This window comes from Aspergillus nidulans, chromosome I (assembly GCF_000011425.1).
Source record: "Aspergillus nidulans FGSC A4 chromosome I".
Classification (NCBI taxonomy): Eukaryota; Fungi; Ascomycota; class Eurotiomycetes; order Eurotiales; family Aspergillaceae; genus Aspergillus; species Aspergillus nidulans.
In genome coordinates, this window is record NC_066257.1 from 169,006 (window position 1) to 303,511 (window position 134,506).

The following is a 134,506-nucleotide window of genomic DNA, read 5'->3' on the forward strand; positions in this document are numbered from 1 at the left end:
ATTTGAACTTCAGAGCAGCCAGAGGAACTGTCAACGGCTAGTCTATACCACTTCACTCCCGTCGAATGGGAATCGTGCCTTCACTCGGATTCGCCATCCATTACCTCGCTGATTTGCACGGGGAGTGTCCGCCTGGAACCGATTCCGGAGGCTAGACTCGCTAGCAGCACTACTGAGGCGGCTGCCATTCGGTCAAAGCCAGTTCAGGAAAAGTCAGGCTCGGCCGATGAAACCCAGCCTCCAGAGCGGACAAATTCACCCTTCCAGCTCCTGTATCGGAGGCCTCCGCAGGCGCCACCGGGATTACTTTCGGAATCGGCACTGAATCAATTTCCGCTGCCGCTCGACGGCGGGGTGTCTGCCGAGACTGCTGTCGTACTCACTGACGCTGACTCGCTGACTCGTTGCTGATCGTATGAGGGAGTTCGCACTAATCAACCCGACCTACTAGATGCTGCGAATCTGTGAAATAGTAAGCGAATTAGTAATAGAGTCCGTGACCAGCCCCTTGCTGCGTTCACACGCGATTATCGCTTGACGATCTCAAGCCTGTCATCGGGCACGTCCGCCGAAACGTGGGAGAACCTGATTTCACATTGCTATCAATGCGGCAACCCCTGGGTGGCGGGAAAATCCAAAAGGCAACCTCGCTTCCATCCTGTTACCAGAGTGTCAGGGGCTGAGATTTGAGAAGTCTGGTGGATGAGTCCCACGCCTGACCAGAAATGGTCGATGAGTTCCACGGCTCGCGCCTGAGAAATCTCTGGTGCTCTGTTTGGTGCCTGGGTGCCTGGCTTGGCTTTTTCAAGCGGTCTTCAGCGGCAGAATCAGACTGTCGTGTGGGAAGAGAGATGGGATAGTTCTTTCATTGGGTGGCCGGAATGGCCTGCCTATCTAAACAACTAGCTTACTAAATAATGACTAATCGAGGTCGAATCCCAGGGGCAGGCGGTACTGAAGGGCAGTATGTCGAGCTTGTCATGTGACCACCTACCAGTAATAGCCAGTATATAGTCAAAACTCAGCTCTTAAAGGTGGGAGACCCTTTTGAGAAATCAGGTCTAACCGAGCTGCAACCTGGACCCTTTTTGGCTGAGTGGGAAGTTACAGCCACTTCTCTTATGACTACTTACGCGTTGGTGTACTTGGATAAGAGAGCATTATAGCCATCAAAAGTACTGGCCTCATAAGAATAAAGATAAGTATAGTAGTGGCCGATGATAATTGGGTGGTACACGATGTTGAGTATGGAACTGGAAGCGCTTTACTGCTATCGCTCCTTACTAGTGTACATACTCATGACGAATAGAGCGGAAAGCAGTGGAATCCACAATATCGTAGGGCTGAAGTTCTCCATAATTGGTAAATAAGGTTAATCCTGATATCCCTTTTAGCCGGTAAAAATTGAATAATGTTGTTGCGCTGAAAAAATCATTGCGTAGAGGCAGATATATATAGTTTCGTTGTGGGCCCTGGCGTTCAAGAGTATACCGCCAACAGCCGCGGAGCAATTCGCTCTCTACTAAGTGTGATGTGCATATTCTAATATCTGAGCAGGTTGAGAGCTTGGATCAGGAACTGCTGTTAATTTGAGTTGGTATCTATCGTTTTATGTCTAGGGAAGTTGAAGTTCTGGGTGCCTGAGCATTCTTCATCTGTCCATTGTATTAATCATTAAACATTACAAGAGCCAGCTGGCCAGTATAAGAGCAGCATGGCACATAACTCGAAGACCACAAAAAGCCACTCAAGACGCCAAACCACAAAGGATATTTTTTTTTGAGGCGGCATTTCTTGGGCATTCTGCATCAACCATTATCGTCGTAGCTCGTCGCCTTCATCTCAACTAAGGAGGCAGCTGAGGCTTGAGTAACCCTGGTCTCGGAATCTCCAGCCTTTCTCCGTTCACTATTGACGTTGGGCAAGACCGACGGGTCTTATGCTGCAGCATGGCTTGAAATCTCTTCCTTCAACACGCGCTGACTCTTGCGCAACTTATCAGTTGCGCGACAATACCAAACGAAGAACCCAAGGTGAATGACGCTACATGTGGCTGGTCAGTATACAACGAAGACGAGCCCAATGACGACCGGTCACTTACACGGCCAGAAATCCCATTGCGGTGCCGAAGTGCTCGACGTTTGCAACTTGTTTTCCGCCACAGTCACGATATTCACGGTAGTCACGGCCGCAGGTATATCCATCGCCTGTATAGTACGGCTCATGCATCGCCAGGTACAAAGAGACACCGGTGGTAACCGCAGTCCAAGCGAGAAGGTCGAACGCAACGTAAATGCCAGGGTGGATGGTAACTGGGGAAGACAACTCAATGGAAAGGATGATGAGGGACCAGATAAACGCGTACTCGGTCTAAGCGAGTTAATATCAAGGTCGTATGGGTAATAATCTTGGACATACCGTCCCGGTAGCCGGAGTGACTAGATGATGACCCAAGTCTTCCGTCAGGACCACACCCCGGTCGTGGGCGTCTTGAGAGTATGCAAAAGAGATGACAGCGGCTAAGGAGGCGATCAGTGCGAGACAGCGGAGGTAAATCGAGATGCGATGCACACGCCGTCGGGTGTTTGCGGGAAACTCCATGGCTCTAGAAGTTGAAGACTGCTGGGTATCAGATTTTATTGTCAAAATGGGTTTCAGGGAGTCGAGAGGAGTTTGGTAGGTTCATAAGTCACTCATCTTGCAAGCTTGGAATACCTGGGAGCCATCTGGTAGGCTTGGAGGCTTGGTAGAGGCAGTGCCAGCCGATCCGCCGATCAGCCAAGACCTATTGATAGGTGCTCCAACATCCACGGGATATAAAAAGGCGCCAGGATAGACGGTGTCCACTAAATCTGGACCCAAAATAAGCGTTGTCGATGTAGACAGTCCACCAAGATCATGGCATGAATGATCTTACTCAACGGAGAGCTCAAGTGTCTCAAACATTCTGAAGATCGCGCCAAGGAAGTGGCAATGGCCCTGAGGCTATTACACACGCTACAAAGCCTTCCCAGTGAAGGATCAGAGCCGCTCTAGTTGACACAAGGGTATGATGTGTGTGCTACCAATGTAAGCACCCGTAGCCGTGATGTATGACGTCACATACCGGGCTATGCCGCAATCTGCAAAACGAGGAACCATAGTGCGCTCCCAATCGCACAAATTGCGTAAACATAGCTTTTAATCGTTTTTATCGAAGATAAAGCTTGTGGCATGCTTTATACACTGCGACAAAAGCAGCGCGCATGCCTGGGCCACACAGTCACGTTCGCTGCAGGATCTTGGCTAACTGGCCGACTTGTCAGTCTAGGAGTGATCATTTAAGAGTAGATCTGAGATGTTGAAATTTCAGAAAGCAATATACAATCACTTACTTGGAGTAGACGTATCTCCCAAGATATAGCGCGAGCCAGCATCTTACTGCCTACTAGCATGAGGGAACTGGAGGGGTCGCGCATTATTAATCCATGCTGACCTCCAACGGTGCTGACACGAGCCTCCACGATGTCAGAGCTTTCATTATCAACTCGACATTGAGGAAGGTTAAAGAAAGTGTTGAAAATGGAATCAGCTGGGTTAACCTTCCTGAATACAACTGGAGCCTCTCTATCTACGGCAACTGCCAAGCGGATGAGAGCGCACATCACCAGAGCCAACTTCGCCAAAAGGCGTCAACGGCTCGCTATTGCCGGAGCGTCTGAGTCGAACGCAAAGCGAAGGCAGCGAGGACTAAATCAAACAGAGGAGGAGGACGGTGCTCCATCGCTGAGATTGGCACCTTGCAATCCATCCAACATCGAAGCCTGTACGTACTGAGCAGCTTCTCTCGGTCATGCGAGACTGAACAACTACAGTTCACCAGATCCAGGAGCTAGTCTTTCTGGAAGGAAGGCATACGCCTGGCAGCGCAAGCGAAGCGGCTTGGTTTAACCTTATAGCTTCGGAGCCGGCGCTGGTCGAAGCATCGCTTGCTGTCGCTGTGCGGCAATGGTCGCCGGATAACTCTTGCCAGTCAAAGGCAGATTATCACTCGTATACAGCTGTAAGGCTGATTAAACAGCGAATCACATCGATAGCGACTCCCTCAGATGGCGTCCTTGGTGCCGTGATCACAATGGCTCTGGGTGCTTCTTTAGTGCACGACGACATTGCGTGGAAGATACATATGGATGGTCTTGCCCGCATTGTGAGCGAAAGAGTGTCTCGAGGTCCGCACAGCCTGCCTGCGTGGTTCATAGATCTCATTGTCCAGTGGGTGTATCTTAGATTATGGCTGAGCGTGGCTAACCCAGCTTAGGGACTCCATTAATAATATCATCGGATTTCCACGAGTCTGGTATCAGAGCATTGTCCAGATACTAGGTGAACAGCGTGATCGAAGAATCTTAAAGCTGGCAGATATTAGCGACCGTGTTATCAGATTGAGAAAGGTAATCGATTCGCTCCAAGTGAGCTCTCTCAACTCTATATCTGTTGCGCTGGAAATCGAAGAACCGCTGGCTAGACTACATTACGAAGCACGCAACCTACGAGCAACTGATAACCCCCACATTGATGCCGCGGCACGATCAATTGAACTAGTACTTTACCTCCTTTGGCCGACACAATCAGCTGCCCATCTGACACTGCTCGCCGGCGAACTAAAGGAGGTGATATGTAGATTTCCAATCAGAGGGTGTATATATATGGACCTGACATCCTTCCAGCTCTTGATTGGGGCGATCGCCGCTGACACGGCTTCACCAGTAAGAGCCTGGTTTGTGGATAGGATATCGAAGGCGGTAAAATGGATGCAGCGGCATGGCTGGCATGATCCTTTGAGCGTCGCGGAGACGGTCATTGGGGCAGAGTTAGATGATGGTCTTGTTGGGCAAATCAAGGCGCTCTGGCGGGAGATATATGATATAGATTTAGAGCGCACAAGCAACAGAAGACTTGAATGACACAGCACAGAAAGCACAGAAATGCGATACTGATTAACTCAAAGGCGGCCATGATTGCATGATAGTATGATTTGTGTAGCATTCGCTCGCAGACCGTAGAACTAGCCTCAGTCCACAATACCTGTCCATAAGCAAACGCCGATAACTCAGATATAAGATTGACTTCGAGCATGAATAATACAAGAGCCAACCTCAATGTGAACCAGCAGCGTCGCTGTCAGCAGTAGTCGAACCGTCAGTAGGAAGTTGAATTGATTTTCCCAATTAGGAAAATCAGATTAGAGCCAAGCCCGCCTCGACATGCCTGAATCCTCACGCATATACTTTATTTCACAGTTCAGAGAAGCGATCGCTCGACTTATAATCGGAGGTTCGGAAGATGGCTGCAAATGATTTACCGATTAAGGAAAATCAGTCTGGGATCTAGAATGTTAAAAGCGAAACATGCGAAATATTTAAGGGCAGCGATTCCCTCCAGAACAGCTGCCTTGCTTGCATCAAAACTGAGAAACTTTCCTAAGATCAAGAATTTGAAATCAATCCAATTTTGGAACAATGGCCAGGCAGTGGGTTTTGAACGGCCAAGAAGGGTTCGAGACATCGCTCGAGTATCAACAGGGTGTCAACATACCCTCGGTACATGACTTGAAACCCAACGAAGTTCTGGTCAAGATGTATGCTGCCAGCTTGAACTACCGCGAGCTGGTCATAGCCGGTCCAATGGTATTTGCGACTCTAAACCGTATGCCTCGCATGTTCCTACTGACAATTTGCAGGGCATCAACGGCCCGATAACTCCGCCGATTGTACCCGGCTGCGATGGGGCTGGCCTGGTAGAGGCTGTTGGACCTTCAGTTCGCGAGTTCAGTCCAGGAGACCGGGTCGTGACGTACATCGCCCCCAAACTCGTCGAAGCACACGGGGACGATGCCCACGCTGGAGTTGCAGAGGCAGTTGCCAGCATGGGGCAAGGAAGCGATGGCACATTACGATCCTGGGCTGTGTTTCCGGAGGCAGGCCTAGTTCATTCGCCGAGAACGTTGGACTGGTTGTCGGCGGCCACCTTACCCTGTACTTGGCTAACGGCTTGGAACGCTCTCTTCGGTCTGAACGGCAAGCAAGCGGGACCGGACTCATGGGTGCTTGTCCAAGGTACAGGCGGTGTCAGCATAGCAGCATTGCAGCTCGCGGTCGCCGCTGGGGCAACAGTCGTCGCCACTACATCCACGGTCGAGAAAGCCGATCGCCTCAAGGCGCTAGGTGCGGCCCATGTGGTCAATTATCGCAATAATCCAGAATCTTGGGGCAAAGAAGCACGACTCCTTACCCCAGCTGAGAGGGGCTTTGACTTCGTCGTCGACGTCGGTGGTAATGAGACGTTTCCGCACTCCTTGGCCGCTATACGAGTTGACGGGGTGGTCTTAGCGGTCGGGCAAGTCGGCGACAGCACAGCAGAGCCAGTACCTATATTTGCCGCCCTGATACATAACTGTATTATCCGTGGCATTCTAGCCGGCTCCTGCAACCAGTTTAAGGAATTGGTGCGGTTTATCGATGAGAAGAAGCTCGTGCCTGCGATGGATGACGTGATTTTCGAGCTTGCCCAGGCAAAGGATGCGTATAGGCGACTGAAAGAGAGGAAACATTTCGCCAAGGTTATGATTCGGATTGATCATCCACTTTGAGTGTATCTAGCTAAGCAGCAGCATGATGCTGTGATAATGGTAGTTCTGTGCTCTGAGCCTTTTGATGTAGAGCAATGGATCCTTGGCAGTACCACGTGACCCTGCTGTTTGTGTACTCCTCCCCCTCGCGTCCAGTGTTTCTCTTTGATAAGCCTCAATTTGAACACGAAGCCAATTTCATTGTGACTGGGTCTTACCTTGGCATACTACATTGGAGTTGTTATCATCTCCCACCGTCCTTCGCCGTCTTGCTTTAATTCGAGCAAGGTCTTGGGTTGCAACGCTAAGCCTGCGATGCCGCTAATCGCGCCTTCTCTCTCTACGGTTATCGGCGGTTGGCCATGCAGCCATGGCTTGGCGCATTGTTCCTGACTGACGGACATGGAGATGAACCCATTTTGGGCCAATGCCGACGCCGCTTCGAAAGTTTGGGGTGTGTTTGCGCTGCGGGGGCTGCTCTGGCGTGAGCATACCGGGTGTCTTTAAATTGCGCCCATCCCTCCCATGATTTCGAAAGCCCAGGCAAGGGGTCAATTGCTGGCAGCACTGACCGCAAAATGAAGGTATGAATTGTTGGCTGAACTTGCTTGGGATTAGTCGCGTGCTAAGACCAGTGCCCTAGCTTTCCGTCCTATCCGTTCTCCTGGTCAGCGTCGCCCAGGCCGCGGCCGCTCCATGGAGACCGCGCGAGCCTAGAGCCGCCGGATCGAAGCGCTTGACATTCAACGAAACTGTGATTAGTGCGGCGCTGTCGCCTTCTTCGATCTCGGTGCAATGGATCGCGACTGAGAACGACGGGGATTATGTGTACCAGGAGGAGGATGGAAGCATCAAGATTGAGAGCATTGTCACCAACCGATCGCAGACAATCGTTCCAGCCGAGAAGATACCTGCCGATGCATACAGCTATTGGATTAGCCCGGACCTGTCCGCGGTGCTGTGGGCCACGAATTATACTAAGCAGTACCGCCACTCGTTCTTCGCCGATTACTACATCCAGGACGTCGAGACGTTGGAGACGGTGCCGCTTGTGGAGGATATGGTTGGAGATATTCAATATGCGGAATGGAGCCCAAGCGGCGATTCCATCGCGTTCGTTCGCGGCAACAACTTATGGACTTGGTCTGACGGGACTGTCACGGCTATCACCAAAGACGGTGGGCCGGACATGTTCCATGGCGTGCCTGACTGGATCTATGAGGAGGAGATTCTGGGGGACCGGTTTGCGCTCTGGTTCTCGCCCGATTCCGAGCTCCTGGCATTCTTGACTTTCAACGAGACTGGCGTACCCACCTTCACCGTCCAGTACTTTATGGACAACCAGGAAATTGCGCCTCCATATCCCCGCGAGCTCGACATCAGATACCCCAAAGTGTCCGAAACAAATCCGACGGTCAAGTTAAATATCCTTCAGCTCAGCGACAACACCGTATCGACCATTCCAATCGATGTGTTTGACCCGAGCGAGTTGATCGTTGGGGAAGTCGCCTGGGTGACTGATACGCACACTGAGCTGGCCGTCAAGGCTTTTAACCGTGTGCAGGATGAATCGAAGGTCGTCATCGTAGAGACCGCTTCTGGCGAGACCAAGATCGCGCACGAGCGTGACGGGACCGACGGTTGGTTGGATAACTTGCTTTCAATCTCATACGTTGGTCCTTTGGCTTTGGGCTCGGGGGATGCATCATCCGCTTATTATGTCGATCTTTCGGACCACTCCGGCTGGACACACTTGTATCTCTTCTCAACTTCAGGCGGCGATCCTATCCCCTTGACGGAGGGAGAGTGGGAGGTTACGTCCATCGTGAGCATTGACCAGGAGCGGGAGCTGGTATACTATCTCTCAACCCAGCATCATAGCACGGAGCGACACCTTTACTCGGTGTCGTATCGGACCTTTGAGATTACGCCGCTCGTGGACGATACCGTTGAAGCCTACTGGAGCGTTTCGTTTTCTGCAAAGGCCGGATATTACATTCTAACGTACGCGGGTCCCAGTGTGCCGTACCAGGAGCTGTACTCTGTGAACCAAACAGCCCCACTGCGTACTCTCACCAGCAACGCAGCCCTGATCGAGAAGCTGGAGGAATACGCGTTGCCCAACATTAGCTATTTCGAACTGGAGATTCCAAGTGGTGAGAAGCTCAATGTGATGCAACGGTTGCCCGTCGGGTTTTCCCCGGATAAGAAATATCCCGTACTATTCACTCCATACGGCGGTCCAGGAGCTCAGGAAGTCAGCAAGAGATGGCAGTCACTGGATTTCAACGCGTACATTGCATCCGACCCCGAGCTTGAGTATGTGACCTGGACGGTCGACAACCGCGGAACCGGCTACCGGGGCCGCGAGTTTCGCTCTCTGGTGGCTAAGCAGCTCGGAAAGCTCGAGGCAGAGGATCAGGTCTACGCTGCAAAGCAGGCCGCCAAACTTGACTGGGTTGACTCCGAGCATATCGCCATCTGGGGTTGGAGTTACGGCGGTTATCTCACTGGGAAGGTCCTGGAAACCGACAGCGGTGCCTTCTCGCTTGGTTTACTGACCGCGCCTGTTTCAGACTGGCGGTTATACGACTCGATGTATACTGAACGATACATGAAGACACTTTCGACAAACGCGGAGGGCTATAACACGACCGCGATCCGTCACACGGACGGCTTCAAGAACGTTGAAGGCGGGTTCCTAATCCAGCACGGCACCGGCGATGACAACGTCCATTTCCAGAACGCGGCGGCGCTGGGGGATACACTGATCGGAAACGGGGTGACGCCGGAGAAAATGCAGGTGCAGTGGTTTACAGACTCGGATCATAGCATCCGTTATAACGGAGGGAACGTGTTTCTGTACAGACAGCTGGCGCAAAGGCTGTACAAAGAGAAGAACCGAGCGAAGAAGGAGCAGCACCAGTGGAGCAAGAGGAGCCAGGACTGGGTTGTTTAGCATAGTCCACATTTGACTGTAACAGTTTGGGCTCAGCCTCTGAAATCAATTCAGCCTTCTCTCTTTACATCTTCTTTGTCTATTTCAGCATATTTGAACATGACTTATTGGCTTGCAGTGTCCCCCATGAATGCCATCACTCGGTATGAGCTTGTCGACAGTGCCGGCGGCGTAAGCCTGCCGCGATATCTCTTGAGCAGCTTCAGAAGCAGTCCTTCTCAACCAAAGAAGCAACATCAGACGTAGGCTCGAGCCCCCACGACCATAAACTTTGGCAGCAATAGCTGGAAGCAGCGATAGCCAACTGACCTTCCGTACAGGCCGAATATGCCAGCAGGGAGTAGAGCGTCGTGAAATTACGCCGTGACCGCAATGGTCATCGGGCGTAGAAGTCCATGCGGCCAACGCACCGTGTAATAGGACGATCGTATTCTAGCCTGCGTATCTATGCTGACAGCTCTACAGTATTGATTGATAAACACAGATCCAGAGCCCGTGTTCAGCTAGCTTGGGACCGGCACACCTGACGCAGTCGAGATTTGGAATCACATCCCAGAGCAGTGACAAATTTCACTTCTCCAAAGCCCCGGCCAAACCTGGGTAGCACAATGCCCTTCGATGAGTATGACGCGCCGGTTCATTTCTTTCGACAAATAGACGTTGATCACCGCGCCATCATTCTGAGACAGTAGCGGAGTTTGAGAGCCTTCCAAACCTATGCTTGTTTCTCCTACCGACGAGCGTCTTTAAGGAACCTGAACCTGGAAAGTGCAACCAATTCATACCAACATGGGCACTGGCCGCGTGGGAGCGGTGGGCTTGTCCTTGAGAAGATCATAATCGATATGGACTGACTCCTGATAGTGGGCCTGTCCTCGTTGCACGAAAATCTTGTGGTCTAGCGGCACTCCCTTGGTTATCTGCCGAAGCCCTGATGCTGGTAGCCAGAGCAATGGGCTTGTGCAACATCCGGTACTGTTCTATCTCTCGTAGTTTGGAGCTGCAGATACGCTGCGACACCGAACTGAGATCATAAACTGGCAACCACAGGAATCTCAGTGACACGTAGCTATGTACCGCTGAGCTTCGCCGTGTCAATTTCTGTGGCGCGTCAGGCGTCAGCAATAAAAGACCTTTTCTTTCCATTCTATCTTGTTCGTTTTCTCTTCTTTCTTTTTCTTCAGTATTCTTCCTCAATTTTTATTCTATTTTTCTTTTTATTTTTTCATTTCCCTCCCTTTGATTTCTTTTTCTCCAGACTCGACGATCGGCTTATCGTTTACCCTGCTGCAGGACTTGTTCTGGCCATTGATGCGAGTTTCTGGCGCCATACACCATTGAACGGACAGATCACAAGCTTGCAATCTAGTACTAGGGCGGGTTGTGCCGCTGCTGGAAAGCCTTGAGAAGTTGAGCCGTCCAAGGCATATAACCCACTTGACGAGTCACATACCCGAGTCCAGAACCTTGGATATTCCCAGCGTCCTGCGACAAGCCAGCGATAAAAAGGTCAGGACGTCAAGCGACCCGTGAATATACCACATCACAAGCCTCGTGCCTCAGTGTGGAGTACGTTTGGACCATCCGATAGAGACGCTGCCAACACGATAATGCGCAACACACTTTTAGCCATGTCAGTTGGACGAGCGTTCAACGTTTTGAGTGAATATCAGCCGTGAAACTGATTAGCACCAATACTCTCTCCTGTGAATCATAAGATCATAACGTCGGGTTGCCTTGTGTATTTTTTTCTGGAAGAGTAATGTTACCTTTCCGCGAGATATCGGTATATCAGCATACAATGCTCGACTGGTCAACTCGCCCCAAAGCGCTGGCGTCTCGTCGGCTTTCTGAGGTGTCAGACTTGCACGCTCGGTTCGTATCCAATCTATAGTAATTGGAGGTGTCTTAACAACATTTGCTCACATACATAGCAGCTAACTAGATGACGAAAACTGAGCGCGCGGCCCGTCTACCAGAAGTGGTATATCGTATTGCGTTGGACTGCATCCGCCCGCCAACTGTGGCAAATGAATAAGACCAGAAAGCTCAGCAGCGAGAGCACAGAAAGCAATGAAGAGCAACAGCTTGAGTTGCAGTCAAACAATGCATAGTTAGATGAAGCATATTGTGTCTCTCTATTCAACCCTATTGAGCGAGATGTACATCTCGGCGTGGGCCATGCCGACATCGGCCAAACTTCACCTCCGCTATCCGGACACAATGTCTGGTTCCGACGTTATGCATCCAATTGAATATCGCCATTATTATGCATAATGGGCATTGCTTGGTTCCGTTCCGACAATCCGGCCCTGCAAAAGCGTTCATCATGCTATAGGGTGGCACATCACGTTGCCATGACTCTCGACCACGCAAGTGGCAACGGGCAACGCAAACGCTTGCGCAGAGCCAGACTGGCCTTTAGCAGTCGTACCTCGCGCGTGCGCATAGTACGGTCGATTGCATAAGTGCCCAGGTGCCTTCTGCGGCCATACCTGCCATCCAGTGGGAGTTTGCGAATACGCCGGGATTGGTATCTCGCTCACTTCGGCGGATCCAAGTTCAGTCACCCAAGACTCAAAGTAACTCTGATCCCCCATTACCGAATAGACATAGACATTCCCCTCCTTTGACTGGCACCGTCATGCTCTTTGATAACACTGCGTCCGGCTCGCACGAGCCTCGACACAGCCTGGGGAGGGTATAGTTTGTACGCTAGACTTGCAGAAACATTCGCAATATGTTCTTGATAACAAGTATGACCTTGCGAGAGATCTGCTCGGTGAGTTAGGCTGGCGAGGTAACTCTAAATCACGGAAAGGAGCCGGTGCCTCAGATCAAGGAAGCTTCCCCTTCCTCAGGTATAAGCAATCCACCATAGAAAGGAAAGTATTCCGACTTGGTAGGCATGAACTTTACTACTTTATGCGAGATACATAACGTATTGTTGAGGAATCGTGCCCGAGGACTCACCCTGGCTAATCGTCAGAGAGTATGAATACGCATTACGGGCACTCAACCAAGGTTTTAACCAGGAAACCGTGGTGTATTTTCCGCAACCAACCCAGTGAGCTCAACCTAGACGGTGGAAGCCAAAGCTGCGGGGAGTTGCGAGCCATTATAGAAACCTGCCGTTGGTGTCATAAGCTGGGCCGTGGGATGTAGAAGGTTAATAGGTAGACATCTGTTTCATACTGTCACAATGGGAAACGCCTTGACTAGTATAATAGTGGTTAGGGATCATAAAATAAAGATTCGTTAGCGGCGTTGCTGGACAAGATGCATCGTATGCTTGCTGTTCTTGTAAGAACTTCCCAAATATATATTTGTAACATTCCAGATAATAGCCCTCATCAGCTGGACAGCATCTTTGCATTCCAAGCAACAGACAAGGCTATGAAAGAGACATTCAAAGTGCTGGATCATGTCGAAAATGGACAACTACGGCCCTCTTCATATACTGCACTATATATAACCAGTACCTGCAGAGGATCTTCATTTACGGACACGATATATACGGTGTACCAACACTTCCCGATTCTATGGCAGAAAGGCCTCAAGTAGGGGTCCACAAATGATGTGAGTTATGGCTGGCATAAAGTTAAGCAGGCATTGCCACTCTTTGGGCCAGTCCGTGTCTGTAAGGTGCGTTCACACAACCAACGCCACCTGCGTTTGCACATCATATACAAAGCAATAGGGACAACGTTTCCAAGACGCTAACAATACTGATCCTGATTCCTTAGCGTAGAAAATGCACAACGCTGGAACAAAAGCCATTAGCATGTTGGGGAAGTATAACCCCCGCACCCTGGGCGCGAGTCAAAGAGGGGTCTCCAAGCGTTGCGCCATGGCTTAGCTCTTTGATCTTTTCTTTTCTTCATTTGCCTTTTTCTGCCATTTTTCTTCGGTTGCGAGGGGGGAGATACGTAAGTAGACGCCATGGTTAACTAATGGGTAGTCCCGGATTATATTAGAGCAGCCACGTGGAAAATGGATGGAATGGAAGCATTAAATGAAGACGAACCGTTCTATTGAAATGTTAGAATCCACTGTTCTAACCGGTTTAGGCAGCTGAGAATGGAAGCTGCGATGACGAACCAGCAAACCATAATAATATCATCCAGTGAAGATCTGCTTCCAAGGAACATGCCCTTCACCTGCACTGACCATGCCGCCGCATCCGACCAGCGCGAAACCTCCCTTCTTCAGTCTGAACCGTGGAGCGTGGACTATCGGGTTCAGGAGTCGGAGCACAAGCTGTAGAGCAATAACCAGACCGATCGCGAAGACTGAGGGAATAACGGCCCCCGTTGCGTTCTTTAAAGCACTGTTGCGTCTTTTGAGCAGCAGTAAATCACGCATTCAGCAGGCTATAATCACGCATTCAGCAGGCTACCGGATAGACATAGATATTCCTAATAAATTATGGGTATAGACTCGTTGAGTGCTCTACTAGCCTTTACACTAGACTTAGGAGAATAACGACTGCCCATACGCTGACTGTCCTACTAGTCTAAAAGAGATAGTTTATTTAATTTTGTTCATTTTATCCAATTTCTATCCAATTTCTATCCAATTTCTATCCAATTTCTATCCAATTTCTATCCAATTTTATCCAATGTCCATTAACATTCCATTCAACGGTTATTCAATGTAATCAAGTTCTGTCATTTATTCAATGAAATCGAGTCTATTCGATTTATTCGATGTGATCAAGCTATTCAATTATATCTTGAGTCTTTCGATCTCGATTAGCCAGACTGCCTAGACTACTCTACCCAGACTACTCTATCCGTACTATACTGCAATTCTCAGGAACTCCCACAGGAACCAACCAACCAACCTCAGTGGCAAAATGATGTGCTTCCCGCGTGGACTCCCGAGAAAAACGCTCTGCGATTCGCCTCGTGCTCTTCGGCCGGCTGTGAACCAGCGTGTCGGGTCAACCGCCTGCTCTCCTGCAAGTTTATGGCCCAAAATGGATAAAGAATGAATCTGTAACGAACGCAACCCTGGACACCAGCCGGGACAGAGCCCTGGGAAGGCACCAGGCCATTAAACGCTGGGCAAGACTCCCGTTCGTGATACAAGCAGTCCGGATAAAAGTCGGAAGATCCGTACGAGAATGACCATGGATACACCTGGCAGAAAACGGTGAGCTAGGCAACCAGCAATTCCTCTATGGCCTCGGCTGTCGGCTCATCAATACATTCTGATTGGACGGGTCCACCGAGTCGCCGCATGACATTCTGACACTGATAGGTAGGCTATCTAACTCAGTGTAGAGGGACTGAATCTCACGTCAGGATGATCTGCTCATTCTCAGCTCGTCTCCATTAGATAATCATATTTGCTCAGCCCAAATGCTTAAAGTGTGAATTATCAAATCAGCGTCACATCAGAGTCAAACAGAGTCACATCAGAGCCAAATCAAAGCTTCTGCTAGTGCCCAGGACCCTATGCTAGTTAATTTATCTGTGTAGTATATTCTGTAACTTGCCCGGCGCGTTCAGCCGTGCAAGAGGACCACCCTCATACTCTGAGACGAAGCTCCAAGGCCTTGGCCCTCGTGGTTCAGTGAAGTGTGGAGTTGCCTTGGAAACTCCGTACTGTATAGGTGGGACAGTGCTGGAACACACTAGCGGCGCTAGCAAGCATGCTAGTTAACTCTGTGCTGTGGAGTGCATGATCTACAGAGCACAGTAGCGTAATGGCTGGGAACTAGCCGCGCGAGGAAGTATCTCCGACACGACGGTGGAGCAGGATCAAAAGGTTATCCTTATATATATTCTATTTCCTGCACCAGCTCCGTGGAACTACTGGATCCAGTTAGACCAGTATACATCGGTAGGGACCGGTAGCGACGGCAGGAGTAGGATCTGGATACTTTCGAACTCTAACGCACAGTCGACCGTTTAAGGTGACGAGAGTCGATCCCTAGACCCTCGAGGAGGGGAGAGGGGTGAAGGATCCGAGGATAAGCAGACTAGCTGTGACAGTATAGTGACTGTGCATGAAGGGGCGGAATGAATGCGGGGATACAGAGGGCAGGCTGGAGGAAGGAGGCTGGAAGACGGCCACGAGCGGAACGACTCCGAGACCACAGAGCTGGGGCGGTCTCTCGTTGGAGAGGAGAGATGGAGATACCATATTCCGTAGCTGCTCCGTAGCGATAGCTACGGAGCAGCTACGCTTTCGTAGAGAGTATAGACTCCGTTATCAAGCATGGCATGATTACTCAGAGTATCCAGGTGGGCCAAGACCCCATCCAGCTCCACCTTTATAGCTGGTCCTGTGACCTGACTCGGGCAATGAAGGGTGATGTGACGCGATGATTGCCCGGATCCATTGATTCAGTACGCTTGATCTCCGTTGCCCCGAGCCCTACCCTAATCACCTCATTCCCGCAATCGGCATGGTGGCTGCGTCATACCGTCATCTCAGTGACGGAGAGGCTAGCGGGAGCCGCAGATAGACACAACTAAGGAAGTAAAATAGTCAAATCATCAAGGTAAAACAGGGCAAAAGTACAGTCAAACGGTGAACTAAACCGAAAGTGAAACAGAGCTTTCATATGCACATGCAAATGTTGTTTAATTAATTTATTAGACTTTGACCAGGCTCTAGTCTAGCTAGGAGCAAATTGAAGAGAAGTGAAGCGGATAATAAAATAATAAAAAAAAAATAAAAATAATAATTACATGACATGCCCAGTCTGGTATATGGGCGCTGGCGGCGCCAGCGGCGCCAGAGACTGCAGCCCTCCGGCCTCGTCTGAATAGTACGAGTGTGGAGATAACGGCTGATGGGCATGGCTGTCGTGGTAGTGGCTGGCCCACGACCCGTCCAGCAGCGGCGGAGGCAGTTCGGAGAGCGGCACGCCGTATTGGTTGGTCTTCTGGTGTGCGAGGTACGGGTGCACGGCGTGATAGCCCATGTAATCCAGCTGCGGGTGCTCGACGACCGCCAGCGGGCTGGGATCAGAGTAGGGGCCGTAGGCATGTGTCGGGTACGAGACGGCCGCGGTCGCCGGGAAGGCGTGCGGGCTCGACTCGGGCGGGTAGAAGTAAACTGGCTGCGCGTCGGCAGGACGTTTGGAGTCGTCCATTCCGTATACGGCCGGCGTCATTGGCGTTGACGGGGCCATGATTGTGCTGGACGGGTACATTGCGCTTGTGCTTGTGAAGGGCGGGTTGGCGTCCTCGTGCGGGCTGGATGGCAGGATGTACCGGTTTGCCGGTGAGGTTGACAGGTCCGGGACCGTCGAAACTGACGGTCGCGAGGTTTCAGAGAACGAGTCGGTTTCGTCGACTCGACGCTGCGAGAGCTGTTGCGCGAGCGGTTGCGAGTGAGGTTGTGAGTGGAGGGTGTGGTATGTGGATGACAAGGGGAGGCGTGAGAGCGAGTCAGACAAGGGCTTCTGCGCCATGGTGTTCTGGCTCTGGGGTTGATTCTGATTCTGGTTCTTCTTTGCGCCAGAGAGGCGTCTGCTGCCGTCGTACTTCTTGCGCGAGGGCTTGGTGATGTGCCATTTCTTTAACCGGCTGCGAAGCTGGGATTCACTGCAGGGGTTAGCGCGTTGAGTCTGGCTGAGTAAAGGAGGAGAAATACCTGGGATGGAAGTCTCGGGTCTGGACAAGCTTGATAACCTGCTTGAGCGGCCATTCTTCGTCTTTGTAAAGCTTCGTGATGAGCATGCGTTTTGTCTCCCAGATGTCTGGGGAGATGGCGCTCTTCATGATGTGGAATGTAGATGTATAGAGGCCGACTTGGGGATGACTTGAAGGTGGGTTGAGGTAAACGTTGGTCAAGATGGTTGAAGAACGATTGTAGAGACTCGACGACTTCACGAGGCGAGATAAAGAGAGACCAGTCGAGGCTGACTCGTTGGCAGAAGACCGTTGAGACCGTCAGAGACTGTTACAGAGAGATTGACAAAGACGTTAACAAAACGTTAACAGGTCAGACACATTGACGACTGACAGACGAGCAGATGAATGGGACTAAAAGAGGACTAAAAGAGCGATTAATGTCGAGCGATCGGAGCTTCCCCATACCACGAGTCTGCCGATTAATATAAGTAGAGTTTTAGCAGCCCTGGAAGGAACCCCGATAAGCTAAGCTAAAACCCATCGGTCGATCAGGTTGTCGCCATCGCAGCAGCGCCAGTGCAAACCAGCCGACCCAGCCAGGGCCTTATCCAGACACCAACGGTCCCAGACCCAGACTTTGGCGTCGAGGGGTCAGGGAAATCACGCAGCATCGCGCCAAATCCCAACGGCCGTCTCGGATCCTGCAGCCCAGCCTGCGCCCTCGCAGCCTCGACCGGACCGCGCACAGCCCGTTGTTTCGGTAGATGCGCTTTGCCGACGCCCTGGCACGTGGTGGGGGATGCGCGCTGTGGCGATCAGGTTCCACGGTTGGCTGAGCGGGCAGAGAAGTCCCTCCATTGCCCCTGATTAGGCATAAGCGTAGTCTGGGACGTCCCAGAACGTCCTGGGACCGACCCAGACAATCTCAGCGCCTGGCTCTCCAGCTGATCCGGACCCAGCCAGTGGTGAGGAGAGCATACTGGAATTGGAGACTGGCTGGAGACTGAGCTGGAGACTGAGCTGGAGAATGGCGACTGGAGAATAAGGGTGAAGCACTAAGGCTGGGAGGAACTGACAAGCGCGGAATGCACGCCGAGCTGATCCCCGGTTCCTTGACTACAGATTGGCAAATAAAAAAAAATGTACGAGCTAGGAGACTGCTCCGTCAGATCAAAGTGAAAGCCGGACAGAGTCCTCTGAGTATACCGAGTAAACTAGCAGCATGACTAGCCCAGTCGGAGCACAGTTGCCGTATCAGGAAGGGCCCACTTGGTAGGAAAGGACAAATAGTGCCATTTGCCCTTGTGAAGCTGCAATTGAGAACCTTGGGGACGCAGCTAAGACTCGGACGGTGAACTGCGGTTGCTACTGCCCGGATTGCTGCATTGCTGGATTGCTCAATGCTCGATTACTTGATATTCAATGCCAGAATGTCAGTATTGCTCTTAGTTGCTCTTAAATTCATTGAATCGTCTGATTCGTCCTCTATCATGTAAGCGATCGAGTCGTTAGGGGGTTTATTCAACGGTTCGCAAGCTTCACAAGCTTCACAAGGCTATTCATATATTTCTGGGTCATAGAGGCGATCCCGTGCCTCTGAATGACTCGTAGGGTAGTATCAGGCACGTGGCCGCCTTAATTTTACCTAATTCCCAGCAAATTTGTGGACCTCACGACAGGACAGAAAAGACAGTTTCATGATGGACTGGCATGTTTGGCATGATTTACTGACATAATTAGGTCACATAGTTGACTATGATCGTCGACTGATGGTCGAATGATGGCGGCGATGTGATTGCAACTGACTACTGACTGATACTGATGATTACTTCGATTACTTGATTAACTTAAATACACGTATTGCGCTCAGGCTATGCCAGACTCTGCAGGTTCACCAGGTCGTAGTAGTGCCCCCTCCTCCGCAGCAGCTCGGCGTGCGTCCCCTCCTCAGCAATGCGCCCGTTCGCCAGCACGTAGATCACGTCTGCGCGCTGGATCGTGCTCAGACGGTGGGCCACCGCCACCGTCGTGCGGCCCCTCGCGGCCGTGTCCAGCGCCGCCTGCACCACTTGCTCGCTCTCGCTGTCCAGCGCCGAGGTCGCCTCGTCCAGCAGCAGGATCCGGGGCTCGCGCAGCAGCGCGCGCGCAATGGCGATGCGCTGTTTTTGGCCCCCAGACAACATCCCGCCCTTGCTGCCGACTTCGGTGTTGAAGCCCTGCCTGCTCGCATGTCAGCCGGTGTCACAATGTGAGTATAGGAGAGTGGAGAGAAGCAGGGACTGAACGCACGGGAGTGAAATGATGAAGTCGTAGATGTTCGCGTCTTTGCACGCAGCGATGATCTGGCCGTCATCGACCTCCCCCTCCTCCATCCCCAGCAGGATATTCTCCTTGATCGTCCCCTGGAACAGCGCCGGCTCCTGCCCGACAAACGCCAGCTGCCGCCGGTAGCTCTGCAGGTCCAGACTGCTGATATCCCGTCCGTCGACGTAGATCCCGCCGCTGCCTGGCAGCGGGTTGTAGAAGCGCTCCAGGAGGGCGATCGTCGTCGATTTGCCGCACCCGCTTGCGCCCACAAACGCGACAAACTGGCCTGGCCGGATCGAGAAGCTGAGCCCCGATAGCACGGGGACCGTCATCCGCGTGGGATACCGGAAGTACACATTGCGGAACTCGATCGACCCCTGCAGCGATCGGGGAGGTAGGGGGAGGACGTTGCGCATCGCAGCGCTGGCGCCAACGCCAGACCAGCGCCCGCGCATCACGTTGTGGCCGTGGATCTTGGGCTTGCGGCTGTACAGTGCTTTCAGCTCGCCCGCGGCGTGTTTTGCCTTGGACATGCCGGGCGCATACGAGAAGACGCTGCCTGCGGCCTGCGCGCCGAAAATGACCTCACTGAAGCAGACGTAGAAGTGGAAGATGCTGTACTCGTGGTGGCCGAGCAGCGTGCCGCCGTACCAGAAGCCTAGCGCCATGCAGAAGAACTGCAAGGCTTCCGAAGAGGCATACAGAAAAGAGGAGCGCAGGATCGTCGGGATGTCTGAGCGCACTTGCTTGGCTGTCTGGGTCTTATACGCGTTGAGGATGACCTGCTCCATCGTCAGGGAGACGACGGTGCGGATGGCCGTGACGGCTTCGCTGACGTCGCTGGCAGACTTTTGGTAGACAGTGCGGCCGCGCGCCTGGAATCGGCTGAGGATCCAGGTGCGCAGGAACCCTGAGAGCAGGAGTAATGGGACGGCCGATGAGCAGACGAGGGCTAGCTTCCAGCCCAGGGCGTAGGCGACGATCAGGGAGCCAAACAGGTTGACGGTCACGATGAGCAGGGTCCCCAGCGTTGCGCCGCTGATCCCGGCGAGGTTTTTGATCTCGGTCGCCAGCATGGACGTCAAAGTGCCGGCGGTGTTATCCTCTTCATCGAAGAAAGTAATATCTTGGCCCAGCAGGACGCGGAATGTGCTGCTTCGGGCTCTTCGGATGAGCTTCTCGGCGCTGAACGCGAACAGCGTGCCCTGGGTGCCAAACAGAAATATAGTCACCAGACCTGTCATGAGGAACATAGAGGCCCAGAAGTTTGTATCATGTCGCAGCTTCTCCGGCTGGCTGACAGGAGTCGAGATGGCGTTGACGGCCTTTGCCAGCAGGACCGACTGTGCCGGCTGCACGCCTCCAGCGAAGAGCGAGAGCGTCAGCCCTAAACCCATAATGTACTTCTCTTTCTTGTTGAAGCTGGCGATGAACTTGACCAGCGTCCAGAGCGAGAATCGTCTCGACTTTGGCCCGGCCGTGCCAGGGAACATGGCACTCTCGCGCTTCCACAGCCGAGCCTGCATATCTGTGCCATCGCCCCCGTCGGTGCCGTAGTCATCGAGGTCAGAGTCATCCTCCTCAAACCAGAGGGTGGCAAGCTCTTTATCACACCCATCATCATCGACGGCGGATTCTTTGATACTCTGCGCCTGGACGAGACTCGCATACACCCCTTTCTTGTCGAGCAACTGACTGTGCGTTCCCTGCTCGGCGATCCTGCCGCCTTTCATCACGACGATATTATGCGCGTTCTTGATCGTCGACAGTCGATGGGCAATGACAATCGTAGTGCGCCCCTCTGCAGCGCGGTCCAGCGCAGCCTGCACCAGGCCCTCGGACTTTGTGTCTAGCGCAGAGGTCGCCTCGTCAAGGAGCAGGATCTTCGGCTCCTTGACGATCGCCCGTGCAATCGCGATCCTCTGCTTCTGGCCGCCGGAGAGTGCCAGGCTGCCGATATTCGTTTCGTACCCGTCGGGCAACTTGTTGATGAAATCGTGCGCGTCGGCAACCCTGGCGGCCTTGACGACCCGGGCGCGAATCTCCCTTTCAGACTCCTTCTCAAAGTCGGAGCCTATCAGGCCGTACTTGATATTCTCGTAGATTGTCGCTGTGAATAGCTGCGGCTCTTGGCCGACAAGGGCGATCTGCTGACGCAGCCACTGCAGATTCAAGGACTCGATATCGTGCCCGTCTAGCAGAACAGCCCCGGCAACGGGGTTGTAGAACCGCTCCAGCAACCCGATAATCGTGCTTTTCCCTGACCCTGATGGCCCAACAAAGGCAGTCGTCTTGCCAGCGGGAATGCGTAGGTTGAATTGATCCATGACCATCACCTCTGGTCGTGATGGATACGCATGGCGGATATTCCGCAGCTCGATCTCACCTCTCACGCTGGTTAGTTTGCCACCCTCTGTAGACATGGGGTTCAGCGGTGACTCTCGCTCGATCGTCCCCAGGATCTTCGTCGCAGCAGCGACAGCGTCTGAAAAGGCCTGAATGTTCGGCGCCACGTTGCCAAGCGCGTAGGACCCCAGAATGATGCTCATCATGATCGTCAGGATATCACCCGGCTGCACATTTTTCGGATCTTCAACAAGGAACTTCGACCCCATCCACAGTCCCAGCCCGTAGTTCAGGTACATGGTTCCAAGAATGCCTGCTATGACCAGCGCAAAGGTCATCTGTACGATGCGCCCGTTCTTCTCGGCGTCGCGCAGATGCACCTCGTATTTTTTCGCCAGCGTTTCCTGCGCTCCGAAGGCCGCGACCGTCCGGATCGAATTGAGGACATTGTCCGCTATGTTCCCACCCTTTCCATAACACTCGATACTGCGCTTGCTGTAGATCACCGAGACGGTTGATCCAATGCCCATGATGAGTAGCAGAGCGCCCAGCGTACTTGTCGATATCAGCGCCAACTTCCAGTACTTGACAAAGGCGATCACAAACGCAGTCACGAAACTGGCGACACCCGTCAGCACGAGGCTGGCTTTCTCCGAGATTCCGTCTTGGATGAGGTGCATATCGCCCGAGATCCGGGTCGTGATCTCTCCTGCGCCCAGGGAGTCGAAGAAGGCGATGTTCTGCTGCAGGATGGCCTGCAGGTAGCGGACTCGAATCTTCTGGGTAATGGAGTTCCCCGTATGCACAAAGGCAAACGTCGCAAAGCCGATGGTCAAGAATTCGCCGATACCCAAGTACAGAAAGTAGAAGACATTCTTGGTCAGCGTATCGTAAAACTCATCATAAGGCATCGCATAGCTCGCGACATCACGGAAAGTGGACGTGATGTTTCCGAAAAACACCTTCACCAATCAGCACAATCCTCCACGCCGAGGGACCATTTGAGTAACTGCAGAAAGAAAGGAGGGACGTACAGTAAAAAGCGGCAACGCTGCTCCCCCGCCAACTGCACAGACAGCTCCTAGCACAAGCAGGACAAGATCCCACCCAGTTGCGTAGCCGTAGATTCTAAAGTACCCGACCTTGGGTGTGGGCATGGCAACCTGCGCCTCAAGAACCTGCTTTTGCACGTCTGAAAGCAACAGCATCGACTGGCGGTTCAGGCGCATCGGTCCCGAATCCGTGAGAATCTCCTCGCGCGAGTCGGCGCCCGGCCATTCGGAGAGCATAAAGAGAGAGCGGCGCGTCATGCGCATTGACATGGGCATTGTCGGCTCGAGAGGAATCTCCTCTTGGGGATCATGCCAAGGGCCCTTGTTCATGCTCAAGCTCATACCTCTGCTGGCGCGAGAGCGCCAGCGGGCGCCCGCTTGAGCGCTGGAGCGGTGCTGGCGGTCCGGCCGCATGGTGGGTTGAACGAGAGTGGACGGATAGGTAGACAAACGAGTGGTGTGCAGCTGGCTTACTAGCTTGCAATCTGAATAAACAGAATAACTGAAGACTGGGCAAGACTATTCTCATAGCATCCCCATGCTGAGCTCAAGGACCCGCGGTTGGAACGACCGGATGGACTCTGACGTGATACTAGGATTGGAGAAAGAGCAGAGACAGCTTGACCGTGATAGACAAGACCACTGACAGCACCAAAAAATGATAATAAAAAAAAACTAAAAAAATACTGAAAAATATAAAAACAAAGATAACACAAAGACGGTTGACCACGACCAAGCGAAACCGGAGAAGAGCAGAGAACAGAGTGAGGAACCCCTTGGATAGAATCCTGAGAGTATCAGTATGGCACCACAACCAGAACCGCAAGACTCAGCAGAAACACCTCGTTCAGATCCAGACACCGACAACACAGCCGAAACACGCCCGTGACAATGCCCAATGCCGTTATCTTGACTAGCCTTACCCGTCCGACCGTGTAGGAGAGGTCATGTGTCAATTCCTAGCTAAGCTTCGGGCGCATGAAACGCGACGAGACTAGACTAGCACCCAGACCTGGGGTAGATCACAGCCATAATCACAGATCACAGACCATAATTTACCGTCATAGTGGAAGGATCTGAATCGAGTTCCGGATCGGGTCATTTCCCCGTCGCCGGCCCTCACGTTCGCAGCCCCTCATACGCAGTTTCCGCCGAACGGGATACAGATACATCAACCGTTGGAGATGATGCAGTGATGAAACACCGGAGGGTCCTGAATCAGGGCACGGCGATCACGGATCAGATCAGATCCCGCTGACCAGGCTCGGCAGTTGGGAAATTGCCTAGGCTGCGGGTAATATACAGGTCGGCCAACGTCACGCACAGGGCAGCGTGGGGCGTCGGGGCGTGTTTCAGGGCATGGTTTAGCATTGGAGCCCCCTGATCTCGGGGCTCAACTGCTCTTAACTGTCACGCTAGCTCAGTAGCGGCTGTTGATAGTGGGCCGGCGACTTGTCGGGGCATCTTCCTCTCCCATACATTCTGGGCCCGGTCGACGATCGGTGTCTGAGGCCTGTACATGCAGTTCGAACAGGCAAGCAATGCGAGATGTAAACAGTGGCTGCGCTAATTAGAGCTTGAAACTAGCATCTCAGGCGAAACCATAATGTATATACTATAGAGTCTATATACCCTGTATACTCTAAACCTAAATCCCTGCTCTGTCGACCTCGACTTCACAAGATCGACAGCGGCCGCAAGGGAGCTTTTGCAATGAAGTTCTTGGCGATAAATTGATGCTCGGTAATCTTATTGCCCCGGACTGCCAGTCCTAAGCCTGCCCAGTCTAAAGCTTGTCGCACCGATGGCCTGCTAGCGGCCGACTAGACTGGCCTTGACCATGTGAATGCCACTTGCGTAGATGGCCGAGTCGTTTCTGACTAGGTATCATGTCCGTTTCACTGTCATCCATTTCTATAGTTTGTATCCGTATGAAAAATGCTGTGGTTGGCCAATTTTCCAGGCATTCAGGCCTGGGACAATGGTGATCCGCCTTGGACCAACTCAAGTTAGAATGTCGCCATCGCTTCGGGACTTGTCAGTTACTGTCACATTTAGCATATTTGATAGGTCTGTGATTGGCCTCATGTTTATTTATTTGTTTTATCTATGTCTATTTATTTTTATTAGGTTTTTTTTTTTTTTTGTTTGGGATTATTATTCCGCGGCCGGTCTGAGGACCCAGATTACCCCAATTTCTGGATCCAACCTATATGTCTTTAGGTAATATATCGCTCCCAGTGCCCCTACAAATGGTGCTCTCTTTGTATGGGCCTTATTGAGATAAGCGAGTAGCGTGTGAGCAAGGGCATAAAGGTGGCCCTTGGTCAGAGCTAGTGTACATCGCCAACTATGGTAACGACCGTTATGACGTTGGCACTGCCTAGCTTATACTTCAGTGTGAGTCGACCTGCTACAGGGTGATCAGTCCATCCACGAGCTCCTCATGAGCACCAGAAATGCGATAGAGAGATCTGTAGTCCACCCATAGGGAGAACCCACCGCGTCCGGCGGTCGCCCCAGAAATGTACTCCTCCCCGGTGCCAACTGTGTGTATGGACTGGTTGATGCCCGAATTAGTAACAAAGTACCTTGTGGTCTGAGCGATGATTTTAAACCCGGGAGCTAGCAACAGCATTGTGAACAAAGCAGGAACAAGGACAGGAACACCGCCACCAGCAACGGCTGTCATCGACATCGGGATAAACCCGTACCTGGAAGTGCCGCGAGTGGGCCAGTGTTGAGCGGACCTGCGTTCAGATCACTGCCTAGCCTGGGCAGTTGACCGAATTCGCCAGGATGGGGTTGGAAGACTAGAGGTGAATGCCATGGCATTTCTCGAATATTGGATATCCTGGTAGCGCCTCGCAATGGAGGTCTTGCGTCAGCCATACCTCGGGGTGGCCTTGCTTTCTCGATTTGAGCTGAAAGACAATGCGGTGTAAGACTTAAGCTATTGAACTCCAGGCCAATTTCACCATAACTCGTTGTACATGGCTAGCCGGGGTTCTACCGAGGAGCCCCGGACCGAACTGCATCAAGTAGGATCCCGGACCTTTAGGACTTGCCATACCAAAGTTTGATTGTGGCCGATAGTTTCGTCAACGGACGCACTCCGTGTTGAGATCAAGCTACCTTTGGATGTTTGCTGTCCTATCCAGCGAACCCTGCACGTTCGTGATCTTCAAGCCGGAGCATTGACCTCCTCAGACGCACAAGACGCACGAAATGCAGCTGGTCACTTGCAGGCGGGCAGAGCCGGAACTCGAAACTCGGTTCATGCGCCTGCACTGCAGCGGCTGGTGGTTGTTATGTTGTAGTTCGACTGTCTTTCAGACTGTGCCTCAGGCTGCAAACCATGCGAGCTGCAGGAATAACTGAGGGTAATGCAGAGCATGCTAGATGTATATGCGCTGAAATGTTGGTAGCTAAGATATTGGAACTCTATGTCATATTCCTCGTATAGATAGATGTTACTGAACACATTAAATAGAACGGAACAGATAAACCTCCCACACACCAGGTCGACCTGAACTCTCAATTCAACCAACACAAGACTATTTAATACTTCGCTGAGGAAAGGCCTTTGATAGTGCAAAAGGGCATCTCACTACCTCCATACAGATTTGGACGGCCACGCTCAGAGCCCCTTCTTTGCGCCTAGGGCCCTCGCCTGACTCAAAAACCGCGGCGCCTTTTCCCTGTACGTTGTAAGATAGAATGAGATGAAGAGCAACAGATAAGAGCTGATAATGAACACGCCGAAGCCAGCCGCATACTCCTCACCCATGCAGTAGCCCGCATTCGGTACCCAGGGGAAATACGTTGAGGCAAAGTACGTATAGGAGGCGAAGTAGATAAACCCTGTCAACCACAATCAGCAAAGGGTATAACTGTGAGTTGGAGACTGGTGCAATACCGATATCAATGACAAACTGCGCAATTTGCAGCAGCGTGATGTACCGCTTCCACCAGATGCGGATGCCGCGCGCGCTCTGGAAATAGTACCAGTACATCACGACGTGAACCATCAGGTTCAGCGTGATAGGAACCCATGAGACAGAAGTACGGCCGACGAGCTCAACGTAGCATAGCAGCGCTGTGGCACCGTGGTGGTAGGTGTGCAGGAATGTCAGTGGTTTCTTCTTCAGAACGAGGAAGACTGTATCTGCCAGTTCGAGATACTTGGTCAGGTAGTTCAGCTGCGAGTCTCTTTAGCATAGGCCAGCTTTCAATTTCGTTGGTTTTCTTAGCTGGTGTAAAACGTACGTAGTAAAGAAGCACCAACTCGTCCGTCCACCCACCGCGCGCATCGCAAATTGCATGGAGAACGCCATCATTTGAGAGCGTTGGGAGAATCTGCTCCAGGAAAAGTGCCAACAACACACCACTTATCACGGTTAAGATGAAATTATGGATGATGAACGGGATTCGTAGTTTAAACCTGGCCTGACTCTTCATGAGCTGCCGGCCGCCCAGGACAACGACGTAGTAAGTCGCCAGAGACAGAAGCGTGCCCTGCAGCGTCGTCATCGGCGTCTCGCCAGGGACGAGCTGGAAATCAGCGGGGGATTTGCCTGACAGTGCAGTGAATGCCCTGCTGAAGTGCGGCCAGAGCTGAACGCCGAAAGGGCGGGAAAGGGTTGGGGTTGGAATGTGCATTGTTATGGCAGGTCAAGAAAGGTAGATCGATGCAAAGTGCACAATAGACATGCAGAAGAATGACAAGGGCAAATGTCCGTGTTGTTGAGTTTTGACGTTTCAAGGTCAGACCCTGAGTCCGTCGTGAGGAATTTATCTACGAACTAAAGGCACTGCAGCCCCTTGAAACGTGCTTAATCGACATCTCCATCGGGGCAACGGTGTAGGTATCACGGTGAACCTGTGATGCGACAATCATGAACCTGAAGTTTTCGAACACGATGTACACAAGCAATATCATCTTTCCGATAAGGGACGTGCCCCGAGACTGCGAACGTGATACAGGACCACAAAACCTGTTCATTTTGGCGTCAGGTTGACTCTAGTGGCTGTCTCGAATTTGAGCCCAGGGCTTCGGAATATACGAACGGACCCCCATATGGCAGTGGGGACTTCTCTACAATTGCCGATCCGCAGGGCCAATTTTCTAGCCGAGGCCAGCAGGGCTGGCCTATACCTGTGTGTGTGATACACTTCGATGTATTCTAGAATCTTGCGGTCTGTCTCAATTTCGAAACTGGCTATGTTTCCGATCCTGCAAGTGCCGAACTTCAAGCACGGCCACGGTCACGGGCTGACAGGACCCAAAACTACGGGTATTTCATGCATTACCAAGGTCTCTGACACTTTAGGGTCCTACGACTGCTGATGATGGTTACAGACTGAACTTACATTATAGCACGTGGTTGAACGTTGGTCATGACATCGAGGTGTACCTCATCGCAGGAGAACGTATTACAAACAGAGAAGCTCTTGTGCAGCATTGCACAGGCCTACCCTAGAAACCACCAGGACCCAGATCATAATTCATTCAACCTAAACTAGGTAACTATATGGCGTATCTGTTTGAAGCGACTAAACGCAAGTCATCAAGTAACTGAAAAAGAGAAGATTTACACGAACGTAGAGAAGCCGAGGTTTGTACGGAAATCCAGCTCCTGACTGACCTCTTTGCTTCTGTCTATACAGGCTTTACTCTGAAACTTCAGCGGATGCGAACCTCTCCTGGAGCTGAACCTTCAGTTCAGGAAGTTCCCAGAAAGCGTAGCAGCGGCTCTCAGTAGTCCAGTCCTTCACCTTGCCGACATACTGTCCGTCAAACTCGACAAAAAAGGAGGCCAAAGTGAGAAGGAGCATTTGCTGGGCGAAGCTGGGGCGCGTTAGGGCTTGGTTTTCATTGTAGAAGGAAACTGGATAAGAGACTAGGCAAACTTACTATTTCGCAATGCAAGACCGGCTTCCAAGCAAGAATGGCTGCACGGCCTCCTTGCGATCCGTAGACTCGGGGTTGACCCAGCGCTCAGGGGCAAATTTGTAAGGGTTTTTGAAGTACTCGCCGTTGTGGTGCAGGGCGTAGAGGGAGGTCGACACCTCAACCTGCGGACCCGTCAGAAAGGCAACAAACTGTGATACAGGGAGAGATACGTACGCCAGCAGGAACATAGACCCCGTCAACATAAGCACCAGGCGAGATGCGCGCTCCTCCAAGCGGAACAGGCGGGTAGACCCTCAGTGCCTCCGTGATGACCGCGTTCAACCAGGGGAGTTTGGCGAGGACGTCTAAAGATATCTCATCGGTGGACTGAAAGGCCGTGCGCAGCTCGTTCTGGAGACGCTCACGCGTCTCTGGATGCGAGAGCACCAGCCAGATGGTGGCGCAAATGGCGTGCGAAGTCGTATGGAACCCAGCCAGCATGATGGCAGAGAAGTTTTCTGCGATTTCGTCCTCGGGCAGAGTGCTTGAATCGGCACGCTCCAGGACTTCAACCATTACATCGCGGCGTGTGTGGGTTGCTTTGAGCTGTCTGTCGCCATCATCATCCTTTAGCATGAATACTAGAGGGACTGGGGTATCTGGGGTTGCGCATACTCTCTGATCAGACGCATTCTTGCCTCCTCACTCCTCTGCCGGATTCCCTTGCGCAGGATCTGGCGCAGCATCCACTTGATCAACGTGGGGACTCCAGACCCCTTGAACTGGTCTCGAATAGTGGCCCAGTAGAAGATGCGTGGGAGCTGCTCCGTCCAGAAAAACGGCCGGCCACGCTCAATGCAGCCGAGCGACTTGCCCAGGAGGACTTCAGAGACCATATCCACAGACAGCGAGTAGTACAGATCGTTCAGACTGATCGCTTTTTGACTCTGCATCCTCTGCTTGACCAGGGCATGGAACCGCGCAATGCACCCCTTGATCACGGGTTCGTGCGCAGCCATGCACCCCGGACTCAACGATGGACTGAAGAGCTTGCGGACGGTGGCATGGTAGTACGGGTCGGTGGCTGTGAAAATGTTTCGGCGGGAGATGGCTTTGTAGAAGCCTGTTTTCAGGAAGGTGTTACTCTTCCCAAGCCCTGCGCCGTAGATATTGCGCATACCCTTAATCGTGTTGAAGGAGAGTTGGTTCGGGGCGAAGCGGACGATCTTGCCTACATTCTTTGAGTCAGCGGCAGAGAGCAGGGGAGTGACGAAGAGGGATGCAAAGATAGGTGAGAGGAGAATGATTGAGAATTCGTACCATATTTCTTGTGCAGGGAGTTGAACTTGTAGGCGCTGCGTCCAGAGAGAAAGCCAAGTTTTGTCTCGAGCTGGGATATGTCAATCGATGTCTTGACTATAGCAGAAGACAATAGCAGAAGCAAGAGTATACGTACTCCAAACAGATACCTGTCAATTAGAGGGCCTTTAACCCCCTTAATGACAGGTCCAGGCTGCAACAGCTGCAGACAGAAGAGCAGGGCTCCAGGGATCTGAACACTCAGCACCGTCCAATGCAGAGAGGGGATCAACCTACGAGGATAAAGCTCAATGCTGAGACAAGGACAGTGGGAATATCTCCAAAATCACTAACAGAAAAGGCATGTGGCACGGCCATAACGAGCGACATCTTGTCTAGGAGAAACGAGTGTACTTGCAGAAAAGATCAAGAGTGTTGTGAAAGCAAGCTTTGTCTGTTGATTATATACGATCACGGATCCTGCCCTGGTGCCAGACAACTCAGTCGCGTCACTTCAGCCATTTCGTTTCGGCCCTACTTTCAGGGCCACAGTAGATCGGCCTGAATGGGACATGGCACTTGTGACAGTGACAATCAACGACCAGTGCCGGCAATGGAGACCGGACATGAGGCAGAGGCAGAGGCAGATAGACAACATGCCGATGTCGACTGTTTCAGGAACCATCCCCGAGCTTTTGCCCAGATTCAGAACAGATGCTTCAAATGTTCAAATGCCGGTTAATGATCTGCAGGGCGCGCTCGAAAAAATTGGCCCTCGCGATCGGACCCGTTTTCACGGAGAAAATGGGCAAAGCCGAGGATGTGGATCAGCGAACCAGCCATGAAACGCCCGCTCGTCACAGCACTGTGGGGGCTGGACTCTATTCTCCTGGGGCTGATAGATTGATCTGATACGTAGGGTTGGCTCATCCTTCGTGCAGATGCGAATGTTGCACGTACCGCAAGGGGACCGGACCTAGGTTTCTGAACACCGGATTCAGCCACCAGAGCGAGATAGGCCAGACGATCCCACTGACAGTCTCACGATACATTCAAAAATCGGTCGCGTCACAAGTTCGTCTTGGCAGTTGCAAACTGTAACCCCTGGGGAGAGACCTGGGTCTCTATATCATGTCGGCGCGTCCCCATACTGTGCTGGGTCCCGCAACCAACAGGCCATACAATTATTCTTGCAATGGCAAAAAATAAGACCAAAACTAGCGTGCTCTTCCTCGCGAATAGCGAGCATGGCCAGACCAACATCGTTCTTGCAATTATCCACGAGCTCCTCGTACGTGGCGGGATAGACATCCACCTCGCCTCGTTCCCTGTCCTCGAGAAGAGGCTGAACAAGCTCCTCCACGACAACGAGACCGCGTACGATGCTGAGTACAGCACGCGCATCCACTTCCACCCCGTGCGAGGACCGTCCAATACGGAGATCTTCATCCGCACGGGGAAGCGCGGTGCCTTCCATCCTCCGGGTTATACCGGCTCCGTCCTCGGGTTCAAGTCACTGTGCGAAGATATCTGGGGCTGGACGGAGGAGGAGTACGTCGACATCTATGAGAGCTGCGTTGAGATCATCAACGCTATCAAGCCGTCTCTATGCGCGATCGATTTCTTCTTCCTCCAAGGCCGCGATGCCGCCTATAATGCGGGACAGACGACAGTCCTGCTCAACACTACGTCCCTGAGCCATATCGTGCTGGGTCTGCAGAAAAATGCCAAGTGGGCATGGAAATATCCTATGTAAGCGCCCCGGCTCGATGCTCAGAGAGGGTGACTGGTGTCTAACCAGGTCGCAGGCCCGGAACAGGGTTCCCGTACCCCCTGCCGCCACATCTTATCCCCCTCAACACGATGGCCGTCCTGAAGACGGCGAAGATGTACCATGGCAGCGGCCGTCGCCGCGAAATTCGCGACTGGCGCATCAAGCACAAGATCCATGGACGGTTCCCCTTCGCTGACTCTTGGATGCCAAACCGGCTGCATCTCTCACCCGCCCTGAAAGAGCTGGACTGGCCGTTTGACGTGCCCGACAATGTTGTTCCCTGCGGCCCAATCCTGCTCCCCGTGGCGCCTGTCAAGACGCAGGATCCCGAGATGTTCGCCTGGCTGCACCGGGGCCCGACTGTCTTGATCAATCTCGGAACCCTCTACGCACCGAACCCCAGCGTCGTCCTGGAGATCGCCACTGGCGTCAAAACGTTCCTGGCTTCTTGCTCTGATCGGAAGATCCAAGTGCTCTGGAAACTGCCCAAGCACCCCCATGACCAGGAGGAGATCTACACGCAGTCGGTCACCCCGCTACAGAAAGAGATGGAGGCCGACCAAGTACGGATCCGCTCCTGGTTCGAGGTCGAGCCGCTCGCCATGCTCCAGACAGGCCAGATTGTCTGTTCGGTGCACCATGGGGGGGCGAATTCGTGGTATGAAGCTATACAGTATGTCCCCATTGCATCCACCACTTCTCCAAACCCATCCCCTCGCTTGTATCTAAGACAACAAACTGACAGAAACAGAAATGGCGTCCCCCACGTCGTCCTTCCCGCTTGGCAAGACTGCTACGAGAACGCCGCGCGCGCGGAGTGGCTTGGGATTGGCGCCTACGGGAACAAGAGTCGTGCCCCTGATATCGGCGGCAAAGAGCTCAGCAAGGCCTTGATCAAGGTCCTAGGGAATAAATCGTACCTGGAGAAAGCGTCGAAGCTGCAGAAGCTGTGTCAGAAGAAGGAGGGCCGTCTAGAGGCAGCGGACCGTATTGCCGACCTTGCTGCACGGCCCGATAAGAGCATGATTGCCGTCCCTGAAGTCGATGAAAACGATCCCCGAGTTGTGACGGTGACAAATGGCAAGGGAGAGACGCTGCAGACTGTCAATTCAGTGGACGAAGGCGCAGTCAACAAGTGAGCCACCGTGTCCCATACCCTAAACTGATCCACCCATGGGAGAGGAAATTGCTGACAAGACCCAGGTCTATACTACGACGCCTCCTCGAAATTATAACCGTTGCTTTCATTTCAAACACTTGGTTCCTCCTTCCGCTCCTGGGCTACTCTCTGCTGCTCGTCCCCCACAACGGGTTCCGCATTCTCGTCCTCTCTTACATCCTGCACATCAAGTTCTTCTCCAACGCGCACAAAACCAGCGCCCCCAAGCCGAGCAAGTGGCTTCGCTCCTCCCTGATGTGGAAACTGCATGCATCGTACTTCCCCATAAGACTCTACCGAAGTGCCTCCCTTTCCCCGCGTCGCAAATACGTGATCGGCGCGCACCCGCACGGGATCGCCTGCCACGGGATCGCAGGCGCATTCACGGCGGATGCAACAGGGTTCGAGACACTTTTTCCTGGAATCGTCAACCGGTTCCTGGTGAAGGATGGGATGTTCACCGCGCCTCTTCTGCGGGAGTACCTCTTTGCGCGGGGGCAGAGCGGTGTCTCGAAGGATTCCTGCATCCAGCATCTCACGCGCGGAGGTTATGATCTTCGGGGGATGGGCAAGGCAATCACTATCAGCGTGGGCGGGAGTCGCGAGTACAATATCGCACGCCCGGGGACGATGGGCATTGTGGTCAAGCTGAGGAAGGGATTCATCCGCCTTGCTGTCGAGACGGGGGCGGATCTCGTCCCGGTGCTTGTGTTCGGGGAGAACGACCTCTTTGCGCCCATTCAGTTCTCTCGGTATTCGATCAAGGGCCTCATCGCTTGGGCGTGGGAGAAAGCTGCTGGTCACAAGGTTGCCTTCTCGCTGGGACGGTTCTGCATGTTCATCCCTTTCCGACGGCCGCTGCATGTAGTCGTCGGCAGACCCATCAGTGTCAAGCAGCAGCGGTTTGATGTCAGCGAGAAGTATGTCGAGGAGTTGCAGGGCCAGTATATTGATGAGCTGAATCGGATCTGGGCGGACTGGAGGAATGTGTTTGAGGAGGATGCGAGCGTGAAGTTCGAGATTGTTGAGTAGTCAGTTTAGCTGCGTAGCCTTACTCGGGAGGGTTCTCGACTGCTGGAACAGTGGAATCCGCCTGTATAGAGCTGAGATGGATTAGTGTAATAACTATAGTTATGTACAGTTACGGAAATGCGAGTCTATTCAGGGTCAATGGCAACTCCTACCCAGCGCCCTCAACCTCCAATAGTTATATGGCAGCGGCGCCAAAAACCCAGCACCAATTGAAACCCCCGCAGCAATCCAGAACGCCGGGTCGTTGAGATTGATAACACCCCCTGTAAGATGGTAGTCGACCAGATTCTCCGCAGCTTCCATGGCCGCCATTGAGACTAGACTCATTCCCATTGCAGTGCGCACCGCTGCAGACCATGGAAGCCTATCTGGTCCGTGACGGAGAAGGACCGTCTCCAGAATGATGGACGTTGTGATACCGGATGCCACTGGAGGCGATCTAGTCAGCCCGGACTATCTGAGCCGCCTAAGTTAGGCAGGAGACGAGGGAAGGTACGCACTCGAAGCAGCCATTATAGTCCCCATTCCCAGCTCAGGGCAATATGTCTGGAGCGTCCATAGTGCGGCAAAGTCGCCCACAGTGCAGCCTACCAGGCAACGGAGTGTGTTGATTCCTGCTCGGCGCCACGTCGAGCGGCAGGTCCAGAAGCGCCGGGTCAGCAGTGCACTTGTATCAGACTTTTGATTTTGGTCAGTCTGGCTCTGTGCCTTGCATGCTGATTTTGAAGACGAGTTCGTTTTCTGTCCCCCAGTGTGACAACTGCGATCTGCAGCGTAGACGCTCGGAAAGGCGCCAGAATCGCCACCTAGACGGCTTATACGGCGGTGAAAGCGCATCCGCAGCCGGGGTTGACAAGGGAGACTTGCTGTCAATCGCGAAAAGAATAGCATTTTTTTTGGTCAATGTTTTCGCATTTTGGAAGATCTTGCGAGTCTCGAGAGTCGGTGCGGTGTTTTTAAGTAAGCTCAATCCAAGCAGTGGATAACGCGAAAAAGGCGCATATATGTCACGTGACTTCAAGAATTGGCAGGGGAAGCTGGCGCTATACAGTGTAAGAGGGTATAGATTTAACGGTCAGCATCCTGAACACCGGATCTGCTGTAGATGACGAGGAGATGCAGAGTAAAACGTGGAGGACAAGAGCATAGGTTCTTAGCAATGGAGAAGCACCGCGAGCTGCGCATGTCTGATCGACTACTGTGATATGCCTGTTTATCGACGGCCGGCTACTAGATCGTCTATGCGTGCTTCTGCTACCTTTCCTATCTCACTATCCCAGTAGTAATAGATCAGATCAAGGATGCGATGCCTGACTGCAGCCCCGCGAGAGCCTTTGCTTGACAGCAACATTGAAAAAGTGATACTCGGGCATCATTGTCTGTTCCATAGAATGGGAAACGAAAATGCACTGTACTGCCGGCACTTGAACCAAGAATAGCCACACTATGGATAACGATTATCACTCCGGTTCCGGCCCAGCAAAGCCCGATACATCCGTCTGATCCGTCGCTGCAGGTGCGCCTGTGGATCATGGTCCACGGGGCGCAAGGCGAGAGGCCCAGTAACCTGCTTCTGCCACTCTGATCGGCTGCAATCGACCTCGAAAACGGGTACATCGTCAATATTGTCCAAGCGATACTTATTTTGCCACAATATTGCAGTCGAAGCTCGCGGCGTGCGGAAGAGCTCTGCTATCTCCAGCGGAGTAATGCACTGCCTCGCGGTGGCCATCAGCTCTACAGCGGTCTGGCGGACGTATAGCTCAGACGCGCAGTGCACAACTCCCGTGGTCCCAGAAGCAAGGTGGAGGAGGCAGCAGTTAGCGACGAGGTCGACAGGGACTTCTTCGAATGGACGATTGATATTTGCTACGCGGCCTAGATCGGACACACTGAAACAGAGGATGAGCGAGTGCATTGGGATCGCCTTGTCGGGGCCGTACAAGGGGAAAGGCTCCGCAATGGCTGGTCCGATTGCTGCGGGCCGGATAATGAGAATGGAGATAGAGCTGGATTGGCGCAGGAGCAAGCGTTCCAGCATATGCTTAGCCTGTACATATGGCCAGGGGTACCGGTCATCGTACTGCAGTTTAGAGGAATCTGCGCCTGGTAGACCTAAACGATCATCCTCCTCGTCCACAGTGCGTGGTGGGGAATAGAGCCGCTCCTCGATGAGACCTCCGGTGAGAAATGCATTGACGGCAAGGCTTGAGAATTGGATGAAGTGCCTGACATGGCGGAATTCAGACACCTCCTGGAACAGTGCAATTGCAGTCTGGCAGTTGTCTCGCACTGAGTCTTTCAGCTCCTCGACAAGAGAGATGTTCGCGGCCGTATTGATCACTGCAGTAACCTCCTCGCGCATCTCCTCGCGAATGGCTGGATTCAAGCCCAAGCCGGGCTTCGACAGATCGCCGGTGATCAACTCAACCTTGCCAGTGTCGAGAATTTCGTCGATCTGCTGCGGCATGGTAGACTCCCACTTGCGAACCGACTCACCAACAGAGCCTCGGCACAGGGCATAGATCTTCTTTGTCGGCAGACGTAGTGCCAGCTTATAGAGCAGGCAGCCACCCAGGCTGCCAGTTGCACCAGTGAGAAGGACGACCGCGTTCTCAAAATGCCGCACATACTCATTTGCTGGCATAGTTCCCTCCATGTTGTCGCAGGGTCAACAGCGAGGGGCGCTTGGCTTTGCTCGAGATTGAGTGAGAAGACTTGAAAGACTCGCCATAGTAAAACAAGCATGCACATTCGCGGCCCACGAGGTGACTGGGGGCGTGTGCTCACTCATGGCACGAGGTTTTTATGTGCGCGCTGAGCAAACCGGGGAGTACAAAGCAGTCTACACGGTTGCGCAAGGATGTGACCACATGTCATGCAGTACTTCAGCAGCCATCCACAGTCCGTGGTTTGTCTCTGGCAGCGAGAAGGTTGTCTCTGGAATAAGAGGTGGTGTTGATGGTGTAACGCGCGCCCCCGCGTTCTGTTGGACAAGGGCCAGTCCAGACTCTCACTAGAGCAAGTAACCTTTCTTTGGCTCCAGCAACCACTATTGGTGTAACTTTGACTTGCCCTGGGCGGGTTTGTGCGAATAGGCGAGGGGCTCGATTTTCGACGAAATAACGAAATATAACGAGCTGTGACTCCTCACGGGAAGTGACCTCGATCCGCACCCTCGTCACCGTCGGCCCGTTCACCGGAAGAACTACCTAGGACCAGAGGTAGAGATCGTGAAGATGGATGCCAATGGAGAGCCGAAGACCGAAGCGGCGCAGCACTCGATGTCGAACCAAAGTCTCCTTGACATGGGTGGGTCCGCTCCTATTGCAATTGTCGGCATTGGGACAAGGCTGCCTGGCGGCGTGAACTCTGTCCCTTCAATGTATGAGTTCCTGCGCAAGAAGAAGGACGGGCTGCGCGAAGTCCCGCTGTCGAGATTCAATATTGCCGGATTTCACAATGACGGAGACGTGGCGTACTCAATGCGGCAGCAGAAGTCCTACTTCTTGGATGAGGATATCTCCATGATGGACGCCCTCTTCTTCGGTTCATCTGAAATGGAGACTGCAGGGTCGGATCCCCGGGCTCGGCTCCTGCTGGAAGTGGTCTATGAATGCCTGGAGAATGCGGGAAAGACTAGGTATAGGGGCGAAAAGATAGGCTGCTATATTGGCGCCTGGGGGGTGGATTGGTCGGAACTCACGCTCAAAGACGGCCAGCAGCGCAATCCCATGATTGGTGCAGCTGCAGGGAGTTTTTTCTTGTCCAGCTATATTGCATGGAGCCTGGACTTGCGTGGGCCGACGTGAGTATCCCTAACTGTCAGCGCAGGTGTTGTGCGGGATGACGAACACTAACTGAGCCAGCATGTCAATTGAAACAGCTTGCTCCGCCTCTATGGTAGCGTTGCACGAAGCCTGCCAGTCACTATATTCTGGCGAGTGCTCGTCCGCGATCGTAGGTGGAGCGAATCTGATCCTCACCCCAACCCTTCATATGAGCCTTTCCTCGAGCGGAGTTTTGTCACCCGACGGAATATGCAAGACGTTCGACGCCGCAGCCGACGGATTTGGGAGGGCAGAAGCTGTGAACGCCGTTCTACTCAAACCACTGGATGATGCCATTCGCGACGGAGATGTGATACGGGCTGTTATCCGAGCAACTGCCGTGAATAACGACGGGCGGACGTTGATCTTGACGACACCGTCGGCTGAAGCCCAGGAGGATCTGATTAGACAAGCATACAGAAAGGCCGGGATTGAGGACTTCAACGAAACAGCCTACTTTGAGTGTCATGGGACGGGAACAATGGCCGGGGATACCGCTGAGACGGCCGCCATAGCAAAGATCTTCCACGAGGGAATCTATGTTGGCTCGGTCAGTGGTCAAATTCAAGAAATGTATCCAGCTGACATACTCAGCACAGGCCAAACCGAACTTTGGTCATTCTGAGGGGACATCTGGGCTTACAAGCCTTATCAAGGCCATCCTTTCGCTGGAGAAGAAGACGCTGCTGCCGCATATACATATGCGAGAGCCAAACCCAAACAGTAGGATTTCCTGTGTGAAAGCAAGAAGAGCATCATGATTCTGACCTGGCAACCCAGTACCTTTCGAAAGCGGGCGATTGATGGTCCCCCAGGAGGAGATACCCTGGCCGGAGGGCCGAAGGGAGAGGGTCAGTGTGAATAATTTCGGCGTGGGAGGAACAAATGTCCATGTCAGTAGCTGCCCTCTCTTAACCAGAATTCAAGCTAATTGTCTTCGTAGGTGATCCTGGATTCTGCATCCTCGCTTCATTTGGAGACTCGCCGCAATCGGCAGCCCACTAGACTCGCGTATTCCCGGCTACTGGTAGTATCAGCAAACAGTGAAAAGTCCCTGCACAAAAGAATAGAAGACCTTCAAGAGTACATCAAGGAGAAACCAGACTGTTTGGCGGATCTGGCCTTTACGCTGGGGGAAAGACGAGACCATCTGGCGCAAAGGGCCTTCCTTCTTGAATCTGAGGCACTCGAGATTGGCGCCTTTCATATTGGGACTGTGGATTGCAAAACGACCCCAGAAGTCACATTCGTGTTCACGGGGCAAGGGGCACAGTGGCCGGCGATGGGCAGAGCACTGATAGAGTCGTTTGGAACGTTCCGCGAAACAATTCAGCAGCTCGATCAAGCCCTACAGAGCCTCCGGGAGCCTCCTGCCTGGAAGCTGGAGGCTCTGTTAGGTAAAGACTGTTCTCAGGAACAAATTAGCCGCGCGGAGCTCGCACAGCCTTCATGCTGCGCGATCCAGATTGGCCTCGTGAATCTACTTGCGGACTGGGGAATCGCACCAGCGTCAGTCGTTGGCCACTCTAGCGGCGAGATAGCAGCGGCCTATGCTGCCGGAGCAATCACGGCTTCAGAATCGATTATAATTGCCTACTATCGAGGAAAGGCTATGAACAAAGTAACGCGAAAGGGTGGCATGGCGGCTGTGAGTATAGGACGCGAGCAGGCGACTCCCTACCTCGTGGACAGAGGCGTGGTGATTGCATGCGAAAATAGCCAGCATAGCGTGACTCTGTCCGGCGACCTGGATGAGCTTGAGGATATCCTCGAGAAGATCAAAGCTGACGACCCGGACGTTTACTGCCGGATGCTTCGCGTCGACAAGGCGTACCACTCCCACCATATGCACGATGTTGCTGAGGACTACGAGTCGTCTCTTCAAGGGCTCTCGACAAGTGAGGGCTCTTTATTTATGGTGCCCTTATTCTCTTCAGTGATCGGTATCAAAGTGACCGAGTCGTCCCAGTTGAACGGCACATACTGGCGCCAGAATCTGGAGTCACCAGTCCGCTTCCTGACAGCTGTTCAGGCCGTACTCGACTCAGAGGAGGAAAAAAGCCGTACCTTCTTGGAGATTGGACCACACTCAGCTCTGTCTGGGCCCCTCCGACAGATTCTGTCAGAGCACCCGCGCGGGAAAGTGTGCTCTTATGTGGCATCGCTTGTACGAGGAGAGGATCCAAGAACTTCAGTCCTCTACACTGCCGGGAACCTCTACAACTCCGGCGTTGCTGTGAATCTTCGTGCTATAAACTGCGAGGGAAACATGCTTGTCGACCTACCACCTTACCCCTGGCAACATGATACGAGATACTGGGACCAGACGCCAGCGGTGGAGGCCTGGAGACTACGCAAGCACCCCCATCATGAGCTGCTGGGCTCACGGGTGTTGGGCTCAACAGACATAGAGCCGTCCTGGCGAAATAACCTCTCACTGGATGATGCTCCCTGGCTATATGGACACCGGATTATGGGCAAGACTCTGTTTCCAGGCGCCGGATATATTGCCATGGCCGGAGAGGCTATTCAGCAGCTGGTATCTAGGCCAAATGTGAGTTACCAGATCAGCCACCTCGTGCTAAAACACGCTCTTTTTCTGGACAGCAACGAGTGTGTAGAGCTCATCACCAACCTACGACCAGTCCGGATCTCGGACATCCAGGACTCAGAATGGCATGAGTTCTCTATTACTGCCGTGCAAGCTGGGGAGGCGACACGACTCTGCTTGGGTCAAGTCAGAGTAGCCCCGCCGTCAGTAGCTCCCACCATGCCACTGACAGGAAGCACGAAGCTGAAGAGACGTGTAATGTCAGCAGCATGGTACAAGGCTCTCAGGGAGGCAGGGATGGACTACAATCGGGAATTTCGCGGCCTTGATGACATCTACGGTGATCCTGTCCGTTATGAAGCCACGGCCACTGTCAAGACGAATAATGTATCGCCTGGTCGATATGTGATGCACCCAACAACAATCGACCGCTGCCTCCAGGTGTTATCGATAGCCATGTTTCGTGGCCTCGCGCGTAGCATCAACATCCGCAGCCTCCCTGTCCTATTTGAAGAGATCTTTATCGGTCCTGAGCATGCAGAACTCCACGTCCAAGCCCAGGCAGATCTCGGCAACGGCAGCTTCATCCGTGGCGACCTCGGGGCCATGGCGGACGATGAGACCATCTTTTCCATTAAAGGCATGAGACTGCACGTTCTGGGAGACGAAGGATACTCGTATCAGGAGAGCGAGCTGTCTGCCAGGCCAGTCTGGATGCCACACATTGATTTCTTACCCCCCAGATCCCTAGCAAAGCCTCCCCGCCCTGTTAACATTGTGAGCGAGTTACGCGATCGGATTATCGACCTGTACATTGCGCAGACTGCACCTCGGGTCCAATATGTCGAGCCTACGGAAGAGCATCTGCATAAGTACAAGCGATGGTTAATGATAAGCGAAAACCGGATAGCGAGGCAGAGCACATGGCGACTATCCGACTATGGCTACGCACACGACTGTCCGTTTGACTCCTCCAACCCTGCCGCGATGACGAACTGGATACGAGAGAGATCTAGAGACTACCCCATCATCGCCCCGGTGGTAAACTGCACCCAGAAAGTCCTAGATAATATCGGGGGCCTACTCGACGGAAGCTGCAACGCGCTCCACCTCCTCATGGAAGACGACGGGTTGAAGGAGGTTTATGAACTCTTACTGTCTTTCGACTCCTGTCACGAGTTCTTCGCCACCCTGGGTCATTCAAACCCCGAGCTCAACATCCTCGAAGTCGGGGCTGGCACTGGGAGTGCCACGGCGCGGTTTCTGGACTATCTGCACGCGCCAGATGGAAGTCGGATGTACGCGCGGTACACATTCACTGATGTCTCTGCTGGGTTTCTAGCAGCAGCCAAGGAGCAGTTTTCGCGATACGATACAATGGAATACGCTGTGCTCAATATCAGTCAGGATCCCGCGCAACAAGGGTTTGAGCTGAGCAGTTACGATCTAATCATCGCCTCCAATGTAATACTGGTCCTGTGGTATGCGGTTATGTACCCTGTTAATCATATAATTCCTAGGTCGTCCATGCAACACCCAGTCTGAGCTGCTCCCTGGCCAACCTCAAGTCCCTTCTTGCCCCTGGTGGCCGCTTGCTCCTTCAGGAGATAACCGAGGGTACGTCTCATTCATCCCCGGAGCGTTTCTTAGAGTTCTAATGTTGACACTGCAAAAGAATGTATATTGGCTGAGTACATATTCGTATGTTAAACTTCTTCAGCCTTTCTCTTGTTTATGCTGATGTGATGTAGGGTCTGCTGCCCGGGTGGTGGGTAGGCGAACACGACCAGCGAATCGAGAGACCGTACGTACTAGTCGATCGCTGGAGAGAGGAACTCACAGGAGTTGGTTTCAACGGCATCGACTTTGCCATCCACGAACAAAACAGCCCGGTCGTGAATCTGGTAGCGACCTACCCCACGACGCCGCTGGGAGCAAATGCTGTAAGCCTACTCGTACAGGAGCCGCGATGCCAGTGGGTATTAGATGTTGAGAAGATCTTCCAAAAGCAAGGGTATAAAGTCGAGATATACTCACTAGACCAACCGCCACCGGCTGAAGGAGAGGTGGTATCCCTCCTTGACGCATCGGGACCATTCCTATTCAATATGACGGAGGGGGATTTCCAGCAGTTGAAGAACTCTATACTCAGTGCCTCGGTTAAGCACATCCTCTGGGTTAGCAAAATGTCGCAGTTTACTTCAAGCGATCCTCGATACGGGCTAATCCACGGATTTCTGCGAGCCTTACATTTCGAATGTCATTCTGAAGGCAAGAGCTTCTCAACATTTGACATTGAAGAATTCGACGAACGGTCCATCCATAGTCTGTTGAAGGTCCACGATCATTGGCGCCGGGCAGCACCGTCTGAGGAGTCTAGAAGAGACGAATATGCCCTTGTCGACGGCGTTGTCCAGGTCAGCAGGTTCGAGGCAACCGATATTGAGAAAGAGCTTCAAATCCCCGTGGAAGATACGGCTCCTAGAAGGCTTTGCATTGAAACCACTGGTCTCATAAATTCCTTGTATTGGAAGCAAGACCAACACATTATGCCTGGAAAGGGTGAAGTTCGGATCAGAGTCGCATATGTTGGATTAAATTTCAAGGCAAGTCCTCAGACATCCATGGCGATGCTAATGGGCTGACACAAATCAAGGACATTATCACCGCCCTAGGACTAATTGCGTCTCCTGACCAGCTAGGGCTGGAGGGCAGCGGGGTGGTCGAGAGTGTTGGCACTGGTGTTACCAATGTCAGCAAGGGAGATAGGGTCATCTTCTTGGGCCCAGGGTGTTTTGCAACCCACGTTACTGTGCCAGCTGCAAAAGCTATACCACTCCCAGGCAATTGGTCGCTGGAGGAGGGGGCAACGTCGCCGATTGTCTCTTTGACGGCGGCTCAGTGTCTCTTACGACTAGGAAATCTACGACGAGGGCAGGTAGGTTGATATGCTATGGCCGATGTATAGAGTTCTGACACGCTGGTTCAGTCTGTATTGATCCACGCTGCGGCCGGAGGCGTTGGAATTGCGGCTATTAGGATCTGCAAAGGTGTGGGAGCGAAGGTAGAGATTTTTTCTGAAGCGTCGTCAATTCACACTGACAGACAATAGATCTACACAACGGTTGGCAACGACGAGAAAGCACAGTATTTGGTCGACACATTCGGTATCCCACGTGCGCACATCTTTCATTCCCGCAATGCATCATTCTATGATGACCTCATGCGTGAAACCGGTGGCCGGGGGGCCGATATCGTTCTCAGCTCTCTCAGTGGCGAGCTGCTCCGGACCTCATGGAAGTGCGTTGCACCGCACGGCATAATGTTCGACATCAGCAGACGTGACGTATTAGCCGAAGCTATGCTGCCAATGAAGCACTTCGTGGACCGAAGGTCGTTTGTCACCGTGGATCTGGGAGAATATATGGAAGAGGCCGCTGCGAACAACTCGACAGATTTGTATGTTGCTTACCCTCGTAGTGACGGTGATGCTAATGCAGGCAGTTCCAACCCCGTCAAAGATGGCCTTGTCGGCCCAATAGCGCCAGTTTCTTGCTTCGCTGCTGCAGACGTCGCAAATGCCTTTCGCTACATGCAGTCAGGGCAGCACATGGGGAAGATCGTAGTCCGGATGCCGGATAATATCAGCGAGCTTCCAACGAGGGATACGCGCGCTCATATTTCCTTCTCCCCAGACACCGCGTATCTGCTATGCGGTGGTCTGGGTGGATTGGGCCGTGCACTCTCGAACTGGATGGTAGAGAGGGGCGCTCGTTGTTTGCTATACCTCTCACCCAGTGCCGGTGTAGGTGACGACCATCAGGAGTTTGCAGAAGAACTGGAATGTCAAGGCTGCGAAGTAGTCTATGTCAAAGGCACCGCCTCAGACGCATCTGACGTGTCGAGGGCAATATCCCAAAGCCCAAAGCCGATTAAGGGCGTTGTCCAGCTTGCATTAACGCTAAAGGTATACAGGTCACACCTTTCGCTTGAGCATATTCAGTGCTAACCCTACTTCATAGGACGCAAGCCTGCAACGAATGACATTTGAAGACTGGACAACCCCCTTGACAGCCAAAGTCCACGGCACCTGGAATTTGCACCAAGCCTTCCAGGATACACCCCTTGACTTCTTCCTCATGTTCGGGTCCATCGCAGGCATCACCGGAATGGCCGGACAGTGCAATTACTCAGCCGCAAACAGCTTCATTCACGCCCTTTCTCGTTATCGCCATTCTCTTAATGAACCGGCGTCAGTTCTAGACCTAGGCCCGGTCGCAGATATAGGCTACGTAAGCCGTAACCCGGAGCTCATGAAGACCTTCAGCGGCCGCTATGAATGGCGCTTCATTAAGGAGCAGGAGGTCCTCGACGCGGTTGAGGCATTAATCCACCACTCAACCTTCCCAAATACCACACCGTTCACACAGGGGAACAGATACGACCCCAACCATATCATCCTTGGTCTGATCCCCATAGCTCCCTGGGGCCGACGACGGGGCGACACCCGGTTTGCAATTCTCTCAAATGTAGCTCAACGAGATCAAAGCGGTGCGGCCGAAGCAGACGACATCGTTGACTTCATGGCGCAGGTCGAGTCAGACCCTGAGATGCTGAACCGTCCTTCAACAGAAGAATTCCTGATCCTCAAGGTTGGGACCATGATAAAATCGCCTAGCGCAAAAACAAGGACGAAGGACAGCATAGCGGCCAAGCATGACCTGCAAGTATTGGCGAATATTCAGATCGACTCGCTGATCGCAATTGAGGCAAGGGCATGGGCGAGGAGGAGACTGGGTGTACAGATTAGTCTGTCTGAAATCACGGCAGCGGGAAATGTGAAGGGCTTGGTCGGACTGGCGATCCAAGAGATGAAAAAGAGGTATTCTATTGCTTGATTTGAGTTTCTCTGGTTGTAAAGTTGTACGTTGTTGGATTGGCAGACTGACAGACTGATTGTGTTTTTTGCCCATTGTTTGAATATCTAATTTACGAGTCTCCCTAATGCGGTTTATGTCACTACTCCTATCCTTGCACCGTATATCACTCCTAAGCGAAGTCGGAGGAGTTTAATTACGAGAATAATGGCTCCCAATCCCAAAAAGGCGAAGCTGCATCTTGACCACTAGTAGAAGTCTGCCGATTACGACGTCGAAAGAAGATACAATTCATGAAATTCATGGGGCTAGTCTTGCTTTCTACTGCATGCAGAAGGTCACAGGTACCTTGCTGAAAATTTGCCTAGCCAATTTCACCCAAAATAGGGCATTGGGGTCATAGCATGGTCGATCTCTCTCTGAGCAGATGGCCGTACCACTTGACACCATACCACCATAACCAGCAGGGAAGCATAAGGTGTGAAGGAACCTTAGAGCCGTTGCTACTTCGCTAAATGATCGTCAATACTCGGAGCACTTGAGTTGGGGCTGAACGGCTGGAGGGGAGTATCTTTTGTTCGAAGCTGGTGGTCAATGAAGTTTGCGTGTTCGTGCACGCGCCAGGTGGGTTTTCGTGATGCTTGAACCAGGATATCTAATCCTCATTTCTTAGAAGACCGTCCTTATTGCAGAACCGTGGCTGGGGCTTTTCGATAGAGTTTTTGGCGTACAGGGAGACTTAGGGTTAGTGCGATGCCACAGCGTACCAAGGTCTACCACGAGGTGGAATCTTGAAGACAAAAAAAAAGGGAAGGAAGACAGCTTTGCTATCTTCTTAATTAGGGGTTGCTATACCATCATATATAAAAAAAGAAAAAAAAAGTCATTCTCAACGCAGCCGCCCAAGTTAAGCAAATAATTAGAGCTCACTGCCTCTGTCCACCTCACACTTCCCACTCCGAAATTGGCTAATCAGGCCAATTGGCAGTAGACCTGGGTCAACAACATTGAAGCCTCCAAACAGCTCTACGATCTCCGGTCCATATAGCTGCGCAACCCATTTCCAATACGGGGTCATCGAGTACCAATCGCCCTTGATACCGGAGAGACCTGACTGGTTTCTCAGCTGTCCGAAACCCGTCGCCAGAGGACCCGTCGGGTCATATTCAATGACCATGCTCGGACGGACGGCGGAGAAGGTTGTCGTAGACGTTCAACAGCTGGCCGGAGAAGCCGTAGTCAAGGTATTCTCGGTGGCGGGTGTATTCCTCGAAGGATAGAAATTCGTTTACATCGTCGGGTCTGAAACCTTTGTTCTTTGCGATGACCCGGTCTTTGTCTTTGCCGGCGTAATGGCGTTTCAGAGCGTCATAGGTGTCCTGCTCAGTTCGAAAGAAGGCATCCATGAGTGAGTCGGGAGTGGTGGTTAGCGCGTCGCGGACGCCGACGAGGTTGATGAAGGGGCTAGACAATTCGAGACCGCCGAGATCGATGGGGAGGAAGAAGTATCCATCCGGGATGGAGGTGTTTCCGAAGCGAGATTGGATCGTTTCACGCAGGTAGGTGACCACGCTTTGGTCGCCTTTGGCGTCGTCGCCGGGGCCAGACGAGAAGACCTTGCGCTGGATACGCTCGTGAGTCTGGAGCATCATGTCGACGTGTTCCTTGCCGAAACAGTTTGCGGGCGCGCCAAAGTTGTAGGTGAAGAACGTTGACGCATAAGAATTCCAAGCCTGAATCCAGCTAAAGACGCTACCTTCTTTGTCTTGAAGCTGGCGTTTCAGTTCCGCGATGTGGCTGTCAACCATATCCTGATCAATCTCAAAACGCCCGGACTGGGGGTTGAGGTACAGCATGCCCCAGCTGATTTTGCCGGTTGGAAGGGACTCGATCTTAGTATTTGGACTCCCCCCTGTGGTAATATGGGCGCCGCCGCTCTTATCTACGCTCAGAAGAAGACCCATAGCGCCGTTGAATTTTTGGATCGAGGTCCACGCTGAGATGCTGACTTCCTTGCTCCGAGACCAGAACCAGAGGTCATCGTTGACCCGCCACATCACCTCACCGTTGGTTTCCTTGTTGATCATGAAGTCAAGACAGAACAGAGTCGTCTCGCCAAAGACCTCGCTTAGAACATGGGCGCTGGGCGTGCCACGGCGACGCAGACGGGGATCAGCGTTGGGCTCATCAGCAAACTTCAAGGGAGCAGTCAGGAATCGCTCAAAGAAGGCAAGCCACTTCTTTGAGACCCCAAAGAAGCTAAGAATGGCAAGTATTGACGCATGTGGCAGACTAGAGTACAGGGACTCGTACTGGGTCCGAAAGCACGTAATCTCGCCGTACAACCGCTTATTGATAGTGATATCCGCGCTGAGCAGAAGTAAAAGGTTCTGCTTCGCCTGCATCTGGTTCCGGGGCTTCATGACGCTCTGCGCATACTGGGACTCTACGTAGGCCTGGTCAGAGTCATAGCCATCATCGCTATCAAAAAGTCCAAAACCCATGTCGTCATCCGATTCCTCGACCTCCTCGAGATCATTCGTTTTTGCCACCCTGAATGCCATGGCTGCCGGCACCGGCGCTCTATTCCGATGTACGCTGCGTTCCGCCTCTTCTTCTCCCTCTTCCCGCTCTTTCTTTTCCTGTTCGTTATCCAGGAGCTGAGAAACGAAATACGCGCTCCGATGAATGGCCTCCCTCACAAGCTGCAGGTTGGGTTTATCTCGGCGCTGATCTAGGAAGAAGGCGCGTCGTTTCTTGTCGATAGCTGGCACAGTTGACGTCGGAGATTTCCACACTTTCTTCGTCTTCCGGAAGTCTCTGAACGCCCATTTGAAGAAGACCGACCATTTAACGCCTATATACTGGAGGAAGATTGCCTGGATGAGATCCTCGTGCATATAGATCTGATAGGAGCCGTTCAGCTGCCGCCGCTGCTCGACAGTAACCTCAGCGCCCCATGACCATGAATGCAGTGCCGTAAGGCGCATGTTCAGGACATCGGCTAGCTCTGTCAAGACCGTGCGGTCTTTGAGAAAATCACGCAGGACGGCCCGCTGCTTCTCAGTCGGGAGATCGGAACTGATAAGACCAGATATAACCCAGAACAATGTGGGAACATCGAATTGGGTTGATCTGGTTAGCTGGGCTTCAAATTGTGAGACTTTCTCACGGAGCTTCTCCAACGCCTTGGTAATGGCTTTTGCATTCTCGGCAGCTGTGTCTTCAGACATGTACGGCAATTGAGCTGGGCTCGTGAAGAGATTATTGAGGAAAGCCTTAATGTCGCTGGTCTCCAAATCAGCAGGTGTGAACACAAACTCTTCCCACAACTTTCTCGATTCCAGCTTCTGCGCGCTAGCCACTTTTTCGAAACCCTCCCGTCTGGAGATATCGCCCGGCGATTTGGGGCTCTTATTGGCAGACAGCCACTCCATCGTGAGCTGGGCGAACAGCGTCGCGTACTCGTATTTCAGAGTCTGGACGTCAAGCAAGCCAAGCAGAGACCGACGCCACCGCTCCAGTGTATTCACTGAAATCGATGGATCGTGCTCGGCTTGCTTCAGAAAGCGATCGAGGTTGGCAAGCTCGATCACGAGACGGCGGTTGCTATGTATGGGATCCGACACACGGTCATCTTCTTGAACACGGATGTCAAAGCAGGTTTTTACCCCCTTGCACAGTACTCGAAGCTTCTCGCGCGGAGATTCAACAGCTTCCGCTTCTGACAGCGCTTCATCTTTGCGCTTCAAGAAGACACGGCGCTTGTTGGATAGCTCCACGAGTTTGGCATCTGTAATGTGTTGCAGAGTCTGCGAATACTCTGTGTTTGAGGCCATGATCGGGGTACAAAAAGTCTGCCGACAGCACAGTCACGAGTCAGATTGAGTGAGATCAACCGTAGTAAAATATTATTACACGAGCAACCTCATGGTCAATAGGCCAGAGGCGAGGTGGTTTCATATACTGCTTGATCAAGTCGATCGAGTGGGGGTGCTTCCGAATTGGGTTGAGTGAGGCTGAGTCGAATGAAAAATCCGATTGGCCATGGGAGTTACTCAATTCAGGTGCGATGGAGTCATATTTAATAGGCAGCAGCGCTAGCAAGATATGTAAGCTCTTTTACCCGATCCTCGGTGGAAAGCAAAGTCAGACATGAAAATCTCGGTGTCGCCCTGTGTTTGCTAAGCTTGCTCAGTTACATTATGAATGGTCTCGTTTCTTCATTCATAACCCAGCTGAGTGGTTCAGTAGTCCCAGGATAATTAAGGAAAGGATCTGTCATCTAAAGGCTGTTGGCATAGAACAATTTTCTAGATTGCAAACACTTACAATAAACTCCCAGTCGCCCATGAAGGGCGCTGTATTCGCAGATTCGTCCATCACCTCAACGGAACCACCACTCCGTCCCAGATCGGCTTTCTCCTCCATGAAGTCAAGACACCGGTCCTCCGCCTCTTCTGCTGCGCGGAGAAGGAGTTCGGGGAGTTTGCTCGGTTCAACTCCATGCATCAGCCCCTCGATCTGGGCGGTTACCAGACAAATGAGGAGGTAGCCCTTGACATTAGTCTCACCACATTGAATCATATTCCAACAACGGTCTTTCGCCTCACAGAGCAGAGAGAAAAGATCTACCCGATACGGGCTGGGACCTAGGCTGTCATCATCCAGGAGCTGAGCTTTAAGCTCCAAGGTCACGAACATGGCCGCGATTATAACACCAGTGCGGAAAAACCCAAACCCGCATTCCACGAACCGAGTCAGCTTATTTTCAACGGATCCGCTAATCTCGCGACGGGTGTTGCTCATGAATCTGGAAGATGGGTAAATGGCGCACCACATCTTGAGGGCGCTCTCGATCGCGACTTTCCTGGAGAATGCATATGCCGGTGCCCGCAGTGACTTCTCGATGTAGGGAATATGGAGGCAGCACACATAGAAGTGGATGATGAAGTCGAGCATGCATTTTTCGAACTGTGACGGGGAAGGCCCGTTGCTGGGATACCCTCGGAGGATACGGCAAATAGCCCTGTAAGATTCCCTTAAATCTGCGTCAAGTCGAAGAGTTTCCTCGTAAGTCCCATATGAACTTAGATCGTTCAGGAATTTCACAATTGCAAGGCGCTGTGGGTAGGTTCCCCTCAATGCCCTGGCGATTGCTGTTTGAGTGTACTCATCATCACTCTTCGGCACCGGGTCCTCAGCCAGTAGCTGTTCGTCGTCGAAATTCCCTGGAGGCGCACAGTCGAAATCGCCCAGGGAAATTAGTGGAGGTCCACCGGAGGAAATGCTTGACTGCAGTGATAGCTCGAGGATAGTGTTCCACAGTCGGCGTCGCATTTCAACAGCGAGCGCCGACCTAGGCGGCAGTACAGACGGATCCCTATGTAATCCCATATGTAGAGCAGTGCGGAGTAGTCCGCCGGCAGATATCCAACTCGAATCGCCACCAACATTGATTATCTCGCGGGCTAGTAATAGTAGAATCCTGCTTTGCAAACACTGTATGTTAAGTTGAGGTTTGAAGTCTGGATCAGAGAGCCAGGTGTGCGCCTCAAATACCCAACGAACCGCACTGGGTCTCATTGAAAACCGCTCGTCGTAAGTGACAGACCCCAGTGCCAACACCAGCTTAAGTTGGACTGTGAACGCGATGCTGGGCCGTGCTTCAGATACCCATAGAGCGTCATATTCGGACCTGAATGTAGGTACGTGCAGGACCCGGAATGTAGTCTCGATTGTACGGAGATAGCAGTCAACCAACTCATCAGCGACGCCTTTTGGAGGTAGATCCTGAGTGGGCGGCGTCGGCCATTGCGGCGTCCGTTGGGTTTTGATAATCCTTGCCAGCTCTTTGCACCTTCTGATGCCGGCACTGGCTTTGGAACCACTCCCGCGGATAAACGGTTCGATCATTTCAAATACATCTCTAAACTGGCCAGTTCAGTATAGACAATGTAGAACTCGCGGGGACGCTTACCATCGATGCAGCCTGTGCCCAATGACTGGAGCCAAACAGGCGACTTTTATGTATGACCAGATTTCGGTTGACGAACTGGGAATCGTGGAGAAGCCGCCTTTCATGGTTTATGTGGAACGTCCCTGCTATCTGAGACGTGCTGGTCTCGATTCTGGAGTTTGGAGACGGCCGTGGAGGTGATTCCGCCGGCTGCGTCGCACTGGACAGCTGTTCCTCCAGCTGTCTGATCTTGGTCTTCAGAGACTCAACCTCCGATGCAGAAGCTTGACTCGTCCGGGATGACGAGTCTCTCGCGCTGGAGAGTAATGACCTGGACGCATAGCTAGGAACTTGAGAAGTTACCGCATCTGGAGGGAGCATCTGGCGTTCAGACGCCTTGCAGAGCCCTAGCTCCAGTGTCTGATTGAAGCCAAGATGCTGCTGCGGCCGGGACGAGGAGTCGCTCTCGTAGACGCATGGTTCCGCCTTAGACTTGATGCAGTTGCTACAGGGGCTTTCGCGGTTGCATTTAATCTTACGCCTTCTGCAAAGAGAACATGACCTGCTTCGGGTCAACATCATTCACCGCGCGTACCGTAGACGGACTCACACTGCCGGCCGTCTGCGCCGTCGCTCGGGACCCGGAGCGGAGATCATTTTCGCTCGTCTACCGCAAACACACTCAAAACAGTCACAATTCCTTTTCTAGTTGATTACTCCCGAGAAAAACAAACTGACAAGGTGCAAAAAATGAGAAAAGAAAAAGAGATGATGGCATCTGATTGTTGTGGAGAGAAACTGCGTTATTGGTCCGGGTTGCCTGCCATATCCCGTGCCCGGTCCGACTAGCCGATTCCGCGCTTATCTCCGACTCCGCCAGGCATACTCCGATAGGGCTTGCCAGTAACAGTATGATATAAGGGAGATACTTCATGCCAAATTCATATACGACAGCTTCAAGCACTCTATTACATCCTCCCATTGAGAATGTTTGATTCTGTGTCTGACCCTCAACGTACGATGGCGGCCCCAGAACAGACAATACGGGATCTGGAAGCATCCAGTGACTCAACTATATATATCAGGCCAGGCACCACAAACGAAAAAGCATCCCAAGAGACTCCCACAAACCCAGAGAGCTTTTCACCAGCGCCAGACGGCGGAATTAAAGCATGGCTAGTTGCCATTGGTGCATCCTGCACCATCTTTTCCACACTTGGGTTTTCAAACTCCTTTGGAGTGCTACAGGAGTACTACGCCGTTCACCAGCTGCAGAACGAATCCTCAGACCGCATCGCATGGATTGGGTCTCTGGCTGCTTTTCTGCAGTTCGCAACTGGTGCAATTGCAGGCCCGTTGTTTGATCGGTACGGTGCATGGGTACGATTCCCCCGACAGAGACAGCATATATGCCCTTGTCTAACTACTGCAGGTAATCCGACCTCCAGCCATCGCCTACGTGTTCGCCCTGATGATGACAAGCCTCTGCACCAAATACTGGCAATTCATGCTCGCCCAGGCGGTCCTTGTGGGTATATCCAGTGGCATGCTACAATTCCCCGCCATGGCTGCGGTCTCGCAGTACTTTGATAAGAAGCGCGGAGCGGCATTAGGGCTCGCCATCGCCGGCTCGTCTATCGGGGGCGTAGTCTTCCCTATCGCACTGTCCAAAATGCTCAACTCCTCCTCTATAAGTTTCGGCTGGGCCATACGGATAATCGCATTCATCATGCTCCCAATGATGCTCTTCACTTGCCTGACCGTGACCGCGCGCCTCCCATCGCGAACAACGGCGTTCTTCATCCCGAGCGCCTTAAGTTCGCCGCTCTTCGTCCTCCTCATCCTGGCTATGTTCTTCATGTTCCTGGGGATGTTCAGCCCCATCTTCTTCATCCCGACTTACGCCGTCTCCCGTGGCATGGACGCCACACTTGCCTCGTACCTGTCCGCCATCCTGAACGGTGCCTCCACATTCGGTCGAATCATTCCCGGCATTTTAGCCGATAGATTTGGACGAATCAACGCTTTTGGCCTCGGCGGGCTCGCAACGGGAATCATAATTTGTTGCATGAATGAAGCCCAGTCAAACGCCAGTCTGATCGTCTTCTCCGCCGTCTTCGGCTTCTGGTCCGGCACGGTAATTTCTGGCGGCAGCGCCGCCCTTACAGCTGTCCCAAAGAACCCACAGGAGTTTGGAACGTACCTGGGCATGGGAATTGCGCTTAGTGGTTGTGCGGTGCTTATCGGACCGCCAGTCAGTGGCGTCCTGGTTGACCACTACGGCGGCTTCTTCGAGCTGTCCATATTTAGTGGAATAGTTTGTCTAGCCGGGGGCATTATCGCATTGCTGAGCAAGGCGGTTACGGACCAAGGATTGTTTGGAAGAATTTAGACAGCCATCGTTCGCCCATTTGCTGCTTTTTTGTACATTATCGATAAACTCTACTCCTTGTTGTTATAGACCGCTTGATAGATCGCCCCTTTGAGATAGACTGAGAAATTGATTTTGAGATTCGATATCTCGAATGCGGCCTACCGCGTTGCCTAAGAATACATGAAGCGTAGTCCCCTATATTTCCCTATCTCGCCCTTACAAAGGTGCGCATACAAGTTCCCACTAGAACACAGCTACGGAACTCAGTAGCATCAATTCATACTCGTCACACATTTAACCGCTCCAGACCTTGGGTCCCGGCGGGGTGTAGTTAGTCGGAACAGGCCAGTAGATGTTGATCAGAATACCAGGGTCCGTAGGGTCATAAGCTCCCGGAAACGCGACAAGGGGTGCTGGGTCTCCGTTTCCTCCACCGGTGACGGAGACCTGCCCACAGGAGAGATAGAACTGCGCGCCACCTTCAGTGCCGGCGCCGTGGAGCGCAATGTGCTCAACACGGAGGAGGTAGTCGCCATCAGGTAGAGATGAAGGGATCGTGAAGTTGACATTTGTTGCGCCTATGACAAGATTAGTTACTGTTACCTGCGTCAAGGAGGGAGGTGGCAGGGGCGAACCATCACTTGGCCACGTAAGTCCATCATCAGTGACTGTTGGGCCGTCCTCATAGATCTTGAACCAGACCTGTCCGTCGCCGTCGAAGTCGCTCGCGTCACCGGGTGCTTTGGCCATGTACGCGAGTAGGGGACCGGGGTGGCCGATGTTTGTGCGCACAGTAAAGCCAATCTCCTCGCCTGCTTTCACAGGCAGAGTCTCAGTCGCGTTGCCGTTGGTGCTGGCGTCCTTGTTGCATCGGATGTCAAGGCTAGTGACATCCTCGACCGGGCCATTGCCGTAGGAGCCGGTCCAGTCGCGGACGTATTTCCAGTCACCGGTTGCGGCACCATCCTGAACAAGGGCAGGGAATACGTCTATGTACAGGGCCGGAGTCAGTATCTGACCAGACGGTTTAGTCGCAGAGAAAGGTAAGAGGGCTTACAGTGAGCGGAGGCAGTTAGGGCCAGGGAGGCCGTAGTGAAGAGAAGGCCAGATTTCATGTTGGTTAAAAGATCACTTTCCAGAAGCGATATGAAGTAGAGATCGAATGAAAGGGAAAAGAGAATTGAATGAATAGAGAAAGAATGGTTTTGATCTCAGCTGTGAGAGAAATGGGTCAAGTACTTATAGGCCTTTTCTACTCTCTGAAGACCCTGAAGCGCCGGCTTTGCCATTTGCCGTGCGTTCCAACAATATCAAAAGCGAACCGCCGATCCGTCAGGATTGGTTCATATAATTGAAACCGCTCGGTCTGTTGTGACAGCGACGACCAATTGGTTTCATGTCTGAATAATGACATCTCACACCAGCGCGTTTCAGGTGCTGCCATGGTTCTCTCGGCCTTGCAGAGTCAGTTCAGGCTCCATAGACTCCCAACTTTTATAGATATCATACAGCATCCCATCACACTTCTCCTCCATTTATTCATATACTCCAATCGAAGAGCTGGTCCCCTCAGCCTCTCCCAGCTGGCGCAAGATATTGCGTTATATCGCCTCTTATGCTAACATCTCATAAGCCGTTCATCGGTCGTGCTAGACTCTAAAACAGCATTATAAGTAGGAGTTCGCCAAGCAGAACACGAAGACGGAGCAACCTCGTTGTACAACATGCTCAAGAGTATTGAGCGAGGATTATCATCATGAATCACTAAGAACCCCTTTCCCATTGCGGCTATACCCCCTGCCGATCAAACAGGGTCCGCGCCGGATACATTGAGTGTTCACTGCCAGGCGCCCTTGGTGTTCAGTATTGACTTCATGCTAGCAATAATGGAGTACCATGGCCTGATCAATTGAAGTGAACTCTTATGCTCAAACCTATGCGCAACGAAGAATTCAGAATGTCTTGTCCGTTGCGCGTCGCCCACGCGATGCTGTTTATTCCTTAGCTAAGCCGCGGGATAGCAGAGCCGGATGAGTATTGCATCTAATTGGCTTATTTTGGTAAAAGCGTCCAATTTCGCTAAGCGTGGTCGGCTTTATTTGCGGGGTACCTAGGTACGAGTTGGGGTACGAGTTGGGGAACCTCCGCATCGAATCTGTCCTAGCGCGCGCCACGAGAGGTTGCTGGGACGGGTTAAAGCCATACTGGGGACAGCTCACGTACTGAAACAACCATCTCCATCCGACAAGGAGTGTCCTGTTTTCATACTTATTATGCGATTATCCGGCCTTTGTAGGCTATAGGGTCGGCTTTAACCACAGAAGATATATCCCATGATAATGAATCAAGGAACCAAAGCCTGCAGTCATTACTTTAGGTGCTCGTATGATTAACCCTAAGCTTGCGAGTCAGTCTCCGCAACGCCATTGCCGGTGCAGGCGGGGGATTTCTTCATACAGTACGGCCAAGCCGGACGGAGAAAAGAAGCTCATTTCCAGGCTCTATGGCTACAATGGCCTGGGCGTATGGTGATGCTAGATATAATCTTGCAAAGTAGCCGTTCATCTTTGTACTTCCCTGAAGCCAGAGTTGACATCTCCAGCTAGCCAGCCAGCAAGCAAGAACGTCAGCAAGATGATCTTCTCAACGCTTCTCTCGCTAGCCCTGCTAGCGACGACCGCTACTGCCCGCAAGGGCTTTGTGACCACCAAAGGCGACAAGTTCCAATTGGACGGGAAGGACTTTTACTTCGCTGGTAGCAATGCCTACTATTTCCCTTTCAACAACGTGAATTCCTCTTTCTTCCAGCGGCCTCAATCAGCTCACTGACGATCCCAGAACCAAACGGACGTGGAACTCGGCCTCTCCGCGGCCAAGAAAGCAGGACTCTTAGTTTTCCGCACCTGGGGCTTCAACGACAAGAACGTGACCTATATCGAAGACGGACTCCCCCAGTACGGCGGCGAGGGCGCCGGCACCACAGAAGTCGTCTTCCAGTGGTGGCAGAACGGAACGTCCACGATTGACCTGGAGCCGTTTGACAAAGTCGTCAATGCCGCCGCAAAGACGGGAATCAAGCTGATTGTGACGCTGGTGAACAACTGGGCGGACTACGGGGGTATGGATGTTTATACAGTGAACCTGGGAGGACAATACCATGATGATGTAACTGCCTCTTACCCGCTAACCTGTCTGGATATGAGGCAAAGGGGATAGGGTGAGCTGACTGTGGGTAACAGTTCTACCGCCTCCCGCAGATTAAAAAAGCATACAAACGCTACGTCAAGGAAATGGTCACCCGTTACCGCAACTCCCCGGCCATCATGGCCTGGGAGCTCGCCAATGAGCCGCGCTGCGGCGCCGACGGTGTACGCAACCTGCCGGCGAGCGACGAATGCACCCCCGAGCTGCTGACCTCCTGGATCGACGAGATGAGCACCTACGTCAAGAGACTCGATCCCCACCACCTCGTAACATGGGGCGGCGAGGGCGGCTTCAACTACGACTCGGACGACTGGGCCTACAACGGATCGGATGGGGGCGACTTTGAGGCTGAGCTGAAGTTGAAAAACATTGACTTTGGCGTGTTCCATTCCTATCCGGATTGGTGGAGCAAGACCGTGGAATGGACGAACAAGTGGATCGTTGACCACGCAAGGGCTGCGCGGCGTGTTGGGAAGCCGGTCGTGCATGAGGAATACGGTGCGTCTACCTGCCGTTTCTATTTTATATCAATTTATATTTTTTCCCCCGGCTGTCGAGATATACTGACGGTGCAAGTAAAGGTTGGCTCACCCCACAGGGCCGACTGGATAATCTCGGCACGGTGTCGAATATAACTCGTCTAGAGGCTGTGGGCGGTTGGCAGAGTATTAGTCTGCGGGAGAAGATGTCCGATATGTTCTGGCAGTTTGGATACTCGGGGTACTCGTATGGTCGGAATCATGATGACGGGTTTACCATCTACCTGGATGAGTGAGTCGAATTCCCCGCTGAAGTATGACCTTGCTAACCCTTATAGTGCCGAGGCGCAGGAGCTTGTCTACAAGCATGCGAAGGAGGTGAACAAGTTGAACCGGAGACGGTAGATAGAGAATGGTCCAGGATGTACTTTTACATTGTCAGATTAAAGCGACTGCTACTCTTCAGCTCGGTCTCTTGTCCAGCTTGCTCTTGTCCATGACCTCTCCCGTAAAAAATGCACCTGCTGCCCACGCTCCCGTAAGCTTCTGGACAGAAGAAACAAAAGAATGTATGAGAGGCGAGACATCACTTCTTCCCTGTAATATCTGACCACTGCCTCTCCACAAATCGAGCGGACTGCAAATAAGTCCTTCCTCTCTCTGTGTCCTTTCAGTTTGACTCCCTTGTCATCGAGTCTTGAGGGCCTTGGCCGCAATAGCGAGGTGACAGCCTGCGGTCCCTTCGAGCGCCTGGTGTTTAAAGTGTCCTGTCCATTTCAGCGTCTCAGCAAACATCATAGAATCCCACCCCGGCTTCAGCCGCGGCATTTTGATCGACGCAATAATCTCCATTGCGCGCGCCCTCCACTCATCAATCAGTCCAGTCTGGGCTTTTTACCCCATATGCGCATAACTGGGTCCCGGTATTTCCGCCCGAACACGCAGAGTCCTTGGTTTCTGCTCGGCTTCTGGGCCTGTGGACTCACTTCTAGGATAGACAGAATAGGTCCACGAACTCCCGCCTATAGTTTATCGAGCGAAATGCATGACTAACTACATCAATGGGGCTGTGGTCCAGGGCACAGTCTAACAACGCGGCTCCATCTTTTGCTCCAGGACAAGCTGCCGATCTCTCAGCCGCATTGGAGACACCTCGCTGCCAGAGTCCGGTCGGCTGGGAAGCAATGTCGGTGTAGACGGGGAGATACGCGCAATAACGTCTCAGCCGTAATCTAGGAGGATGCTACATTACTCCAACATATGGGGTGGTGATCGGGCGTGGGGGATGTTTACGTCGAGACCCTCGAACTCGACGTCGGGACAGAACCCGAACCCGAGATAGACGGGGCAAGGCTGTGTGCCGATCAGATGATGGCAGTGCTGCCACTGCTGCCATGCTCGTTGTAGACTCAAATCCGAGGCAAGACGGCCGAGACCGAGACCCGACAGGGTTATCCATCTATGGACACGACCGGTCCCGGCTCTCCGTGGTGAGATGGGAAGTTGGGAAGAATCCAATAAAACGCTCGGCTTCTTGGAAGCGTTTCGAGTTGACTGCCGGTTGCAGGTATATGGAGGAATCGCTCTTCGTGTTCCATTATGTGTAAGACCACAATGTCGACGTAGGCTCATGAGTGACAATCTACCCGTTTGGAAAAGACTCCGTCGAGATTCTCAACTCTCACAATCTCAAGAAAGACACGAATGCCCTGAGGTTAGCCTAACCTTTGGCCCCCAAAACAATCGTCATCGTCGGGTGTGGAGTAAGCAGCAATGCCCGGTGGGGAGCCGGGCCAGGCTGCATTTGCTTCCTTAGCTTAGGGCCAGGGTGCCGGGTCCCTCTGAGACCATCCCCTGAATCAGAGCTCTGTAGCTGATACAGGCAACGTCCGTTGGAGAGAATTACGACACCTGAAGCCTAAAGCGAAGCCAAGCACTCCATCTATCGATAACGGTTGGCTGCCCTTGCCGGTCCAAGATAGCAGGAATCTGCAAACAGCAGAACAAGGAAAAAAGAAAAAAAAAATAGGACAAGGAGAAAATAGGAATAAAGAGAAAGAGGAGAGAGCTGCCACGCGTGCGACAGGATGAAACAATAGAATCTACCATACAAAATGCCGCACAGCCCAGCCTAGCCCAGCCGTCGATAATGCTTGTTTGCTTGGTCTGCGAACCAACCTCGCTCGAACCGGTGCCACAGTATGGAGAGACGGAGAGACTCTACACAGCCCAGTGCGTATCTAACGGATCTACCGTGTCATGGCTGGGATAGCCAGCAGAGCGGACCGGCGCTCTGCGGACCAACAGCAAGCCACCGCATCGTGCATCCGATTTGCTCAATGCGCGATTCCTGGATAGCCTCGCCAACCGCCCCTGGGTCCGTTATAAATAGACGATCCTCTAATTCGCTTTCGCTCTTGGCGACTGGATCGACAGCGGGTCTCAGCGGGTCTTTGTGGTGTGAGCCCTATCAGAATCGGTCCCGACCCTAGCGGCCCTGATCGACACACCAGACCCGTGTATCACCATTCACCATCAATACTCAGCCCTTACGGGCTGCCCCCCATCCATCCATCGGGTCATCAGGAACGTCTCCACAACCCACACGCCATCCGCCATGTCCGATTTCTCATATAAAAGGGGGTTCGCAGCTGCGGTTTGGAGCCGTGTAACAAGAAACCCAACACCACAAAACCACTCCCAACTCGAGTCACCATGCGTTTCCTCCCTCTTCTCTTAACAGCCGGCCTGGGAAGTCTCCAGCTGGCCGCTGCCCGCTGCGGTACCCGCAACCCCTCAGAGCGCGTGCACGCTCAGCACAGGTACTTCCTCGATATGGAAGACCGGGAGGCTGCGGCCCGCGCCAGTGTCGGCGTAACTACGCGCGAGGCCTTCGATGTGACAATTGACACCTTCGTGCATGTTATCATCACCAACTCCACTGCCGGGATCAATATGACCACCTTGCCGTCCCAGATCGACGAGCAAATCGACGTGCTGAATGAGAACTACCTGGGCACTGGTTTCCAGTTCAACCTGGTCAACGTCTCGTACACTCATAACAACGCCTGGCAGGCGATCTCCGACGGTAGCACGACCGAGTACGAGGTCAAGAGTACCCTGCGACAGGGCGATTACACTACGCTGAATCTGTACTATGGCAAAATCGGAGACGGGATCCTGGGTTATGCGTACGTTCATCTCGACGAGAAACCTTTTTGACAGTGGAAAAGTAATAACAATGACTAGGACCTTCCCCGACAAGGTGACTGAGCAAGAGTTCATCATGGATGGCGTTGTCTGCGATCCCCAGTCTCTCCCCGGCGGCAAGCCCCCCTACGACCGCGGCATCACGGCCGTGCATGAAATCGGCCACTGGCTGAACCTCTTCCACACCTTCCAGCCTGGCAACAGCGATTCCATGAATGCCGGGTGCTTCGGCCACGGCGACTACATCCACGACACCCCTGCTGAGGCGTACGCTGCTTTCGGATGTCCTATCGGTCGGGATACGTGCAAGGGCGCCGTCGAGAGCAACAACACCTACTCTATCCCTGGAACTGACCCGATCCACAACTTCATGGACTACACGGAGGATGAGTGCCTGACCCACTTTACTGAGGGACAGATTACGCGGATGCGCAACTCCTGGAAGGAGGAGCGAGTTGGCTACACCTCTGATTCTCCCTCTGCGGAGCGGAGGGGGCTCAACCTGGGCGTGGCTGTTGATGCCGACCTGAAGGGCAAGATTGCGAAGCCCGGGTCCGGGTGGTAAATTAATCGGTCGTGATGTGAAACGGGGGTGTTGGCGCATGATTGGGTCGATGATATCGACAGTACATATGGGGTTGCTTTGTAGAATCGGGGTGTAAATATGGGGTAATATGGGGCGAAATTGGGTGTACACTGTATAATTAACGACTATAGAGTGCTAGTATATAACCCAAGAGGAGAATACTAATAATGGAGATATCTGAAACTTGGTTGAGCTCTGGCCTGCACCTGATGTTGCGCATTGTAGATCAAGAAAAACCAAAAGAAGAAAAGGAGAATGGTAAAAAAAAAAAATGAAAAAAGAAAAAATGAAAAATGAAAAAGAAAGAAAAGCACTATACAACGCACTGCACTTGTTTCACACAACGCCATCGCATCCGAAGCGGTCCGCAGTCCCTACGGAAGCCGACGCAGAGAACCAGAACAAACTAAGAGACAAAAGCAGAACAGAAATGAGAATATCATCAATCCGCAGCTTTTGCCTTCTTGGCAGGGGGCTTCCACAGAAAGGGAAACGATCAGTGTTGAGTGGAGAGCTTGCGTCGTTTCAGATAGTGGATGGGCCCAATCGGTACCGGATTTGCTGTAGGCTTGTTCCTGATCCGCGATCTCTCTTTGGCTGTCTGACTCTGCTTACCGGAACGAGGTGACTCGGGGTTCGCTGCTGTCAGTTGAGATAGACTATTGGCGGGCTTGTACGGCTGAGAATTTTCTGAGAGATACCAAGGCCCTGGATTGGTGGTTGTGATTCTGACTGAGACATACGTGGCATGCATTGCATTGCTGGTCCAATCGGCTGGATAAAGCTGCGCCTTCGCCGTTGCGACTATCCTCAAGTTATACTCGGGATAATGTATTCAAGCCGCCGGTGCTGCAATAGCTGCAGTAGCTGTCATCGTTGAGAAAATGGTGGGGGCTCAGGGCTCAGGGTTCCCTCAACCGGAGATCGCCGTAATATTGTAAGTATTTGACTTGAATGGCTGGATGGTATGATCCTGTCCAACAGGCGAAAACAGCCATAGCATTTCTGGCGTTCCATGGGGTCTCATGGAGGCGGAAACCCTGGCTCCAAGGGCACTAGGGAAATGATTAACTGAGACATGCCCGGCATAGTTAGCTAGCCACCTAAACCTGGGTCACGCCAGGTGGAAGCATAGAGTACTGGATCTCAGGGACTTGTCGACGTGCTTGGTTATTTGTGCAAGCTGACCTCGTGGTTCAGATGATGCCAGGTAGGGTAACTGGGTAGAGGATAATACTGATGACAATCCCTGTGACTATCATGCTAAAGCCACGCCTGCACTGATGGTGGTCTAATGGTATGCTTAAGGGAGCCTGGTCAGTATTGGGGCACCGAAATACGAACCAATTCAATGATTCAACCTGGGAGACCCGTTATTTATATTTGATTTGTGTTGTTATATCATTTTGCTTTATTCTTATTTTTATTTTTCGAATCTCCATTATCTGTTTATACCACAAAGCACAACTGCACTGGAAATCGAATAGTGGCTCTGGCCTAATATGAAGCCTCAACACTCAGCCTCCCCTCGTCAGCCGGGAGATATGGCCCTATCGACCACCCCGTATCTAGCTAGTTACTGTATACCGTTGAAAGGTTAGAGCCGAGCGCATCATCCAGCGCGAGCAGTCCAATTGCGTTCCGCGCGCTGCAGTCGACCTAAGGTTGGTATCACCCATCGCGCGCAAAGCCTTCGCCTCCAGTTACAGGCTCATCGCAAAGTTCACCTCCTAGATACTTGGTTCTTCTGTATCCCAACCTTGCTTCATCACCGCCAGGATTTTTGCCAGCTAGATTCCCCATACCCAGACAGATTTCATCACCCGTCATGCCAGAGCCCCAACTCCAATCTCGACCCTCGTCCTCGTAACCGGCGGCACCAGCTTCATCGCAAAATGGGTCATTGCCACACTGCTTAAGCAGAACTACCGCGTGCCCACGACAGTCCGATCTTTCTCGGGTGTACCGGAAATTCACTCAGCCCTCTCGGCGGCCGGAGTCGTGCAGGAGCAGATATCCGCGCTTGAGACTGTCTATGCTGACCTCACATGGACACTGGCTGGACAGACGCCATGAAGGACGCCACATAGGTCCAGCATATCGCGTCGCCTTTTCCTAGCGCACCACCGGCCAGTGAAGATGAGCTGATCTTCCCCGCTGTGCAGGGGACGAAGCGCGTCCTCAGCGCTGCGAGAAACGCAGGCGTCAAGCTAGTCGTGCCTACAAGCAGCTTCGCGGCAATTCTGTATGGCGATGCTAACCGGAACAAGAAGACGTTTACAGAGGAGGACTAGAGAAACCTAGGCCCCAGCGGCAGTGGGACGTCGCTGCGTATGCGAAATCCAAGACGCTCGCTGAGCGCGGCATGGCTCTTCCTTGACGAGGAGTGCAAAGGCGCAGGTGTAGAGATGGAGTTGGTCGCTATCAACCCCGTCTGCGCGTACGGTCCCGCGTTCGGGAAAGAGGATTCAACGACCCTACGATCCATTACCGAGCTTACCTCTGGCAACGCACCGGGCATTCCTCGGATTCAGTGGGGCGTGGTAGATGTCCGCGACTGCGCAGAACTGCATGTCCTGGCCATGACGCATGAAGAAGCGCCGGCGCAGCGCTTCATCTGTATTGGGGAGGGAATGATGTGGATGAGCGAGATGGCGGCGACCGTGAAAAGAAATATGGGAGACAAGGCGAAGAGAGTGACGACGTTCCAGCCCCGGATTTCCTTATGCGAGCTGCGGCGATTTTTATGCCGGTTGCGAGGCTGGTCCTGCAGGACTTGGGGCGCGATAGAGATGTTCGAGGTGACAAGGCGCGAAACCTACTGGAGTGGAAGTGGATGTATACGAACGAAGAGGCGGTCGTAGCTGCTGCGGAGAGCCTTTTAAAATTTGATGAAGATAGATGAACAATGGAGCTGATGCAATATATCCTTGGAAATGTGTCCAGTCTTTGTCGAGGTAGCTGAGCTCGATGCGTGCATCTGAGGCCTCGGCTGAAGGCATCAATCGCTATCTGAATACCAGCAGTGCTGCAACCCAAATATTTAATAAAGAACGAGGATAAAACACCAACTAGTAAATGTGCAGTAAATAACATTCTCGATCGACATCATTCCTCAGGTTATCGCGATAGACATAAAACAACTGAGCCATACCCTCCTACTCCTACTCTCCCCCCAGCATCCCATTGCCATTGACCACTGGACGAGAACCATCTCACAGCGACGTCTGTCAGGTGCATATTGATCTGAGCATCAAACCCCAATGCTGCTGGGGACGCCTGGCACACGTACGAGATGCATCGCCGTTGAAGTGCTACTCATACTTCTGGGACAAGGTGACCGACTGGACGAGGAAGAGTAGTGCTTTAGAGCGTACATTTGAAAGCACCGCGGTACGCCATACCAAATTCTGGCCTAGTTAAGCCTAATCGTCCTGGGGTGTGGCGGCAGCGGGGGCGCAGTCTGTGATGCGCATTGAGCTAGACCAAAGACCACCATGGTAAACCGTTTTTGCCGTCTCGAATTGGGCTGAAAAGTTTGCAATGCCCGCGCTCTACGTTATTTTCTATGGCGCTGTATCTAGGCCGCCAGTCTTTACAACCCCCATGTAGAGATCCATGGAGATGTGGCCATTAAACAGAGTATTTTCGCATCCACCTGACCGACCCTAGTTACTCTACTCGTCTGTCCAAGAATACGTCCATTATTCCTCTACTCACTTCTCCGGATTCAGATTATCTCTGGGGTTTGCCCTCTGAAACCTAAAGAACTATATCATTTTGGCAGCTGTTCAGACTGACATTGCAGTGAGAGAGCGAGTCACTATGCACATGGCTAGGATCGGTGTCCGATCATCAAAGTGAGATAGGGCCCTTCAAAGGCAAGGCAATAGCATATTAGAGCATGGCTGATCTTCGTACTTTGCTCGAACTTGGAATTTCAATCCGCCTTTCTAACTTGTATTATCAGGCCAGCAAAGATATAGGGTATATACACCAAGCCACCGGCATGTTATTATTTAGCCAAATCCATAAAGCTAGTATGCAGTGATTAGAAGACGTTTCTAACTCCCGCTAAATGCTGTCTTTGTGAGTCACGCGTTAGTTGGTTTCGTACTGGCACGGGGGGTTCCTCCCAGAATAACCAGCCCTTCAGTTCCATATCTTCAGATGCCCCATTGCCTTGCCTCATGGGGCATTGCATCTACCCAGACGCATCCGCTGGACGTTCTACGCACAAGGTGCGTCCACGGTGCGCCCACGGTGCGCCCACTACGGAGGCTTGTAGGTTTACCCTGCTTAGACCCCTTGTTCTCCAGCAAGCCAAACACCTCTGCCGTTAGCGGCGAGCTAAAGTTGCGCATGCGCCTAAACGCGTGCCCAAGACGTGCGTAATGTCGCAAGCTCCTTGTAACTCCTTCACACATGGATCAACCTGGAAGCAAATCGATCATGTTCAAGCCTTGACATCACCATCATCCGCCTTCTGTGGAGAAGTCATCCTCCCTTCGGACTCTAATCCCTTCTCCGCCTCCCGCACCATGGCCCCAAGAACCGACCTCTTCTCCTTCTCAATGCCCAACAATTCTTGCAGTGTATCACAAAGTTCCACATTCCCACACACACATGGCTCCTTCCTCACCTAAAGATATGTGATACTCCATCGATCACCCCTCGGTCTCAACGAACCGTCTGGCATGTGATCATTCTTCTTCTTCGCAATCCCATGCGTCCAATACAGTCTGGCCGGCCCGCTGAAGCACATCATGCTGCGCCCCTCAAGATCAACATCAACCCTCTCTTCACCCGTCTTGCCATGCCGGAGGCGCATTAATACGGGCGCGCCAATAGACAGCGCATAAAGCTGGTCCCACCCGCGATGGGAATCGACGTGCGGCGGGATCCCTGCGCCGGGCGGGTAATATTGCAGACAGACTTGATCCGGCGGTCGGCTTTCGGTCTTCGGAAGTAATGGAACAAGCCAGTCAGGAAAAGGCTTGTATGGAATGTCAGGATCGATGCCAAAGGTCTTGTAGTCGAACGTGTAGCCGTAGTGGACGGAGATGCGACCGGGGCGATCGGGCCAGGTTAGCTGGGTGCGAAAGAGGGTGATGAGTTGTTCTTCATGATCACGAGTGATGAAGTCGGATTGGTAGTAGAGGCCATGTACAATTGGATGCTCTTTGAAACCTGGGAGAGAGGCTTGGGTGTCCATTGTGTGGGTGTGAGACTGCTGAGGGTGAGAATGAGGGGCTAAAAAAATGTTGGCAAGATGCGGGGAGAAAAGCACAGGCACAATACTGATTATATAAGCATTTTTTGTACCTTTATTGATACTGTATTATTTCCTGAGGACGACCTATGCAAGCCAAGATCAGTGTGCCTGGATGTCATAGGCTGAACGCGGTATGAGAATGCTGCAAAACTTCATTTATGGACACTCGTGATACCAGGCTAAGCCGCAATATCTCCCAGGAAATCCTTCAGGTAATCCATCTTGCCCACTGGCACTCCCTTGGCCCTCAGGATATCATACGCTGTCACAAGGTGGAAATAGAAGTTCGGCACCGCATAGCTATTCGTATACGATTCTGGTGTAAATTCAAACTCCCTGGGGCCCAAGGGAGCCTTGAACGTCTTGCCCTCATTGGCCGCGATGGTTTGGGCATCGGCCTTCTCGAGCACGGCAAGAGCCTCGTCAATGCGCTTATAGAAGTCATCAAAGGTCTTGTCGGTGTCGCTTTGAGCTGGTGGCTCCACAAATGTCGCGCGAGAAACGAGCTTGACGGCTGTGTTGGTGGCGATGAAGACCTGGAATGAGAGGGGCTTCATGTCGGCGATCAGGGACGCATTGACCAAGTCCTCGAGCGGGATATTGTTTGCTTTTGCGTGCTCCTCGCCTTTTTTGAGAATGGCGGTCAGGGCCTTGAGGCCCTGAATGAAGGGAGTGATGGCGTAGGTGTGAATGGTGGACATTGTCGGGAAGTATAGATTTTGGAGGAGTTCGTTGTGATTGCGCAATTGATTACTATGATTGGTACCAGACTGAGGGGGAGGCGAACAATGCAGTTTATATAGAAATGCAGTTTGCTCTGGGAATCAATGGCTTCCTTTTTTTTGGTACGCATTATTAATCAATTCTCTTCTGCTATTTCTACGAGCTTCGAATTCGATCACAAATCAATGATTTGTCTTGATTTGTCATACCCATCGGTTAAGTTACTATTTATGCGGGAGAAAAAGCGGTAAGGATCAACGACAGCTGTATATACTCCGGACTCCAAATATAGAGGACTAATCATCTGCAGGCAATAATAATAAAAGGACATCGACTGGACAAGAATCCCCACGGCCCTTGCGTGATCTGGGGTAGGGAGCGTGGATCCTCGAGCAGACCCAACCACAAGAAGTACAGACGCCAGGTCACTCCCAGCTGCAGAGAAGACTAGGGAACCACAAAGAAATCGCCCCAAGCATCTGCAACCGCCTGCGCAACTGCATCCTGGATGACCAGACCTGGATGATAGTCATTGAACCAAAGACAGGTGACGCCGTCTTCGTTCCAGCAGTCCGCCGCCTCGCCGCCAGCGTCGAGTATCTCATTGAACACGGGCTGAGTGTCGATGACTTTGACGACTGCATCGGAATGAGCAGCTGCAAAGGCAGCTGCTTTTTCGGTAAATTGGGTATTCCAGCTCGCGATCGCAGCCTTGAGATGTGTCACCGTGTAGTCTGCGTTTTCGCCCTGGGTGATGTACGGGGACCGGTCCGTGGCTGGTATGATCAGCGGGCTTCTTTCGTTGGTTTCTTGCACCCAGTTACTTACGTGGAACAGTCAGAAGGGCAAACTTGCGAGCGCCACCGGCGTAGATGAGCTCGATCTGCTGGAAGAGCTGGGTGAGGATCTCAGTCGCGAGGGCATCCGGGTTTGTCTGGTACCATGACCCTCCTACATCGTTGACGCCCCTGGTATGCCTAGTCAGCCCCGGTGCACACTGTCGCGTTGAGGAGCATACTTACTGCCAGATGGCGAAAAGGGTATTGTTTGTACTCCACGGCGCAAAATTGGGTGGTGGCACGAGATACTCGTTGAACTCGGCGACCTGGTCGATCAACGAGTAAACCTCAGGCGTATACGGCGCAACTAGAGAGGCATTGACTGTGGCCCCGCCATAGGCGAAATTATAGTTTAGGAGCAGCGAGTTGTTGTATGTTCCGACGAGGTCGCCAATCCAGTTCGCGCCGCCGGCTGAGGTCCAGCCTGGGAACGGGGGGTTCCCGAGTGGGTTGGAGGCGGAGGGCTTCTCGCCGGTAATGTTGAAGCTGGTAGAAGTGTACGAATCGCCAAAACTGATCAGGTATTTCGTCGCCGATTGTCTCGCTGGGTACCTGTTGTGTTGAGGGGGGATCGCTAGGGCCGTTGAGGCCGAGGCAAGGAGGGCTAGAGGGAGGGTTTTCATGGTCACGCTGTGGCGCGCTCAGTATGTAGCAAGAGGCACTCTCGGGGCCAAGGAAGAGAGCTTCTGCGTTTTATATCCTATGTTTTATTCACCCATCTGCCTGTGCAGAACATCATCTGCCTTCCTGTCAAGGACCAGAGTCCCTGTCAGAGAATAATGGCTCCGTGCCGAGTGGGGAATTCCTGAAGAACTCGACAAACAGATGTCGACACATTCTCAGGAAGGGATTGAGAGTACTCCGAAGTAGTCAAAATCCATATACTTGAGACGCCCCTTGTTTGAAGACGGGGCACTCTCCGTTTCTTGGCCGCGACGAAACAGGGCTGGAGCCGTGCGGGGTGTAATTTAGGTCTGACTAGCTACGGGCCCTCCTGAAAAATAGCCCGATCTGACGCATTTGCAGCCGATGTGAAGAATTTTGGCAGGGGTGTGCCACTAGTTCGGTGACGTTGATAGAACTCCTTGTCTAGGATAGAGTTCTGACAGGACATGCGGGAAAGTTTTGAAAACGACAACTAGAACAATACTAAATAAATGAAAAAAAAAAAAAAAGCACAAAAGCTTAGTATTGATAACTTCGATGAAGCAAGTATATTCAATCGAAGTCGAACTTCTCATGCTTAGCTACGTTCAATCATAAATAAAAGACGAGTGCCTTGCGACTAAAACGGCGACATACTCTTACCTGCCGTGCATATTCGTGCGCGTATTGCCGTAGGTAGAAGCTAGATTTACCTAAACAAAAGTCTGTCACTCGAACCTATTATACGGATTTGCGAGGATATGCCCCTTGAAGTCGCCCAAAGCAGTTGTATGTGCCCACGGTTTCAACTCCACCTCCTCGGCCACCGTAGCAGCAAAACACGAGCTCCATTTGAGCCGCGGGTAATGCTCAACAACATCTTTGACGGTATCGTCATGGACCAAGCTTGCATGGCCGCCGACGTTGTCTACAATCCGTCAGCAGGTCCACCTGTCATGTAAGGGAGCGGACGTACCAAAGATGGTCGCCAGTTGCACCAACTGGCCGAGCGCAGTAATACTTCCAACATCCCTCAAGTCTTGATGCCGAATGATGGCCTCGGCTATACTCTCTGCCTGGTCTTTTGATGCGATCGCATCGCCCGCATCATACTGCGTCTGGAGCACATCGAGCGCGAGGTACCCACCATAGAACTCAAAGCTCAGTTTGGTGGCATGCAGATTCTCGCGCGTCGTCCCAATATCATGCAGCATGCACGCTAAGAAATAAGTCTCATCACTAAAAGACCAATCGGGAAAGGCGTAGCGCTTTATGGCGAGCCCGTAGTGGTAGACGCGGAGGCTGTGGTGGTATGTGGGCTGAGGGAGGCGAGTGCGGGCGCACTCTTGGATCCGGCGGCAGAGAGGAGTGTCAGGTATAGGAGTCTCTGAAACAGGGACTGCGATTGGATAGGATTTGGCCTTGAGATCTACCTCGCTGAATAGCGTGTTGGTGTTCGCAGGGACGGAGGCGAAGCCATGTTTTGCGATTGAGTTCGACATCTTCACGGTCAGATACTACCTACCCGTCAATTTCTAACATATAGCAAAGCGAAATAATAAAGAGCGGGTATAGTGGTGCAGGGGAAAATAGGATGCTTTTATAGACTTAAAACGCTACCCCTCTCGTCAGCTGTATGGGCACGATCCAGCCATGCTTCCTCATTACTAATTCGTCCTCTTTCAGCACGAATTCGCATAAGCAGCCAGACTTTTGTTTCGCAGAGAGAGAGTTATTATAAATCAAGCCCCAGCTTCGAATGCTTGTTCGCACTGTTCACTGGTGGTGGATATGTCTGATGTGTCATACTAGCCTATTGAGGCTGAATAGGCTATTATAACCAGCCGCCATGCCCCACGATATTACTTTCATTAAGCTTATTTAGTTTGCTCAGTTTGAATGATGATACCCTACCGTGAATCAAGATTGTTCTTTTAGCTTTAACCTTTTGGCAAGCTTAAATATTCTAGGTTGGTATACCTCGCCTCGGTCACCCGGCTCGGCTTATATGAGCCGGACAACCTAACCCAACAGTTCTATCTGCTCCATATTCAGTTTATCAGTTTCTTAAGAGCTGCCTTATTCCCTTCAACTATTTTGAAATCATACTTTCTAATGGTTACCGGGCATCATTAGGCGAACTACACTTTCGTGTCCGGACGTTCGGCACACATTAACCCAGATCTCGCCAGTCACCGCAATGTCTTTTGCCGCAAGACTGCCCTTGCCAGTTAGACTCAGCCTTGCCTGAGAAGTGAATCTTGGTGTCGATGAGATTACTTAGCGCTGATACGAAGACTTAGACAGGGATATTGAACAAACCAGCCAATCCAGATTGACTATAAGCTGAGCCTTGTGCAAGTCATCGGGCTGCGTGCCACGTATCCAGAAGTGAGCATCATCTTGAATTACCAGGACCCTATAAGAGAGACTCTTCTTCGCGGTTAGGGACATCCCAAAGATATTTCCGTTTGGTCACTATAACTTCTTCCCATTCTGGTAATACCGCAATACAGTCCGCCATGGTGCGGCACGGCATGTCAGGCTGGTGGATCTGCCATGTATGCGATTGTTTCAATAACCCTAGCCTCTGCGGTGGACGGTGCACAATATGTGGACACGTCAGGTGCGCGTCGTGCAGACTTGTATCGGATCCTGATGATAAGGCTGTCATGCGAGGCACGGTCGCCGCAAATGAGGACAAAGGGCAGTCTGATAGCAACCTTGACAACAAGGCTGATAGCGATATTGCGAACGATTTGGAAAGCAAGAGCCTAAAGACAGTTGGCAAGGTAGCGATGCCACCAGCAGCGTCTTCTCAAACGAATCTGGATCCAATCAAACCACAGCAGAGATAGAGGATATGGCGGGGGCCGGAACGGGCATTTACTGGATATACTCATTGAGGACAAACACATTAAGACGTGTTGTCAAGATGCCCTGCGTAATGCTAGGTTTCGTCCAGGGCGCGTGCAGAACAAGCTGCGGCGTCTTTTAATGAAGTGCGCTACAAACTTGAAGAGAGATCAGTTGCTGGACCAATATGACCGGCAGATTCTGGGAGTTTTAATCAAGAACTATTCGCGCAACGCGTCCAGTATTTTCTGTACGGGCCTCACGGATGGTTGCGGGGCTCTAAGCCACCGTTTGGGTTGTTCGCCGGATGGAATAGACCATCAAGTCAAGGTTGAGCAGTACTTGAAGGGAGAGCGTGACTGACTCGCGTTGAGAGATCACTCTGTTCCGGCCGCTGGCTACGAACCAGAGTCTGACAGCAACAGCGAGGAGGACGAGGACGATATGTCAGAAGTTGAGTTCCCGAATCTGAGCCATCTCCGCCGAGTACTGGTCGGTTGCGAGGCCTTCCAAAGGCTACGCCACGATCTTTTGAATTTCGTCTATCCTAGTCTGGATGAGAGGGTAAAAAGACTGGCTGCCAAGTTACGGATCCAGCTCACCCTAGATACTTAGAATATCGTCGATACCCCTGGGCCAGGATCGTGGTCGAGATGCGCGAGTTTGTTCCTGGTACAATTCTGCTTGACCACCCTCAGCGAGAAGGGTGGATAAATACCGTTCAAGGGGCAGCTGAAGCTTGGACTGGAATGAGATGGGACTGGTGGCCACTGAGGCCATATATACGAGACCTCTCAGAGCACGAGAGGCGGCAATCCTGGACATGTGTATGTGTGCTTCAGTGAATCAAGATCCAGCCTATACTGATGTTGCGAAACCAGGCTTGCGGCGAAGAGAGATGAATGGAGCTCCCTGCTCCATTTGTATAGGGCCTTGACCAATGCATCGCAGACTATACTGAAACAGAACCTCGAATGCAGGCTTTAAAGAGATCGCTCAGCGATCTTTCAGAAGGGTCCCGAGGAGCTACAGCTACATCGCGTGGTCCCTCTTCCCTAAGCCTCAGTCAAAGTTCACCGTCAATTGGATTTCAGCAGGCAAAGCTAGAGCTTGCAGGTTCCTCTAGTCCAATCCAAATGCATCCGACCAACATATATCCGGCAACTCAAACTACTAGTCAGCTCCCGCCAGCGATTCAGAGGTATGTTCTCCTCTTGTTAGACGGAGTAATCGACATTGCTTATCTCAGATATGCGTACATCAATCGGACGACAACTCGTTCTTCCAGACTCTTCGTTCGGATTACTGCCGTCTCCGCGGATGGCTGAGGAACTATCTAAGCGTTTGGAGGTATTCCCATTGCTATTTCTATCAGGTACGCCTTTGTCCTTCTATACCACCTGTGTAAGCAGCTAATTTACCGCTAGTTTGAAAAATTAGGCGATTCGCGCTACGCCCCAAAGCTGAAAAGACGACTACCCAAAATCCAGAATCACTACGACTACAACCCAAACCCCATGGACATTTTTCCTCCCATAACCGATCATGAATTTAACTCTCGTTTTATGACTGCTACTGCTACAACAAGCGCGGATTATTGCATTTCTTCCACCCATGTAAGAAGGCCAGCGGGCATTCCTGCGACGCCTTGGAATTACTTCCCAAGAAAAAGACGCGGCTGGAGAAACACAGAGACAAGAGGCAGACTTTCTGGGGGATATATGCTCGGGAAATTGTTTGTTTTCGGTGGGTTGTGGCCTACCACGTCGTATGCCTACTCCCGATGGTGGTCTTTTTTTACCTGTGGATGTTTCCACTGGGATATAAAGGCGATTTACAGGATGCTGCCATTCCTTTAACACTAGTGCTCGGTATGCTGACTTTATTTTGGAGCTTGTTTCTGGGGAGTATACGCTTCAGTGGTCCGATATGATATTATCAAGTATAAATTTTGAAGTAAGCAGATCATCTAGTCACTATCCAAGACAATAACCTCCGCCTCTACTTCTCCCACACTCTCAACTCCAAGTATATCACCCGCATTAACACCAGTAATGAACGCTCCGTCACCCTCTTCAAGCAGCGCATCGTCCCTCGAGTCCAGTCTGATCTTCGCCTTACCCCCTTTGGTCATCGGCAAATGCACATAAACATTCCTCTTCTTCTTCTTCTGCACCACTCCGTCCTTCGACCCAACAATCCACTCAAACCGCCCGTTAGGCGCAACAATTCCCGCCCCCATGACAAAATCCGCATGGATCGGGATTGTCTCCGGGATAGCAGGAACAGCTTCCTCCTCTTCCTTCGGCGTCGCCTCAACACCCGCCTTGAGCGGCGAGAGAATTGGGACAAACTCCTTCCTTTTAGCACCCTCATCGAACGTCTTCGTGTGATAGTTCGGCTTGAGCCCATACTTCCACGGCAGCGCCCAAATCTGCAAAAAGTGCACGGGCTTCGAACTCTCATTCTGCTCAGAATGAGCAATCCCCGTTCCGCCAGTGGTGAACTGCACGTCTCCCCTCTTCATACGGTAGAAATCCTTTCCCTGCGCTCCCTCGGCGCCCTTCCGGACCATACTGTCGCGGTGCGTCAGCTCGCCGGAGAGGATGTAGCTGAAGATCTCAGCATCGCGGTGCGGGTGTGTCGGAAAGCCATTCCTCGCGGCAACGCGGTCTTCATTCAGCACTCGCAGACTGCCAAAGTTTGTGAAGCGGTGGTCATAGTACGACGCGAAAGAGAATGTGTGGTAGGTTTTCAGCCAGCCGCCATGTTCGGCGTAGCCGCGGTCTGCGGAGCGGCGGGCGATGATTTTGGCGTGTGTAAGGGGCTTGCTCATTGTTGCTTTCTTATCTCAGTGATAGCTTTGATCCGGTTGGGGATATATATATCCTGTTCTTTTTCCTCTTGAGATGGGCTTTTTAAGTCGCCTTTGCAGTCTTATACTTTGAGTCAGTGTGTGGGGCGTCCGGGTTTATAAGCATCGGCTAAGCATGAGGCATCTCCTCGTGCAAGGAATCTTCGATTTGCTTGATTTTATTTAATAATGAGGGGTCTCCACGTTTGTAATAATCAAATAATACTGGATAATCCCACATGTGGCAGTTATTCGAGAAGTTTTTGAAGAAAAAAAAAAAGGCTTCTGAACGTCATTGCTTACTTTACTATTGCGAATATATTTTCGACCAATCGCAAGCTCAATGACATAGGAGGAAAACCAAGTAATATGCACCGATTAAACCCAGAAGAGAGCAAAGGTAAAGAGTGAAGGTGCAAACAAAATGTCAAGTCTCGTCTTGTCACCCTTTTGCAGACATTACTATGATCTTAAGCGATCATGCTCAAGAGCGCAAAACCCTCTTGAGTAGTCATCGACAAACCTGCGACGGCCCGTGTGCTTAGGCACTGAGACTACGCCGGTAGGCTAACTAGCTTACTAGTTCAACCACCATACTAGTCTATCCAGAGCAGTAGATGGCCTGAGAAAAAGTAATTTCAACAGTTTACCGCCGAGACGCAAGTAGGCATAGGTGTTTGAGGCGTCCAAGTTAGGGCAGTCCCAATTCGCACGTGATATCACGATCGCGAGGAGGCGCGCCAGCGAACGGTTCAATATTCTAGTTCAGAGAAGGATACCTGTCGATCGCCAAGATTCCTCACTTGGGGGTAAGCCCTGTGTACTGGTATGGTTTATGGGTCTCGATAAAGGCAATGGGAATGGAAAATCCCGACCTCAGGGCCGCCATCCGAACGCAACATGTTGTAAGACATTTCGTTAAATAATAACGCTGTTCTATTTTACGCAGCTAGCATTCTAGCTAATGGTTTATAATGAGCGTTAATGGCGCACAGGGGTGTATAGGCGCTAGAAAAATCGTCTTTATAGACGCGTTTGAAATGTTATGAGGGCTGACTTTGTATACCCTACTTAAGAATGGCCATGGATATACATCAGTACAGCTAAAACAAAGCGATGCTTGCAGAAACCTCAGCAATGCTGAGTTTGGGAGCAGCACAACGGCATTACGATATCCCTGTCATAGCAGTAAGCGACCACTATCCACGCTTACCGAGGGATTTTAGCGTTGCGCGAACCCAGCTAGACATATTGTAATCTACGACCGCAAGTTCAGGATGACCAACCCTGGTCATTGAGCAATGAGAGGGTGACTAGAAAAATCGCCGGAAATACCGTGGCGTATAAGGATGGGTCTAGATCCCTGCACACTTATCCAGCCTTGAATGAAAATAAACGTCGGAATTATGACAGTGCTAGGTAACCGACAGCCTCCTGAATATGCCATAAATACCGGTCTTCTGGCAGTGCGAGGCCGCGTTATCCCAAACCCCTGCACTTGGCCCAGTTGCCATGTCAGACCCAAATAAGAGCTTGAGGGAGGCTGATGCCGTCAGACCTTAGTTCGCACCCTAGACGGCTTTTCATTTATAATATGCGAGGCGCCGCCGGAATCAAATCTGGAAAGGTAAAATTTTCTTACTGGCTACAGCATACTCTGAACATACTGGCCGCAGGCAGTGACGCTCTGAGGCAGATCGACAATCCCTCGTTCGAGGCACAGCATGATTTACACGCGGTTCGGGCCGGATACAGAGAACAGGAGAGGTAACAGGTCCACAGCTTAGAGTCACCGCAGGACTGAATGGGAATTAACGCCTGAAACAACATGTTTTAGGAGGAGCGGAGCGATCAAGGACAGAGTGCCACGACCAGGGCCAAGCAACGGCGCAAGCGCCATTGGTCCTGGCTGGCAGCGGGCCTAAATGATCCCCCTAGGAGCGAGCCGTGTCCACCTGGACCCGCTAGGCAAAGGTACGATCTCGGCAGGGCCCCTAAGTGGTCTTCCATCTCAGACGGTATAGTTCCCCCAATCAATGGCCTGGGTTATGCCGAACAGCACCAATACCTTTTATAAGGGTAGGTCGATGAGCCAGAGACAATATCATTGTTACCCTTGTCGTAATCTTCAGCATGATCTTGCTCATTACAGACGGACAGAATCTCCGTGTCTGTATGCAAGTACCAGGGATCCTTTTCTGATCCCTGCTAGGCAGAGGTCTAGCGCACAAGCTACTGTGACCTGATCCGTGGCTGTTTGGGCTTTCGCTACGGAGCGCGAGACCTTGCCATTCCTGGGTAGCGCTGACTTTCCATGCCTAGTGGAACCTGCTCATCGTGCGAGAGCACCCTGTCGGCATCATGAATATCTTGTACTCTGCAAAAATACCTCCTCTTCGGCCTTACTGTGCCTACTGATAAGATGTCCGTACCGGATCGTGGATGGGTGATTCTCGCCGTCTCGTGGCCCCTCTTTAGCATCTGCCTCGTCCTCGTCGGCCTGCGAGTCTGGGTGCGCACACGGATCATCAAGTCCTGGGGCTGGGATGACCCATTCATCCTTCTCGCCTTCCTCTGCGCAACAATGAACTCGATCTTTGTGACCGTGAGCGCGCACTACGGCACCGGTCACCACGCGAGTGATCTATCGGATTACCAGCGAATCGAGTCGACCAAGTTCAACTGGCTATCGCAGGGATTTCATGTCATGTCGACGAACTGGGGAAAAGTATCAGTTGCGATTTTCCTGCTGCGCATCATCCACAAGGTTAAGCATCATCGACCGATGATGTATGGTGGTATCGTGCTCCTCACGGTAGTGAATACTGTGTGTGTCTACACCATCTATGGGCAATGCACTCCGACGAGAAGGCTGTGGAATTCGAGGGTCGAGGGACACTGTTGGGCTCCGGCTGTACAGAGGAACTATGCGTTTTTCCAAGGGTGTATGTGCCAAAAGCACTGTTGTTGAAAGATACATTGCTAACAGAACCAGCATTCTCTGCCTTCTCTGACTTGGTCCTTGCCGTCTACCCACTAACAACCATCTACGGCCTACAAATGGCACTCAAGGTCAAGATCGGCCTGGGATGTGTTTTATCGCTGGGAGTAATGTATAGTCATCTCCTCCGGTACTTGATCTGCTTTTCTAACAGCTCGACCAATTATATACAGTGCGATGATCGCCGCGATCGTGAAAACTATCAACCTGGCATCCCTCGCCGCGCGAGCAGACTACCCTTGGGACACCGTCGACTTGACGATCTGGATCGCGGTCGAGCAGTACCTCATTATCCTAGCAGCATGCATCCCCACCCTGACTCCCCTCTTCAATATCGCCGTGCGCCAACGCACGAGCAAGAAATCGACCTCAAACGTCAACTATAAGGCTGGCCATCACTCGGGCAGGTCCCACCCGTACGATGGACTAGCAAGCGGCGGCATTGGGAAGTGCGAGCCAGATGGGTACCCACTTGCGTGGACTAGGGTCGAGCGAGCCCGCGCGGGCAGCCACAGTGACAGCGAAGACCCCATTATGGCGACGACGGAGTCGGGCCGGGGTATTCTGATGACGACAGAGTTCCATGTCCAAACTGGGTCAGAGAACGGAGACGAGCACGTGGAGCGAAGATGAAGCTGTAGTGTATTCATGGCATCCTTTCAAATTGAATTCTTCGCTTCTCCCCTCCGTCTGGGGCGCCCTCGAGCGCACAGAGTGGCCGTACGGAGATCCTTCCATCTAAGAGGAAATTAAGCGACACGATCCACCAATCCTCTGAGGCCCCGAGCCCAACCCCGGCTTGTGCGCCGACGATCCTGCACCGAAGGAGCCACCCCGCGGTCCCTTGGCTGGATAGCGTCAAGCTAGTGTCAAGCGTCCTCATCATCTAGGCCGGCCGGCAAGCCACTCATTTCACGCACAGATAGCTATGCCATGACTGCACTTAGGAGGTGGTTACTGGCCACATGTATGCGTAACGGCTGCGCCGTACAGGGATTTGGACGGGGTGCGCAATCTATGCTTCTAGGGCGGCCCCCTAACGCCCGTAGCGTGGCCACGTTCTCACCGAAATGACCCCCCAAGACCGTAATGAGGATAATAGTCTGCTGCAGTTGCACTTAATCTTGGTCCAGTGCTGCATATCTGATTAAATGTATCCTTTGAATGAAACGCTTGTCCCGTAATTCGTAGCGTAGCCTGACTCCGCCTGAATTAGGGTTGTCGGCCTCGTCTCGACTTTCAAAGTTAATACAATGTCTCCGCACAGGCCGGCAGGTTCGAGTCGTCGCTTTGCCGAACGATCGTTATGGAATAGTTGATATTTATCCGTACTTAAGGACGATCGCCTGCCGAAAAAAATTGCTTTTTTTCTCCTCGTTTTACTTTGCTGTTTGTCTTGCACGTCATATCCGCACTCCACCCACTCGTGTTGAACACGTTACAATGGATGATCCCAAGGTCCAAACCGCTGAAACGCCTACGAGGTCTATCTTAGACGCCGAAAAGGGTTCAGGAAATGTAGATCTCGAGGAGCTTGGCGAGCGAGAAGGCTATGTCCTCGACACCTCTCTCGTGCAGAACCAGCACCAACACCAGCATCTAAAGACCACACCAGATGGCAAAACAGTGCTTATTCCCCAGCCGAGCGATTCACCCAATGATCCACTAAACTGGTCCTCATTCCGTAAGCACTTGATTCTTATTGTGGTTTCCGCGACCGCGTTCTTGCCCGACTATGGGAGTGCCACGGGGGCTGTGACGCTTATCCCGCAGGCTGCGTATGTCCCCGATCCTTTATATTCTTGCCCTCATTTGGATGTTTCCAAACTTGGACTGACTGGCGATGTCGGTAGGGCGTGGAACATGACTCAAGACCATGTCAACCACTCACAAGTGGGCAACGTCTTCATGTTGGGTGCCGGTGGACCATTAGTCGTCGCCCTGTCGGCGTACTTTGGACGGTTCCCCGTGCTATTCTGGTTCGTAGTGATTGCGCTCGCAACGGCGATCTGGTGCACAGCTGCACAGTCATTTGAGTCGTTCATGGTATTATCGCTCTCCCGTTGCCACTATCTTCATCCTTGTTAACGCATTAATCTTCACAGGCTGCGCGTATCCTGAATGGTTTCTTTTCAACCGTCGCCCAGGGCGTACGTACTCAGCTTACCTGCCATTCTTGCTAGGACGTCAAGCTAACGCAGCATGCAGGGTGGTCTTATGTTCATAAAAGACATGTTCTTCTTCCATGAACACCCGCGCAAGATCAACATCTGGAGCGCATTCATCGTGCTCTCACCATACATGGGCCCACTCTTTGCAGCATTCATAACGACGACGCAGATCTGGCAATGGGCATTTGGCGTATACTCGATCGAGACCGGGCTGTGCCTGATTGCGATCGCGCTCTTTGTCGAAGAAACATACTACGATCGGCGCAACAAAAGCTACGAACTAGTGCCCAATGGGCCGCGCTGGAAACGCATGCTTGGAATTCAGCAACGGCAGAGCGGGTACATTGTCAATACTGTCACAGACGCAGCGATGAGACCGATCAAGGTGATTGTGAAGCCGGTTGTGCTCATTGCGACGCTTTACTATTTGCTTACCTTTGCATGGGTTGTTGGCATCAATACGACGCTGAGTATCTTCTTGGGACCATTGTATGGTTTCGGTTCTAAGCAAATTGGTATTGCTCCTTTCCTCTTTGCCAAGGCAGAGCAATTGACTAATGAGGGCGTTAGGTTTCTTCTATTTCACCCCAATCGTTGCCGCCATCCTCGGTGAGGTCACCGGCCACTGGCTCCACGACAGTATGGCAGCCCTCTCCTCCAAACGAAACGGAGGACGCCTTGAGCCTGAGGCACGTCTGTTGGCGATCTACATTGCAACGCCATTTATGGTAGCTGGCTTGATCCTGCTGGGTTTCGCGCTGGAAGAAGCATACCACTACATGATTGCCGCGCTCGGATGGGGCCTGTACGTATTTGGAATCATGATCGTGACCGTCGCTATCAACGCGTATGTTCTCGACAGCTACCCCGAGGCGAGCGGGGAGGTTGCGGCGTGGATTAACTTTGGCCGGACGACGGGCGGGTTCGTGGTATCGTACTTTATGGTTACATGGGCAGGCGATCAGGGTGCTAAGAGGCAGTTTGGGACCATGACCGGCATTGTAGGCTTTGCGCTGCTGATGGTTGTGTTTTTGCAGTTTGCTGGGAAGAGTCTGAGAAAATGGGCGGGTCCGGTGAAATTTAAGACTACTTGAGACGGGACGTTTAGCTTTATACAGATCAGTGCGTATGATATCATCGAGTTGGTTGAAATAGAGCGATTTATCCAGAAAACTGTTCTCATTCTGTATTCGTCTTCCATTACCTTAACGTGGTGTTTGCGGATGAGCGTATGTGGAACTTATCATGCCCCAGGGACTCAGCGGCATCGGCGTCTTCGCAAAGGGTCCTCTATGAAGCGGGAAAGTGAATCTGTGAGCCGTGGATACTCTCACAAACATATAACATATAACATTCTCCCTTCGGGTTCCATGTTACCACGGTTATGTACGAAAAAGGTCATTGGCGCGGTAAATTTGGAAAACTGTGGTTAGGGACGGTTCCCTACTTAGAGGAACGCACGTTAAGTACTGTATATTTTGTTTACTAAAAGCTACACCGTAGGCGTCCTACATCATTTGTAACTTGAGGCACCTGTCCGGCTGTTTCTAAGTGCCTGTCACCCTTCTATACTCAAGCTAAGGCTGAAACTTCGGAGAGATAATGGTGCAGGTTAGCAATATCCTGCTTGCTGCAAGGAAGGATCTATTTCTGTAATGAACTTATAATCGTATGGGTTGATAAGACTCGAGATATTTTCAATGTAAAAGGCTTGTCAATATGTGGAGATATCCATACCGTGCCTTAAGCGGCGCTCAAAAGACATCTTCCTCGGGATGTGTACGGACAACGCGGAACTCATGTAAGGGTTGTCTGCGGTTATTGAGGAAGAGCTAAGGTATTGTCACGAGAAAGTGATCTTGTATAACCTGGGCGCTACTGATACTCCGGATTGCTCATGGGAGATAAAAGCAAAATATAGGGCTTCTGGAGTTGACCGGTGTGATGATTGGTGCAGTGGAATAAGAGCCGCTGCTAGTATCAGTACTATACTGCTAGATATAGAGTAGTCTGGTGCAGCTGTTGTTATAGTCAAAGGGTAGGGTCGCCTGGAGACAGCAGAGAATAGGACAAAGCTAGCCTCCCACGGTTCTACCAAAAAAAAAAAAAAAAAAAAAAAAAAATTTCTAAATAAAATAAAAAAGTTTCAATAGAGTATCTGGGGTACATATAATTCATACTAGTAATCGTCGACATCTCTGCGCAAAAGTCCATGCGGACACTGCTGTCTTTTCCCAGGAATACATGACCATTCTGATTTTCCTGCGTTAGGTTAGACAACAACCAATAGTCTATAGAGCACGTCGCAATCATGGTATCAGTATCCTTGGTCAGGGTATGGCCCTGGCCGCAGATGAGTAATGATGCCTGTGCATCATGAGCAAGCTAGCGAAACTTGTGGGCGACATATGGATATAACGTAGTTTCTTGGTCCTTCAGTCTCACACAGTACGACGATCTCCAACCGGGCTTATGCTCCATATCCTGATCCTTGGACGAGTAAAGCAACGCATTATTATTTCCCACCGTAAACTAGAAGGCTTATATAAGTAGTTTATGGAAAAATCTAGGACTATCCATGCTTGATGTCCAGTGATACAACGCCCCATCGGACGGTTATCTGAACAAAAGAGAAGTGATCGATATGACGCGGTTTTCCAGGCTATAGATCGAAAGGCAATAGCCTGAGCTTGATGCTCAGATGGACCGAAGTTGAGATGTTACCGCGCGTTGCGCTATAGGAGCCGGAATGACACACAAGGTATCGCGCGAGGAACAGCAGCTTGGGACAGGATGTTATCCACCATAAGAGCTAGTCCAGTTCCAGCCACACACCCACATCTTGAATCTGATTTACTTGCTGCTTTCACTAACGATGATTGACGGTTCAGATAATCATCTCGTGTAGGCCCATCTGCTGACAGGTGGGATGCGGGGTTAACTTGCTATCTTCAAAGGTAAGCCCTGAAAATGCGCCGGCTCTTCTTGTTCATTGATTGGACGATAAAGCATTGCCGTACCTCGATGTTGGAGTAACCAAGCTATGATAACAGCGAATGCCCAGACCCTGTGACCGCGGTTTCAAAGTTTCTCGCGGGGCTTGAGATAGTCCCCTGCTTCTTTAATGGGTTGTGGTTATACCTGCCTCATGGGGCGATAGCGTGCTTTACTGCCACCACTGATATACGCTCATTGCCAGCTTTGCGCATCCAGATGAAAATAGACTGATCAAGTATAGAGGCAGTAAACGGCAAGATATGGAGAGTCAGACTCTGTTTCATGAACCCCCCGGTACCGTGACAATCGAGGACTGTGAGTATGACCAAGCGTTGATGAATACCGTTCTAACCGAACAGTGCATCATGGCGAGGAGGCAGTCGTTGTGCTCAAACCGACTCCATCAGAGGACCCGAATGATCCTTTGGTAAGTTCAAATATAGGTCCTTTAGCACACGAGGAAGGCATAACCTGCTAACGGACCGGTACCAGAACTGGTCGAAACTGCGAAAGCTCGTCAACTTCGCTCTCGCAAGCTTTTACACTTTGGCAACCTTCGTGCTCCTCGACATCGGTACCGTGATCTGGGTTCAGCTAAACGCTGAACTGGACATCAGCTGGTCGAACCTTAATAACTCGTTCGCATTGAACCTTGCAGGCCTCGCTATTGGCTGCATCCTAATTGTCCCCTTCGCAATCAAGTACGGCCGTCGGAGTATCTATATACTCAGCTCGGTAGTCCAGCTTGCAACGGCGATATGGCAAGCGAAGATGAATACAACCGCTGAGCTGCTCGCCATCAACGCTCTTAATGGGCTTGCGGGAGCCGTCAGCGAGGCGATAGTACAGATGACGATTGTTGATATCTTCTTTGTTCACCAGCGCGCGTCCGCCAATGCGTTTTACAACTTTATGGTCAATACGGGAGCATATCTCGCCCCGGTGGCGGCGGGGTACTGTGCGACTGCCCAGGGGTGGCGGTGGATCTGGTGGTGGACGTCTATCATGCTTGCTATCAATACGCTGCTCTTCCTTCTCGCGTTTGAGGAGACAAAGTACATTCCCATACTATTCGGACAGGCCAGGGAACATGTCCATACCGACAGCAAAGCCCGATACGAGCAGCCCGGCATGAAATCTAGTGGCAGCACTCAGGCCACTGGTGAGCTGGCCATGGAGACTGAGGCGTACCGCCGAAAGCCGTACAGAGAGCGTTTGGCCCTCATAACGAAAACAGATAATCCAATCTGGGAGAATGTCAAGCGGCCGCTGGTTGTTTTGGTGTCCTTTCCTGCTGTTACATTCACAGCATTCGTATGGGGCTGCTTTCTCTCCTGGTTCTCAATCATTGCAACGACTCAGTCATCTTATCTTGCACTACCCCCGTACAACTACAACTCCTCGCAAATTGGCTTATTCAATCTTCCTCCATTTATTGGAGGTGTCATCGGCGGGGTCCTCAGCGGACCGGTCAACGACTGGTACGTCCTTTGGCGCGCGAAACGAAGCAACGGGGTGTTTGAGCCTGAAACCAGACTGCATATGAGCTTACCTGCTATAATCGCTACACCGATTGGATTGCTTGTCTTTGGTATTGGCCTAGCAAGAGTAAGTTAAGAGCTTAGGTTTGGGCCTAGTCAAAGTGGTGGCTAATGGTAGCAGGGTTGGCCGTGGTGGTCCCTTGCTCTAGGTAGTGCAGTCTTTGGCTTTGCCATGTTCTGCATCGGCGCCTGTGCACTTACATATCTTGCTGATTGCTACCAGGAAGTATGCTCGTCTAGCCTTTTGCCTCTATGTTCTGCATATCCTGACGAAGCGTGAGTAGATAATTGGTGATGCCCTAGTGGGTGTCGCATTCGTCCGCAACGGCTTGGCGACCGTCTTCGTTTTTGCACTGACACCGTGGATCGAAGCTTCGGGTTTAATCAATATGTTTATTGTGGTAGCGTGTATTGCGACGGCCATGACGCTGACGATTATCCCAATGATCGTATTTGGTAAGCGCCTAAGGGTCTGGACGGAGGTGGGATATCGACAGATGGCAGCGTTGCAGCCTGGAATTAGGAGGCTTTAGTTGGTGTAAGCCCTTAAGGGCCAATTTCAGGTATTTTGGTGAGGTAGGCCACTAGGATGGCGAATAGTAGAGATGCGGTAGGGAGCAGGAGAATAGATGCCCATTGTCTTGGGTATAATACGGAATTGCACAGTGATTTCAGGGTCATCTATAACTTGCAATTAACTGTCAATGCCCTGCGGCACCTGTAACGCAACGAAAACATTTTGACAACGAACACGAAGCTGGACTAGGGTAAGGCGAAGCTACGGTATACTGTCCGCTAGGCAATCATGGAAAAGGTAGAAAAGAAAATAATAATGATGGAGTACATCAGACCAGGCGCCAATCAAGGGAAAAGAAGAGCAAAACAGAGTTTTATGCTCCTATAATGGTACCACTGGCGAAGGAAGTACACTGCCTGTTGTAAAGCATAAATAGCAAGGACGGGGGTCTGACATGAGCTATGTCCGTTATCCATGGCAAATTCATATGAAGCGAGCTTTTCTAGCAATATGCCTTTTAGCGTGGAAGCTGATATTTGGTATAGAGTATAAACCTCCAGTGAGCCTCCATTGTAATGCCACCATTCTCCGTCCCTTTCATATCGTCGCTGCATTCCAGCCGGGAGAGTCCCTGCATTCCAGCCGGGAGAGTCCCTCTATAAACGAGTTCGCTTTTGGTTACCCTGGATAATGCAGCCTGGTCATACTTGGACTACGTTAACGCATTTCTGTAAATGGCCCAATACCAATGCCCTTCCCTAACTTCAACTGCACTTACTGCCGCGCTACCTCTCAACGACAAATTGAGGACTACTAGGATATGGGAAGTATCAAGGGCATCACATCGGATTGCATCATTTAGTGCCTGCGCCTCTTTCCTGCATCCAGTACAATGTGGTATTCAAATAAACTCCAAGTCTTCTGCCCTAGCGGCTGATAGAGATATCCTGGCTCATAGAACTTACTCTTGGTCGGAAGCAGTAGAGGTGTCAATAGTACGCATTCTGAAAACTTTATGGTCTTGTTATCTCAGCGAAAAACATCACTAACTACACGGTTTGCAGCTCATTTGATGTATCCTAGTTGGGCGGCCAGATAGGGATAGCTAAATCCTGACAACTTATTATTGCGACTCTCTACTGAAGCCGAAGAATGTCTTGAGCCAGGACGTGCCATCGTACTTTGGAAGTTCATTCCGCACAATCATCCCGGAACATAATTCCTACCAATATGTCCCAGATGGCGTTCAAACCTAGTCATCCATGAACTCAACTTTGCTGCCCCGCATCTCTACACCATTTGCCGTGCAAGCAACCACCATTCTGAGACAGACGACAGCGAACCTAGACGAAGTGGGCTTGATGGCAGCTGCAGTGAACGCGGGAGCTGGAATACTACCAGCTTCGAGAGGCCAGGTGCCGGGCGTTGGCTGGACATCTAGCTCTATCATTCATCCTGCAGGGTCATTCAGCCATGCTGTCGGCCTCACGCAACATCCAACAATTGCAGTTCCCCCGATACCATCTACGTCTTTGAACATACCCCAGGCACCTCGGTCGGTTCCAGCAACTCTAACGCAGATGCACATTCAACCACAGACTCCTTCAACTGCATTAACAAAAGTGCCAGCGCAACCTTCACAAAGCATCATTGTAACCGACGACCCCAGCCACAATGGCTTCCTCGTTCAACGACAGCACTATCGGCCCACGAGCGTCCCCAACCTTATTCCCTACCCGAACAATTGCCTGTCGAAATGAACCCTTCACGCAGCACAAGATCACGGCGCCTTCCTGCGCAATGCCGACCAAACCTTGCCAGTATATGCAGGCCCATCAGCAGTGGAATACAACCAGATACGCTCCACAGTTGCATAGACATCCACAGGACCATCAGGCTCCACTCATGGACACACCCATACCCCTAGAAGGACATATTTTCTCTTGGACAGCGAGAAGACAAGGGGCCGGCGGAATCAATGCCTCGCTCGACGAGGCGCTGGAAGATTTTATCGCTGGCGTCGACGCAGAGATGAAGGGTGGATTGGCTCTGATGCCGCCCGACCCGTCATCAGGTAGCAACTGGCCTGGAAGGGATGTTGAGGAGTTGGGCGTCGGCAGGGGAATAGTTGTGGAGTGGATGGAGATGCAGTGACATGGTTGCTATTGAGGATACAGTCTCGGAGAGAGGAGGTAATGTTGTGCTTCAATACATGAAAGATCGAAGTAGTTCCTAGAGTAGTAGGTAATATATATGTTATTGCAACCGTGAGCGAGCTGATAGGGCCAGCTATGCCTTAGGGCATTGCTAAAACATTGGACCTCCCTGCCATTGTAGGTGACATTTGGCTTCTCATTCAAGCGACCACCCGCAAGCGTTGGTGTTATAGGAGCCTTTACTCTACGACCTAATCCATCTGGCAGCTAATTATCATGTCTATCACTCAAGAGACGCGAGAAGAATAGACGTTGCCGTTTGCACAGGTCCTGGCCTGGAAGTTTAGTTCCTACAGAAACCTAACAATTTAAGAGGAAACCGACTAGCAGTGAAAGTTCAAGACTGCGTACCTTAATTTGCAAACTAAATATAGCACCGAAGGCAGACCACATAACACCATAACACCAATTTGCTCCAAATACGCCATCAATTGAGACACTTCGAATACGTAGAGTCACCATCCCGAAACCACGTGAAGTGCGATGAGCCCTTGCTCGCCCTGGCTATCGCAGCCTTCGAAAACAGACAATAATGAGCACGCGGGTCTTCATACCTCGCTGGCGGTAACAATGGTGACGGTTTCGAGTCATCGCTGTATTCTTGCCAAGGGTGCCCTTGAGTCTGCACGTCCGCCCTTGTCACTCTCACGGAGTCTTTTGGCGGCACTGTTACGGCGGGGAATTCACGAAGAGGCCATAGATGATTTGTCGTATCTACCTCTCGACTATCGACCTCCTTGAGTCTGATGAACTGACCTCCCCCTCCCGCGTTGGAGTTCGACGAGCCAGATTTGAACGAGGACTGAACTCGATGTGCTGACCCGGACCCTGAACCCCCACTGCCTGGTTTTGACTGTCTCGAGCCGTATCTGTATCCGCTACTCGGCTGGCCATCAGTCTTGAATAATGTACTGTACAGCCGTTTCGTCAACGCCCGAATGCCCGGCATGCAGGAGCACATGATTCCGACGTCAATTTCCAGAAGACTCCAGACGCCGACGGGAACGAAATCCTCTGAAGGAACTCTGTCAGAAAAGCTATTGTGCAAGGAGGAGTAGTGTTGACGCACTAGTTGGATTGGTAGTGTCGTTGAACCCGACTGTTTCAACAAGGCGGAGGATGCTTATAATGGTAACACTATATGTTCACCAAAGGTCAACCCTGACTCTCACATATCAGAAAGACGACGTACACAAGCCCCACGGCAAACATCAGGCACATGCCCACCCTCTTCTCAATGCTCATCTGAAGCTTGACAAGAACCGGCATTGGAAGGGCAATCACCAAAACATCCAGGAAGATATTGATAATCGAGTGCGCAAGGAGGAGCGAGTTATGGCTGGCGCATCTGCCTTCATGCTCACCATCCCATTGGTTCCAGTAGTAGGATATTGGCTTGCAGGAGAGAACCTGTGCGAGAAATGACCCGATTGCCCAAAGGGAAGTTATGGCCAGCGAGACGAAGACTGCTTTGCGTAGAAGAGTATTGGGGAAGAGTCGAAGGTAGAGGAAGAGCATGGATAGTTTGATCAATGCTGTGCAGATTGTGTAGAGGACTTCTTCTATGAAGAACAGCTGCAGCGGCAGATGGTGTTAATATCTTGGGATAGCGGCCTAGCGGGAAGAGAAAGGGGCGAAAGGTTCCATATACCTTGAGAGTCTCACTGATGTCGCTGAACGGAACGGTCCAGATGTTTTTGCCTAAACCGTGATCCTTCACTTGATCATTGTCAGTTTAGTCTGCTTCAGCTTCGTTTTTTAAATGCAAGGGTGAGGAGACATACACGGAACGCCAACGCCACAAATAGCTGCCGCGACAAGCTGGGATTCGATTAGCATTCTTCCTCTAATTGCGTAAACCACGCGCCGTTTTGCTAAGCTCGTACCAGGGCAGCACATATTGTATAGTCATCTAGACCTAGTTGTCCAGCGAGAATGCGATACATTCCTCTTAGTGTAACGGAAACGATCGCCACAATGATGCCAACGATATTTATGATGGGGAAGGTATTGGTGTTCTCGCTCGTTGGATATTGGCATGTTGAGTAGGAGTAGTTCTGCGCCGCTACGAGCCCGATCAGTAGCTGTTTATATGGAAGGGGCCCGTCGGCAATCGAGGTGAGGACTAACTCAGGGACTCCCTGATCGTGCAGCTCGCAAGCATGCACGGCGTGAGCTGCGTATTTAGCTGGGCGTCAGCGCAGATGCATGCAAAATCGGTCAAGGAGCAGGTGGAGTTGTTAATGGCGCTGATCAGACAGGAAACCTATCCCATTGTCAGTAATCAATGTCCATGTGTTAGAATGCCAGGGCTGTAATCCGTACCGCGCAGCTTGGAAGACTGTCCATGGCGCCGACAAAGCGTACATCGACATTGGCGGTAGAGAGTAAAAAGCGAAGTTCTGAATGATCAAGGGGAAATGAGAAGGCCCACGAGCAAGTGAGGCTGTTATATTCCCCCACCGTTCGCCTCTTGGGAGAAATCCTGGGGAAGTGGAGATGGGGACTGGAATCAATGCAGGAATATGCGGCTGTCGAGTCATTCCAACTACTAATATTGCGTGGCCTCGGAGCCTGCCCTATAGGTTTGGATTCTACGCAGAGCACGCGAGCCCTAGTTTCGTCGTGTTTTCACTGCATCCCCGCTGCTTGACTCAGTAGTCCTGACATGGGACGTGAAATGGATCTGGCTGAGAGTAGATTGCGCGACGATAATTGGTCAATTCGAGCCTTCAGACTTGCTATGGCTTAGCAGAGAGGTCTGTGCAAACGTTCTCACCCGATATTCACTCTAGCTAGCCCGGTTGCCATATGAATCTCTTCGGCGACCTCGGCATGATCGCGCTTCATATAAATCGAATAGGGTTACTAGTCTTAGCGTCCGCAGTACCGGAAGCGCTCGGGTGACTTTCGCGCGTTGGCGAAAGACCCGTTGTACACGAGCGCAGTTAATAGCCAGAGCAAAGGGCACAAATTGGACCTGATGTCTTTCTGATAGCAAGGCAAGGCTGATGTAATGAGCTGCGTGACTTCGTCCTGGCCCGCCGTAGCTGTTAACCGTGCCACACTTCTGACGCAGGAACAGGGGTCCTATTCCTTGTTTATTTGCTGACTCCTGTTCGAGTCGTCCATCAGTGTGCGAGATATTCTGACTCTGGTCTGCATTCGCTCGTGACCCATCGCCGGTTCTCGAAGCCGAAAAACAGAGTGGGCAACGTGATTCTCTAGGAGATGGGGATATATTGGACATCCCTCCTAGTGAAACCACAGTAGCGGAAGATGAAACCATTGACGACGCCACAGAAAACCTAGTCAGACTTTCTTCCAGACCGTCTGTACCCGGATTCTGACGAGCTCGCGTATTCGTGAAATTTCCATCGCACAAATGAAGACGCAATCTGATCGCGAAGCTAAACTCGATCAGAGATACACTGGAAGTTAGGAGCGCTATGTTTGTTTTCCTTGGTATTGCAGAGCCGTATCGCAAATTCTCAGTTTAATAGGCTCTGACATGCGTTTGGATGCATTTGAGATGTGTAGGAGGAGTGTTGGCGTCGCTCACAGCATACCTGTTTTGCCAAATAATATCAACAATGCTGTTGCGTGTACCCAGTCTCGAAGCGTACGAGACAAAGAATGAGGGCACCGACCAATATGCCTAAATTCTCGCCCTGGTAGATAAGCAGCATAATACTAGAGAGTATAGATGCCCCAAACAATTGAGATGGCGCTCTTTGACCTGGCCTGTGCATTCTATTATATAGCAGCAAGGCAGAGAGCAGGTGCATGGACCAACCTACGTACTGCAGATTTCTTCTGACCCTCGACACCTTTATCAAGGCCATACTATACTTACGCTCGGCATCTTACTGTATGCGTGATCATCGAGCCATGACCGAATGTCAGCTCTCGGGGGCGATGGTATGACTTTGAAAAATGGTGTGGGAAAGATCTGCAATGAGTACTGGAACTTAGGGTCGATCTCAGGGGCTTCTAACTCGATATCCCGCGCTATTGGGAACTCACCCCAACATTCATCTCCCCAGACACCGTCACCATCCCTCACATGATTGGGGCTACAAGTGCCTTCACCGCGGCCGTCTATATCTCACTGGTGAGGGATACGGGAATTTGTGAACGCTCTGCAAAAGGCAAGCCCATTTGACAAATTACCACTTAAAGCGAGTTGTCAGGACGTAGGGAAGGCCGCCATGAAAGCGGTCCCAGAAGGCCAGAACTGACCAAGCAGGAGATTCTTGCGGCCCACCTTAAGTCTAAATAGTTTCTTTACTGCGAAGCAGATATGAGGACGATCGGTCCAAGTAGGGAGTTGTAGTGTTCCCGGGCGAGAAACTCCTACAAGGGGCGAACATGAAGGATGGTGGAAGAAACTGCAGTAGAGACGGGATCTGAGCTTTGACCCGTGTAGAGGCATATCCTCATAAATCGTCGGAATATGGTACTGTTTAAATTGTGCTAGTCTGAAGATCTTGTATTCGAAAGGGGAATTCCTTGAAGATCTCACAAGCGCGACCAAGTTATCAAATCGCCCAACCAGAACTTGTACTGAGCCGCCGCTGCTTCGTTTCGGCAATATATGGCAGTTTTCCGGGCATATGAGGATCATAGTTCCATGATTTTCACGCCAGGTGTCATGGACTCCGTGCTGAACTCACCACTGCACCCGTCCGCACCGCAGATCAAGCGGGATATAAACTCTTTGGGCTCGTGACGCGACTCGCTAATACGGTAACATTTAAATTGACGACAGGAGAGGGTAAGAATTATCAAAGCTTGGAGGTTGCCGTTGGCTACTGTAGGTTGATCTCTACTAAACGCTGATAAGTAGCGCAGCGTATCATCAATCTATCATGTATAGGCTTGCTATGCTATCCCCGCATAATATCACACCGATTCCCAGTTGGGGCAATCAAGAAGTAATTCATGGGCTTCATAATCTTCCATGTCGTATCCGGGGACAGCCTTACCCCTCGACATCTCCTGAAGAACTCTGCTGCGGCGAGCCGCAGCTCCATATACGCCAGGTGTATACCCAAACATATCCTCCCACCAGCACCAAACGGCGAAAACGCCAGCTGTGCAGCCGGAAACCCGGCGTCGTTCTCCTCCAGCCACCTCGAGATATTGAAACTGTCCGGGTCTGGAAAGAGATTCTCGTCGCGATGAACCGTCCAGCTCTGCGTACTCACCGTCATGCCCTCAGGGATGAAATATCCACCCAAAGTCGCACCTCCACGAGGCACAGTCCGTGGGAGAGATCCTGGAGCAGCACCGTATAAGCGGAGGGTCTCCTTGATAACGGCATTGAGTACCGGGAGTGTCTCGAGCTTTGCATCGTCGTACCCTTCCTCCAGAGCGAGGACCTCACTCTCGATCTCTCTTTGCAACTGGGGCCGGCTCAGCACCACCCAAACCAAATATGTCAAAGTAACGGCAGTGGTGTCTGAGCCGGCAACAATCATATTGCCTGCTTCCGTGATAATGTCCAGCTCGCTTAGACCACTATCGCTATCTGTACATTTCTCGGCCTCGTACAGCATCCCCGAGAAGATATTTCGGCTGGAGTCACTTTTCGCTCGGGCATTCGTGACGGCCCTTTTTCCGTAGTTGGTGAGGTAGTCATTGGCGCGAAACATGGATCGAACGACTGAGAAGGGCAAATGCCTCCCGATGCACCCGACGAGCGGGAGCTCTGCGTTAATGCCCGAGCCCTTCATTGTACTTTCGAGGACGTGGATGTATTCATTTTTCTACCCGGTCAGTGTGCATCGCAGCCAGAAGTTTGTCCAGGAAACCAAAAAATCCGAAAAAGGGAGGAGGAAAGGAAGAAAGAAGAAAGAAGAAATAGAGAGAGAGGGAAGAGGGGGAAGACAAGGGAAAAAAAGAAAGGAAAAGAAACCAAGAATAAAATGAAAGGAAAAAAGGCAAAAGGAACATACCACACCGATATTCAGCATGTCGAAATCCTCCCCGAACATCAGATGCCCTACAACATCTGTCGCAAGGAACGTCCACCACTTCAGTACATCGCATCTGGCCCCATCTGCCTCTAATTCCCCCTTAATCCGATCAACAGCCAGGCGAACCTTGCTCCTCACTACGTCCTCCCATACCCGTCTCAACTCGGTATTCGACATCGCCCTCGCGAATAGTCTCCGTCTAGCCCCGTGTTGCTTGGGATCACTGATAGCAAACACCCCCGGCGAGTGCTGGCCCATTACAAACTTTTCGTACCAATTGCTCTTCAGAAAGGGCGAGCCAACACGGTGGATCTCTCTGAACTCAGGGAGAGACGCAATGGAGACTTCGGTCGGGCTGACACGTACGATGGGGCCATATCTCTGATGCAGGCTGTGGATGAAGTATATCCGTTGTCCAGCAATTATGGAGAGCTTCAGAGGCAACCGGGTCAGACTAGTATAGAATGGGCCTGGGATGGCCCTGAGCGGGGAGGTAATAGCGCTGTATATCTTCTAAGTCAATGTTGTCAGCCTCAGTTATAGTCTGCATAGGACATTTGGTGAAAGGATTTGGGGATACTGCATACCTGCACAACCCAGAGGGCGCACGCTATGGCAATATACTTCCAGCTTCGTTCCATCATCCTTGATCGAGTTTGGCGTAATCCACATTAAGGGTTATTATATCGCAGCCATCTACATCAGCTTTAATACTGCAGCCCTGATTACCGTACCAGGCATGAGAGCGTCCCCGCTGCGGGGAGGGATTTAATCATTTCGGATCAATCGGTGGACGTGCCGAATGTCCTCCACATTACCGACCCACGAAATACAACCCATCTCCCCGTTCTAGACCTTTTTTTCAGCTTCAGGTCTTAACATGCAAAAAAAAGCTAGCCTGGGAAGAGAGCCGCCGCGGATATTGAACTTCATACCTCAAAGTGTTACAGTCTGAGCCTTGAATGAAGATCAGTAAATTAACCGGATGGCACGTTGAAAGTCAAAGTTGCTAGGGTCGATATTTTCCCTGAGAATGGCTATATCTGTATTCCTGTCACATTTGACTGAAGAACTACAAGATCATTTTCAACAATACCGATCATTCGCTCTACCATCCCCTCGTCCTAGCCAGTCTTGAGGTGGCAAGCGCACAGAGAAAGAAACTACTGACTGGCAATATGTGCGAGGTGAAAACGACGCTTTCCTTGACTTCGGATAACCAGGCCTATTGGGCTGCTTTCACCCTGCGGTTGCGAGCCTTTTATGTCCCGAGTTGATGGTTTGAGTTGCGAGCCCGGCAGTGAGCCTTTGATATATTTTCTATATTGCGGGTGAGTATTCTGGACAGGAAGTCCTAACGCTGTTCTAGTTTATCGCGCTCTGTTTCTAAAACAGAGTATATCACAATGCTACCTTAGATGCCCGGTGTTAAATACTATGTTTTCTCGTTCAGTACGAGGACGCAAGGTACCATTGGAACTGGGCCGCAGCGACAATACGCGTTGCATGATATCCAAACTTGTGGAGTGTTGAGTCCCCCTGAATCCGAAATCTAAAACCTTGAGGTCCGCAAAACCTGAAACCCACCAGCCTGCGGGATAGAAGGTTACCTAGTTGTGTTTGAAGACAGGACCTGTCCATTTCCTCCCATGCGAATTTGTCGCCTTGCCGTTCATGAATAGGCCTACCTAAGTACCATAACAGCCAACTCAATATTGATAGCCTCTCCTGAATAAGTAGATTTTGCCTTGTGCTGGTGGACTCTTTTATGCGCCTTGTTTGTGAGTGGTGATGACTGTCGATATCGTCCGGGAAAGGGCGAATTGTATGAGGACTGAGAATATACTTCCGCAAAGGCTTTGAAACGTCACGTCGAATAGTCTCGAGTAGTCTTTATGATGCAGTGGAGCGAGGTAACCGATTATCTCTACGACGGGCAAATAGTCATGCCACGATATCAACCGGCTCCGGGAAGCCTAGTTTACTACTTGACCATATGACTTGACGACCACGGATTACATGGAATAAGGCTTTTTTAGCAGCAAGTAGTCTGTCGAACATACGCGCGAAAGACCAGGTATAGACGTATAATGGTATCGTTGAACAAAGGAAAGAGATTTTTCAAGAAGCATATTTCATCGCGACTCCCCCACATTCCACTCCTGCTTCACTGTGATCCCCGACCCAACGCCAATCCCAGGACCTCTCTTCGCCATTTTCCCCCTCGTCTCCGATAACGACTCGAGACTCCCCGTACTCTCCCCGTCTCCCGTGACCGTATCCTGCGACACCTTAACACCAACATGATGTTTCGGCCCCAGAGGCCTAAGCCAAAGCTGACTCGTATCATCATCAAGTGGCTGGAACCCATCATCACCAATCCTGGAGTTCCTGTTCCCCCTTGACTTGGAAAGGGACTTTGAATGTGGGTGCGGATGCGAGTTGGAATCCGAATAGACGGGCGTTTGGCCCGTTGCATCGGTGCTCCCGCCCTTTCGACCAAGCAGCGGCCGCATCATGGGCACGGAGGCGAGGATCACGGCCAGACACGGCTCGATCCCGCTGAAGATATTGGCTTTTGGTATAGTGTAGGTGATATCTGCGAAGTTCATGGTGGAGAGGACGGAAATGCGGAGGGCGGAGATCACGCATGTTCTGTTTATTTCTTCCGTTAGCAATCTCGAGCCGGCTATGCCAAGGATGAAGGGGAGAGTGGACATACACAGCGCCCAGACCAAAAACAGCAATCAGGGTAATCTTCTTATACGTCGCCATCTGAAGCTTGGACAAGTTCCGCATCGGCAGCACAAGGACTACCACGTCAGTGACGAGATTGATAATGCCCGTGATTGTGAAACTCGTAACCTGGTCACCGCAGTAACCGCCTGGAATGGTTTTATCCCAGTTATAGGCAAAAGGGCGACAGATCAGACAGCCCGCTAGAATCGTCGCGATCGCCCACGCCACAATGACAGCCATTGTTGCGTATGAAGAAATCACAAGCCACCGGACAGGGAAGATGCGGAGGTACAAGAAGAGAATGCTGATCTTGGTGCAGCTAAGACTCAGCACCCACACAAATTGCAGCGGGACGATGAGTTTCGACACGGTTATTATGGGCTCTGTACCCCATCTAGGGTCTGCCACGATGACGCTGACGTGGTCGTAACCGATACCTGCTCGGAAAACGCCAGTGATACTAATGCATTGGAGGCCGACAGAGAATGTCTAACCGGCCCAGATAGTCAGTTAATTGATTGCGAGTGCTGCGGAGTGGGTTGCCATACGCATGCCATAATAATAAAATAATCGCTGAGAGTCCATTTCTTGCGCGCGATCTTGTGCGCCAGCAGCCGGAGTAGAACGGCCGTGATTGCAAGGATGGAGAAGACGAAGGAGCAGCCGAGCACGGAGCGCTGGGCGTGCGTTCTGATGGGGAAGTTGGCCGTCATAGTGACAGCGCAAGCCCCCTTAACAAAGGATGCAAGGCTGATGAACTGGTAATATAATGGCCCTTCCCTAAAGTCTTGACCTGGCCGGGAGTGAGACGGTTATCTGGTGGAAAGGTTCAATTCCGGGGTCCAAGGTCAGTTAAATCGCGGAAAGGACTTGCCCTTGGACGTAGTGGCCAAAAAGCCCCCAAAGAATCGCAGCTGTGGGCGTCGGGAAGATGAGATGAGGCCCGCTTTTTCCGTCCTCAGCATGTAGCCATGCGGTTGGAGTTGACGCTGAGGTGTCAGAAGCTGAAACTGAAAGTTTTGTCCTGTTTATACATCAGAAGTTCGCAAAAATGATCCTTGTTCTGTTTATGTAGAGCTCCTGCATCGTTTCTGCACGGAAATAAGAGCCATCACACAAGCTATAAGCTTCGAAAAAGAGGGTTTGTCAAACATGTCAGATTATTGAGCGTCCCGGCTTGGGATGGGGGGAGGAGAGTGTTGGAATTGCGCCGTTGAACTTAAAAATGCAGGGCCCACTTTGATACGTCTTCCTATTGGCTGAGACACCTTCACCCGAGTCAGTCTCCGACGGTGGCTTCTTGTTAGCGGCTCGGTTGATGTGTCAGTCGGGTAACTTAAGGGCCCAGAAGCCGGATTCCGGGGCCGCTTCCCCAGCCGTTGGACGGGACGGGGCTGGCCGGCAATACCAGTAAATGGAGTCCACAGGTCAGAGTCAAATGCACCCAGAACAGCTTTGTTCCTGGCTATTGCCTAGCTTGTACTTTGGACTCAACACCGTCTCTTTGCCAAGACTTTACTCTCCAGCCGAGTCAGCGGCCTGATTTTTAGTCTGCCTGGACTAGCTGCTAACTGATATAGGGGCGCCGCCGCAGTGGGGCCCTTGGGTATCATTATAAATAGAGCGCACGAACTGACAGTGCAAAGATACTGCGCATTTCCCTTTCTTGCTAATGCCTGGAATTCTAAATCAGCAAAACGAGCGCACGGACTTATACAGCAGACTGGTCTTAATAGTTTGGCCTAGTGTCTCCCGGAGAGGATTGCTTTTTCTTCGCTTCTGTCATCTGACTCAACATCTAGAATCCCTGAAATCCTCTGACAATCTGCGTCGCAGCTCTCCTGGTTGACTCCCACGCTCTCAATGCTCAGAACGGTATAGACCAGTAAAGTTCGACTTCTACTTGAAACCCTTCCCATCCGCGCATGCCTCGACGAATTTCACCGTGGGCCTTTAAACTAGCGAACCTCGTTTACAAGTGTGAAGGCCCGGCTGAAGCTTGACTGTGCTATGGACGCAGGGAGATGACTACGTGCAGTTGCAAGCCTGGGTCAAAAGGGATAGAGACTATCTGCGGTGCTGTCGACGAGTAAATACTGTCGATCGCTCAAGGCACGAGTTATATGTAAGACGGGTTGCGATACAATATCTGCACGTTTCTTGAGGTCATATAATGCCTATAGTGGTACTTGGGAGCTGCGGTACATCCTACCTATTGTCGCCAAAGGCACCATACAGCCAGTGCTTTCAGCCCCCCCGTTGGATTTCAACCTACAATTTGATTGAAGTCTTTGCGTGGAGGACCCGTAGTATGAACAGGAGAGGCTCCGTGCAACCCATCAAATCCCGATGGGTATTTGTTGCAACGCCGAATATCGATCGCCGCAATCTTCGTCTGGTTGCGTATGCGCACTGCTCAAGGCTAACAGGTTCGCGCATGATATTGCAGACCGGTCTGTTCAACGAAAGGCTTTGCTCTGAAGCCCAGCGACCTGGAACAATATAAACTGTGATGACGATGACGCAGCGTAAGCCTAACAAGAGATAGACTTCAGCGTACCATAGGGTGCAATTTATTTAATTCCACATTCAAACCGACTTCATTAACCCAATGTAGTATAATATGGGGGTGTGGCCCCCTCTCAGTGTTTCTCAGCATACCGCGGCATCTACAGTATTGGCAAGATGACGGGAAGATCTTCAATAGCTTAGGTGGGGAATGGAGGCACGGATCGGTCGGAGTGAAATGAGTGAAGTGAGTGAAATGGATATAAGATTATGCTCCTGGTTTGCGAACCAGCAAAAAAAAGCTCTATTATCTTTATGTTTACGCAATTTTCTGGTCCCCTATTAGGAATAGTCGCGAGAATACAGGACTATATATGACCGCAATGCTGCAGAAGTCGTCGTAACTTCCGCCTGAACCAGATATAGCAGACCCAGCCGCTTGAATATCACACGAAACGTCATCACCATCTGTCCCCGCATCAAGATGGTTAGCAGCAGCTAAGCCCCAACGAGCTCAGATCATCCCCTCCTCCTCCATCTCTCTTACGTCCTGTCCTTGCGCAGTCAAGTAAAGCCACGAGGAGATCGCGACAAGCATCGCAATAACCGCTATGCACCGTTAGCCAAGCTTCTCGATTACCCGTTTACTAACTCCAGCAGGGACAAGGATGGTACAAAACATACCAAGCACAAAGCAAGTCCAATAATATCCTAAATACTCGGAAAAACTTCCAGAGAGCAGCGGACCAACCATCATGCCTATATTGAAGGGCAGCTCGATGAGTCCTGAGAGCCGGGAGTTTCCTCCATGGGGCCCGAACATGCTTGGGTTGTCGCGCTCGAGTTCGTGGATGACGGCTTTACACTCTTCGTCAGTACGCCGCTTCTTACTGGTTGAGTGGACGGAGAAGGAGGGATATGGAATAACACACCCATCATTTGAAACGTCCCTGCGCCACGCGTGAATGCAAGACAGAAACCTATGCCCACGATGGCAAGGATATACACCACCTGGCCAGTCTTATCACCCCCAAGCTTTCCCCAGGGGAACTCTTCGCCTGGAACAGACAAGAGCCACAATAGAGGCGCGAGGAGGCCACAAGAAACCGTCGTCGGATAGCGTAATCCAATTCGATCACGCAGCCAGCCGACTCCAGGACCTAGCGCGATCGTGGGGATCTGCAGACAGAAGAAGATCAGTCCCACGGGGAGACTGCCCCAGCCGAAGACGTCCCGGACGTGCAGAGGGAGGGTAGTGTCGAACGAGGCAAGTGTGAGAGAGAGGGCGAGAGTGTTGAACATGGAGGCGAGGATCTGCGGGTTGGTCAACATGATCCTGTAGAAGCCGCGCGAAGCCGCGGATTTGGCATCGCCGGCCGCAGTTCCTGTCTCGTTCTCATGATCTTGGGCTGTCTGGCCGCTCGATGCCGCTAGGAGGGGGCTTTGTTCCTGTGCGTCAGACGCTGATTCGGATTTTCTAGCTGACGGGGTCTCGATCATAAGCAGTCTCGCCAAAAAATCCACCACCAGCAGAAGCAAAGCGGCAAACCACGCAGGCCAGTAGCCGACCAACTCCAGCAGAAATCCTGACACCATAGGGCCAGCGAAAATGCCCATTGAAATAAAGGACATTGCCGTGGCGGTGACCTTTCCCTTGCTACGCTCGTCGACATTGTCGACGAGTGTCGCGAACGCGACAATCCACACAGACGCACTGGCAATGGACTGCAAGATTTGACCGGCCATCAACAACCATACTGTACTTTATCAGCCTCGCCAAGTTGAAGCAATAGGATATGTGTATAGATGTACCGGTCTTAGCGCACGCAACGAGAACCGTTCCGGACGCACACGCGGACAGCGACAAAAGCAGTGGAATCTTTCTGCTCGGCGTCTTATCCGCAAAGTGCGCGATGAATGGGGCTGAGACGAGCGAGACGGCGCCATAAATGGTCAGCAGTGTCGTGGTGAAGTGTTGGGTTCGCGAGGGGTCGAGATGGAGGCGCGTCTCGAGCATATATGGAAGGATGGGCACAACGAAGCCGAAGAGGAAGCATTCTGCGACTGCATTAACAGGTATCTTATTATGTTTCCCGCCTCGCAGAGGAAAACTGCGCACCAGAAAACAAGCTGAGAGTCGCAGTCGTGATAATGAACAACTGAGAAGAGCGCCATTTGTACCCCCAGGGTAATTTGGCGTTGTCGGCGGTCATGGTGGTGAGATTCTAACAAACTGGAAAAATCCAGCTCGCAAGCACGACGACCGGGGGGATCAGATTGTCTTTAAGCTTGCGCTCAGCTGCTCCAATATTCTTCTTATTTATATTTTTTATTGTATTGTATTCTAGATTTTTTTCGGTTTCGCGATCGCTAGTTGTCTCGTTGGTTCAGGCCGGACATCTGGGCGGGCGTGACCGATAAGATGACGATTATGCCTCTTAAAATTCATCTTCTATTGGCTTATGGTGTCTTACTTGCGTTTTCTGCGCGAGCCCATGCAGGATTTCTCACCGTCAATCTGGTCTGGATGACTCACTGGCATGGACGCGCTGTGATTCGGCGTTGCGGCTTCTGGATGCTTTACCCCAATACAATCCTTAAACACCTTGGAGTCACCCTAACAGAGTTCCAGCTCCAATTCAATCGGCGTCCTCTAATTCATTCTCCATGTTGAGTCAGAGTGGGCCGTCGGAAATCGGAATGCTACCGTACCCTTCCACAAGCGTCTGGGCGTCTCCACGCTAGTTGGGTAGAATCCTTCTGTAAGCATGGCCCAGATGAACTCTAGTTGGGAATGCTAGACAAAGGGCTATCCAGGACTGGTATTTTAGGTATAGAATGGAAAGAGATTTCCCAGCATAGCATGTACTGATAAAATGAAGCAAAGGAGTATCGGGAGGCCTCAAGAGGAGATCGCTCTCTCTACAGTCAGTCTGCAGCGCAATACAACCTGAGGCAAGCAAGCCACTTAGCCTGAAATAATGTCATCAATCAGCATCTGGAAGAAGAATCCCAATTCTTGTCTAAGAATTGAGGTCAACCTTCCAGCATTATAACTTCTCCCATCCCCGTTCCTTCTATCGGTTCCCCTCCCAGAACATGCCCAGACTATGCGGCATAGCGTCTACAAACCCATTCCGCCTATACAGTTTCCGACCCGGCTCGTCCGCAAGGAGGTTAACATAGGGCTCCCCCTCGGCCTTGTTGTCCATGATATACCCCAGCAGATTCTTCAGAATGGAATCTCCCAGCCCTTTCCTCTGGTGCTCAGGTAGGACGGCCATGTCGACGACGTGAAAGTACCAGCTGCCGTCGCTGATGATGCGGCCCATTGCGACTGGGACTGGTTCAGGAGAGTCACCGGAGGGATCGGTGTATGTGATGTAGCAGCCGTACCAGGTCCCTGCTGCAACGGCGGCGGCTTGCGCAGGGGTTTTGGGGGACAAGCCGGATGTCAGGCGCAGGTGCAGGTAGGAGGGGACGGGAGGCGTGCCCACCCTGAGGATGTAGTTCTGAGGAAGGGATATGGTTGGATTGGTGACTGCCATTGTCGACGTCAGTGGTGTTCGATCTCGTTTCGCAGTTATGTGCTCTGCTGACAGAGGACTGGTTCAGTGTAATATATAAGCTGAGGGAATTCAGTCTATCTCCAAATCAGCACCAACAAGCACATGATTTTTTATCACGCCCCCACTACCAAGACATTAGCGGGAAAAGGAGCTTTCATTGAGTCACCAGCACCCAAACAAGGGCTTTGTGTGTTCCCATGGTTCTAATTTTATAACACTGAATATGCGCAGTATGGGGGTGTGCCTACAAAACGGAATTTAATACGCATACGTATTAATACAATGCCGTAATGCAGTCTTACAAAATGACTATCGATTGCCTTTCCCAGCGTGGTTTTGACATTCAAGTTAAGAGGGAAAAGATGCTATATAAAGCGATTAGCTTAAACAGCCTGTCATTGGAAAAAACTATAAAACGTGTTCAGTTCCCGCAGTAATAAGTTCTTGTGGATACTGAAAATAGAGAGATTCATTGGAGGTCTCGAGTAGAAGCGTGACATTGCCATGAGAGTGCCAGGGCTAATTTCTGCAAAGTATCCTAAGGAGCATGTCTTAATTACGGGGACTTTTTGTCAATAGTATGGGAAGACATTATCCCCTGATTCCTGGGCTGCCGGTAAGCCGGGGGATGAAGGTTACCAATCCTCCTATTCAGCGCTAAGGGTAACAATATATCACTTTGTCGGCGACCATGCGTGTTTCTGGACGGTCAACACCCAGCGCCTTCTGATGCCCTGGCAGTACGTGCTGATATGCTCTTTTATATCTCTCGGTTTGCCCTGTTTAAAGGTAGAGAAGACCAAGATTCATGACCGCGCCTAGGGTATATGGGTGATCTGAACCTATTGCTTCTTATGGCCAGCCGCTGCTTGCTGATATATCTCCTCATCCTCCTCCAGCTTGAGAACTTTTAAGGTCTGATTTTCGTCTTTCAAGACTTGAGAATTATTATCACTTTTGATATCCCTAGAATGCAAGGGAAACACTATTTGGCGATATCAATTAGATACGCCTTACCGGTGTGGACAAGATTGGGCTCAGTGTGCAGAGAGCCAGTGCTTGGAAGATCTACTTGGGGCCAGCTTTGAGTAGATCTTAGGTGGAAGGATTGCGGGGACTACGATACGGTAGATCCTTGGAGCTTTCCCACATTGAGTTCTGAAGACAGGTATGGTCAACGCCGGGATGGAGACTTCTAAAGATATCCAATGCTTTGTATATAAACACGGCCAGGATGGTGTGGGCCCCCCTGGTTTGATTGCTTACGATTGAAAAACTTTCTTATGACTATTTTCTTTCCCACTAAATCTTGATTACTGCGCAATGATGACCCCTGGGTTGTGGGACAATGTTGAGTAGAATCTATGCCGGAACATATTCAATATCACGAGCGAGCAATATAGAAGAGGTGGTATCAAGACAAAGTTACCAACAATCCGGTGTGTAAATATTACCTCACCGAGGTGATTAGGATATTGTCCTTATTTGACTTGCTCGAACCGGTCGTCTTCAAGCACCTGCAGGAAGGGCGGTTTCGACGCCGCCGGTAGCAAAATATATTAATGGAGGGGGAGCCCGCCAAACCGTACAGTATTCATGTTCTAGTTTATGATTTCAGACATGCTGAACCGGTAGAAATGGAGGAATCGTTATAACTTGAGAAGGTTGGGAGAGTGAAAAAGGCGACTGGGTTAAGCTAGTTCATCAATAGGGATCTTATTTAATAACCTAATAACCACTACAAATCTTTGTCGCTACTTGAATAGAGGATCGTACAGAAGTGAAGAACCATGACTTTGAGAAACATAGGTACAAATCTATGGCGATAGTCTTAGCCTAGGGCATAAGTGAGAGCAGGTAAGTTTGAATGAACCTCTCAACGTCGTGACACAATAGTGGCTTGCGCTCTTGCCCTTGCCCCAAATGGTTGTCAAGGTATGCGTTGTTATTAAGAGCATAAAACACACGAAGCTGAAACCTCATTCGAAACGCGTCAGACCTAGATCCGCCTGTATACCTGCTATTTAAACGTGAATGATTGCTAATAATAGCTTGTTTGGATTAAGCTGAAAACCATTCTGGCGTCTGCTTGCTTCAAACAACGTATAGGATCTTTTTTAGATCACGTAGCCTGATATACGGGCCTGGGAACACGGTCTGGCTAATAACAACACTGTATGATCTGATTTAGATGATATTGCCCTCCTGATAAAGATCCTCAAGATGCTGATCCTCGTCCTTAAGCCTCCATTCCTCCGGTGCACAGACATAACTAGCCTCACAACCAGTACTGTTGTAAATACCATTTGTACTTGTGGGGCTTGAGGTTGCAAAAATAGCTGGTTGAAGGGTCATCGTTGACCACTCATGCAGTCTATCTTGAAGACTCCTGTCTCCCGTGGATTAGGATATGTCTTTTCAATAATAATTCCCTGGGCACCAATCCTCTGTTTTATCTCCTCAGCCATGACTGAGTCTGTGCTTAATTCTGCCTCCCGCATAATATCCAAGTGATGTTGAACTCGGGCACTTCGTGAAGAATGTTTGAATAGCCTGCAACAATGCATGCATGTGCAACTGTTGTAGTCATGCTGGGTACTCTCCTTGCAAGCTTCCTATAAGTCTCAGGCCTAGTATTGGCAGGTACCAGATACAGTCTGTTTCTGTATCACGTTTCATTTCAGGACAATCTCGCTCTGATATCAGGCATTCGCATTGAAGCCAGGTTGCCACATCATTGATACAATCTTAGAACTCCTGCTCCGCTATATAAACGATAGAGAGCAGATATTTTATTGGCCCGTATAGGACCTCTGCTGAAGGATTATGAGCTATGATTGGTATTCAAAAAAGCTGATGCATTCAGATAAGATTGGTTGGAAGGACTGGAGACTATAGTCATACGGCTCACCCAGGGTCTGACGCTGACTCTAGACAGTAGTTATGACTAGCAGTCAGGCTCGACAAATTAATAGCACAGCTTCAGATCATGAACACGAGCAACCCCCATAAACTTGTCTAACTAACCACCTCCACCTCCACCTCCACTGCCACCACCACCTCCGCCACTACCACCACCTCCTCCACTACCACCTCCTCCTCCACTCCCTCCGCCACCTCCGCTCCCACAGCCACTATATCCCCCTCCGCCATAATAACCTCCACCATACCCACCATTATCACCCTGCAGCGCCCCAGCCTCGGTACTGGCACCGCACCCAGAACCGCAGTTATGCTCCGCACCGTGGGTAGGATCATCGTCGCCAGCCGTCTGATCCGTCATCTGAAATTGTCCATCAGCACATTGATAGCCTTCGCCAGAAGTGCGGGTGTCAGTGATGGGATAATAATAGGGGTAATAGTTGGCCCCTGCGTTATCAGAAGGTCTGTGATCGGCCCGTTGACCCTGGAATCCTACATACCCGTAGGTGATATCGTGCGTTGTGGCACTCTTTCGGTACCGCGGTGTGCCGGCTATCTGCCAGGGAATCTCGAAGACCATCATCCGCGCATCTCGAAGTTTCTCATAGGCTTTTATCTGCTCCGCACAATTGATCATGGCCCATTCTGACAGGAAGTAGTGCTGGTTGGCGCCGAGTTCATAGTAGTGGCTGAACGGTTGTGCGCGGTGGATGCCACCGAGTTTAGCCCGAGAAAGAGATGGTTGTGTCTGCAGCAGTCGGCTGTCTTCGTGCAGCCAGGCCGTGACTTTTCCAAGCCGTGGCGATTGCGCCATTGCCGTTGCGACGCGGTGGAGGGCATCTGCAGCGGCGAGGATGTACTGGCGAGACCGGACCCAGTCAACTGGTGAGATTGCTGTGGTTCCGGCTCGCGGAGGGTACAGGTACTGCTCCCGCTGGAGGTGGAGGGTGATCAAGGACCAGCTATCGAACGGAAAGGCCCATACGTGCTTTGTAATGCTACAGTCGCCGCACTTGGTCGGACAACGTTTCCATTTTTCAGAGCAGTCCCATGGGAAGGTGTCCTGATATCGGTACAATGGGCCGCCAAAGAACGAACCCCAGTCGTACCAGTATTCTTGTAGAGTGTCGATTATATCTGCGTCATTGAAACGACCAAAGTAATATCGATGCAAATATTCCTCTGTGAAGCCATAAGGAACATCGTGCTTGGTGATGATACGCTGGTCCGGATATTCGGTTGCCGTTGGACAGAGGAAGCTCATCAGGTAGAGAGGGCCCCCGAGAAACTCGCGTATGGGACCGTTAAAAAGGGGTCCAAATATGGCCGGATCAAGCAGTGAGGAGCAAAATGTGGGATCAGTGGTTTCAATGGCAGTGCTCTGGTCGACGAGTCTTTCACCGATTGCCTGGAGGTAGATCTTAAGTCTGGCCCCGAGAATATTTTTTAGCTTGTCCAATATTGGGGTTGTCGCTGCTGCAAGCACTTTGCTCTGCTCGGCACTTGACAGACCCAAATCCAAGGCATTGGCGGCGGCCAGGAGAAGCTGAACAGTTTCCTGCTGCGCCTGGCCTTCCTCTCCTTCAGAAAGCAGACCGGAAAATGGAGCGCCGACCACCTGCTTCATGGCGAGCTTATAACGCTTCGGTTTGCTTACAGGCTGCTCGCAATACCATAGCTGCGCTGCTGCTTCCAGGTCCATACGGAGCATGTGCTGGTTGCCACGAATATGAAATCGGTCATGGAAGACTGGCAGCTCCTTCAGCGTTATGAGGACATTCGTCCTGCCATACCGTCAGCTCTTTTTTTTTTTTTCTTTTGAAAGAAACGCAAGAACCCCGCTTGAACGACTTACTCTGACATCCTCTCAATAAGAATTGGTCCTACTCGTAGAACCATATGCACATAGCTGAACGGATTCTCGACGACACATTCTCGAGCGAAGAGCGGGACATCCTCGTCTGCTTTTGCCCTTCCAGTCGAACTCTGCAGGTACAACTTCGAGGCCAGTTCTTCTGGGGCGAGCGGCGAGGCCTGTCCAATTGTCGATAACGAGTGTCTCTTCAGCTTGCTCGCCACTCGAGAAAGTCCAAATCGTTTCCTCACCGGCGGCTCTAATCCCGCGGTTGCAAGAAGCCCTTTGTATTTGACATTACTGATTCCCTGTGAGATCTTAAACACTGGACACGACTTCGTGGCGCTAATTTGATAGTGATTGCCATCTTTGAATTTGAGGTGGTACCATCCTGTGAGCTGTTTAGTATTTTGCTCGCATTTGCATGACCCTTGCCGTTCCGCCAGCTCGATCGCGTCCTCTACGATGGAATGCTTGTACTGCTTGACGTACGATTGGTCGCCATAATGGTGAGCCCAATAGCAGCCTTCGCAGATGGTGGACGTCGCAAATTCCTCGTTCCGACGCGTGAACATGCTGCCGGTTATGGCGTTGTGGCATTGGGCACACTTCAGCACTCGAAATTCGACAGGTGTACCCATGCTCTTCGCCACCACTGACGGTTTCAGCCTTTAGTTTGACCCCCGAATAAAGAGGATGCTCTTACATTGCGGTATACCAGGGACCCTCTTGGGCCTCCTCTGGTCTGGACGGTCCTCGATCATCTGGTCTATATCCAAGAGGCCTGGTCCAATTAGGCTAGGCGGTCACAGTTCAAGGGATCTCTTCATACCTGCTGTCTGAAGCAGTAACCATGCTTGCCTTTCGATACTAGATCTTTTCGGGTCGTCTTTGGAAGTTCGTTAGTGGGTATCCCTTCGAGGGAAGGTGTAGTTGTTGGCTCACTTGTCAGATTCTCTCGAACTTCTGCTGTCACCCTGGCGCTGCTCCTCTCCGCAATGATATCGTACGTCAGATCTCGAACAGCCTTCTCGCTATCCAGAACTCTTGTTGTAGCCAGGCCATTATACTCCGTTCGCTCGTCTCCTACATATTGGTAAGTTTCCTGCCCCGATTGTGCCGCATGGAGTGGAACTCACGGTAACGAAGCGCAAACGCGCGCGCTTGCTGGTTGACCTGGTCCAGGAATGTGTCATATCCATGGATATCGTTCTCCCCCACATTATCAATCAGCCCGTCCGCGTACTCTGGGGCCTGAAATATTCTAAGTGTGCGAATGATATTTTCGATCTCGCCGCGGACTCCTTCCCAGTAAAGGGTCTCCAACTGCTGCACTAAATGCTCCTTTGCCGGACCAACTTGACTCCATTTTGTGGAAGGGTCAGGCAGAGGGGCTGCGGATCTGGTGGTGGATTTCCACCGAGTATGGAACGAGTTTCGTGACATGGTAAAGTTAGGGTGCCGATGATTTGACACTGCCCAAGGCCACGGGTCGGATATTTAACACTCAGCGCACAATTACGGTGCTCTGCCCATGGACTCATGACACGAGCCGGTCAACGGAACATGTCTGCCTTGCGGCTTAGCCAGGACACGGGATCGTAACTGGGCGGGCCTTGTCGCTTACCACGCCTTCTTTTGGGGTAGCTCTAGGCGCTAGGATTGTGATATTTCTCGTATTCCACTTGCCGAGGATCTTGCCCGGTGCCCGAGACTTTAGAATTATTTGCAAGGCAGCTTTGTGATCGGCAGACTCTGGCAGGCTGCCATCAATACAAAGCGGCCGTCAAATCCTGAGCAGGCATTTTACAAGCGTCAAACTTCGTCGGCAATCATGGCTCTCATATCTCCCAGCAACCTGTTGTCCCTTCACCGCGCAAGTGGCGACCAGACTGCGGCGCTGAATGCCAACCCATCCAGGAAATATCGTTATGTTGATAGCAAGAGCAAGGAGCAGCCGCTAGATATCCCAGATCCAGCCCTTTTTAAAGATCTAAATACAGTTAACCATGGATCACCAACCTTTCCGTCGATCAGCGAATGTGCCATTCACCTTGAAATGCTTGAAGCGTTCCACACCCTCCGCCATGAAGTCATCCATTCTCCCCAGCTCGACGTTGCCTTCAATATCTCTCCCCAGCCAACCACCAAGTACCGGGTGAAGAAAGACACGCGCAGAAGTCGAAACCGCCAAGTTGAGACTGTGTCCATCGCGGACTCTCGTTTCCCCGATAGACGAAAGCAGAAATGGACGCACTTTCTGCACATTGCGGCGACGCGCTTCCGTCAGTGGATACAAGTAGTTGACACTCACCTCGAAATGGCACAGCTCAGCAGCCATGCCCCACGTTACCTGCTCCTGCCGCCACTTGGTGAGCCCTTCCCGCCCCTGTTCTAGATAGCCGCTGATGGTTTAGACGTCCTGATGATATGGCATGCGTTTCTCCTGAACTGCGATGATTTTAAGGAGCACTGCGCCTCTTACAACCTCAAGCATGTCCAGAGCATTGAATTCCCATGGTCAGATATTGTATGAACTCTGAACAAACAGCTTTGGAAGACTGCTGCTGACTCGTAGTAGCATGCCGCCATCGACTCGAATAGCTGGACCTATACTCTTCCGAAAGAACATAGTGACTGGCTTCTTACAACCCACAATATCCACGGAGACTTGATCACAACATTGTCAGAGGAGGCAAGCCAACCCTGTCTGATTCAGAATCTGTTGCACGCATTCTATGAGCCAAAGGCCCGTTTCGAATCTCCCGACGCTTCCCACTTAGCCCAGACCCTCAGGAAGGCTCGTCAGATGCAAGACCTGAACACCCCGCTTGTCCAGAATGTCGAACGCCAGTGTGTCTTTGTTGACAAGATGCACGCCCACCGCTGGATTTGCAGTCCAGCCGTCAACGGAACCCTACGTCGGGCAATCGACCGTTACGACAATTTTCTCCATTTGTTCAGGCTCTACCCTAATAAATTCCTGGTGCCAACGCTTGATATCGACCTCGTCTGGCATACGCATCAATGCAGTGCGGTTAGATATAGAACGTTCGTCACTGAACGTGTTGGAAGATTCATCAACCACGAAGACAAGATCGGTCGTGGGACGCTGGATGACGGATTCACAAATGCAGAGCAGTGGTACAGACTTCATTACGGCAAGGAATACCAGGTATGTCTATGTTGGTCGTGTGAGGCAATCTTGTCAGCTGTGGAGGAATTGGATGAAGATGTTTTGGATGATCCTGATCCGCAGATTGGGGGCCTGGTGACGGATATTGAAAGGAAGGTTCATTATTACCGCGAGATGGAGATTGCGAGAAGGTTGGGGAGGGAATTGCCAGTCTGGAATCATGATTAGTTTGTTTACTTACTTTTTTTTTACCATAATCTATGGTTTTTCTTATAATGGTTAGATGAATGGGTAACATTCGGTGTGCAGATAATCATTTAGCTTGAGAGATATTAGAACGTTTACAGACCCTGGCTCAGTCCGTAATAGAATAATGTACTTTCACGAAGCAGCAGTATTGTGCATGAGTACTCTGATACCATATAAATTATGGCACAGAAGCCATGTTATAGCGTTCAATACATAGACCTCGCTAACAGCTTTGCTTTCACTAGCTTTCCAGTAGCATTATTAGTGCAGCCAACATTCCAATAACACCCAAGCTGATCCCACTTAAAAGGGATATGTTCTCCAGTATCCATGACAACTGTAAACCAACGTCGATAAACATATTCCGCTCTCACGCCAGTTCCTTGAGCTCCGCGCTAACCTTATCCAGAATCTCCTGGTCGATATCTGTCTCTCCCTCGGCATCAGAGTCACCTCCCAAGACCTCAGCATCACCCCTCTTCTTCTTAGCCGGAGTACCTGTTTTCGAGCCCACAGGAGCACGGCGTCTCTTCGGTGTATTGCTGGGTATATCCGGCGTGTTTGCACCCGCATTACCGTATTCTTCAGCCGCTTGCTTCTTCAGCTTGGTGAACTGGTTCTGTACAGACTTTGCGTTGCATTCTAGCCAAGAAATCACTATTAGTGTGCTACTGCACGTAAATGTACATAGAGGAGCGCGAGAAAATGGAGATCAAAGGATTAGACTAGCGCGTACCGGGTCCCATGTGTTCGGCGAGAGCCTTGTAGTCCAGCTTGACGCTTTGGGTCTTGATCTGTTCCAGAACGCCGATGAAGAGCTAGGACGCTGTGTGAGTTCGTGCGCTTGCTTAGAAGACGGGTTCTCGGATGTAGTTGAGGCACGTGTGGAAGTGGAATGGGATGGTGCGCACCTTGACGTTTGCCTCTGGGGTCCAGCTCATCGGCATTTTTGCGGAATATAGCGGAATGGACTCTTTTGGTGAGCTGGGTTTCTGCTTGAATTTGAGGCTCTATGCGGTTTGTGGACTAGAGTTGCGGGTGGATGTGAGGATAGGGTTGAATACTTGAGATAGGTGTACACTTTGAGAGGAGACATAGAAGGAAGAGAAGAGGATTGGAAAGAATTCTCTGGGAAGAAGTGTTGACGCCTTTGTTTCGCTGAAGAGCTGTCAGCTGTGTTAGTCCTTTGAAGGGATGCGTCACTTATCCTCCCTAACATTAGGGCTCTTTTCACTATTCTTCTTATGATCAATTCACTTCTTTTTTCAAATTACCTCTATAATTATTTCACTTTCTTTTAAGAAAACACTTGTTCCATATTACTATCATAATATACTGTTTCTCAAAAACGGTTCAAATTATAGAGTCTCAGCTGAAAAACTAGAGACTTAGCATGTCAGAGAGTTTCATCATGACTGGGACTCTCCTCCCTTCTAGCTCTAGCAACTTTTCAACTCCCCTTAACAGCCATACCTTTTATTTGACCATAACGCTGACTGCTCATTTCGACGATTGGTAGTTGGGACAAAATCCATTCACTTGGAATTTATTTCCACGCGCTTACTGGAGCTGAAGGTCGCCAAAGAAGGACGGAACAAGGATAATGGAAAATAAGATACTATTTCCTCAGCACGATCCTTCGCTTGCATGAACCGAGCATACGGTACACTACAACTTATCGCTGTGGCTACAGGACCCTTATGGGTACGATATAATAGCCCGTACCCCCTTCGTCCCTTTCTTGGGCAACGGCGCAAACAAGTCCGAGTGATACCGAACATCGTCGACCGTCGTTTCGTACAAGCTCATCCACGGCAAGACCCGCAAGGTAAGCGCTGTCAAAGCCAGATACAAGTTGCAGTACGCGAGACTGGATGGATGGTACCATATTCGTCAGCATATCTCCGGCAGAGATAATACCCGGAAGGCCTGGAGAAACTCACTTGATACCCAGGCACTGCCTGCTACCCTTTGAGAATGGGGTCAAGCACGAGTCCATCCGGCGTCTCTGGGCGTCGTCTATATTAATCCAACGTTCCGGGATGAATGCGTCCGAGTCCGGAAATGCATCTTCATTGTGGTGGTTGATGGCGTTCGACATGCCCATCGTGGTGCCAGACGGTATAGAGTACTCGATTCTACGGCCATTGTGCTCGCCTTGATAGACCAACGTCTCTGTGGGAGCAATCCGGGAAATACGCTGCGATACCCCGTATGACAGGCGTAGACCTTCGTGAATGACAGCAGTCAAGTACGGCAGCCTCTCCAGGGCAAACCATTGGAGATTAAGAGCGTCGGCATCCTGCAGCTCACACCTGAGACGGTTCAGTGTGTCCGGTTGGTTTAGCAGGTGGAAGGTGATGACGGTCAGCGTCCACTGCGAATGCTCAGTCACTGATAAACGGTCTAGCGCAGGGTATATAAACATACGGCCGTTGTCTCGGTGCCAGCGGCGATCATAAGAAAACCTTCCCCTCCCAATCGCTGGTCTGTTTTCTCTGCTTCTGGCAATGGTGCGTCGAGAAGCGCAGCAAACAGACTGGGTTGGGTCTCGGTGATGCCTCTCTTGGAGTCTTGCCTAGCCTTTCGTATTCGGGCAGGCATCTTCTCGTTTGACTCGATTAGCATCTCCCTGATACCAGGACTGGCCCATCTTGCACACAGTGGCGCGATGTCTGTTAGCCGTTTGAGGAAGGGAAACGTCCGAAATACATGGACCGGAGCCTGCGTGGCTTTCAGCGCATTTCTATAGTTTGGCTCCCATTCTTCCTGTGCGATGAATCCAAAAGGCTCTCCAAAGCAGTACTTGGAAATAACGTCCCCGCTGAAGCAGCTGTATGCTGTCCGAACGTCCAGAGGTGCGTTGTCACGCGTTCCTCAATGATATGTCAACGCTAGACATCCCACTAAATATAGGCAACTCACCCAAACGAATCATCTTGTCACACAGTCCTAATGCCAAGTCTTTGATGTTAGACTCCAGCTTCGAGATTTGCGCGCGCGAGAAAAATCGGTTCACCGCACTCCGTCGGACGCGGTGGTGGCCGTGTTCCACCGTTGCGAGCATGGACGACGTCGTCGGACCAGCGAATATATTCAAGTAATGGACCTGTTTGTTTCGCTTGCGGCCCGGCCCGGCATATATCTCATTTGCGAACGAAATGTCGTTGAAGTGGAGTTCTTCTGGATTGATGCGTACCACCGGACCTGCCACGACGAGGGCATTTCAGCGCTGTGACCCGTCTGGTGACAACTGGGGTGGAGGATTACCATATTGCTCGTGCATTCTCTTGATCTTGTGCGTGTATTTGCCGCCCAAAACCAGGTCAAACCATGATTCGTACAGGAAGGTTGCGGCTGCGAGATTTGGCCCCGGGATATGGCTCAGTGGGTGTAACGGCGAGACATTATACAGCATGCGCAACAGACAATATACGAGCCATAATGTAGCGAAAATGGTGAAAAAACCAGCAGGACTGCCGTATTCCATTAGAAAGTCCATTCTTGAGTTGAGCTCGGTGTGTAAAGGAAGGAGAGCATCGCAGTGAACCACTCGGTAAGCAACCAGCTTTTAGGGCATCTGTCAATCAATGCAATTGCCGTTACTTGCTAGCTGCATCTATGGCAAATGCACTAAGTAGATCGCAGACCAGCTATTTTGCAGGTGCCCAATCCATGAGCGTGGCGTTAACCGATATACAGTGCCATTGACAGAATAAACATACTGCTATCTCGTCAGGCATGTCCTACCAAGCTGCAGCTGACTCTATCAGGAAGTCAATCCGAAACAAGCGGCAAGACCCCTCACAGGCTGGGTGTATAAGGTTGAGGAACCGCTTTGGTTGGTTGGAGATTGAGGGGAAATGCACGATACTGCAGGTAACGGTGATTGAGGTGCATCTCTAACGTTCGCGCATAAGTGGCGCTCTGGTAGCAGCTTCCAGTGGCCGCCAACGTCATTGATAGACAGGATGCATACCAACAACGCATTACCTTCTGGATTGGTTACTATTTTGCATAGTCGATTGCGCGGGCTGGACAAGACCATCCCGGCGTAATGTAATAATGCGGATTTTTCTAGCCCTCCTGCTAATTTATCAAGCCCTCCTCATGCCCATCTCCGAGACATTACAGAGTCTAGGCATCCTTTTGCATATTCTCCTTGAATTCTGACACCCTTGATCCACTGAGTGGATGTCTACGTGATTGACGGCGGGCGAAGTTATCACTATGGGCGTAGTCGGAGGCGATTAGAGAATGACCAATTGTTCGGCGTATTGAATCTCGATCGGCAATTCAATACCCTGATTTTAGACATCGGCTCTCTATTCCTTGTTGGAGGAGCTTTGTTGGCTGACTAGAGGTAAAAGCCAGGGACTCTGGCTGCTGGATTGTGCATATGATGATAACAATTAGGGCGACAACCGCGACATGAAAATGGCCGGTGTGCACAATATCTGCAGTCATCCATTTCACATAAATAGTAATGGCTATGACGTTGAAGCATTGATGACTGAACCAGGAGTTCGCCCAGGAAGCGACGAAAAATCCTCAGGGCGTTCCCAAGCCGAATTTCAGACTATGAAATTTGAAGCGTATCTTGAATTGGAAGTGTTTAGTACATACTGGCTTATTGGCATAATCTCAAATCGCTGCCGATGCTTTTACCAGTGGCCAAAGGATAAGCATGAGAACGAGATAAGCATGGAGAACGAAAATATCTTTACGTGTCTGAGGGCCATGTACTCTTGAAAGGGCCCCCACCGTGCTATACCCCCCCACCTTCCCTTTGCCCACGGTGCCATAAACGAGCTCGTGGATAGTTATCTGTGACTGTCATAGCCTGACAACTGGAGTGCGGCGCTGCACCTATACCCATGCTTTTCAACTCCACCTGGACAATCATCTCAGCTATCTCGTGGAGCGGATTATGCTAATTCAGGGGTTGCTCTTTTAGCTGAACCTCCCATGGAGTAATACTGGGTGTAGTATGCAACGGCTATATTTAGTCCTTGGTAACTGGGCTGGAGAGATGTACTGAAGAGCCCATTTGCTTGCTCTTGCAGAGCCACAATCTGCTCCGTGAGTATTTCTGGTCAATTCCTTAACAGGTTGAAAACAGGAGCCAGTGACAATAAAACGAGATTGAGAATATACTAAATCTCTCTCATCAAGCTCAAATACACTAACCCTGATTCGAGCTCGCACTACGGACACACGCTGCCATGAGCTTATGATCATAGCCTAAATAAACCATTTCCATAAGTGGCCTTTTTGAAAGCATATTCTCAACATCAGTCTTTATCGCACGCTAACTAGGCCAGTTCCACCTCCACAGTCTGCACCACCAGCGGCGACCTACGTCCATCAGCACCTTATATCTAACACCCACCAGTTAAGTCATCCACTGCCCCTCAATCGTCTCCATAATTGCAAGTGAGACGTTAATATTATAGGCTGCCATAAGCGAATGCACCCCACTTCGGTGATAATATGGTCATGTATAAGCAGTGTATTATACCCCTTTCCCAGGGTATGCTTCAGAGCCAGCAGTATCCTCCTCGCGGTCGAGTGGCAAACATAAATGTGTTCAACATTTAGAGGTTGGAGAAGACCTTGTAGCGGGAAAGTAATGCCGGAAGCGTGAGTTACAGCCAGGGTAGGCTATTAGTGTACTTTTGCAGCGGGGGAATAGTCACGGATATACGTGAGAACACCGAGTTCTACAGGTTCACTTGACTTGATATAGGGCATGATCGTCGGGGGCTATGCTTGGAGGCTGGGGGACTGCATGTTCTTATTGCCTGCCCAAATAGGGCCTAGTAACAAATAACGCTTCGGAGTGAAAGCCGCCGGCTCTCCACTCTCTCGTGCAGTTCCGGACTGCTCAGTAATCAAGGCTATTCCGCGGCCCATGTGAAGTACAATCATACGATGAGATTTAGAGAGTGAATAATATTGGACTCTACCTTGGGTCTAACCGCGGAGAATGCACCGTACCTACTGGCAAGCACCTACAACGTCCAGCTGGGGAAACGATGTCGCTTAACCTTCTTCCTTTGGACACAGGTACGAGACTAAGATAATATGTACCTGTTCTAGCCAGATCTGGGCTTCTGAGATGTTATTTCGCCCCATTCTCTGCTTCACTAACCCGCCTTCTTACCTATTTTTTTCAATCATGGACAACAAGTTCGATCGTAGCAGCGTAGAAACAGCTCGATTAACGCGCGCTCAGGAACAGACGCCGGTCTTATCGATAACTTTAGAGAGATTTGACTGCAATACTATTCGCTCGTTAAGGGGACCAAGGAATCTCGGCAAGATTGGGTTCTCTAAGTATGGGAAAAATCACGTCCATTAAATATGTCGACCACATGCCAGATTATTTACGGAAATGTGCTTGTTATTCACCTCCATGCGTGCTCAAGATTAACAACAGATCCTCGATATCGAAGATGAGATGGTATATGACGCAGTACAGTTGCTTGGTAACGTTTCAAGGGCATATACTGGATCCAACGGAGAGCTCTAATGACAGGTTTGAGAGACCTCCGTTCACTCTTTGTAGCTAGGTGAATCCTATTCCTGTCCACGAGATGCTAACCTGGACTAGTCCAGATCTAGTGGGCCGTAGCCTGACCCTGGAGACCTTACCCCGTTTTTTTATTTTTATATAATTTTTTCTTTTTTTTTTTTTTTTTTTTTTTTTTTTTTTTTTTTTTTTTTTTTTTTTTGGAGCGCCGTTGCGGGAGTATTATGGGGCAGGGGATCTACGGGTGTTTGAAGGCGAATATCCCGGGGGCGGAGGGGAGCCCAGGAACAAAGGTTAGGCTGAACGCTCTCGTTTTCATGATAGGGTTTTTCACGAAAGTCAGTATCATTCTGTCAGTGCATTTCATCTTGCACTTCATCGAGCCTCCACTCTTGTTTGAGTTGTTCAACGGATAGTCGCTGCTCCTTGTCGGCTTCGGTTTGTGTTTCTCTCTGTGCTGAAGCTTCGGGTAATCCTGACAACCTTTCTTCGGCCTCCTTCCTCTTTTGTTTGCTTGTTTTGTGCGCCGAGATGCTTTCGGATGCTAAAACAGATACCAGCAGCGATGCCTTGCAGGAGTTTCTGGCCGAGAAGCATTCTGAGTGTGGCAGACTCTGGGTAAAGCGAAGTAAAGATAAACAAGCACTTTGAATCTGATCCTGAGAGCTAAGGTAGGGGCGGGCATTTATGTACCATGAGGCAAGTGGCTGATATACGTAGCCATACGTTACTCCACTTCTGTCATGCTTCTCATTGCAGCCATCTTAATGGGCAGGCGATGTCAGCTGAAGATAATCAAGCCTTAGTGGAGGTCTTACCTGCGCTGGGAAGCCTTCTCTCCTCAGAGGCGTGCAGTAGAGCTTGATTGTTCGGCCTATGCACCGCCTCCAGGTAACACTGGGACCTCGCGTGCGAGACGCATGACCCTTTCGGCATAGATTTGTGCTCGCGTCATCCCCGACCGAGCTCGGCTCAGCCTCAGTTGCCGACGGGTCTGGGGCCACTCGGCTTTATTCCAGACCTATGACAGGTACAGCAGTATTTCATTGTAACGATACACTAGCGCAGTATTTAATACGCTAGTGCAAGCAAATCTCTACCACGATCGAGATTCAAGGTTAGAAAAGGGGCTGATCACAGTGATCAGGGATTTGTGCGAGATCTGACCCTGTTGACAGCAGCAGGCTGAAAATTCTCCGAACCATGCGACTTCATACGTTGACATGGCTGCTCAGCCTCAGCCTTGCATCTATAGTCACCGCAACTGCACCGGTATTACGAAATGCGACCGTGACCCGTGGGATCGATCTCTTCGAGATCCATCTTCCTGTGAACTGGAAAACTGCCGTCGCTGAGGGGGTGGAGTTTGTTTTCGTAAAGGTAGGTGATCTGCGCTCCGTCTACCAATATCCTGATACTGAGGCAATTCTCCCACACATAGTCAACAGAGGGCATCGCGTACCGGAACTTGCGCTTCAAATCTCAGACTGGATCCGCCGCCGCCGCCTCTACCTCCAGTAACACCACCATCCTCCACGGCGCTGTTCACTTCGCCCTAGCGTCGCAGAGCACCGGCGCCGCGCAAGCCGACTTCTTCATTTCGCACGGTGGAAATTGGACTGCGGACGGGGCAACCCTCCCTGGCGTTCTCGAAATGGAGGGCAATATCCCCGGCAAACTGTGCCACGGAATGAGTGCGACAGAAATCTCAGATTGGATGATGGATTTCTCAGACCGGTATAAGGAGGTCACCGGGCGGAGACCGATCTTGTTCCTCTCTGCGGGATGGTGGGAGAAGTGTGCAGGAAATAATGAGACGTTCGCACAGGAGCATCCCCTCTGGTTGGCGAATTGGGCAGATGAGATGGGGGATCTGCCTGCTGGTTGGAAAGAGGCGACATTTTGGCAATATTCAGGGAGTGCCGGAGATGGGGTTAGTGGAGAGGGAGATGTGTTCTTTGGTGATAGAAGGGAACTGGTGAGATTTGCGAGAGCGTCTGTATAATATTCAACACTATATAATTGTAACTATACCTATTGAAAGTTTACAGTCTTGTAAAGTCAATGTACCTATAACCAAAACGACCCTAAACATGCTCAACCCAGTTGCCCGAGTCTGCTTCGAGCTCATTAGCATTTCCAATTCTCGCGGAAAACTAGTTTCCATATTCCATAGGGCTATATTCGTGCCGCTCATGTCTTTTTCCGGGATGAGGTGCAAACGTATACATATAGTGGGGTTGTTCAGACGGAAACGAAGCCTACGCCATGGCGCCCAATGGAGTCCTGTCCCTACCAAGCGCAAAGGAAGCGAATAAAGCCGTCTCTTTCCCCTCTAGTTGAAGCATCAGAAGTATGATGGCGGGTATCTGGACGCACTTGTAGGGTCGGATCGTCATGGATATGGGACGGGAAAACTGCGCTGATACGTTATATAAGTACCATGTCATGGCTCTCGCATTGTGATGTCGCGAATCAAGACTCTCGCGATGATGTACGCTTGTGATACTGAGCTTGAAAGGGTGTCATTATCGAGGGAAAGTTTTTATAGAATTGAGCAATACGTCGGTTTCAGATCAGCTCTTTTTTCCCTGCGCCCTTTGCTTCAATGTCCAAGCCCGTATAACAGAGACGTACCAAGGGCTTCTACCGCAGCTAGCGGGCAAGCAAGCAACTGGGGAACATATTTGATTACAGTCGCAAAACTCTTAGTTAAGAGGCATCACGGAAGGTTATAATGCTAGCTCAGATGTATAGTAAATTCAATTATGGGACTCAATCTAAGTCTCAAGATGATCATTAACCCATACTCCCCTACAAGTCGGACAGGTAGGATTCCGGGCTGTGGCCAGCCACGTGCTTATGCATATTGCGTGGTAGTTGACTCCACAATGAGTCTTGCACCAGGTGAGCTCAGCATGCTTCCTATCGTTCCCACCGTAACTGTCCTGCGCTGCCGTGCTCCTGACAGGTCCCGAGGCTTCTCCACCAGCCGTAGCAGCATAGCCATTGTTTTCACTCTCCGAGCGAGAGGAAGAGCTTCGTCCGTCCCTTGATTCTCGCAATGGCTCGAGACAGATACCACAGTCCCCTTCAATCGCCCGGCGGGTAGCAGTCCTTAGAGTAGCACCAGTGGATGCGGTCGAAGGTTCAGTATGAATGGCCGAAGATTGCAGGCGACTGAGCAATACAGATTCAAAAGTGTGGTTACTGGTGCTTCGCAAGTTGTCTGCAACTGGTCTGGTGCGGACAGTGGATGTTGTCGTTGTCCGGGCTGTGCGATGAGCGATAGCCCTCGTCATGCCCACTGCCTCCCGTGTGCCCATATCGCGTGTGGCCCCGGAGGACCTCCTGGTGGATGAACCTGGCCTGTTTGTTGCATCCTCAATTGCAGAGACAGAATGTAATGCTCGACTGTCCACCTCCCTTGCTGTTGTTTCTGTTACACTAATCCTAGATCGGGTTTCCACACGTCTTTGTCCGGCATTCCTTGAGGTTGAAGAGGATGTACTTGTAGACGCAGGCTGAGGTGTCGCTGTGGAATATGCATCACCTGGAACATTATTCCTAGTGCTGGCAATGCTATCCGAGCGACTATATGCAGATAATGAGCTTGTCGGTTGCGTTCGCAAATACACAGTGGGAGTCGCAGGTGTTGACCTGGGAGTCGGGACGTGGCGCCATTGTTCTTGCTCCAGGGCCCGCTGATAATCGGCAAGGAGCTTGTAAGCTCTATTCTGGAGGCCAGCGAGCTCCTGGAGTCCAGGGCGCGCATATTCATAGTCCAAGAACCGCCCAATATCTTGCCGCCATCTCTCGGCAAGACCTTCAGCCTGGCCCTGGTGAAACCGCGTACATAGTGTACAACTCGCTAAATAAATGAGGATATCCCTTGTCGGCATTTGTCCCATATGCACTTTTTTGGTTCCTAGCTCGAGCATAGCCATAGCGCTTGCTCGATTCGAAGCGTTTGTGCGCATCCGGCAGCGGCGGCCCTGGGAGGGGGCGTACCCAACGCAAAACGGTTCATTTTCTGGGTAAAGTGAGATGATCTCAGAGAGGTGAGGGGCCGACGGGAACTGCAAATATGAAAATGTATACGGCATGGTTGCTGTGACACAGAACAAAGATGAGCGAATGTGGCTGGATCAACCATATTCAGGAGAATCCAGGGCCGTATATATACCTTTGGGCAGTTGGGTCAGATTCGAACTGAATTCATGTCTTCGCATAGGGCTAAGTATGAGAATGGCTATACCCGCTCCATGATTCCGTGGCTGAGCGCTTCAAGGGTTGAACTGGGTTCACAACGCGATGGCACGACAGCAAGGTTAGCCCATGAATGGTAAGGCTTGGGGCGGTGTCTGCGGGTGCTGAAACTAGCCTAACAACGAACAATCTGTAGTGCTATCAGAGGGCACTGCGCCATTGGCAGGGGCTGTTTCCCATGACGTAGATGGACAGGGGTTATGATCGTCGGCGGTTATTATGCTGGCCTAACTGGTCAAAGCGGTAGGCTAAGGCTGTACCTTGATAAGGCGCAGTACCTTGTTGGCTTCTAAGCATGTAAGTTCAACTGTAGACGTAATAGCGCAACAGGATAACGATGAGGTAGGCAGCCAATAGTACAAAAATAGAAACCGCCATGCCGGACCTCATATCTGGATAATTCTCACAAAAAAGAAGCCTAGTGGTCTATCAGTTCTTTTCTCAGGCGGAGGATGCAAGACAGTTACGCATAGATAGTTTTTCGTTGAGCTGGACATCTATGTCTATATACAATAACAACAACTCGGAAGCTCTTCGTAGTCAGTTTCATTGTAACGCGGCTCTTCGTATCTAGCGGTACTCAGACTGATAGTCAACAAAATTTGATTCTATGTATCAAGAGAAATATTGTTCGTATTGTCAAATAACAGTAGGCCGGTTATAGATAAGACATGGATGATCCACCAATAAGTCTATATAGGGTTAGATCCTGAGTGCCGCAGCAGAGTTTCGCGGGTGGGCAAGCGTCAAGGCGGAAAATGGGAAATAGCGGTAACCAAGACACTGCGAAAATAATAAATAATCAATTAGAGTGCATTGCAGAACGCAAATATATTGAATATCGCTTTATAGGGTAGAACGTGTTGAGTATTAGATAGCAGCGAAAGCAATGATGTTGAATTTTTACTGTTTAAACAGGACGTCATTGTGCTGTGCACATTTCATTCTCCAGAACTAGACGATGCAAAGCAATTTGTATTGAGACGTTGTCATGGATAAGAGCAGTGTTTGATCGGTGCCACTGTGTGTAATTGGTGAGTATCAGGGAGCTTGGGGCCACGGCCTTGAATTGCAAGCATTGCAATCGGTTAGACACGTTAGAGTTGTTTTCCCTGGATCTGATATTCATGTGCTCGAACGTTGCTAGAGGGAGAGGTGAAATAGTGGTGGCCATGCGCTTGAATCTATGTTCCAGCTCTTATACCATCCACTCCACGGGCGTCAGGTACAAGTCAGTAGCAGGACAGCGTGGATCATGGCATACTGGACAGTGTGAAACTGTCTAGGGGGTTAACCCCAATAAGCTCCTAGCCCTAGTTCCCGGCACCGCCCCCTGGTTAGCAAACAGCTTAGCCAGTTTACAAGCAGGGGTCTTTCGATGCCTGATCCAACAAAATGCTGCCTGGGTTACATTTAGCCATAGTCGCCGATGTCTCGCATTCACTCTCAGCCTTTCAAATTGCTATTGCAGCCTCGGAACTGCTGCCAAGGGCTATATAATGCTCTTGTAGCCTGACTCGGGAGTCCTTTACCAGCTTTCGTTGTCCAGTCCAAACCAGCCTATAGTACTATTTATACTTAGCTACCGATCCCTCTCTACTCAATTTGTCTAACCACGTGTCCCAGCTGTTTCCGAAACTACCCTTCTCGAACTATTCTTAGACGCTCTCAACTTTCGCCTGCACCTCCCGTAAAGTACGACGACCCTACCAGCGGGGCACAGCGCCCCTACCTCGTCGAGTCACGCTCATAATATGTTTCCAGAGCTTTGCGACGTGGCCGACTTTCTTCTTCCACCCTTGTATCAGCCTCATGCTACGAACACTGGTACCTGAGAAGATGAAGATCCCATAGGTACAAACGCTCGTTTCCATCTTTTGAACTGCTTTTGCCCTGTAGGCTTGGAACCACATATTCACTGATGTATTTAAGAAATACGTCATTCGTGCTGCTGTTGCTTCTGACGTTTGTGGCGCACCTAATTAATGACCGTGATAAGGCTCGACTTCAGATCAAAGTGGAAAGAGCAGGATTCGAAGGATGGGTGCTCTAGACGTTTGGTTGTGTGCCTTTCGATATTGATCTTCTTTTGTTTCTATGGCATTTGGTCTACGTTGTTAACCCAGTGCTAAGTGCATATAATTCCCAAATTACTTTGTTCGGAAACAATATCAAGCAATGGCTATGCCTCGACCTCTACCTATATATCTATCGAACAAACTTGCTCTGCGATTTCTTAGCATGTTTTATGCATCTCGTAAACATGTAGCTCGCTCTAGGCCTCCTCTTCAACAGCACAGGCAATCCGCGTAGCCATGGGCAATGACTTCTTCAGCTCATTAAAAACTCCATTTCCGAAGACATTGCGCACGCTTCCTTCCACATCACTGGTTATCTTCTGCGCATTTGTGGGCCCGTTCCCATTTCCATTCACATGTGCTTGGCCATTCATGACCTTTGCACCGTCCTTCTCTTTCTCACCTTCATGCTCAGTCCCATTCATCGTATATCCCGTATCACTGGCATCGACAAACGCCTCGATCCCGGCTCCCTCACGTGGAAACCCCTTCATGAGACTCTTATGCCTACGCAGTGCCGCACCCATCTCTTCCCGGGTGACATCGTTCAGGAAAACGCAGCTTCCAAGGGGACTTGGGACTGCGGCGCGCAGGAGGCCGTCACGGGTTTTCAGAATAGCCGCGGTGGCCTTCTCGAGAAGTTCTTCCGTGAACAGAGCGTGGTCCATAGCTAGACCGGCGCGTGAGAAGAGGTTCAAAAGCCGGATATGCTCGCGGTCGCTTAGGAGGCCCCTTGTGTTGGCCAGTGTCGCACTGTACGCCATGTCGATAGAGATGGCGTGGCCGTGGCGAAGGGGAACGGGCGGAGCGAGCTTAAAATACGCTGGTTAATTGGGCTGCACGCTGACAGGTAGAAGAGAGACAAAGAGACAAACCTCATGCAACGGCGACCACGTATGTCCGTACGCGATAACCCGGTCCAGTCCAATTTCGTGTAGATTCGGGGACTCGAGTTTCAGCATCTTGTATATTCCGCTGCGGTTGATTTCGTCCGCAGCCTGTCTGACCTCGCCCTCTGCACTATCTGCACGGCCAAACTTCGTTTGAATAAGTCTCTCGCAGAACTCATCGAGCAGATCGAAGGTGCGAAGATGTGCGCAGCTCGAGATCTTGATCAGCTCCGCAAAGCCGTTTCGTACCTGCGCCTCGGGAAGGGTGCGCAGGAACCCGAAGTCCAGGAGCGTGTGCATAGGAGCATGGTATGCGCCCAGCCGGTTCTTGTAGTTGCCATAGTTGACGGCGACCTTTATGCTCACGGATGCGTCAATCAGCCCAATCACGGTGGTGGGGATGCGGATGTAGTTCGTGTTGCGACGGTAGGCGGCGCACGCAAATCTGTATATTCAATCATCAACAATTCAGTTTCATATAAGCGAACAAAGATATTCAATACCCAGCAACATCAGTAACGAGTCCTCCGCCCTGCGGTAGGTTAGTCTTGAGCTGAAGGTAGATGGGCAAGCATGCGACGTACAACGACGAGAACAGGCTCCTTCCGCATGATGCCGAAATCATTCATCACATCAACAATGCTTGTAAATGTCTCTAGCGACTTGGCCTTCTCGCCAATCATTGTTTGATGGATCTGCAGCTTTACCTCGTGGTGGTCAAAGTAGCGTTTCATGTCGTCGCCGTAGAGGTCGTAAATATTCTTGTCCATGATGGCGAGGCACCGACCCCAGCGCTCATAGAGTTGTGCCAGCTGCGCGTTCTTGGTCTCAAAGACGCCATCGAGGAATGTGAAATCGTATTCAATCTTCTCGTACCCCTCGACGTGGAAGCCATTGGCGGTTTCGGAGACGCTAGCTTTGAGGTCTGACATGGTGACAGCTAGTTGCCCGCGGAAAAAAAGGGGAAGAACAAAAAGTGAAAAGGGTCGAGATTAGATTGGACAAGTCTACTTCACCAGAGATGTCCAAGATTGGATGTGGCCTGGAGGTCATTGAGCAAGAGTTAGGGCTACACGTCAAGCTAACGTGGAGAACCTTCGGGAGGGGAACAGCCGGATCGCCGCATGCGGTCGATGGCGTGCGCTAGGATCAAGCTTAATCGCCCATGTGAACAGTAGCATTCATAGAGGGTCTCAAGGAACGTCAACGACTTATTTCCCTCAATATTTTAAGCGCACTTTCGATCTTGGTACGTGGTTGGTTCCGGCCCTCCCGACCCGGAATTATACACCGGCAACTCCCAATGGCCATCGAAGCCGGACATGACGGCAGTGGTACATGGAGACTTCCCGCAAGGTTAGAGCCTGTCTCATCATTGCATTTTATTCTGTGTGGCTGGTGTGATTGGTGAGGAACAGCAAGTGGTCTCTACCATTTGACATCCGGTTGCAGCTATAACCAAGTGTAGCAGTCAAGATCAGCAAGAACATTTTCAGCATTACGCAAGCAGCACCTGACCATTGCAGATCTCCCCCTGAGTTCCTGATCTTATCGCTTCATATCACTGTTGGGACGCTTGGGGTCTCTCCTGTTGCCAGAACATTAGGGCTTCGATATCCCATACAACCCTACAGCACCAATATTTGCACGATGCCAGAAGCAGTATCTCAAACAGTAAAAAGGGGGGCATTTGACCCCTCTAAGGCCTATGCAGCACAAGAAGGAACCACATTCTTCAACGATGGCCGTGAAATCGAGCTCCTTCATTTTGTTTACTCGCACCCCAAACTGGACAGCATTCGAGGATCGCCGGAGAGTGTCCTTGACGCCATCGACGAGTATGCTCGGACAAGAAAGTACCTGATGAATGTCGGTGAGGATAAGGGGAGGATCGTGTGTGACTTGATTGCGGAGGTGAAACCAAAGACAATGGTATGTCCCGGTTAGTCCGCGGTATCGATCCCTAGATCAAGAGAGCTAATAAATGGTCGCATTCAGGTTGAACTAGGCGGCTATGTCGGTTACTCCAGCATCCTTTTCGGGGCCGCAGTTCGCGCCGCCGGTGGAAGTCGGTATTACAGTTTAGAAATGAACCCCGAATTCGCGGCGGTGATTATGGCCCTCGTCGACCTGGCAGGGTTATCGGATGTCGTGAAAGTGGTTATTGGACCAAGCGATGTATCGATCGCGCGTCTCTACGAATCAGCCGCACTAACGCATATCGGCCTGCTGTTTCTAGACCACTATAAGCCTGCATACACGACTGACCTGAAGCTCTGCGAGGAATTGAAACTGATCACTCCTGGCTCCGTTTTAGCCGCGGATAATGTGATCAAGCCCGGGAACCCGCCGTATCTTGAGTATGTACGACGGAGTGTGGACGAGAAGAGGAAGCATCTGGGGGTGTCGACGAATGGTGGTGGTTTGCCCGGGAAGACGGTAGACCAATACAAGGATAAAACTGGTTTTGGGCAGATGAAGCTTAGCCAGAGCCGTGGGAATCCAAATCTCATCTATGAGAGTCGGTTGGTGGAGAGTTTTGAGCCGACGGGGGTGCCGGTAAGACATGAGTCGCAAGACAGTTGTGTGGAGAAAGACTAATCTGCGTATAGGACGGTGTTGAAATCACAAGATGCATTGGTGAGGAGAGCTAGCAATGTCGAGATGGACAGATTACTAGATACGAGGTAAGAGGACATTGTCTCGGCCAGGGTTATTGCCACATAGTTACGTCCAGTGTAGACATCTAGACATCATCGTTGAAATTGGGGCTATTTTCAAACTGACCATTGAGGCATTTGCCTCAAAGTCATATAACCAAAGCTCATTGCTGAGGTCTAGTGGATCCTGCATCTTGACGTGGTAATAGATAGAAGACCTGGAAGCATTAAACTAGCAATACTATGTGAACTGAGCCCATCCAGTCTCATCAATATGGTCCAGGATTAGCCGCCAATACTGATAAACTTGAACATAATAAGGGTGCCTTCAGTTATCATCATGACGTTTATAAAGCCCACAGGAATGTGCGCCGTAGCAGTGTGGGCGTGCATATGAGAACCATGGAACACCCGGAGCCGCCGGTATGCCCTGGCCTCACAGTCTTACCCAGCACCTCATCCTCCTGTTGCACAAGGCTGAGTTTAGGATACCATCAAGCAAGATGGCGGAGCCGTTTTTCTACAGCCATATACCGAAAAACATTCTCCTCATTTTGCTCAGTCTAATGTTCCTACCTACAACTGCTATAATAGCCATCACTAGCCTCGTCATCAACTATGTATCCAAGACGCCGGAACAAGGAAGGTTCAAAGAATCTTCTGCACCGAAGACGATCCTAGTGACCGGAGTCTCTATGGCCAAGGGCCTTGCCATCGCTCGGCTCTTGGCGAGGGAGACGCCGCACCGCATCATCGGCGCCGACACGGAGCCTCTACTCTTCACCTCGCCAGGCCGGTATTCTCAATCAATTGTCAAATTCTACAGACTCTCGTCGCCCCGTCCAGGTGATCCAAAGCCTTACCTCGACTCTCTCCTCTCCGTGATGAGAAAGGAGGAAGTGCATCTATGGATCAGTTGTAGCAGTGTTATTGGTGCCGTTGAAGACGGCGAGGTTATGGTAATGGCGGAGAAGGAGTTCGGAAAAGATCGTTTCAAGGCTGTCCAGTTTGATTCGGAAACCGTGAAGAGATTCCACGAGAAGGATACATTTATTGACTACATCAAGAGCCTGGAACTGCCTGTACCCGAGTCATATCGATGCACATCAGTTGAAGAGGTGACAATTTTACTCAACCAAGGTAGAGAAAAAGCGAAGAGGTTCATTATGAAACCAATCGGAGTGAACGACAAGGCGAGAGGGAAAATGATGACTTTGCTCCCCCTCGACAGCGAGGAAGCTACATCCTCCTATCTTACTGCGTTAGATATCTCCAAGTCTTCCCCCTTCCTCTTACAAGAATACATTACCGGTGAGGAGTATTGCACGCATTCGCTCGTTGTGCGTGGGGATGTCAAGGCGTTCGTGGCATGTCCGTCGTCTGACATGCTTATGCATTACAGCGCCACACCTCCAGGCTCGGCCCTGAGTATGAAGATGCTCGAGTTCACGACCCGAGTCGCAGAGCGTGGCGGGGAGGACTTCACGGGGCATCTAAGTTTTGATTTCTTGGTGCAAGGTCGAGGGGAAGAAGCAAGGTTATCCCCAATCGAATGCAACCCGCGCACACACACTGCAGTCATTTTATTCCAACATACACCTGAAGTGGCACATGCGTATCTATCTGTCTTCGGTCACAACCTGGACTCGAAACTGAAGCAGGACAAAGGCTCGAGCGACATCGTGGCCCCTGCAACGCCAGATTATAACGTCTACTGGATTGGGCACGATCTAGTAACTCTGCTCATTATCCCGGTTGTGACATGGATAGGTGGAATCAGAAGTACTGAAGAGACCAAGCACTCCCTCCGGACCTTCTGGCATCATCTCCTCCACTGGAGGGACGGCACCTGGGCCTTATGGGATCCGGTGCCCTTTTTTGCGCTATATCATGTCTACTGGCCCGCGCGGTTTGTTGAATGCATTTTCAAGAACCGCAAATGGTCTCGGATCAATGTTAGTACTACGAAGATGTTCGAATGTTGAGATGGCCTGCAATCTAGAGAAATGCCTTTACTGAATTGAACGTACCTTATTCAGAGACCTCACAGATTACAGGTTGGATTCTAGACAGAATGCAATCTTGATTTCACGCATTCTGTTGCAGTAGTTACATGACTCGTAAGTAAGAGGGTTGGGCATAGAAAGGATATGTTTTAATTAACGATGCCCAAGCCCACCCCAATTCTGGTGTATGCTGCTGCTGCCAAAGACAGTAGGTATCAACTGCCCAGTCTATTGCGCTATTCCTACATACTACGCCGCCAATTTCATCATTTCCTTAACGATCGGCAAGCCACCCATCCAACTCCGGCAGGCAGATTCTCTCCTGGCCTTCCAGTAGTGACGCTTTAGCCATGTCCGTCTCATCCATCCCAGTACAGGAACAGAGTCAAGAATGACAACGCCGAGGGTGCATTGTTCAGGAAAATACCAATGAAGATTCACCCTGCTTGGCTAATAGACGGCGATCCAGAAGATGAGGATTACCGATGCATAATTGTTCATGGTTATTGGTAGCTTAACAGCAATGGTAGGCGCGAACGATGTGAGGAGGATAGAACGGTGGAGCAGCTAGACGGCTGTTACGTTATCTGAATTAGGTGTTGAAACAGAAATTTGGGTATTGCTGTACAATCAGGAGTAATCACGGCCAATTGATCCTGTGATTGGTATTGAGGTTTCAAAGAGAGGAGGGCAATAGTTAAGGAGACGAGCACTGGCATCTCAACAGGCACGGTTAACGCGTTATATCAAGCAATTCATTGACAGAGTCTAATTTCTCATAGACAGGTCGAAGGGGAAGAAGTCCTAGAGAGCCATAGCCGGCTGTGGCGATACTTATATTGCCCCGAGTAGCTTCGACGCGCAGGCGTTTGGATTTTGTTCGAATGGTTTCTATGGTGCAATGAACGGTCAATCTGTGCATTATTATAGGTATCAGGTACCATGTAAGCAAGTTCTTAGCAGGGACGTTGACCAACTGGGAGCTATGCTGACCGTCCGTTAGTTTCATGGCATTGACAATAAGAGAACAAGGGTTTGTTTGGGCAGAATAAAGTAGATCGGCTTTTATTATTGTTACAGATGCAGAACCCTTGACAAAGATACTCAGTGAAAGAAAAAGTGTACAAAGGAGTGTAATGGTCACAGGTCAAGGTACTGGAGCGACCGCAGATTGCAAAGCGTGAGATAAATTCCCAGGACAGGCCAGGACAGGCCAGATTAGTCCTGCTTGTTATGGGTGTCCAGGAGACCGAGACTCTCTATTTATCTATTTAGAGAACCTGGACAGGAACACAAGGAACAGCGACGTTTGCGAGGCCGTTCTGTATACCATCAGAATTCGGCTTGAGGACAGCAACACCAGGTTCAAGGAAACCTACCAGCTCATTATCACCAGCATCACAGCAAGCAACATGGTTGTTGCACTGTCCACTAACAAGGCCCTGGTTACCGCCGGCGCCGAGAATACCCTCAACGGAAGCGACTGCATCATCCAGTCAGTTTCATCCGACAGGGAAAAAAATGGCAAGGGACATACGCGAAGAGCAGCCAGAGTACTTCCCAAGCAAGCCGTCGCTCAGCACACTGCTCGTTCCACCAAGGAGGTGAAGAAGACCCTCCTCTTCCTCCTGAGTCAAGGAGACGCTGTTGTCGGTGCTCTCGCAGCAGGAGAGGTGCGCGTTGCCACAGGTGTTCTGTTCCTGGGCCTGAGAGATGATCGCGGCGTTGCTGGAGCCGGGGGCATGGGGGGCTGCGCTGGCCATTTGCAGTCCAAGGACGGCGGTGGCGATAAGGGAAGCGATTGTGAATTGCATATTGACGTGGTTCGGTGAATAATTCTTTGAAAATACACTTTGAGGTGTCTGGTAAGATGCTGCGATGTGATGATGATGATGACAAGGTCTAGGACTTGAGGCAGGTTTTATAGCTTGAGTCGACTGGGTCAGCAGCGCAGAGAACTGAGCAGACAAAGTCTGTCGGCGATCTCACACGGGCCGTCATTATAGTGAATCCCTTGCATTGATGTTCATCAAGCGCATATGACATCTAGTCTATACGAGTAAGCATGCCAGTGTACCTATGACAGCCGGCAATCCAGTATCCTAGCTGATCCTCTGCGAGACAATTGGCATATTCGGAAGAAACCTCAGATCAATTTCATAACTCTATATGCGGTTGTTCGATTATAGGGGACATATCTGGCCATACGATGCCGATCATTGCATTGACGATTGAGCTCAGGGCTTGGCTACCGCGTTGAGTATATATGTGATATCCAGGGTCAATGTGACATGTCGGTCACCCGCGCGACATTCCCTATATTGAGCCACCACTAGTGCCTTGCTGGTTCAGGAGCTGGATATGTCATGGTTGGCGAGTGTCGGTACGCAAGCAAGGGACCGTGGTATGAATATCCCCTTGATGACCTGGCCAGGCTTTATCGCTATTATTTATGGTCACACATTCACAGCCGAGATAACCATCTGTATTTAGACGATTATGTATCTGCACAAACTCTATCATGTATCCGCTGTATTCAAGTGTGTCCATTCTAAATCTCTAGTCATGTCCGTATATACGTCTACGAAAATAGAGTATACTCTAGTCCTCGATAATCTATTACCAAAACAGCCGGACAATCAAGCCCATCCATTGCCATCCCAAAGCCTCGTCCTACCATGAAAAACTCTCCTCTACATACGCAAGATGGTATCCTCTCTTCAGTGCCTCAGCTACCGCCCCCCTCGCCTCATCCGCCATTTTCTGGGGCCCACAAACCAGCACCGCAGCAGAGCAGTCACTGACATGCGCTTCCTCTGCAAAAGCTGTGATGATTTTTCCCAGATTCGGGCGGCCGGGTGTGATATCAGTGTAAGACTTTGGCGTCATTGTCCAGTTCAGGCTGGGCAAATGTGGGAATATTGGTAGGCTCTGAATGTGATATCGGCTGCTGGCGCTGCGGTTGGTGAAGCGGTGAGATGGAGGGAGGAGAACAAGTAGCGTAGAATGACCCTCGAAAATCCTCTCTTCCCAGCGCAGTTCTCAGATCGGTAGAGAGCAGTCGGTGGATGAACGCTTCTTGTCGCGTGACCCAGACGAGATGCATATCTTTGATACGCGTGCGCGATTTCTCCCCATTCCCATCTACATCGTCGTCATACAAGTCAGAATAAGCACCTGAACCAAGCTTATTAGCCCTGAGTGGCTCCGACCGCGCAATATGATCCCGAATGTACGGTACCGCAGAGGCAATCCCGGTTCCGCCCGCAAGCAAGAGTACAGAGTCGTATCTCCACAACGGAAATTCGTGTCCGTAGGGGCCTTCAAGGAGGATTGTGCTCCTTGTCGAGAAATCTGGTGACCTGAGGCATCGGTCCCTGAGTTGCCGCGTCCAGCCGTCATAGGGACGGATCCAGAAGGTTAGTTCCAGGTTCATCACTACCTGGCTGGGTTCTTTGGCAGACGAGGACTCCCTCGTCGGCCCGTCTGAGGAAAACGAGTCTGACAACAGCGGGATCTGGGAAACATCCACTGTCTCGTCTCCTTTAATCACTCTGGGCGTCGACCGGCCGGAGCCCGACAAGCCGCGACCGGCTCTGACCTGGTACTCCCAGCGCCCTAACGTGAACGGGTGACTCTCCCATCCAGTGAGTCTGAACGGCTGATAGAGGAAGTAGTATCGTCCAGGGCAAGGACGGACGCTGGCAGCAGATCCAGGCACAACAGTTAATGTGATAAGATCGGCCACTCTATCATAGGTGGCTGTACTGGTTGTAGCCTGTACCTTGGTTTCGCTTCCTTGATGGAATCGAACATGGATGTTGCTATATATTACACGGATTATACGCAAACCGCGATCGAATACCCAGATACCCACGGGGAGCCAGAGGTAGAACCAATATTCGTGGGTTTCAAATATTATGGTGTGGCTGACACATATTGTTAGTATGACGGGGCTTAGGATGGTGGTAGGCACGCACTAGAAACACCCGACGAGCAGGATTATTGAGAAGACGATGTGGATGAAGAGGAATGTCTCGTACGCGCGGTGGCGGAACCAGGTTACTGCAGCGGGGAGTATGAGTATCATCAGAGCCATGGCCTGTGCCGATTAGCATTAGTCACGATAGTTATCAAGGAACCGCTTACAAGAGTACCCCATAAGAGGTACGGCTTGGACAATTTTCTCCATGGATTAGAATCTGCAAGAGTCAGTCCATGCTACGAAACCTCCGGGTAAGAACAGGACTGACTTTCAAAAAACAAGACAAGATAAAGAACTGTATGCACCACCGCTTGGATCGTCGCAATCCACGCGACATGTCGATGAAAGACATTAAAGGTGGCGAAATTCCAGCCTGTCGCCCAGGCGCAAATGTTGTTGCGGCCAGCGAATAGCCATAGTAGCGGCAGGTTTGCGAACGAAATAATACCCGTCCGATCGGCCATGTACCGAATCAATTGGGTGGAGGTGGAAGGCCAGCTATTGCACAACTGCGGTTCAGTCGGATGAATGCAAGGCAGAGAGGGATACTAGAACGTACTATATATTGTCCGTAGATAGGCGATAGCTCACACTGCAGAGGATTATACTAAGGATCCAGAATCCGAGGGTGACCAGCGCCTCGGCGCGGTTGGAGAATGTCCAGCAGAGAAGTCTGCGGCCGTGTGATGGGAGAGCTGTTGGAACGAGAAAGTGTGTATGAAGGAAGTGGTGGATTCGCCGGAATGGAGTGTTTTGAAAGAGCACTAGGGCTGATGGAGTGATATCGGATCGGGAGACGAAGAAAAATTGCACTGTTCTGTTTAGTATCCCTATTGAGAGGACGAGGGCCCAATATAGGTAACCGAGATATCTGTCTTTGTTAGAACGTCATGTCTGTTGGTCAGGTCAAGGGTCCGTACCCATATGCATAATGCGTCCAGCTTTCGAATGCCCATGTATCCTATTAACTGCATTAGTATATTTCTCAAAAAAAGCGAGAAGAACCCACCATAGTCGAGAACACTCTCCGAAAATGCTCCGCAGACAAAAGCACTGGGTATTTTATCCTCTCCGACATTTCCAACTCCCCATAATCCACCCTTCGCATACCTCGAATCGCATCCTCTGTCAGGTTCTCCCGAACACTGTCTCTTGACAGCAACTCCAGTCCCGCATCACTACAAATTCCATCAAGCCGTGCAATCCCAGCCTCCCGTTCTTCAGGCCGACAGTAAACATTCGATGAAGCATAGATCGACGTAACAGCCAGTGCGTTCTGACATCGTTGATCGAGAAATTTCCGCGAAGTTGATCCGGCGAAAGTTATATATGTGTAGGCTGTAACGATGGAGTCGACACACCGCTCATTGACGGGGACGATGCTGGAGCCGGCTTGTGCTGCGGGGATCCAGAAAACGAGGAATGTAAGCACAGAAAAAGGTGGCCGCATGGTTAGTCTGGATGTATAATAGGAAAGACATAAGTAGCGGGGTTGGTTCCTCAACAAAGGGTCCCAGGCACGCCTGGGGAGACGGATCTCCTGATCGCGATCCGTTCCGCAGCGAACAACCTGCAACTCGGCCAGTATCCAAAACAACCTGTCGTACGTACAAGACGAGAGGAAGAATATATACAAGGAAAATGACCAAGTGGGCTACTTCTAGGCCAGAGCTGCCGAGCTCGTTGCAGACAGAGAACGGTGAGGGGAAGTGGTGGAGACAGTCCATTATCAGATCGCTCGCTAAACGTCCAGTGGCCCCTGATCAGGTGACTCTTAATCTAATCTAATCTAATAATCTGATAAAGTTGCAGCAATATGATTGGCATCTGGAATGACTCAGCAGGATCACAGGACCCAGTAATGCCACGCCCATTTCCCCAAGCAGGAAAGGTGCCTTTCAGGCCCCCAGGACGAGCGACCTGCAAGTGGCCGTTGAATTGACAGCCCTCGTATAGAACCACCTGATATCTGCTCTGTTTCGAGCTTCTTATAGTCTCAGTCAGAGATGAGTTGTTTCGCGGAGAAGGTTATACGAAGTGAACTTCTCGCTTGACAATACGACAATATATTATGCAACATATTCAACAAAACAGGTAGCAAACCGCAAAAATCTCGCAAGAGGTAGGTGAGAGCCAAAAATGTTCTTGAAAAGGTGATGAAGTCCACATTGGCGAGATAATGTGACGACCATGCTAACAGCAGTTAACTGGCAAAAGGAGGCTACATATTCCCATAATTATCGGACGCCCACCTTCTCACCAAAGAGCTCTTTACGGTGGCCAATCCTCCAATCGGACAGATAACGTCTGACTGTAACGACAGCAGGTATTCTTAACTGGCTGGAATTGGGAAAGACCGGGAAAATAGAGCAGATAAAGCATATAGCAAGGCA

The 134,506-nt window shown here is 51.1% G+C and overlaps 45 protein-coding genes across 45 annotated transcripts, besides 1 other annotated feature; 17 read left to right on the top strand and 28 right to left on the bottom strand.

Annotated features, from left to right (window-relative positions):
* Window positions 1-134,506: part of a sequence feature (contig 1.108 735..352786(-1)) that runs on past both edges of the window.
* Window positions 1,809-2,979, bottom strand: ANIA_06441 (uncharacterized protein; the record flags this gene model as incomplete). Its single annotated transcript, XM_658953.2, has 4 exons — window positions 2,716-2,979; window positions 2,419-2,619; window positions 2,102-2,370; window positions 1,809-1,908 (listed from the first exon to the last, which is right to left on the bottom strand). The coding sequence occupies exons 2-4, from the start codon at window positions 2,599-2,601 to the stop codon at window positions 1,809-1,811; spliced, it is 552 nt and encodes a 183-aa protein (XP_664045.1). The 5' UTR covers window positions 2,602-2,619; window positions 2,716-2,979.
* Window positions 3,562-4,297, top strand: ANIA_06440 (uncharacterized protein; the record flags this gene model as incomplete). Its single annotated transcript, XM_658952.1, has 2 exons — window positions 3,562-3,805; window positions 3,855-4,297. 2 exons carry the CDS (start codon window positions 3,562-3,564, stop codon window positions 4,295-4,297), a joined length of 687 nt encoding a protein of 228 aa, XP_664044.1.
* On the top strand, window positions 5,499-6,628 carry ANIA_06439 (zinc-dependent alcohol dehydrogenase family protein; the record flags this gene model as incomplete). Its single annotated transcript, XM_658951.1, has 2 exons — window positions 5,499-5,666; window positions 5,720-6,628. The coding sequence occupies 2 exons, from the start codon at window positions 5,499-5,501 to the stop codon at window positions 6,626-6,628; spliced, it is 1,077 nt and encodes a 358-aa protein (XP_664043.1).
* Window positions 7,186-9,566, top strand: dppIV (prolyl dipeptidyl peptidase DppIV; the record flags this gene model as incomplete). The annotated part of the gene is made up of 2 exons (XM_658950.1): window positions 7,186-7,191; window positions 7,251-9,566. The coding sequence occupies 2 exons, from the start codon at window positions 7,186-7,188 to the stop codon at window positions 9,564-9,566; spliced, it is 2,322 nt and encodes a 773-aa protein (XP_664042.1).
* Window positions 13,141-13,832, top strand: ANIA_11508 (uncharacterized protein; the record flags this gene model as incomplete). The annotated part of the gene is made up of 3 exons (XM_050612518.1): window positions 13,141-13,145; window positions 13,176-13,211; window positions 13,637-13,832. 3 exons carry the CDS (start codon window positions 13,141-13,143, stop codon window positions 13,830-13,832), a joined length of 237 nt encoding a protein of 78 aa, XP_050466925.1.
* Window positions 16,267-17,308, bottom strand: ANIA_06437 (Clr5 domain-containing protein; the record flags this gene model as incomplete). The annotated part of the gene is made up of 2 exons (XM_658949.1): window positions 16,267-17,131; window positions 17,181-17,308. 2 exons carry the CDS (start codon window positions 17,306-17,308, stop codon window positions 16,267-16,269), a joined length of 993 nt encoding a protein of 330 aa, XP_664041.1.
* On the bottom strand, window positions 18,996-20,259 carry ANIA_06436 (uncharacterized protein; the record flags this gene model as incomplete). Its single annotated transcript, XM_658948.1, has 3 exons — window positions 18,996-18,998; window positions 19,135-19,354; window positions 19,451-20,259. The coding sequence occupies 3 exons, from the start codon at window positions 20,257-20,259 to the stop codon at window positions 18,996-18,998; spliced, it is 1,032 nt and encodes a 343-aa protein (XP_664040.1).
* ANIA_06435 (elongation of very long chain fatty acids protein) lies at window positions 26,507-27,528 on the bottom strand (the record flags this gene model as incomplete). Its single annotated transcript, XM_658947.1, has 3 exons — window positions 26,507-26,730; window positions 26,786-27,068; window positions 27,136-27,528. The coding sequence occupies 3 exons, from the start codon at window positions 27,526-27,528 to the stop codon at window positions 26,507-26,509; spliced, it is 900 nt and encodes a 299-aa protein (XP_664039.1).
* Window positions 28,540-30,451, bottom strand: ANIA_06434 (protein CYP672A1; the record flags this gene model as incomplete). The annotated part of the gene is made up of 7 exons (XM_658946.1): window positions 28,540-28,717; window positions 28,784-28,971; window positions 29,015-29,372; window positions 29,438-29,993; window positions 30,083-30,178; window positions 30,219-30,231; window positions 30,359-30,451. The coding sequence occupies 7 exons, from the start codon at window positions 30,449-30,451 to the stop codon at window positions 28,540-28,542; spliced, it is 1,482 nt and encodes a 493-aa protein (XP_664038.1).
* On the top strand, window positions 31,257-34,026 carry ANIA_06433 (Diacylglycerol acyltransferase family; the record flags this gene model as incomplete). The annotated part of the gene is made up of 4 exons (XM_658945.1): window positions 31,257-31,813; window positions 31,870-32,508; window positions 32,587-32,970; window positions 33,039-34,026. 4 exons carry the CDS (start codon window positions 31,257-31,259, stop codon window positions 34,024-34,026), a joined length of 2,568 nt encoding a protein of 855 aa, XP_664037.1.
* ANIA_10816 (DUF4396 domain-containing protein) lies at window positions 34,162-34,943 on the bottom strand (the record flags this gene model as incomplete). Its single annotated transcript, XM_050612681.1, has 2 exons — window positions 34,527-34,943; window positions 34,162-34,454 (listed from the first exon to the last, which is right to left on the bottom strand). The coding sequence occupies exons 1-2, from the start codon at window positions 34,915-34,917 to the stop codon at window positions 34,162-34,164; spliced, it is 684 nt and encodes a 227-aa protein (XP_050466926.1). The 5' UTR covers window positions 34,918-34,943.
* ANIA_06432 (uncharacterized protein) lies at window positions 35,471-36,685 on the bottom strand (the record flags this gene model as incomplete). The annotated part of the gene is made up of 1 exon (XM_658944.1): window positions 35,471-36,685. The coding sequence occupies one exon, from the start codon at window positions 36,683-36,685 to the stop codon at window positions 35,471-35,473; it is 1,215 nt and encodes a 404-aa protein (XP_664036.1).
* On the top strand, window positions 37,266-45,305 carry ANIA_06431 (uncharacterized protein; the record flags this gene model as incomplete). Its single annotated transcript, XM_658943.1, has 15 exons — window positions 37,266-37,834; window positions 37,913-37,986; window positions 38,090-38,406; window positions 38,456-38,579; window positions 38,637-38,707; window positions 38,784-38,795; window positions 38,854-41,871; window positions 41,928-42,024; window positions 42,083-42,108; window positions 42,159-42,969; window positions 43,014-43,345; window positions 43,376-43,471; window positions 43,520-43,866; window positions 43,912-44,374; window positions 44,430-45,305. 15 exons carry the CDS (start codon window positions 37,266-37,268, stop codon window positions 45,303-45,305), a joined length of 7,233 nt encoding a protein of 2,410 aa, XP_664035.1.
* ANIA_06430 (uncharacterized protein) lies at window positions 49,566-51,900 on the bottom strand (the record flags this gene model as incomplete). The annotated part of the gene is made up of 3 exons (XM_050612754.1): window positions 49,566-51,218; window positions 51,265-51,805; window positions 51,854-51,900. The coding sequence occupies 3 exons, from the start codon at window positions 51,898-51,900 to the stop codon at window positions 49,566-49,568; spliced, it is 2,241 nt and encodes a 746-aa protein (XP_050466927.1).
* On the top strand, window positions 52,231-53,635 carry ANIA_06429 (MCT family MFS transporter; the record flags this gene model as incomplete). The annotated part of the gene is made up of 2 exons (XM_658941.1): window positions 52,231-52,623; window positions 52,676-53,635. 2 exons carry the CDS (start codon window positions 52,231-52,233, stop codon window positions 53,633-53,635), a joined length of 1,353 nt encoding a protein of 450 aa, XP_664033.1.
* On the bottom strand, window positions 53,912-54,732 carry ANIA_06428 (lytic polysaccharide monooxygenase auxiliary activity family 9 protein; the record flags this gene model as incomplete). The annotated part of the gene is made up of 3 exons (XM_658940.1): window positions 53,912-54,195; window positions 54,253-54,606; window positions 54,675-54,732. 3 exons carry the CDS (start codon window positions 54,730-54,732, stop codon window positions 53,912-53,914), a joined length of 696 nt encoding a protein of 231 aa, XP_664032.1.
* ANIA_06427 (protein manC) lies at window positions 56,252-57,705 on the top strand (the record flags this gene model as incomplete). The annotated part of the gene is made up of 5 exons (XM_658939.1): window positions 56,252-56,404; window positions 56,456-56,782; window positions 56,857-57,319; window positions 57,403-57,592; window positions 57,639-57,705. 5 exons carry the CDS (start codon window positions 56,252-56,254, stop codon window positions 57,703-57,705), a joined length of 1,200 nt encoding a protein of 399 aa, XP_664031.1.
* ANIA_06426 (zinc metalloprotease) lies at window positions 60,004-61,263 on the top strand. Its single transcript, XM_658938.2, has 2 exons — window positions 60,004-60,491; window positions 60,550-61,263. Exons 1-2 carry the CDS (start codon window positions 60,016-60,018, stop codon window positions 61,073-61,075), a joined length of 1,002 nt encoding a protein of 333 aa, XP_664030.1. The 5' UTR covers window positions 60,004-60,015; the 3' UTR covers window positions 61,076-61,263.
* ANIA_06425 (uncharacterized protein) lies at window positions 62,768-63,687 on the bottom strand (the record flags this gene model as incomplete). Its single annotated transcript, XM_658937.1, has 3 exons — window positions 62,768-63,047; window positions 63,145-63,352; window positions 63,597-63,687. The coding sequence occupies 3 exons, from the start codon at window positions 63,685-63,687 to the stop codon at window positions 62,768-62,770; spliced, it is 579 nt and encodes a 192-aa protein (XP_664029.1).
* Window positions 63,505-63,960, top strand: ANIA_10818 (uncharacterized protein; the record flags this gene model as incomplete). The annotated part of the gene is made up of 1 exon (XM_050612925.1): window positions 63,505-63,960. One exon carries the CDS (start codon window positions 63,505-63,507, stop codon window positions 63,958-63,960), a length of 456 nt encoding a protein of 151 aa, XP_050466928.1.
* On the bottom strand, window positions 65,553-66,311 carry ANIA_06424 (uncharacterized protein; the record flags this gene model as incomplete). The annotated part of the gene is made up of 2 exons (XM_658936.1): window positions 65,553-65,683; window positions 65,786-66,311. The coding sequence occupies 2 exons, from the start codon at window positions 66,309-66,311 to the stop codon at window positions 65,553-65,555; spliced, it is 657 nt and encodes a 218-aa protein (XP_664028.1).
* ANIA_06423 (DUF1993 domain-containing protein) lies at window positions 66,472-67,118 on the bottom strand. The gene has a single exon (XM_658935.2). It carries the CDS (start codon window positions 67,070-67,072, stop codon window positions 66,551-66,553), a length of 522 nt encoding a protein of 173 aa, XP_664027.1. The 5' UTR covers window positions 67,073-67,118; the 3' UTR covers window positions 66,472-66,550.
* ANIA_06422 (SGNH/GDSL hydrolase family protein) lies at window positions 67,542-68,556 on the bottom strand (the record flags this gene model as incomplete). Its single annotated transcript, XM_658934.1, has 3 exons — window positions 67,542-67,903; window positions 67,959-68,071; window positions 68,117-68,556. The coding sequence occupies 3 exons, from the start codon at window positions 68,554-68,556 to the stop codon at window positions 67,542-67,544; spliced, it is 915 nt and encodes a 304-aa protein (XP_664026.1).
* On the bottom strand, window positions 68,916-70,080 carry ANIA_06421 (putative urea hydro-lyase/cyanamide hydratase; the record flags this gene model as incomplete). The annotated part of the gene is made up of 4 exons (XM_658933.1): window positions 68,916-69,071; window positions 69,242-69,281; window positions 69,317-69,506; window positions 69,555-70,080. 4 exons carry the CDS (start codon window positions 70,078-70,080, stop codon window positions 68,916-68,918), a joined length of 912 nt encoding a protein of 303 aa, XP_664025.1.
* ANIA_06420 (pirin family protein) lies at window positions 73,404-74,270 on the bottom strand (the record flags this gene model as incomplete). The annotated part of the gene is made up of 1 exon (XM_658932.1): window positions 73,404-74,270. The coding sequence occupies one exon, from the start codon at window positions 74,268-74,270 to the stop codon at window positions 73,404-73,406; it is 867 nt and encodes a 288-aa protein (XP_664024.1).
* ANIA_06419 (uncharacterized protein) lies at window positions 75,883-77,922 on the top strand (the record flags this gene model as incomplete). Its single annotated transcript, XM_658931.1, has 5 exons — window positions 75,883-75,915; window positions 76,126-76,262; window positions 76,449-76,461; window positions 76,711-77,117; window positions 77,463-77,922. The coding sequence occupies 5 exons, from the start codon at window positions 75,883-75,885 to the stop codon at window positions 77,920-77,922; spliced, it is 1,050 nt and encodes a 349-aa protein (XP_664023.1).
* Window positions 78,733-81,011, top strand: ANIA_06418 (putative MFS transporter; the record flags this gene model as incomplete). Its single annotated transcript, XM_658930.1, has 7 exons — window positions 78,733-79,067; window positions 79,143-79,335; window positions 79,395-79,439; window positions 79,498-79,975; window positions 80,031-80,461; window positions 80,579-80,689; window positions 80,964-81,011. The coding sequence occupies 7 exons, from the start codon at window positions 78,733-78,735 to the stop codon at window positions 81,009-81,011; spliced, it is 1,641 nt and encodes a 546-aa protein (XP_664022.1).
* Window positions 82,718-84,667, top strand: ANIA_06417 (uncharacterized protein; the record flags this gene model as incomplete). The annotated part of the gene is made up of 7 exons (XM_658929.1): window positions 82,718-82,772; window positions 82,817-82,884; window positions 82,950-84,065; window positions 84,222-84,274; window positions 84,404-84,454; window positions 84,562-84,574; window positions 84,665-84,667. 7 exons carry the CDS (start codon window positions 82,718-82,720, stop codon window positions 84,665-84,667), a joined length of 1,359 nt encoding a protein of 452 aa, XP_664021.1.
* ANIA_06416 (uncharacterized protein) lies at window positions 86,190-86,669 on the top strand (the record flags this gene model as incomplete). The annotated part of the gene is made up of 1 exon (XM_658928.1): window positions 86,190-86,669. One exon carries the CDS (start codon window positions 86,190-86,192, stop codon window positions 86,667-86,669), a length of 480 nt encoding a protein of 159 aa, XP_664020.1.
* On the bottom strand, window positions 87,159-88,630 carry ANIA_06415 (uncharacterized protein; the record flags this gene model as incomplete). Its single annotated transcript, XM_658927.1, has 4 exons — window positions 87,159-87,799; window positions 87,904-88,266; window positions 88,397-88,450; window positions 88,516-88,630. 4 exons carry the CDS (start codon window positions 88,628-88,630, stop codon window positions 87,159-87,161), a joined length of 1,173 nt encoding a protein of 390 aa, XP_664019.1.
* ANIA_06414 (protein CYP62C1) lies at window positions 91,621-93,488 on the bottom strand (the record flags this gene model as incomplete). The annotated part of the gene is made up of 4 exons (XM_658926.2): window positions 91,621-92,502; window positions 92,692-93,225; window positions 93,300-93,357; window positions 93,442-93,488. 4 exons carry the CDS (start codon window positions 93,486-93,488, stop codon window positions 91,621-91,623), a joined length of 1,521 nt encoding a protein of 506 aa, XP_664018.2.
* Window positions 94,848-96,164, bottom strand: ANIA_06413 (putative integral membrane protein; the record flags this gene model as incomplete). Its single annotated transcript, XM_658925.1, has 3 exons — window positions 94,848-95,367; window positions 95,435-95,940; window positions 96,000-96,164. The coding sequence occupies 3 exons, from the start codon at window positions 96,162-96,164 to the stop codon at window positions 94,848-94,850; spliced, it is 1,191 nt and encodes a 396-aa protein (XP_664017.1).
* On the bottom strand, window positions 98,474-100,217 carry ANIA_06412 (protein xtrA; the record flags this gene model as incomplete). Its single annotated transcript, XM_050613244.1, has 4 exons — window positions 100,079-100,217; window positions 98,892-100,017; window positions 98,644-98,817; window positions 98,474-98,568 (listed from the first exon to the last, which is right to left on the bottom strand). The coding sequence occupies exons 2-4, from the start codon at window positions 99,703-99,705 to the stop codon at window positions 98,474-98,476; spliced, it is 1,083 nt and encodes a 360-aa protein (XP_050466929.1). The 5' UTR covers window positions 99,706-100,017; window positions 100,079-100,217.
* On the bottom strand, window positions 101,037-101,632 carry ANIA_06411 (protein ngn28; the record flags this gene model as incomplete). Its single annotated transcript, XM_658923.1, has 2 exons — window positions 101,037-101,565; window positions 101,625-101,632. The coding sequence occupies 2 exons, from the start codon at window positions 101,630-101,632 to the stop codon at window positions 101,037-101,039; spliced, it is 537 nt and encodes a 178-aa protein (XP_664015.1).
* On the bottom strand, window positions 104,436-107,751 carry ANIA_06410 (uncharacterized protein; the record flags this gene model as incomplete). Its single annotated transcript, XM_658922.1, has 6 exons — window positions 104,436-104,458; window positions 104,556-106,234; window positions 106,306-106,960; window positions 107,012-107,069; window positions 107,138-107,391; window positions 107,445-107,751. 6 exons carry the CDS (start codon window positions 107,749-107,751, stop codon window positions 104,436-104,438), a joined length of 2,976 nt encoding a protein of 991 aa, XP_664014.1.
* ANIA_06409 (uncharacterized protein) lies at window positions 108,140-109,669 on the top strand (the record flags this gene model as incomplete). The annotated part of the gene is made up of 3 exons (XM_658921.1): window positions 108,140-108,677; window positions 108,723-108,835; window positions 108,887-109,669. The coding sequence occupies 3 exons, from the start codon at window positions 108,140-108,142 to the stop codon at window positions 109,667-109,669; spliced, it is 1,434 nt and encodes a 477-aa protein (XP_664013.1).
* ANIA_06408 (uncharacterized protein) lies at window positions 110,061-110,637 on the bottom strand (the record flags this gene model as incomplete). Its single annotated transcript, XM_658920.1, has 3 exons — window positions 110,061-110,332; window positions 110,427-110,508; window positions 110,602-110,637. 3 exons carry the CDS (start codon window positions 110,635-110,637, stop codon window positions 110,061-110,063), a joined length of 390 nt encoding a protein of 129 aa, XP_664012.1.
* On the bottom strand, window positions 111,389-113,192 carry ANIA_06407 (cytochrome P450; the record flags this gene model as incomplete). The annotated part of the gene is made up of 5 exons (XM_658919.2): window positions 111,389-111,560; window positions 111,634-112,067; window positions 112,121-112,530; window positions 112,616-112,897; window positions 112,961-113,192. The coding sequence occupies 5 exons, from the start codon at window positions 113,190-113,192 to the stop codon at window positions 111,389-111,391; spliced, it is 1,530 nt and encodes a 509-aa protein (XP_664011.2).
* On the bottom strand, window positions 116,579-117,161 carry ANIA_06406 (uncharacterized protein; the record flags this gene model as incomplete). Its single annotated transcript, XM_658918.1, has 2 exons — window positions 116,579-116,769; window positions 117,044-117,161. 2 exons carry the CDS (start codon window positions 117,159-117,161, stop codon window positions 116,579-116,581), a joined length of 309 nt encoding a protein of 102 aa, XP_664010.1.
* ANIA_06405 (putative secreted glycosyl hydrolase) lies at window positions 117,429-118,385 on the top strand (the record flags this gene model as incomplete). Its single annotated transcript, XM_658917.1, has 4 exons — window positions 117,429-117,605; window positions 117,667-118,158; window positions 118,277-118,291; window positions 118,332-118,385. 4 exons carry the CDS (start codon window positions 117,429-117,431, stop codon window positions 118,383-118,385), a joined length of 738 nt encoding a protein of 245 aa, XP_664009.1.
* On the bottom strand, window positions 119,006-120,331 carry ANIA_06404 (uncharacterized protein; the record flags this gene model as incomplete). Its single annotated transcript, XM_658916.1, has 1 exon — window positions 119,006-120,331. One exon carries the CDS (start codon window positions 120,329-120,331, stop codon window positions 119,006-119,008), a length of 1,326 nt encoding a protein of 441 aa, XP_664008.1.
* ANIA_06403 (sedoheptulose 7-phosphate cyclase) lies at window positions 122,654-124,453 on the bottom strand. Its single transcript, XM_658915.2, has 4 exons — window positions 124,047-124,453; window positions 123,966-123,994; window positions 123,448-123,907; window positions 122,654-123,384 (listed from the first exon to the last, which is right to left on the bottom strand). The coding sequence occupies exons 1-4, from the start codon at window positions 124,392-124,394 to the stop codon at window positions 122,770-122,772; spliced, it is 1,452 nt and encodes a 483-aa protein (XP_664007.1). The 5' UTR covers window positions 124,395-124,453; the 3' UTR covers window positions 122,654-122,769.
* ANIA_06402 (uncharacterized protein) lies at window positions 125,113-128,107 on the top strand (the record flags this gene model as incomplete). The annotated part of the gene is made up of 3 exons (XM_658914.1): window positions 125,113-125,394; window positions 125,461-126,021; window positions 126,500-128,107. The coding sequence occupies 3 exons, from the start codon at window positions 125,113-125,115 to the stop codon at window positions 128,105-128,107; spliced, it is 2,451 nt and encodes an 816-aa protein (XP_664006.1).
* ANIA_06401 (uncharacterized protein) lies at window positions 129,400-129,942 on the bottom strand (the record flags this gene model as incomplete). The annotated part of the gene is made up of 2 exons (XM_658913.1): window positions 129,400-129,611; window positions 129,666-129,942. 2 exons carry the CDS (start codon window positions 129,940-129,942, stop codon window positions 129,400-129,402), a joined length of 489 nt encoding a protein of 162 aa, XP_664005.1.
* ANIA_06400 (ferric reductase family protein) lies at window positions 130,688-133,563 on the bottom strand (the record flags this gene model as incomplete). Its single annotated transcript, XM_658912.1, has 9 exons — window positions 130,688-130,709; window positions 130,830-131,005; window positions 131,277-132,057; window positions 132,109-132,230; window positions 132,278-132,330; window positions 132,382-132,611; window positions 132,673-132,984; window positions 133,034-133,074; window positions 133,123-133,563. The coding sequence occupies 9 exons, from the start codon at window positions 133,561-133,563 to the stop codon at window positions 130,688-130,690; spliced, it is 2,178 nt and encodes a 725-aa protein (XP_664004.1).

What these genes read in the sequence shown, in the direction of transcription:
- ANIA_06423 (XM_658935.2), bottom strand. Translation starts at nt 67,072, where the DNA reads ATGTCCACCATTCACACCTACGCCATCACTCCCTTCATTCAGGGCCTC.
- ANIA_06403 (XM_658915.2), bottom strand. Translation starts at nt 124,394, where the DNA reads ATGTCAGACCTCAAAGCTAGCGTCTCCGAAACCGCCAATGGCTTCCAC. An exon ending in AGGAGCCTGTTCTCGTCGTT is followed by an intron (nt 123,995 to 124,046) that starts GTACGTCGCATG and finishes AACCTACCGCAG; the next exon opens with GGCGGAGGACTCGTTACTGA. An exon ending in CTCGTTACTGATGTTGCTGG is followed by an intron (nt 123,908 to 123,965) that starts GTATTGAATATC and finishes TTGAATATACAG; the next exon opens with ATTTGCGTGCGCCGCCTACC.
- ANIA_06426 (XM_658938.2), top strand. Translation starts at nt 60,016, where the DNA reads ATGCGTTTCCTCCCTCTTCTCTTAACAGCCGGCCTGGGAAGTCTCCAG. An exon ending in GACGGGATCCTGGGTTATGC is followed by an intron (nt 60,492 to 60,549) that starts GTACGTTCATCT and finishes AACAATGACTAG; the next exon opens with GACCTTCCCCGACAAGGTGA.